This window comes from Schistocerca gregaria, chromosome 3 (genome assembly GCF_023897955.1).
Source record: "Schistocerca gregaria isolate iqSchGreg1 chromosome 3, iqSchGreg1.2, whole genome shotgun sequence".
Lineage (NCBI taxonomy): Eukaryota > Metazoa > Arthropoda > Insecta > Orthoptera > Acrididae > Schistocerca > Schistocerca gregaria.
Window position 1 is genome coordinate 852,028,218 of NC_064922.1, and position 144,179 is coordinate 852,172,396.

Here is a 144,179-nt window from a genome sequence, read left to right on the forward strand (position 1 = left end):
CCTAGATTAGGAATGACTGGTGCAGCAGGAAAGGCAGTTCGATAATGTACAAATGATAACACCGTATACGCGATCTTGTGTGTGTCCTTTTAGATGTAAAGAAGTGCATCCATCGACAGGAGAGGTGAGTGAATTTCGCTACCAGGCATCTAGAGGCGCCGTAGTTGATGGCAGTCTCCGCGCGACGCCGGCAGCGCCGCGGTCGGCTCCTGCTGCCGCGCATGCGCGCAGCACAGGGCTGTGGACCACGCCTGGGGGAGAAACGACGCTCAGTCTGCGACCAGTCGTGCGTCGGTGCGGTCGAAGCCGGAGAGCAAGCCACGCTCTGCGGAACGTCGCGGTCGCGTTTACGATCGCACTGTTTGGCTTCAAACGTTCGTATCTTTTGCGATCACTGAATAGTGATACATAGCGTGAGATTGATACGTGTGAAGGTCCAAGTCTCTTTTGGAGGAAATGCTAACAGAAAGGGGACGTTTTCTGGGATGTGCTGCAGTGGACAGAGCATGTAAACATTGATTGTTTGATACCTGAGTGGCTCTTCAGAAGCTCTGCTGTATCAGTACCAGATTCGACTCTCTTGCTCAGTACCTGCACGCCCAGCTCTTTTTCTATGGCGTACACCGATAATAAAATCGCAGGACGGATATGCATTGTAGCAGCATTGTTTGGAAAGTAAACAATGGACGAATGAAAGTTACTAATCGGAAACTAAAGTGTTTCGATTCTTTCAGGCGTTTCTGAACAGTAAGAAATAACACAAATAGTCTATATTTTTTTCTGAATGTGAAGACATCTTAGCGTAACTTCGAATGAAAGAAACAGCAATGTACCCTACCCACGATCGTGATAAGTATACCACAAATGTAGTGTTGCTGTGATTACGGGTTAAGCGAGTCAAAATGATTTCTAGATCTTTCTCTTTCAGTGAAAAAGAGTTGTGGTTCCTACGTCTGTAGGAAGCTACCGTGTGGTGTGTGGCAAGGGTACATTGCACAGTAGTGTCCTTTTTACGTCAGTCTTGCTCCTTTCATTGTTAGTTGTGGCACAGTAGGAACTGTCACTTCGCTACTGTGCAGACCCGAACGTGATGACCTGCAAAGAGTTGTCATGAACACTCAGAACACACAGTGACCAGAGAGCCAACACGCGATGTGTATTTGCTTGTGCCTGACGGTATATAGACCAGTAGTGTCGTTTTCACCCCAAGTTTATTCCATTGTCTGATACTTTCATGAAAGGCCAAAAGTTTTGAATTGCAAAGAGAAGTTAAGAGCGTGACAATAGGAAATACGGTGATCTGACAGGCAGTGTGTGTTGTGAGCGGTGTAGGGCAGTAGTGTCACTTCACCCCAATTTACTTCATCCACTGATGCTTCCACGTGAGTCCTAAAAGTGTTCGCTTGTAAAGAGATATTTGGGAGGTGAAAATGTGGGACACACAGTGATCCGAGGATGGCTCGTATACTGTCAGTAGTTGAGCTGGGAGGGTGCATCGTGCGTTCGTGACGGGAGTGAGTGAGCCGTGGGTGTGAGAGGTCATGGAGGCGCCCTTCGAGCTGGCGGACGTGCTGGAGTACAACGGCACGCTGTGGGTGAACGAGGAGGACCCGGTGCAGCTGGCCTGGGTGCAGGCGCTGCTCGGCCTGCTGTACGGCGCCATCTTCGTCGTGGGGGTGACGGGCAACCTTCTGGTGCTGGTGGTGGTGGCGCGCGCGCGGCCCGCCCACACGCTCACCAACCTGTTCATCGGCAACCTCGCGCTCAGCGACCTCATGCTGTGCCTGCTGTGCGTGCCCTTCACGCCGCTCTACACCTTCATGGGCCGCTGGGTCTTTGGCGCCTTCCTCTGCCGCGTAGTCGTGCTGGCACAGGTCAGTACCTCACTCGAACTGGGGGCAATCCTGAAAGTCGCTCACTCGCGTTGACAAATGAAATGCATATACGCAAGGCCTACACTCCTACATCTACAGGGTGTTACAAGAAGGTACGGCCAAACTTTCAGGAAACATTCCTCACACACAAATAAAGAAAAGATGTTATGTGGACATGTGCCCAGAAACGCTTAATTTCCATTCTAGAGCTCATTTTAGTTTCTTCAGTAGGTACTGTACTTCCTCGATTCACCTCCAGTTGGCCCAATTGAAGGAAAGTAATGTTGACTTCGCTGCTTGTGTTGACATGCGACTCATTGCTCTACAGTACTAGCATCGAGCACATCAGTATGTAGCATCAACAGGTTAGTGTTCATCACGAACGTGGTTTTGCAGTCAGTGCAATGTTTACAAATGCGGAGTTGGTAGATGCCCATTTGATGTATGGATTAGCACGGGGCAATAGCCGTGGCGCCGTACGTTTATATCGCGACAGATTTCCAGAACGAAGGTGTCCCGACAGGAAGACGTTCGAAGCAATTGATCGGCGTCTTAGGGATCACGGAACATTACAGACTATGACTTGTGACTGGGGAAGACCTAGAACGACGAGGACACCTGCAATGTACGAGGCAATTCTTCGTGCAGTTGACGATAACTCTAATGTCAGCGTCAGAGAAGTTGCTGCTGTACAAGGTAACGTTGACCACGTCACTGTATGGAGAGTGCTGCGGGAGAACCAGTTGTTTCCGTACCATGTACAGCGTGTGCAGGCACTATCAGCAGCTGATTGGCCTCCACGGGTACACTTCTGCGAATGGTTCATCCAACAATGTGTCAATCCTCATTTCAGTGCAAATGTTCTCTTTACGGATGAGGCCTCATTCCAACGTGATCAAATTGTAAATTTTCACAATCAACATTTGTGGGCTGACGAGAATCCGCACGCAATTGTGCAATCACATCATCAACACAGATTTTCTGTGAACGTTTGGGCAGGCATTGTTCGCGATTTCTTGATTGAGCCCCACTTACGCCCAATGGAACACGTTATCGTAATTTCATACGGGATATTCTAACTGTGCTGCTAGAACATGTGCCTTTACAAGAACGACACAACATGTGGTTCGTGCACTATGGAGCTCCTGCACATTTCAGTCGAAGAGTTCGTACGCTTCTCAACTACAGATTCAGTGACCGATGGATTTGTAAAGGCAGACCAATTCCATGGCCTCCACGCTCTCCTGACCTCAACCCTCTTGACTTTCATTTATGGGGGCATTTGAAAGCTCTTGTCTACGCAACCCTGGTACCAAATGTAGAGACTCTTCGTGCTCGTATTGTGGACGGCTTTGATACAATACGCCATTCTCTAGCGCTGCAGCAGCCCATCAGGGATTCCATGCGACAGAGGGTGGATGCATGTATCCTCGCTACCGAAGGACATTTTGAATATTTCCTGTAACATAGTGTTTGAAGTCACGCTGGTACGTTCTGTTGCTTTGTGTTTCTATTCCATGATTAATGTGCTTTGAAGAGAAGTAATAAAATGAGCTCTAACATGGAAAGTAAGCGTTTCTGGACACATGTCCACATATATTTATGTTCTTTGTGTGTGAGGAATGTTTCCTAAAAGTTTGGCCGTACCTTTTTGTAACACCCTGTATATATCATATCACGTCCCACCAAAATTCAGCGCATTTAACTGCCACTGCCGTAGTGTTAGCCAGATCTTCTTTCGTGCACACTTCCCCCATGTTGTTGCACTCTTGGAGGTGGTCCATTGTTTGAGTCTGCCCGCACTGGCACGTGTCCGTCCCGTCTCGGTCTCCCCATTTACACATGTTTACGTTGCATCTGCCCACCCTCAGTTCGTAGGCGGTTGAGGGTTCTCAATAATGGCCATTTTAGTCCATTTACAGAGGCTTGCTATAGCTCGTCTGATGTTGGGTGGAGCTATGCCACTAAGCAAGTAAAGTTGGCTAACCGGGGTGGGTCTTAGGCATCCCGTGATTACGCGACAGGCATCGTTCAGCAGAGGATCCACTCGTTTCGCATGCGCTGATCTTTCCCAATCTGGGGCAGCGTATTCAGCAACCGAGTAGCAGAGTGCAAGTGCCGACGTACGTAAAGTATGTGGGTCGGCACCCCACTTTGTGGAGGTCAGCTTACTCAGGAAGTTGTTTCTTGTTGATAGTTTTCCCCTGACCTTGTCTACATGATATCTGTAAGTAAGTGTGCGATCAAGGGTGACGCCTAAATAACAAGGAGTGCTGCTGAACGCGATCCGTTGGTTGTTCCACGTGATGTTTAGGATATGTTTGGCGTCTCGGTTTCGAAGATGGAATAGGCAGGATAATGTTTTTGCTGCGTTCGGGCGTAGGCAGTTGGCTTCGTAGTATGGCGTTAGACCGTTGAGGGCATTCGTAAGGCTAATTTCTATGTCGTTAAAGTTCCGACCCTGCACGGCTATTGCAAGATCGTCCGCGTAAGCAAAGCTCCTAGTCCCTGGTGCAACTGGTTGATCATTCACATATATGTTGAAAAGAGTGGGTGCGAGGACACTGCCTTGGGGTAGTCCATTCTTCTGGATACGCCATCGGCTTCGCTTCCCTCCTACGTTTACGATGAACCGTCTGTTGCTGAGATGAGTTGATACAATTTGTATCAGTCGAAAATCATTAGTCATAGCGTATATTTTAGTGAGCAGCAGTTGACATATGAAATGCATATACTCAAGGCCTACACTCCTACATCAATATCTGTGCTCTACGAAACCCAGTAAAGTGCAAGGTTCAGATGGTTGAAATGGCTCTAAACACTATGGGAATTAACATCTGAGATCATCAGTCCCCCAGACTTAGAACTACTTAACCCTTAACTACTCTAGTGAAATGCTCATACACTAATACTGTAGTGGGGTCTCGGGAGTACCCCAATAAGAAAAACGAAACTGTAATTTAAGGAAATTTTATTTTGAATTGCACTTTTATCACTGAATATTATAAACATTTTTACATATTTGAGATATGATTACAAACAATTTTGACACACTGAAAATCTGTGGTTGCGGCAAACATGTTTTGAGCATTTTTCACACACTATTTCGGTTTTCTTGTCCACATTTCTTGAGTACATTAGCATCTTGCTTTCCTCATGGGTTCTGGCTCTGAAGATGTTGACGTAAGAGAAGTACCATCAAGTTTAACAACAACGTCTCTCAGTTCACGAGAAAGGGGTCGGACATTTCGACGTTGTGTATGGGGCTTTACTAAATCCATTACAGGCTTTTGTAGCAATTCTCTTCTTTTTAAATCATTTATTTCATCAAGTTGTTCGGTGCAAGACAGCAGTATTGACTCCTACTATGTTTAGAATGGCATAAAATAAGGACATTGGCCATCTGCGTGTTCGCCGTGATAACGAAGAGTTGGCGCACATTTGGTACAGAGCGTCCACTCCTCCTTTTGTGGCATTTTAATCAATTACCATTTCAGGTTTTTCCTGTTGAGTACTAATTTTATGATCGTGATGCATAGATGAAAGCAACACAACACCTCCAACCTTTCCGAGGAACATAAGAACAAATTGGCTTTCCTTCGTTACGCCCAAATAATGCAGATTATATTGGGCGATTTCTGTCTGGTTTGAATTCTTCTGGGATCTGCGGTTTACTTTGCTTTAGAGTGCCTAAGACAGTCAACTGTTTGGCTTCTAGTTGACCACAGAGTTCAAGTGACATGAACTAATTTTCTACTATCACATGTTTATTGCTTCCCTCAATTGGTGTTATTAATTTGAAAACATCCTGTGTTCGGTTTCAAAATGTACTTTTATTTGTCCCTTTTTTGTGTAAACAAATGCATTGCATAAATAGAATGTTCGTGAGTCACAAAGGCACATAACTTGGAGGCCGTATTTGGCTGGCTTGGTTAGGTTTACGTAGTTCTAAGTCTAGGTGACTGATGACCTCAGATGTTAAGTCCCATAGTGCTTAGAGCCATTTCAACTATTTTTTATCCTTGATTCCTTTTGAAAATAGAGGTGGAGCCCCTCCACGCCCACACCGGTATGATGGCCAACTCAATAGGTCTACTGCCATCTCTGCATAGGTGTTAGTTTTTACTAAAGTGAGGTGTCGCAGGATGTGGGTACTGCGATGTTTACGTACGTCTGGTTAAGGTTAACCATTAATTTACCCTCATTTGGAAATAAATTGGGTCGAAGTCGAACGAAGGGTATCGGTTTGAAGGGCATAGGAAAAGAAAGTGCAAGGCAAGAGCTAATGGAAAAAAACCTCTGCGATAGTTAGGTCGGATGGTAAGAGCAGTAGCGGATGTCTTGCTGCCTCCGATAGGTCGTGCAAGGATAGGCTCTGTTAGTAGTGGGTATCACGCATGTCGATACCTTTAATGTTGTGCAGTGGTGTTGCTCGGAGGCTGCCGCTAGGTGCCGGTGTAGAGCTCTCGTTCAGCGTCAGCAACCTGCAACAGTTAGGTTTATTATCGTTTTTGTTTCTGATAGGTCATATGTCGGATGCACAGTGTAGAGTGTTGTTGGCGAATTGTTTGTGCATCAGTGGGCGAGCTCGTCGGTGGCCCTGCTGTGGCCTGTTGGACGGCTCTAATAACAACTGGTAGTTGCCAGTCAGTGTTGCCGATATGCAGGGGCTTGCCGACGTTTGTTGCTTGTTAGTTAGTTTGCCATAGTTGGCTATGCCCTAGCTAGTGGTGTCTTTGGCCGCTTGTGCTTCCACTTATGGTTGTGATACCTTGATTCCTCGCTTATACTTCGACTGAAATAGGTTTACTATTGGCGTTTCAGCATGTCCAGTGGTAGGGAGTGGGTGTTAGCTATTCCCAGTTCTCCCTTGGAGTCCATGCGCTTCCTGCGATGTCTGTTCTACAGGCACAAGCAGCGTACTGTATAGCAGGGATGGCAGAGAATTTGGCATCTGAGCCATGCCCTCACATGAGTGGCACAGTTCTCTACCTGGCTGCACACTGCCTCTACTGCCGTGCTACACTGTGTGAGTGTGCAGAAGCTAAAGAGGAGGAAATTGCGAAAGTGCTGCATTAAGTGGCAATGCAGTCGCACTGTATGAGGATTTTTATATTTGTATGAAGATGGTATCTATTCTTTCGGACTTTCTATCTCTGGCACACCTCCCGTGAGGCCCACATTCGAAACTTATTGTTCCGCACTATATTCATAGTGCCCCTGCCCCACATACTCATTATTCGCGGCTTTACTACCGATTCTCGTGAAAGTTCGGGCACTGTTTGTGCATCTGCTCAAAAAAATGGCTCTGAGCACTATGGGACTCAACTGCTGTGGTCATTAGTCCCCTAGAACTTAGAACTACTTAAACCTAACTAACCTAAGGACATCACATACATCCATGCCCGAGGCAGGATTCGAACCTGCGACCGTAGCAGTCGCACGGTTCCGGACTGCGCGCCTAGAACCGCGAGACCACCGCGGCCGGCTGTGCATCTGCACAGAAGAAGATGGTGAAATGGCCGGTGAGCCTTATGAAGATGGTATCTGTCCGAAAGAACAGATACCATCTTCATATATATATATATATATATATATATATATATATATATATATATATATATATATATATATATATATATACTCCTGGACATGGAAAAAAGAACACATTGACACCGGTGTGTCAGACCCACCATACTTGCTCCGGACACTGCGAGAGGGCTGTACAAGCAATGATCACACGCACGGCACAGCGGACACACCAGGAACCGCGGTGTTGGCCGTCGAATGGCGCTAGCTGCGCAGCATTTGTGCACCGCCGCCGTCAGTGTCAGCCAGTTTGCCGTGGCATACAGAGCTCCATCGCAGTCTCACTGGTAGCATGCCGCGACAGCGTGGACGTGAACCGTATGTGCAGTTGACAGACTTTGAGCGAGGGCGTATAGTGGGCATGCGGGAGGCCGGGTGGACGTACCGCCGAATTGCTCAACACGTGGGGCGTGAGTTCTCCACAGTACATCGATGTTGTCGCCAGTGGTCGGCGGAAGGTGCACGTGCCCGTCGACCTGGGACCGGACCGCAGCGACGCACGGATGCACGACAAGACCGTAGGATCCTACGCAGTGCCGTAGGGGACCGCACCGCCACTTCCCAGCAAATTAGGGACACTGTTGCTCCTGGGGTATCGACGAGGACCATTCGCAACCGTCTTCATGAAGCTGGGCTACGGTCCCGCACACCGTTAGGCCGCCTTCCGCTCACGACCCAACATCGTGCAGCCCGCCTCCAGTGGTGTATTGAAATAAGAACACCGTGAATTCATTGTCCCAGGAAGGGGAAACTTTATTGACACATTCCTGGGGTCAGATAAATCACATGATCACACTGACAGAACCACAGGCACATAGACACACGCAACAGAGCATGCACAATGTCGGCACTAGTACAGTGTATATCCACCTTTCGGAGCAATGCAGGCTGCTATTCTCCCATGGAGACGATCGTAGAGATGCTGGATGTAGTCCTGTGGAATGGCTTGCCATGCCATTTCCACCTGGCGCCTCAGTTGGACCAGCGTTCGTACTGGACGTGCAGACCCCGTGAGACGACGTTTCATCCAGTCCCAAACATGCTCAATGGGGGACAGATCCGGAGATCTTGCTGGCCAGGGTAGTTGACTTACACCTTCTAGAGCACGTTGAGTGGCACGGGATACATGCAGACGTGCATTGTCCTGTTGGAACAGCAAGTTCCCTTGCCGGTCTAGGAATGGTAGAACGATGGGTTCGATGACGGTTTGGATGTACCGTGCACTATTCAGTGTTCCTCGACGATCACCAGAGGTGTACGGCAAGTGTAGGAGATCGCTCCCCACACCATGATGCCGGGTGTTGGCCCTGTGTGCCTCGGTCGTATGCAGTCCTGATTGTGGCGCTCACCTGCAAGGCGCCAAACACGCATACGACCATCATTGGCACCAAGGCAGAAGCGACTCTCATCGCTGAAGACGACACGTCTCCATTCGTCCCTCCATTCACGCCTGTCGCGACACCACTGGAGGTGGGCTGCACGATGTTGGGTCGTGAGCGGAAGACGGCCTAACGGTGTGCGGGACCGTAGCCCAGCTTCATGAAGACGGTTGCAAATGGCCCTCTCCGATACCCCAGGAGCAACAGTGTCCCTAATTTGCTGGGAAGTGGCGGTGCGGTCCCCTATGGCACTGCGTAGGATCCTACGGTCTTGGCGTGCATCCGTGCGTCACTGCTGTCCGGTCCCAGGTCGACAGGCACGTGCACCTTCCGCCGACCACTGGCGACAACATCGATGTACTGTGGAGAACTCACGCCCCACGTGTTGAGCAATTCGGCGGTACGTCCACCCGGCCTCCCGCATGCCCACTATACGCCCTCGCTCAAAGTCCGTCAACTGCACATACGGTTCACGTCCACACTGTCGCGGCATGCTACCAGTGTTAAAGTCTGCTATGGAGCTCTGTATGCCACGGCAAACCGGCTGACACTGATGGCGGCGGTGCACAAATGCTGCGCAGCTAGCGCCATTCGACGGCCAACACCGCGGTTCCTGGTGTGTCCGCTGTGCCGTGCGTGTGATCATTGCTTGTACAGCCCTCTTGCAGTGTCCGGAGCAAGTATGGTGGGTCTGACACACCGGTGTCAATGTGTTCTTTTTTCCATTTCCAGGAGTGTATTTTATCACATTTGCAACCTCAGCATGGAGGCATGGAAACTCTTCTTGAGGAAAATGATGACGACCTCAAGGACTTTTTAAAGTAAAAGAACTTGCGTTTTATAGAGGAATTACCCTGCAGATCAGCCTGTTATATCCACACATGCAAAGTGGAGCTGTCAACTGAAACTGAGATCTCGATGAACAGATGTAAGATTGGCAGTGCGCCAAAAACATTTAGAAAGCTACCCTTGTAATACTTTCAAGGCCATAATGACTTCTTCAAAACCCATGTTTTCTTTGATGCCAGTGAGTTTAGGGAATAGGACGGCGTTTTTGCTGGTATTTGGTCACATAATGCGATTTTCTTTTTTAATGCATTCCCATCACCTCAGAAATATTTGTTTTTCATGCTACAGTGTAAGCAGTGTTCAATCCATTCCAATTTTAGTCCTTGCTCTCCTTTCTCCTTCAAAGATTCAACAACAGCGAGTTTTAAATCGAAATATTGTTTCAGGTATGTCCTTTGACTTAACCAACGTACTTTGGAGTATTATATTAAGTCTCCATACTCTTCAAACAGTTCCATCGAACACTGTTGCATCGTACGGTATAATGACGTGTGCAACTTCAGAAAATTTACTATTCATACCACAAATTCCAAAACGTTCTCCATGCCTGAAAATTTAGTGCACTGATGTACAGAACAATGAAACTTGTCTGTTGAACAGTGCAATCTTTTGCTCTTTCATCGTCAATTAAATCTTCAAATTCTTTCCACAGGGAGTTGCAATATAGTTCGATAGCAAAACTGAGGTACCTGTCTATTATACGGCTGCATAATATTTATTGAGAATTCTCATCCTTCTTCCTGTCATTTCCATTCATTTTGAACGCTTGTAACGACTGATCACTACCTGCCTCTTCTTGGGCAAACTGCCACTACACCACACTACAGGGCATTGAAATTGCTACACCAAGAAGAAATGTAGATGATAAACGGGTATTCATTGGACAAATATATTATACTAGAACTGACATGTGATTACATTATCAAACAATTTGAGTCCATAGATCCTGAGAAATCAGTACCCCGAACAACCACCTCTGGCCGTAATAACGGCCTTGATACGCCTGCGCCTTGAGTCAAACACAGCTTGGATGGCGTGTACAGCTACAGCTGCCCATGCAGCTTCAACACGATACCACAGTTCATCAAGAGTAGTGACTGGCATAATGTGGCGAGCCAGTTGCTCGGACACCATTGACCAGACGTTTTCAATTGGTGAGAGATCTGGAGATTGTGGTGGCCAAGGCAGCAGTCGAACATTTACTGCATCCAGAACGGCCCGTACAGGACCTGAAACATGCGGTCGTGCATTATCCTGCTGAAATGTAGGGTTTCGCAGGGATAGAATGAATGGTAGAGCCACGGGCCGAAACATATCTGAAATGTTCAACGTGCCGTCAGTGCGAACAAGAGGTGACCAAGACGTGTAACCAATGGCACCCCATACCATCACGCCGGGTGATACACCAGTACAGCGATGACGAATACACGCTTCCAATGTGCGTTCACCGCGGTGTCGCCAAACACCGATGCGACCATCATCATGCTGTAAACAGAATCTGGATTCATCCGAAAAAATAACATTTTGCCATTCGTGCACCCAGGTTCGTCGTTGAGTACACCATCGCAGGCGCTCCTGTTTGTGATGCAGCGACAAGGGTAACCACAGCCATGGCCTCCGAGCTGATAGTCCATGCTGCTGCAAACTTCGTCGAGCTGTTCGTGCAGATGTTTGTTGTCTTGCAAACGTCCCCACCTGTTGACTCAGGGATCGAGACGTGGCTGCACGATCCGTTACAGCCATGCGGATAAGATGCCTGTCATCTCGACTGCTAGTGATACGAGGCCGTTGGGATCCAGCACGGCGTTCCGTATTACCGTCCTGGACGCACCGATTCCATATTCCGCTAACAGTCGTTGGATAACGACGAACGCGAGCAGCAGTGTCGCGACACGATAAACCGCAATCGCAATGGGTTACAATCCGACCTTTATCAAAGTCGGAAACGTGATGGTACGCATTTCTCCTCCCGACACGAGGCATCACAACAACGTTTCATCAGGCAACGCCCGTCAACTGCTGTTTGTGTATGAGAAATCGGTTGCAAACCTTCCTCATGTCAGCACGTTGTAGGTGTCGCCACCGGCGCCAACCTTGTGTGAATGCTCTGAAAAGCTAATCATTTGCATATCACAGCATCTTCTTCCTGTCGGTTAAATTTCGTGCCTGTAGCATGTCATCTTCGTGTTGTAGCAATTTTAATGGCCAGTAGTGTAAATGATATCTCACACTGCGCCAGGTATTCCCGAGAAGGACAGAGCATAGCCTAGACAGGCTGAGCATCTATCTGCACGTGGCCTGCACATCGTTCTTGTGTGTGGTTTGGCACGCCATGGCAGGCCCTTCTTAGAGCCTTGCTGCATTAGCATATGGCACGTTGTGTATGAACCAGCAAATCTGCTTCCCTCCACACACTTCTGTCAGTCACAAAATTACTCGAAGAGCGTTTGTTTCTGACACTTTGTTAGTAGGTTTTCAGTTGATAGTTAGTACTTATATACATGCATCTCCCAGTTCAGCTATTGTGGCCGAGCGGTTCTAAGCGCTTCAGTCTGGAACCGCGCGATCGCTACAGTCGCAGGTTCGAATCCTGCCTCGGGCATGGATGTGTGTGAGGTCCTTTGGTTAGTTAGGTTTAAGTAGTTCTAAGTTCTAGGGGACTGATGACCACAGCTATTAAGTCTCATAGTGCTCAGAGCCATTTGAACCATTTTTGAAGCGACAAATCAAAATTTGTACCAAGGCTGGGATTCAAAGTTGGGTTTCCTGCTCTCTAGGTAGACGTGCTAGACACTAGACCACCCTGTCACAGTGACTTTGCACAACTCCTCACACTGCCTGGCATGAGTCCTTTCTCAATCCAAATTCTCATCTACACATCAGCCCATTCGGTATTCCCCCTAATCTGAACGGCACTGCGGGGGCTCTCCTGTTGTATTGGAATAGCACCTCAGCATCGAACGAAACAGAGAATTCTTCCTGAAACCCAGACATAGGTGCTTTAATCAAAGCAGTTGGAAAGCCTCTGCAATGCTGTTCGAGTTTAGGGGAATGCCAAGTGGATTGAGGCAATCATGGGAATTTGTATTGAGGAGGAAGGCATGCTAGGATATTACTTGCAGTTGTGCAAAGCCACTGTGACAGGCTGATGTAGAGCCTGGCACGCCTACCTAGTGAGCAGAAGATCCGTGGCCTTGGCACAAATTTTCATTTGGTGCATCAGTCTGCATGTATACACCATAGAATGAAAGTCTGCCATCTCTGACCTCTATCTGAGTTGATGTAATTACTTCATTTCATATCCTCACAAGTTGTCATTTTCATGTATTTTTATGAGTTGACTGATTGCTTTTGCCATTATTTAATGGTGTAGCAATAAGATGGTTCAGTTTTTTCATTTTGTGAAGAACACGGTTCACATTTTTGAAGACTTGAAGCAAGTTTCTAATCTTTTCACTACTTTCAAATCTTATAAAGATATGAACAAATGTTTCAGCAGCTTTTTTCAACAGTACTTAATCATAGAGAACTAAATCATCTACAAAAAGCTTGCATTTTCTGTTAGTATTTTCTACCACGTCATTCACATACAACATGAACAGCAAGGGTTCTAGCACACTTCCCTGAGGCACACTTGATGCTACTTCCAGTCACAAATTTCCCTTGATACCCCATATGTTCGTATACTCGATAATGTTTTACGCCAGGTGTATATGCAAAAGGGCACGGGAGGTATGCAACACGACGGGCCACAAACCTTCCTCCCAAGCAACAGAGTAGTAAAAGTGATCATATTTTAGGATAGCCTATATCAGTGCCCAAATTACTCTGTCCTCGCTTGACGAATAATGTATCAAAACTAAGTATCGGAAATGGCGAGATATTCTAGGAATTATAGGCTATTCTTGAAGCAGGTTACTTTTCAGTTGCTTGTCTGTGGGCTAATCCACCTGGATGAACATCCAGCCAGTTCGACTGGACAGAACATACCAGCGACAAGAGCTGCCCACTAACTGCCTGATCGTGCCTTCAGTCAACAACAAACCCCGTGTGGTTCATGGCTCCACAAGTAGAACTGGCGAACCACAGAAAGTTGAATCAGGCAAGGCAGAAAGGGCGCGAGCCTCCACTAAGAAAAAAATGACTGAATGACTGACTCCATGAGTGTAGGAAAGCCTACTGAAAGAAATGGCACACCCTTGACTAGCACAGCCAAAGACTGCTGACCTATGGTCACAAACATAGTACTAAGTGCAATACTAATACTATTTAGTGTACATTTAGATTTTATATTGCGTAGATTATCACGTTGACAAAGTAATGCGGATTTTTTTTTCGCCATGGAATGCACCATGTAGCATAATTACCACGGCAGTTTCAACTTTGCTTCATTATTGTAGCTGCTCAAAAAATGGTTCAAATGGCTCTGAGTACTATGGGACTCAACTGCTGTGGTCATCAGTCCCCTAGAACTTAGAACTACCTAAACCTAACTAACCTAAGGACATCACACACATCCATGCCCGAGGCAGGATTCGAACCTGCGACCGTAGCAGTCGCACGGTTCCGGACTGCGCGCCTAGAACCGCGAGACCACCGCGGCCGGCTGTAGCTGCTCCTGCAGACTTTTAACCAGTGAAGTGTACGTTACTGACATATGTACAAACCACGAATCCAGCCTCACGAGATTTTTTTTTTTTTGCATCCAATACATACTACTGGTCTGTGTGAAGAATGTCGACGAGAACCATTTAAACTCAGTTCTTGTTTATTGATTTTGCTAGTGTTGGAGACTCAAGTATTTTCGGCACCTTAACAACTTGTAAATACTATAGAAGTCGAAACTGCAGAAAACTGGGGACCCACCCGTGCTTTAGTTGGGTAGCACTAAGTACGTGAAGCCAGAGGACTTTCTCATAGGGCACTGTGAAGAATTGTTATTAAAATTCAGAAAACAATATTAGGTAATTGAACATCATGACTGCCATACACTGCCAGGAAAAATGCAACACCCTTAGGGAGAAGGCCATTTTACTGAGATGTAATTTCAGAGATGATTCATCATTGTAGTAGTGTATGATAATAAATTTGGACCGAATGAGACACACACGTGTGTCCAAAGAGACGCATCAATACATTGTGTGCCCCATCTTGTGGCAATGTATGCATGTATTTTCGCATGCAAACGATCATAAAGGTTCCATATGACACCTTTCAATAGACTGTCCCAAGAATAATGCGCCTTTTGTTACAATAGGGCAATGGCTATTCCTGACTGAGGAGTTGACACACACCGTGGTTACGGTTACTACAAGCCACACCACAAGTTGGGAAACGGGACCACATTTCTAGTAGTTTACTGTCGAGTTGAGATTTTCACAAATGTTTTATTCGTATCTTACAGAAACTAGCAGTACAGCAATAAACAGCCTTTCAAACATGCCGCTAACGGCAATCAAGTAATTTATAGCAATACAACAATTAAAAAAATTAAAAAAACACAGAAGCTGGCAGTACGGCAATAAACAACCTTTTAAAACACGCCGATAACGGCAATCAAGTAATTTATAGCAATACAACAATATAAAAAAAGTTTTTCTAGAAAAACACAGAAGCTAGCATTACGGCAATAAACAACCTTTTAAAACACGCCACTAACGCCAATCAAAGTAATTTATAGCAATACAGCAATTTAAAATTTTTTAAAGAAAGTAAACAGGCTACTAAAGTAAATACAGAACTTTGTTAGTAAAGTATGGTGAAGTAGTGAAGCTACCAACACCGCCATTAAAAAAAATTAAACAGGTCTCAGCAAACACACGATTAATGGCTATGAAAGGAATTAACAAACTTGGAGGAATTTAAAAAAAATTTAAACAAAAGTGTACTGGAATATCATTAGAGCATAACAGATATGACGGACCCGTGTAAGGCGGCCACATATCGCCCACTCAGGGATGCTCAGGCTAGACAGAATACTGACCCGTTTAAATACGCCCGTAAACACAATTGCCACTCTCAGGCTGGTCGCTGCACCGACTTTTAGCCAGCGAAAACTTGTTATACGATGGGTTAACTCGCTGACAGAATTAGAGCTAACCTAGTGCAAGGAAACATTACACCACACAGTCCTGAATGAGCGACCACATGATTAACCAACAAGAAGCATGAATTTACTCATAACACACGACAGAATAGCCAAACAATTAAACAGCCAAAACTACACCTCCCTTCGGACAGTAACGAGAGGAGGAGGAAAGATCACTGTCTTCAATTACCCCGGTGCCGGGGACAGGAAACCCGGTCGCCGGAGGCCACAAGGCAGAAGAGGCGCTGGTTACACAAAATTATTACTTAATGATTAAATCTTCCACGAACTTAACTTGCAATTATGCTCGAACAGGCAGTACACGACCTCCGATGGCAAGGATCCACACACGCGACCGCGCACGTGTCGCCAGCGTACCCAACACGCCACGGTCACTCAACAACACTCTCTGTCACCAGGGTTCACGTCTTCTCTGCAACGTTAATGGGTAATGACCGATCCTTCATGTTAGGTGTCGCCTTTTAAACTCCAGGATTTAAAGAAGCTTGTTCACGTCCCACCAAGGCGAAATCAACAGCAATTACTCGTGGGGCGATTCTGTATACAACCAACACGCGGGGAGCTCTTCCGTCAACTCGACCCGCTCGTTACACACAACCGACATGCATCACGTGGCGACTCGGTACAACCGACCACGCCTGCTTCGCGCTGGAGAGCCACACTGCCCTCCCGTGTCCTCCACACTCTCTCTGCGCGCCACGCCCCTACTTTCTCGCCACCACAAGAGGTTACAACTGGTCAAAGATCTCACTTCCTCCATAGCAGTTTTCCGGAAGCAAAAATGCAGATATCGATAGCAGAGCGAAAAGACAACCAAACAGCCACTTAATGACAGACAACATATCAAACAAACATGTCAGGGGAAGAAAAGGAAAATCAATCCAATCTAAACACAAGGTGTAGCACGGCTCAGGAGTACATGCAAGTTTCTACTTCATAATATCCCATACATAGTCAGTTGGCAAAAGATCACGTGATGTTGCTGACTAGGGCAGTTGTACATCATGAAGAACACATTGCATTTCTGCAGCTGTATGTGGACGTACATTGTCCTGCTGGAAAAGCACTTCACCTTCCCATGAAGACCCTGCAGTAGCTCAGGGATAAGACCGTGCGCAATGTAGTGGGCAGTCGTTTTGGTATTTATTGTGCAGCAATACCAAACGGAACTATGGGTTGTAGCTGATGAATCTCCAAACCATGAAGCCTGAAATGGAATCTGCGTGTCGTGGCCGAATGCGCTCTGGAATAGGTAGCTTATCAGGTTTACACCATACACTTCTATCTTCATCATTTGCATACAGACAGAACCTATTCTCATCACTGCCGACAGCAGAGCACCATTCCACGATGGTCCAGTCGGCTATTTCATCAAACCAGGGTAGCCGTAATTGGCAGCGTCGTGGTGTCAGTGGTAGCCCGGCCACAGTCATACGTGATCTCTGTTCTGCTGCAAGCAGACCATTCACAGTGGTTCCTGGTATTACAGCAGCTGCAGCATGTGGCCAGATTTTGTCCCTGGATGATGTTCATTTGACATCCCCTCCTTACATAATGTGTTTGATCTTGACGTTGCTCGTACTACACAGATGACCATAACCTCGCGTAATCATGTTGATATGTTCCACAGTGCACTGCTCAAGGTAGTGACACACTGCTGATACATCGCAACCAACATGTGCAGCAATCCATCAACACCTCCATCCAGATTCCCGCATGCCCACAATGTGACCCTGTGTAGGTGCCTGAAGCTGTTCAACAGCAGCATGTGCTCGTCAGTAGGGCATGGTTGTACCCTAGACTGAAAGTTGGAAATACTGTTCATCTATAAACTGATCACAGATGCTGTCTGCACGGTCAAAACAGAACTGTACAGACACACCTCCTGAGTACCATGTGACTGCCAATGACGGTGACAAATTATTGAATAACACAACAACGCCTCACATATTACACCTAGATGCTGCAGAAAATAGTCTTTGAGGGTGCTGCATTTTTTTTTGTCTGGGAGCATAACTAAAATCATTTATAAGCCACACACTCCGGGAAATTTATCAAGAGCCACAAAAGTTACCTGTTTCATATTTAATTGGCTTTTGGTGTGACGAATCACGGCAGCTAGTGCGCTGCCTGGCGTGCTTGATTGCAGTTCCAGTTTGGCGTGAGCTATGGCCATTGAAGCACAAGTACAGCACCTGACTGCAACAGAGTTCAGCACGAGCTACAGCCACTTACTGATCCCGCCACTCCAGTGCCAGTCCAGAGGAAGTTACATTATCTGTGTGATCCTTCCCGCATTTCCCTTCACACTCCTTAATCACAATTTTATACCATATACCAATACATGGAATGGGCGGTATCTTGAAAGGAGGATATAAAATGAACATCAACAAAAGAAAAACGAGGATAATGGAATGTAGTCGAATTAAGTCGGGTGATGCTGCGGGAATTAGGTTAGGAAATGAGACACTTAAAGTAGTAAATGAGGTTTGCTATTTGGGGAGCAAAATAACTGATGATGGTCGAAGTAGTGAGTATATAAAATGTAGACTGGCGATGGCGAGGAAAGCGTTTCTGAAGAAAAGATATTTGTTAACATTGAGTATAGATTAAGTGTCAGGAAGTCGTTTCTGGAAGTATTTGTATGGAGTGTAGCCATGTATGGAAGTGAAACGTGGACGATAAATAGTTTAGACAAGAAGAGAATAGAAGCTTTCGAAATGTGGTGCTAGAGATTGCTGAAGATTATATGGGTAGATCACATAAATAATGAGGAGGTATTGAATAAAATTGGAGAGAAGAGAAACTTATGGCAGAGCTTGACTAGAAGAAGGGATCGGTTGGTAGGGCATATTCAGAGGAATCAAGGGATCAGCAATTTAGTGTTGGAGGGCAGCGTGGAGGGTAAAAATCGTATAGGGAGACCAAGAGATGAATATACTAAACAGATACAGAAAGTTGTAGGTTGCAGTAGGTACTGGGAGATGAAGAACCTTGCACAGGATAGAGTAGCATGGAGAGCTGCATCAAACCAGTCTCTGGACTGAAGACCACAACAACAACAACAACAACAACAACAACATACCAATACATGTGTATATTTTCTTATCAGCTTAATATATTATATGCCCTGCACTGCAGGTCGTTTGGGATGTCGTCAGTAGCTCTAGCTAGCCCGGTGCTGAAGCTACGCTGCCATAAGCCAGCCTCCAGTACCCACAAGCCATCCTCGTCAGTCAGTCTATTAGTGAAAAACATATAAAATTCCCTACAGTATAGCCCGCACAGGATCGGTGGCCGATATGTAGTGACCAGTTTTCGACCAAATGGATGGGCGAGTTCATCCGTTTGTTTGGGATGGGAGGCCGATAGTGTCTGAAACCTTCCGGCCGGTCGACGATGACAGAATCGTGGCGCAGGCCTTGCACACCTTCTCAAACGATTTTAAAGAAACTATTTGGTAAAAAAAATCATTTTTGCTTTACTTATAGCTTTATATGCCATGTTTATGATGAAATGTTCATCATTTCGTTGATGTCCAAAGTTATTGTTATATTTACATGGAAGTAAGGCACTGTGCGAAATTCGAAAAAGTTTGCAATGAAAACTAGAGTTCCCTATGACATCGCGCTTGGTGCATATTACACAAAATGTTGCAGCATATGAGATTTGGCTAACATATTGAATTTTCCTTTAGTCTTGGCTGGAAGTTTCTATCTGTCGCCATTCTCGAGAAAATTGGTCTGACGTAGCAGATTCATTTGCGATCAAAATGGTTCAAATGGCTCTGAGCACTGTGGGACTCAACATCTTAGGTCATAAGTCCCCTAGAACTTAGAACTACTTAATCCTAAGTAACCTAAGGACATCACACACACCCATGCCCGAGGCAGGATTCAAACCTGCGACCGTAGCAGCCCCGCGGTTCCGGACTGCAGCGCCAGAACCGCACGGCCACCGTGGCCGGCCATTTGCGATCGCACCAGCGATAAAGCCAGAGTGAAATACGTGTGACATTCCTCATATTTCATAAAAAGTTTCAAATATCAAAGTGAGATTATGGAAAATGATAACACACAAAGAGGAGAGGATTTTACCATATCGTTATTATGTGAAACTGTATTATCTACCGTCTTATTCCAATAACTACAGACTTTCGGTGAGACAATGTAATTTTTAAGTGCCATCGATAGTTTGTGAGAAAATAAATGCTATGAGTTTTGGAACAACATAACTGAAGGCATTACATGTTTTTTTGTACCAAGGATGTGACTTTTCATAAGCTGCTGATCTTACTTTTCCTTTGTTCCTCCCTAAATAAACTTAATAAACCACCGTTCAGAATTCTCTCACAATTGAGTCTGCACAACATGTTAGTGAGGTAAGGCTGTGTAAACTCCCCTGAAATTTGGGAAAAGAAGCAAGTTTTAACATGGCAACCAGAGAAATGTGTAGGTTTTACTCAAAACTAACCACTCATGACGCTTCTCTGAAAGTTACAAACGGTTAACAAGCCAGGCAAAAACAAATCGCTGCATTTCGAGTGAAATTCTTTTTGGATACTAACCAAAGCAGAGGTGCCAGTTGACCTTTGGGAATGGCCACCATGCAAGTGAGGGCATGGAGGACTTCATTTAATATTTATAGAAAATGTGAGCATAGGCTTCAGTTTAGAACGCCACTTCCCCTCGAGTGCTCGGCGTTTCCCCTACAGCGCCTGCCCGTAACCCACACCATTATCACTCTCCCCACACTTGCCCTGCCACTGGCCACAGTATTCCACATGCACTATAGTTCATGTGATCAGTTCAAACATACGGACAGGAACCACAGAACGAGACATTTATTTGTACATGTATTGATAGTGCAGTTAGTGACGAAAATGCCGTAACATAAAAGTTTTGTGAGACTACAAACAGAAGATAAGTACACATGTGTAAAATTGTGAGTGGTTGTCGCTGTTATAATTCTTCAATCAACTGCACAAAACGAGCACTTTCCAGGTTTTTGAGTGAATGCTTTTCACGTGCTACATTTCTTTGTACTGCAATTTCTAGGTAGCTGTGCTAAGCAGAGTACTAAGCACAGAGAGAAACACATAATTATTCTTATATAAGACATTTTGTATACATAGTGTCCACTCTCATTAGCGGGACCACCTGTCGGCTCATATCACTCAAATTGCACACACCGCACACCATTACAGAGCCTCCACCAACTTCAACAGTCCCCTGCTGACATGCAGGATCCATGGACTCATGAGGTTGTCTCCATACCCGTAACGTCCATCTGCTCCATACAATTTGAAACGAGACTCCTCCTACCAGGCTACATGTTTCCAGTCATCAACAGCCCAGGTGAGTCGTAAAGCTTAGTTTCGTGCAGTCTTCGGCTCCGAAAGCCCATATCGATGATTTTTTGTTGAATGGTTCGCACATTGACACTTGTTGATGGCCCAGCGTTGAAATCTGCAGCAATTTGCGGAACAGTTGCACTTCTGTCACGCTGAAAGACTCTCTTCAGTCGTCGTTGGCCTCGTTCTTGTAGGATCTTTTCCGGCCGCAGTGATGTCGGAGATTTGACGTTTTACCGGATTCCCGACATTCCTGTACAGTCGTGAAATGGTCGTACGGGAAAATCCCAACTTCATATCTACCTCGGAGATGCTTTGTCCCATCGCTTGTGCGCCGACTGTAACAACACGTTCAAACTCACTTAAACCTTGCAAACCTGCCATCGTAGCAGCAGTAGCCGATCTAGCAACTGCGCCAGACCCTTGTTGTCTTATATAGGCGTTGCCGACCGCAGCGCCGTATTGTGTCTGTTTATACGTCTCTGTATTTGAATACGCATGCCTATAACAGTTTCTTTGGCGAGTAAGTGTACAGTGACAGACCAACACAAGTACTGTTGCTTACGTCAGCTAAGATAAAACCAATACGCCACCAGGCGAAGCTCGAGGTTTGGGCCGCAACCCCTGCAGCGATCACAGCCTGCTTTGTTGGTATTGGTTCCTTGCATCTGCATATACATGACTACTCTGCAATTCAATCTTAAGTGCCTGTCAGAGGGTTCTTCGAACCACTTTCTGACTATTTCTCTACAGTGCATGGGGAAAATAAACACTTGACACGATCTTATTTACTTTATTATGACGATCAATTGTTCTTATGTACGTTGACAAGAGTAAAATGTTTTCACATTCGGGGCACAAAGTTGGTATTTGAAATTTCCCGAAAAGATCTCTTCGCGACGAAAAAGTCTTTGTTTTAATTATTACAATCGCAACTCGCTTATCATACCGTCACACTCTCTCCCATATTTCGATGTAAGACAAAACCAGCTGCTCTTCGTTGAACTTTTTCGTTATTCTCCGTCAATCCTATCTGGTACGGATCCCATAAAGCGTAGTAGTGCCCTATCGAAGGACGAATAAGCGTTGTGTAGGCAGGCGTTTTAGTAGACCTGTTGCGTTTTCTAAGTGTTCTGCCAATAACACGTAGTCTTTGCTTTGCCTTCCGCAAAATATAACCCATGTGATCGTTGTAACGCAAGTTATTCGTAATTGTAATTCCTAGGTATGTAGCCGAATTGACAGCCTTTAAATTTGTTTTATTTATCGTGTAATCGAAACTAAACGGATTTCTTTTTATACTCATGTGGATAACCTCACACTTTTCCTGATTCGGAGACAATTGCCATTTTTCGCACCATTGAGATATCGTGTCAATTAATTTTACAATTGGCTTTGGTCTTCTGACGACATTATGAGACGGTAAATCACAGCATCATCTGAAAAAATCTAAGAGGGCTGATCAGACTGTCTCCTACGCCTTTTATCTATATCGGAACAGCGCAGGGCCTATAACATCGCCTTAGGGAACGCCAGGTATTACTTCTACGTTACACGACGGATTTTGGTCAGTTAATACGAACTGTGAGGTTTCCTGACAGAAAATCGTGAATCCAGCCACACAACTAATATTCCATAGCCACGCAATATGATTAGAATTCGCTTGTGAAGAAGGGTATCAAAATCCTCCTTGACATCTACAAATGTGAAATCAGAGTAAGATATGCTGTCGATAGCATTACTTCGCACGAGTTCTGATCTTCATTTCTGATACAGCAGGTGCATCGCAAGTGAAACACATTGCAAGAACATTTTCTACTACATCTTATTCAATCTGTTGTCATCCTTTCTGGAATATAAGCAGCTTCGTTCAGTTACACAAATGAGTTTGGATCAGTAATTACATCAACATTCACATTCAGTAAGCCATAATACTGTTGCAGGCTGTGTTCAGGTGTGGAATATTCCGTGGAATGTTTAGATCCAGGTGACTGTCAGCTGTAAAGTATGGTGGAAATTCTTTACTGATTGACAGGAGTCGTATAGTAACTTTCATTGTGCATTTGGCGACATGGAAAGCGAAGGAAATAGGAAAGCTCATGAATCTATTCGACATGACTAGATTTACAAATTGAATGCCAGTTGGGGATTCCTCATACAAGGTGTTAAGCCCATCATCTACAGGGTGTCATAAAAAGGTACGGCCAAACTTTCAGGAAACATTCCTCACACACAAAGAAAGAAAATATGTTATGTGTCCGGAAACACTTACTTTCCATGTTAGAGCTCATTTTACTACTTCTCTTCAAATCACATTAATCATGGAATGGAAACACACAGCAACAGAACGTACCAGCGTGACTTCAAACACTTTGTTACAGGAAATGTTCAAAATATCCTCCGTTAGTGAGGATACATGCATCCACGTTCCGGCACATGAAATCCCTGATTCGCTGATGCAGCCCTGGAGAAAGGTGTATTGTATCACAGCCGTCCACAATACGAGCACGAAGAGTCTCTACATTTGGTACCGGGGTTGCGTAGACAAGAGCTTTCAATTGCCCCCATAAATGAAAGTCAAGGGGGTTGAGGTGAGGAGAGCGTGGAGGTCATGGAATTGGTCCGACTCTACCAATCCAACGGTCACCGAATCTGTTGTTGAGAAGCGTACGAACACTTCGACTGAAATGTGCAGGAGCTCCATCGTGCATGAACTACATGTTGTGTCGTACTTGTAAAGGCACATGTTCTAGCGGCACAGGTAGAGTATCCCGTATGAAATCGTGATAACGTGCTCCATTGAGCGTACATACTGACGAAACTAAAATGAGCTCTAACATGGAAATTAAGCGTTTCCAGACACATGTCCACATAACATCTTTTATTTATTTGTGTGTGAGGAACGTTTTCTGAAAGTTTGGCCGTACCTTTTTGTAACACCCTGTATATAGGTGCATAGCGGATCATGGTAAACCGGTAATATACTGACGGAAAAAGTTGGAACACCAAAAAAATAAATTTAGAGTAATGAAATTTCGGAAACACAATTGTCTAGGTATTATATTTGAGTGATTGACACTGCAAGATCAGAGGTTAATGTAAGCGCTAATTAAGCCAACGCGGATGTCAAACCCTGGTCCACTAGCAACCGGTGTAACTTCCACAGTGTTGAATGGAAGCATGCAAACGCACATGCATTGTGTTGTACAGATGCCGGTTGTCATTTTGTGTGATGGAGTTCCATGCCTGTAACACATGGTCGGTCGGTTCAGGGACGGTTAAAGCCATTCATCGATGACGCCGGAGTTGTCGTCCGATGATGTCCCATACGTGCTGGATAGGAGACATATCTGGTGATCGAGAGGACCAGGAGAACATGCCGACACTTCGTAGAGCATGTTGGATTCCAACAGTGGTATGGGGGCGAGCGGTGTCCAGTTGGAAAACACCTCCTGGGATTCTGTTCACGAATGGCAGCCCAACAGGTCGAATCACCAGACTGACGTACAGTCTTGCAGTCAGAGTGTGTGGGATAATCAGAGATTCTTCTGCTGTCATACGAAATCGCACCCCAGGCCATAACTGCAGGTGTAGGACCAGTGTGTCTATCATGGAAGCAGGTTGGTTGCAGGACCTCAACTGGACAACTTCTCATGGACACACACCCATCACTGGCGCCTACGCCGTATCAGCTTTCATCATAAAACACAACAGACCTCCACCCTGCGCTCCAATGACCTCTGGCTTGACACCACTGAACTCGCAGATGGCGGTGGTTTGGGGTCAGTGGAAAACACGCTACAAGGCGTCTGGCTCGGAGCTGTCCTTGAAGTAAACTGTTTGTAGCAGTTCGTTGTGTCTCTGTAGTGCCAACTGATGCTCAAATTGCTGCTACAGATGCAGTACGATGCTCCAGTGCCATACGGCGAACACAATGGTCCTTCCCTTGGGATGGTTCAAATGGCTCTGCGCACTATGTGACTTAACATCTATGGTCATCAGTCCCCTAGAACTTAGAACTATCCCTTGGGATGCAACATGGCGGTTCAGAACCTGGTCTTCTTGCGACCTTACATTCTCGTGAACACCGCTGCCAGCAGTCATGTACTGTGGCTACATTCCTGCCAGGTCTTTCTGCAACATCGCACAAGGAACATTCAGCTTCTCGTAGTCCTATTACTCGATCTCGTTCAGACTCAGTGAGTTGTTGATAACGGCGTCTTTGTCGCTATAAAGGCATTCTCGACTAACACAACTCACCAAGTGCAATATCAAACGTAACGCTCAAGACCATTACAGAGTGTATTTAAAACAAACCTGATTTGCATCCTCGTACTGGCTCTACTAGCGCAACTATTATGCCACTGGCGTGAAATATGAATGGACAGTATCTTTCAGATGTAGAAACACGCTTACCAACACTCGTTTACGTAGAACGCCTCCTTCCTGGTGTTCCGATTTTCTTCCGTCAGTGTGTATCTTCTCTGGTCTCCATAGCTGCTACATTACAATCTTACAGCATCATTGTTGACTCTTGTCTTTCGTTCATCAGTCTTGTGATTGATCTAATGCGCATCTACAGCAATTTCCTTTCCTCTATCCATATTTTCATCTCAGGACAACAACTGCACCCAGTATCCTAAACTATGTGTTGTGGATACTCCAAACTCTGCTATCCTCGAGTATTATTTGACCTCTGCAGCTTCCTTTACTTCGATGGGTCTTATTTCCTGATATGTGGTCATATGTCCTATCATCCTAAGTATTCTTTTGATTAGCGTTTTCTTGATGATACTTTCGTTCCCAGTCCTGCAGAGAATCTCCTAATTTTTTATCAGTCCTTTTAAGTTTCAGCATTCTTCTATAACTCCACATCTCAAATTTCTCCATTCTCTTCATTTCTAGTATTCTTACAGTGCATGATTGACTTTCATTCAGTCCTATGCTCCAGATGTTTATGTTTGATTCTATTCAAATCCCTTATTACTTTTGTGAAGCCTGTTTTTTCCTCTAACACTACCTTCTTTTCCTTCGACTATTATAATGTTCGAATCCCACTTGTATTATTTACAGATTATCATATACGAATGAAGCAAGCAACTTTTCACCGTAGATTTTTCCGAATTAGCTCTCATTGTTTGAGACAAGCTTGGTTTCTTCAAGGAACGTCATTATTTTTGCGCTTAGAATATGCTCAATATAAGTGAGCAACATTGGTCCATAATTTTGTGCAATAATCCTCACAGTTTTTTTGTACGCAGTAGTAACCTGCGTTCTTTACTGGTCGCATTGGACGATTCGTTGCCCAAGAGGTTCTGGAAAGCATGGGCTAGGGATGGGCTAATTCTTTGTAAAATCTAAGTGCAATTCGGTCATGGTCTGAGGGCTCTTTTCCCTTCACGTACCTTAATTGTTTTAAAATAACAACGATGCTTATTTCAGTGTCTTTCATTTGTGACTCAGGGTCGAACAAGTTTATAGTAGTACATTCAGATGTGAATACACTTTTAAAAGAAGAATTCCGTTTGCTCTATTCTGTTTCGACACCAGACTTATGAAACAGAGATTGTAAGGTAGGTTTGTCAATGGATTTCATCCTGATTTTCCACTGCGACATCATTAAATATGAATACACTGTTTGGCTTTACTTTTTCAGGCGGTGGAATATCACTGCTTTCCCTGTACCTCTGATATGTTACTCCCTCCATGCCGTGTAAAATCACCTGGCTGAGACAGAGTTTTTGGAAAAATATATATATGCTCGAAGCGGACTCACTCGGGATGTGTTAAATTAATTGTGCCGAAACCTGAACGCCCAATAATCAAAGGACGTGTGTTATCGGGAAGTAATGGCTCATTCGACTTGTTCTTCGCGTTTCCAGCGTCATCATTGGAGAACCAGTCGCTTACTACAAGACTCTTGTGGTGAGGCTGTTTCGTCCAGTCAGTCATGGTGGTAACTGTTCGTTTACACTGGAATTCTGGGGTTTTTATAACCCCTCACATATAACTCTGGGCATACAGAGTGCTCGAAAATTCCCGTTAAAAACTTCTAGAACCTGTAGAGGGGAATGAGTACATAATATTTTGAATAGGAATCCATGTCCGCAAACATATCGTTTATGTGCTGCAGCCGTTTCAAAACATGTTTAAAAAATGGTTCTAAGCACTATGGGACTTAACATCTGAGGTCATCAGTCCGCCGGCCCAGTGGCCGAGCGGTTCTAGGTGCTTCAGTCCGGAACCGAGCGACTGCTACGGTCGCAGGTTCGAATCCTGCCTCGGGCATGGATGTGTGTGATGTCCTTAGTTTAGTTAGGTTTAAGTAGTTCTAAGTTCTAGGTGACCGATGACTTCAGAAGTTTAGTCCCACAGTGCTCAGAGGCATTTGAACCATTTGTCATTAGTCCCCTAGACCTAGGACTGCTTACACCTAACTAACCTAAGGACATTACACACATCCATGCCCGAGGCAGGATTCGAACCTGCGACCGTAGCAGCAGCGTGGTTCCGGACTGTAGTGCCTAGAACTGCTCGATCACCGCGGCCAGCGAAAACATGTTTGCTAGGTAAGTATGCAACAGGGTAGTCATGGTGGGGGGTCGTTACATCGCATCGGCTGATGTCCTTTGACGTCTATTCTATCTATCTGACGTGGTTCGGGTCTCATTCACGTGTCCGTGAGTGTTAGAGCGATATGGTTGAGTCACGTTTGCAGAATACACCGACATGATCCTTCTGAATGGCGAAGCTCACGCTAATGGAAGAGCTGCGCTTCGCCTTTATCAGGATCATTATCCACAACGTCTGACACCATCGCATACCGCTTTCGCCACAATTACGCAACGACTTCGAGAAAGAGGTTCCTTCATCGTCAGCAGGCTTGACTGTGGTGCTCCGAGGAGACACCGCACAACCGAACTGGAAGAGGCCGTACCGCATTGTGTTGAAGACAACCCGCTAACGAGTACACGAGAAATTTCTTTAGCTATTAAGGAGCTTAACTGTAAAACAAGTAAGGTACTGAGTCACACGCAATCTGTATCTTGTAAAAGTCTTCGCGTTAGCAATATATTTTCAAATGGTTGTAGCGCGGTAACGGTATATTTCTGGACGTGGGCTCCGATTCAATGTATTATCCACCCATCTCCCCTCTACAAGTCCCAAAGGTTTCTAACGGGTATTTCCAAACATCCTGTATAAACAAACGTAAATACGTAGTTCAAGATTCGTCAACTTCACGTATGACCAGAATTTTCTCGGATTTTATGATATCCTAGCTGAGAAACCAGGCATTGCCTGGGTATTTATTTATTGCTCTGCCCGATGGCTGTGCCGAAGAGCTTATTTGCTTCACTGACATGGGAGAGATCCACGTACAGCTGGTCATGCGAAAAGCAACTGACAATACGTTCTACACCTGCAACACACAGCATGTGTCCTTGCGCTTTGTTTACGGTCATGGCATAAGATAAACTTACTGGGAGTTATACACGTTAAAAGCGAAATGGTAAATTGTTAGAAATAAATGGGATCTGGAGTATGAAAACTCGTTTACCTGCGCCACTTCTCAACAAAATACCAGCTTCTATGATGTTACGTTGGAGGGAAGTAACTTCAAGGGGAGACGCAAGGCAATACATATCCCTATTCCGCCAATGCTGTTTTACCCTTTGAGTAGGTACGCTTTTCATAAGCACTATAAGTGATACAACAATGAAATTTTTATTTCTTATATATAAACTATATGCCTCAATGTACAAGTAAAATGAACGTAATACCTCTTATGGTTTTGAAGAAAAAAATTATTCTTTCACTAGTAAAATTTAACATTCTTGTACATTAATTATTATAAAACAGTTTCCGATTGTTTGGTGGTTCTCAATTTACTTGTAATAACTTATTACCATCTGCAGTACAAATTGACCAAATTTCATGTTTCTAACCCCATTAGTTTATCAAATAATTGTACCTGAAAGCAAAAAAAAAAAATAGTTTTGAGAAAATTTCATTTAAAGTTTAATATTGCAATTCTAGTATAGTTATTGATGAGAATTACTTACCACTAAAATTTTCCTGCACTATACTGAGCATCATCTGGATCAGACTGATATTCTTTTCTTCTCCTGGTCCCTCTTCTTTTCTGTCTGGCTTCTTTGGCACATTTTAAATTAGCAATATCTGCTTTGCGGATTCTCTCTTTATCTACTTGCACCAAGGATTTTGCAGTATTTCCAATAGATTTTATGCCCAATAGTTCCAAAACATCCAGTGTTCTGATTACACCATCATTGAAGCATAAAATAGCATCATAAACACCAAATTCGAGGCTTGTAAGCTGAACAAATACAGTTTTCGGTAAACGGTTCCAAATGACAGAATTCAAACGTCCATTTAAATTTTGGGTTTTCCCATGAAGACATTTCTTCAACAAGGTATCTTTACAAAGGTCCCTAAATACGAATTTAATTTCATTTATTACTGATGCTGGTAAAGAATGTTTGTGGTCATATCTGGCACTTCTCCTGTACTTGCACCAAGTGCCAGTATCATTCGGACAAAGACAGTGCGTCAGGAAAACCATTATATCTCACGAAAAAATTGTCGTATTTATATAAAACAAAAACTGTTTCACGCAGGAAAGACCAGGCATTTCAAATGTGCTAAAATCTAAAAATCGAATTATTGAAGCCCACTTGCCTTCCGTCTCCCCGTAAACCCCTGTGAGTGAAGGGTTCTGAGGAGTGAAATCATGCGTGATACTCTCGAGCAAAGTTATATAGCGTCGCACTTATGGCAGGAGTTTCCAATGAGCCAGTTAAAGCCTAATGTTCTCGAGCCACAGCAAGTTTCGCCTAACGATCTTCATTGAATTCTTGAGACCAAACAGTTCTCTGTCTCTTAGCGGTACTGGTGTGTTCAGTGAGACTTGACCATTTTCTAGGCATTTTTATTTATTAGCAAGACGAAATCAAAATTGCAATGAGTAATCACAAGGCGAACTTAATGAAGGGAAGCAACATCGTTAAGGTTTTAATACGCAAAGTGTAATCAGTAAATTTGCATACCCTAGCCAAGTGAATTCGTTGCTAATTTGTATTCGTGAAGATAATATTGCGGCGATTAGATTAGTCGCTGATTTAAGCTTTAGGGAATACACCTGTCACTGAATTAAAAACAAAACTAACATCGCAATCTCTTGTTTCTTTGGTGTACTACGCTGTGATGATTAAATATCCGAACTACTAAGATGTGTAGACATTTTATATAGAACTTTAAGTCGCAAAATCTTTTCTTTTTTTCTTATATCCGATTTTGATGAATGTTGCCTCAAGCTCAGCTCCTGTTAGCTGTAAAAATCTCATGAAAATTCGTCTAATATTTTTCGAGATTAGCGTGTTCGAAGAGACAGACATAAAGGATGGTTTTACAGTGTTATATTAGCAGGCCTGTAGTTCTCGCAGCAGGATCTAACAGAGTAATTATCTGAGTTACAAGCATGGACCTTTTCATACAGGTGAGTGACTTGCACTGAAATTTTCTCTGTTTGATCCCTACACCCTGTTTTGTAGCAATAGTGTAGTAGTCTGTGGTTTTGCAACATACTTCGAATAGTGCCATTTAGCTGTGGTGGGTTTTCCCACATCTTTTTTTGACTTTTCTTGGTGTGTATACTTCAGAGCTCGCATTAATATGTGTTTGAACGTTAACCACAGTTCTTTTCGGTTTGTCACATTTGGACTCAGTCTGTCAAGAAGACAGTAACTGTCTATTACTGTAGAACACAAACGCCCTTCCATCTTTCTTAATGAACTTTATGCCTTTGGTGACCACAGTAGAGCACCTTCAATGCTAATTTATCTCTCTTTGGTGACACTTTACAATTTCCAGTCAGAAGTTCTGCAATTTTTTTTCCTGTAAGGCACTGCAATTTTATTCCTACCTACACGTAAATATCACACTGTACGACAGGAGCTGTGAGGACAGGCATTTGCTTATCTCCAACTTCAATACTTCCGATCACATCTCTCAACTTAAATTCACCGCCTGTTGCATGTGGAAAGAAGAGCGAAAGAGAACATGAGTGAAGAGGCGTTGCCAGTGCTGCAGTGTGCAGCCAGCCCCTCACAAAAAGTGATGGTCCACCGATCGGACATGTTACAGATTGTGACAATATGAAACCGTATTGCCAGCTCTGTAGCTTGGAAACGAACACCCACAACACTACCCACAGCCCTGACGATGTCTGAAGCATGGAATCTGTGTCCTATTAGTGGAGTTATTCAGCCTTGCATTTACGAACACAGTGGAGTAGATCCGGCGTGAGTAGTGTGGCAAGGAGAGAATAATCCCAAAAGGTGCTGATGTTAGGATCAGCACTTTGCTATCTGTGGCGCCGCATTACGGCTGAGCCAACTGTGCATGTCATATTTCGCTGACAGCAGCACTTCCTTATCCCCAAGGTCATACCAAAAGCCATGTGCCAAGACCAAGGAGGGGGGAGGGGAGGCCAAGCAGGGGAGGGAAGGGCCCATCCCCCACATTCTGCCCCTGAGTGCCCCTGCACTTTGCACACGTGTTGTCAGCATGAAGCACAGTGCTAATAGAGTTGTCACATTCATGCTTTTTGCTGCACGTGTAGCACTCATATGCATGTACCACTACGTCTGCACATTTTGTGGGAGTGAGGCTATGTTGTAGTTCACATGAACATGCAGCACACTTACATGTGATGTGCCTGCATGAGCGCCATTACGTAATTATAATCCAAACACGTCTGTGTGTGTGCCTGCTGGACACCTGGAACCCAAGGCACCTGTGTGTTCCCCCTCTACCCCCCTCCAATGCCCATGTTCGTCAGGGAATGTGGTGATGTTATGATACTAGAACTAATATGCATGAACAAATTAATTTTTTTGAAGGATTTAATGGCGTCACAGGCATACAACTGTCTGAACGTCACGTGTTCAACTGACAGGACACTTGTGGCGAGCAAAGAAATATTTGTTGCATACATATATCAGAGAGAAGTGTGCTCACAACTTTCTGTATCAGTAATGGAAGGGCGTGATAGTGGAGGAGTGTAAGACTGTAGACAGGAGGAATATTTTTGACAAATAACGGCTATGGATTACATGATTGTCCGCCAAAACTCAGTGCTGCATATGTCGGAATCGCTTGCCATTTTTAAAATACTTATCCAGTCTCCCACCAGGCAAGAAGCATAAACACTTGCAGTAAGTGTTCATTCATCTATAGGGGTTATTATGTTTTTGTATAACGTTATACTAGGGCTTTTTTGTTAGTATTTAAGCGCTAGTGTAGGAGTTCACAGCAGAAGAAACAGTTCTCTCGCTGTATTTATGTCTTTCTTTTTTTACTTGGGTCCATGACTGCTGTAAACATTGAATCTTCAGAAGATTTCCAGCCTTCTAACAGAACGGAGATCAGCAGCATCAGCAGCTTGTCTGTTATAGACAGGTAGTGGTATCCTATCTTACTTCTGAGTAGACTGGTGTTTACTGACGTACTCCTGCCGGCCGTTGTGGCCAAGCGGTTCTAGGCGCTACAGTCTGGAACCGCGCGACCGTACGGTTGCAGGTTCAAATCCTGCCTCGGGCTTGGATGTATGTGATGTCCTTAGGTTAGTTAGGTTTAAGTAGTTCTAAGTTCTAGGGGACTGATGATCTCAGAAGTTACGTCCCATAGTGCTCAGAGCCATTTGAACCATTTTGAACTGACGTACTCCAACATTTTTGCGTTAATTTCAATCCATATGTGTGTTCTTGACTTGCTGTAGCATTCCCTCCCCTTAGAGGAAACTGATATGTGATTATAAGTTTTCCTGACGTATACGCTGCCTGAGAGTCTGTTGGGTGTGCAGCCGGACTGATTGATCGTTGTAGAACGAATTTTCGACTGCGTAACATGCTGTCATCATCAGCTTACTCCTACTGACAGACATCTTGTACCACTGGGGGCGACATATGTACCATCCATTGACCCTATGTATGCAGCGCACGATGTGCTGGCCTTGGTGGTGGGTAGCTTACGCTCGGGAGTCGAATGGCGGTCATCTTCGCTCGTCTTCGCCGTGTTCGGTGTTCGTTCCCGCCACGTCTGGAGAATTTTCAGTGCCGTAACCCTCGATTGACTAAGCTAAAATCCGTTAGCCTTGTTGATGAGGTTCTCCTGTAACCAGTTTTCGATGTTAGTCTCAATACTGGGATGAGTTGTGCAGAATTTTCGTATTTTCGTGTTTCATTTTGTGGTTGGTTTCAAGGCAATTTTCAGCAATTGCTGATTTTGTGGGCTGCCGGAGGTCAGTATGCCGTTTGTGTTCCACGAACGTTTCTCTAGTTGTGTAAAAGGTTTGTCTGAGATAAGTATTTTTACACTAGCAGCGGTATCTAATACACCGCAGATTTCAGAAGTCTCAAGTCATCGTTTACTGTATCTGGAAGCGATTTGGTCGTTGCCAGTTGGCAGTACACACATTTGATACTTTGCCGCCGTGAAATTCTATCGATTTTTCGAGATGCGTTGCCCGTGTATGCAATGTACACTATCTTTTACGGTTGGTCTTCATCGGGTGTTGGCTGTGGCGTGGTCTTTAGCTTGAAGGTGCGTCGAATTTGGCTGTTGCTATAGCCGTTTTTCTGGACCATGTCGCTGACGGTTTTGGGCTTTTTTTCGTCGGAGATCACAGGAGTTCTGTGGACCACCGTGTTCAGTATTCCTTCCTTATGTGACGACTGATGACAGCTAGAGGCGTGAAGGTATTGGTCCGTGTGGGATTCTTTCCGACAGATGCCGTGTCCCAGTGCTTCGTCCAGTTTTCTCTCTACCAGAACATCCAGGAATGGCAGCTGCTCATTTTGCTCCACTTCCATGGTAAATTGAATTTGGTTGTGGATAGAATATTCAGATGGTGCAAGCAACTTGAAGCTCATCTTTCCCGTGAGGCCAAATTATGGATGTATTGTCAATGTACCTGTAAAAGACTAATGGTTATAATGGCGCTCAGTCTAGTGCCTTGTCCCCAAAGTCTACTGTGTACATATTGGACACTATAGGTGACAGAGGACTACCTATAAAGCCGGCCGGTGTGGCCGACCGGTTCTAGACCTTTCACTGTGGAACCGCGCGACCGCTACGGTCGAAGGTTCGAATCCTGCCTCGGGCATGGACGTGTGTGATGTCCTTAGGTTAGTTGGGTTTAAGTAGTACTAAGTTCTAGGGGACTGATGACCTCAGATGTTAAGTCCCATAGTGCTCGGAGAGATTTGAACCATTTGATCTAGCTATAAGCACGCCATCAGTCTGTTCGTAGTAATGTCTGTAAAATGCATATCTTTGTGTGAGGCAACTTTTTCGTGTAGCTTCCTGGTGCCAAAACCGCTATGTCATGAGACTCCATTTAAATTTCGTGTTAGTACACAGTCAATAGTTTAAGTCAGTTTTTAATTATTTTTTTGTGGTATTAAAAAAAATTTAAAACCTCTCTCACACCGGCCTGATTTAGTTTCACAGATCAGGATAGTAAAAAACATGCTTATATTAAGGGAATTTTCATTCACAAAGCAGGCATATCACATTCACACAGTTCAATACTGTTCTATCCCGATTAAATTGACTGTAACTTCAATTCCATAAGGCAGTGAAGCAATTTCGAAGTCTCGGTGCGACGAAAATTGTCAGTCGATCTCCTAAAAACATTTGTAACCATTATTAACTTTCGGTGATCACATGGGGAAGACAGGAGATCTGCTGGTAAGACCGTGTTAGCCTATTTATTTGAAGTAACTGGATAATTTGAGCATACAAAACGGCAGGTTCGTCCAGTGTAAATCAGACGTTCCCCACTGATCCCGTGCAACACAGCGCAGTAAGCAGACACTGTCAATAATAATCTGTTAAATAACACGCGAACACACTTACTTTAGTTCATGTATTAAATTTCTTCTCATACAGAACCTCTTAAAGATGGCGACTAGCTCTACAATACATACATATACATCCTCCTTCTTTCACGGCTAATCAGCAAGCATCCTTCATTCTTTTCATAAGAAAAAAACATACAGAGCAGATAAGCTATTCCATGGAGTAAATGGACGCTCCGAGGAATAATAAGGCTTGAAACTACTTTGCATTGATAATCATCGTATATTAAAGTTTAGGAATCGGTAAGATAAGAAGAAATATTTCGAGATATGTAGTGAGTTATATAATTTATAAAATTTCTGAGAATATCGCGGAGAGACCACTGCAAGAGACATTACAAGCTCTTTAGATTTTGCATATTTATTTCCTGCAGTATCTTTCGTGCAAACAGAGTTTCTAGTACCAATTAACTGTTGATACATCCATTTTCAGTAGAGAAATATATTTCTGTTTTAGGAGTTTGCAATCTTAGGCTATAGTGAGAACTTTGCAGAGCTGATTTAGCGCTTGTTTATTCGCCTCGTTTATATGTTGCGTCAGTAGCGCGTCAGTTGGGTAATTTTCTCTTCTGTGGGAGGTCTGTTTGTACTTTCTCAGTTACTTCTGACTGCTTTGTTTGTATTAGTTGAGATAGTAATTAGTTTTTTTTTTTTCTTTTACACAGTACGATATGGGTAGGGACTGTGTTTGCTACGATCGGACACAAGGAGAACTGTTGTCCGTAAACAGCTGGTAGCTGCGTTGGTCACTGTCGGCAGACTTCTTGCTCCCGCTCAAAGCTGTGGAGATCTTGGGACGCCACGGACAAGACCTGCGACACCGTTAGTGCGATTGGAATCCCCTGGTGACCTGGTTATCGCTGCGCCTTCAAATACGCAACACTCTGTGCACTCCAGAGTGGGTGGCAGACAGTGGTGGATTCGCGTGCCACTGAGCGGAAGGCAAAAGAGAGAACAGGCTGGACGTCTGGCTTGTTACGCCTTAGCAACAGGTACGAGGTGCTACCCAGTGCTGAAAATACTTCTGAGCCAGCACGGTTTGCCTCTCCTGTTGGGCCAGCGGCCGATTTTCCTGCCCAGTCCGTACAAGTGCAGAGGGTGCGTATGCTATTGTTTGAAAGCTCCAACATTGGGCGCGTAGTGGAGCCCCCAAGCAGGGCGGGAAAGAATGCAGTGTGTACTCAGGTGTGTTAGCAAGAGTGACAGTAAAAAAATTGCAGAGTATTTCAGTAGTCAACATCAAATATTCATTGCTGAGGAGAAGATATGGTGGACAAATGAAAACAATTCAAAAGCAGCGTTCAATCAGCCTCGCACAAGTATATTCCGAGCAAGGTTTTAAGTGGTCGGAAAGACCCACTTTGCTTTAATAACCATGTTAGAAACCTACAACATAAAGAGAGCTTAAACATGTATTCAAGAGAAGTCGAAAACCGAAAATAAGCTAAATGAGAACAATGAGAGAAGCGTTCAGTGACTTTGAAAGTAAAATATTGTCAACCAGTCTGAGTCAAAATCCTAAGAAGTTCTGGTCTCACGTAAGATCTGTAAGCAATTCGAAATTCTCTATTCATTCACTCAGTGACCATACAGGCGCCGAAACGGAAAATGACAGAGAGAAGGTCGAAATACTGAATTCCGTCTTCCAAAATAGCTTCACCGCGGAAGATCATAATACGATCCAACCACTGTACGAACGTCGAAATGGCGAATATTCGGGTAGCCGATCGAGGAACAGAAAAGCAAATACAGTTGTTTAGTAGTGTAAACGCGTTAGGATCAGATGACATACCTATAAGATTCTACAAAGATTATGCGAAAGAACGCTCCCCTTCTGGGACTAATTTATGGTAGATCGCTTGAGCAACGGAAGGGTACTTATCATTTGGAAGAAAGCGCAGGTCATAGGACAGTGCCACATAATTATATTCCTATACCGAGGACGTCAGTTTGTTGTACAATTATGGAACATGTTTCATGCTCAAGAATTTGACGTTTTTGGAGAATGAAAATCTCCTCTATACAAACCAACATGTGTTTGTCAAACATAGATCATGTGATACTCAGCTTGCTCTCCTCCTCGATGAGATCCACAGCGCTGTAAACAACGACGGTCACGTTGATGCCGTGTGGCTTGGCTTCAGAAAGGTATTTGACACCGTCCCGTACCACCGTATAGTGGAATAAATGCGAGATTACAGAGTATCGGACCAGATTTGCCACTGGATTGAACACTTCCTTGCATGCAGAACTGTTAACGGAAGAAAATCGACAGATGTAAATGGAATTTCCGGAGTGCCAAAGGAAGTGTGTTAGGACCATTATTGTTTACAATGTACACTACTGGCCATTAAAATTGCTACACCAAGAAGAAAGGCAGATGATAAAAGGGTATTCATTGGACTAATATATTATACTAGAACTGACATTTGATTACATTTCCGCGAAGTTTGGGTGCATAGATCCTGAGAAATCAGTACCCAGAACAACCACCTCTGGCCGTAATAACGGCCCTGATACGCCTGGGCATTGAGTCGCAGCTTAAATGGCGTGTACAGGTACAGCTGCCCATGCAGCTTCAACACGGTACCACAGTTCATCAAGAGTAGTGACAGGCGTATTGTAACGAGCCAGTTGCTCGGCCACCGTTGACCAGACGTTTTCAGTTGGTGCGAGATCTGGAGAATGTGCTGGCCAGAGCAACAGTCGAACGTTTTCTGTATCCAGAAAGGCCCGTACAGGACGTGCAACATGCGGTCGTGCATTATCCTGCTGAAATGTAGGGTTTCGCAGGGATCGAAAGAAGGGTAGAGCCACGGGCCGTAAAACTTCTGAAATTCAGCGTCCACTGTTCAAAGTGCCGTCAATGCGAGCAAGAGATAACCTAAATGTGTAATCCCATACCATCACGCCGGGTGATACGCCAATATGATGATGACGAATACACGCTTTCAATGAGCATTCACCGCGATGTCGCCAAACACGGATGCGACCATCATGATGCTGTAAACAGAATCTGGATTCATCAGAAAAACTGACGATTTGCCATTAGTGCACCCAGGTTCGTCGTTGAGTACACCATCGCAGGCGCTCCTGTCTGTGATACAGCGTCAAGGGTAACCGCAGCCACGGTCTCCGAGCTGATTTCCATACTGCTGCAAACATCGTCGAACTGTTTGTGCAGATGGTTGTTGTCTTGCAAACGTCCCCATCTGTTGACTCAGGGATCGAGACGTGGCTGCACGATCCGTTACAGCCATGCGGATGAGATGCCTGTCATCTCGACTGCTAGTCATACGAGGCCGTTGGGATCCAGCACGGCGTCCCGTATTACCCTCATGAGCCCACCGATTCCATATTGTGCTAAGAGTCATTGGATCTCGACCAACACGAGCAGCAATGTCGCGATACGATAAACTGCAATCGCGATAGGCTACAATCCGACCTTCATCAAAGTCGGAAACGTGATGGTACGCATTTCTCCTCGTTACACGAGTCATCACAACAACGTTTCACGAGGGAACGCCGGTCAACTACTGTTTGTGTATGAGAAACCGGTTGGAAACTTTCCTTATGTCAGCACGTTGTAGGTGTCGCCACCGGCGCCAACCTTCTGTGAATGCTCTGAAAAGCTAATCATTTGCATACCACAGCATCCTCTTCCTGTCGGTTAAACTTCGCATCTGTAGCACGTCATCTTTGTGGTGTAGTATTTTTAATGGCCAGTAATGTTTATACATGACTTAGTAGATAGCGTCGGATGCTCTTTAAGGCTGTTCATAGATAATGCGGTTCTGTATAACAAAGTAGCAACGCCAGAAAACAGTAGCGATTTACAGGATGACCTGCAGAGGACTGATGTATTGTTCAGGCTCCGAAAGTTGACGATGAACGTAAATAAATATAAAATATTGCGCATACATAGGTAAATAAGTCAATTACTATAGAGTTACACCAATGATGACAAAATGTTGCAAACGGTATGTACCGTAAAATATTTAGGAGTAACTATCCAGAGTGATCTTAAGTGGAAGGACGACATCAAACAAATAGTAGGGAAAGCGGGTGCCAGACTGAGATTCATAAGAAGAATCAAGAAATGTAAGTCATTCACGAAAGAAGTGGCTTACAAGGCGCTTGTTCGACTGATTCTTGAGTACTGTTCATTAATGTGGGACCCTTACCAGGTAGGACTGATAGAAGAGAGGTAGAGAAGGTCCAACGAAGAGCGGTGCGTTTCATCACGGGATCGTTTATCTGGCGACAGAGCGTTACGGAGATGGTAAACAAACTCCGCTGGCAGACGTTACAAGAGAGGCGTTGTGCGTCGACTTTTGAAGCAACAGAATGCAGTATGTTGTCCTAGACGGCGAGTTCATCTGAGACAAGCGTATCATCAGGACCACCCGATGGAAATGCGACAGAGCCGCTAGTCTATTCTAAACACATAAATGATCTAGCGGAGAGGGTATGCAGCAATCTGCGGCTGTCTCCTGATGACGCTGTTGGGGTGTATGGAAAGGTGTCTCCGATGAATGGCTGTAGGACGATGCAGGACGACTTAATTAAAATGTATAGTTCATGTTGTCTCTAAATGTAGAAATACGGACACGTAGCAAGATCAGACCTGTAATGTTCGGGTACAGTATAACTAGTTCCCTGCTTTACACAGTCAAGTCGTTTAAACATCTAGGCATAACGTTGCAAAGCGATATGAGGTGGAAAGAACATGTGAGAACTGTGGTAGGGAAAGCGAATGGTCGACTTTGGTTTATTGGCAGCATTTTAGGAAACAGTGGTTCACCTGTAAATGAGACCGTATATAGCACACTGGCGCGACCCATTTTTGCATACTGTTCGAGTGTTTAGGATCCGCATCAGACCCGAGTAAAGGAAGAAAGGAAGTTAAGAGGCGGGCTGCTTGATTTATTACCGCCGTGCTGGATCCCAACGGCCTCGTATCACAAGCAGTCGAGATGACAGGCATCTTATCCGCGTGGCTGTAACGGATCGTGCAGCCACGCCTCGATCCCTGAGTCAACAGGTGGGGACGTTTGCAAGACAACAACCGTCTGCACGAACAGTTCGACGACGTTTGCAGTAGCATGGACTATCAGCTCGGAGACCATGGCTGCGGTTACCCTTGACGCTGCATCACAGACTGGAGCGCCTGCGATGTATTCAACGACGAACCTGGGTGCACGAATGGCAAAACGTCATTTTTCGGATGAATCCAGGTTTTGTTTACAGCATCATGATGGTCGCATCCGTGTTTGGCGACATCGTGGTGAACGCACATTGGAAGCGTGTATTCGTCATCGCCATAATAGCGTATCACCGGGCGTGATGGTATGGTGTGCCATTGGTTACACGTCTCGGTCACCCTTGTTCGCACTGATGGCACTTTGAACAGTGGACGTTACATTTCACACGTGTTACGACTCGTTGCTCTACCCTTCATTCGATCCTTGCGAAACCCTACATTTCAGCAGGAAAATGCATGACCGCATGTAGCAGTTCCTGTACGGGCCTTTCTGGAGCAGAAAATGTTCGACTGTTGCCCTGGCCAGCACATTCTCCAGATCTCTCACCAATTGAAAACATCGGGTCAATGGTGGTCGACCAACTGGCTCGCCACAATACGCCAGTCACTACTCTTGATGAACTGTGGTATCGTGTTGAAGCTGCATGGGCAGTTGTACCTGCACATGCCATCCAAGCTCTGTTTGACTCAATGCCCAGGCGTATCAAGGCCATAGGTGGTTCTTCTGGGTACTGATTTCTCAGGATCTATGCACACAAATTGCGTGAAAATGTCAGTTCTAGTATAATATATTTGTTCAATGAATATTCGTTTATCATCTTCATTTCTTCTTGGTGTAGCAATTTTAATGGCCAGTTGCAGATGCTTTGATGTAATAAAACCAGTAGCCAGCTCCGCAGCCAAAGACGGGGAGGTAGCCTAAACCGGTGTCGAGAATTAAAGCAACAAACCGCTATTTCCCCATCCTGTGTCTAATTCACGCTATAATCATACAAACTGTCAACCAGATGTCCGTACCATCGTGTTCTGCACGGAAGATAACATTCCGGTCAATTGATAAATACACCAACGGTGACGTTAGGGCACCTACCAAACGGGTGTTCGTCGGGTAGTCCCACATCCACATCGCTGTGTACACAGTCACTGGCGGTGCAGTATGGCACAGAGAAGATGCCTACCAGACTCTCTGTGGTTGAGGGCCGTAGACAGAAAGGAAGCAGGACAGTCGCAAACTGACGTGGTCCGATGGCTTCTGCTCTTTCTCGGATGTGGCGACAGTTTACAGAGAACGAAACTGTATTCCGGAGACCAGGGCAGGGCCGACCACTTGTAGCTTCAGAAGAGAGGACAGTTATTTGGCAGGAAGGGCACGAGAGTACCGCCTTAATGCTGCACGGCAACTAGCGTATGAGCTCGCACCATCCACTGGACGTTTCGTATTGAGGCAAACGGTGTACAGGAGGCTTCAGCAGAGTGGCCTTTATTGTCGGAGACTTGCTGTGTGTCTGCCTCTGACGCATCTTCACAGAAGAGAACGTCTGGAGTGGAGTCATGAACATGCCACCTGGACGGTCGAACAGTGGACCGATGTTGTTTTCACAGATCCGATTTAGTCTGGAGAGTGATTCTCCATGGATTCGCATCTGGAGGAAACGTGGAACACGCTTTCGGTACCCAAACGTTGAGGAAAGAGACCGATATCAAGGAGGATCCCTAACAGTGTGAGCAGGGATTATTTTTACCGCTCGAACGCCTCTTCATGAAATTGTACGAGTGAGTCGACAAGGTTTAACTGCTGTCAGATATCGTGTCAGGGGCTTGGGACCTCATCTGAGGTTGTAACGAGGCGCTGTGGGCCAAGACTTCATACTGATGAACGATAATGTTTGACCTCATAGAACAAGGGTGGTTGATATTTGCTTGGAACCAGAAGATACTGCACGCATGGCGCGGCCTGTTCGCTCTTCCGATTTGAATCCCATAGAACATGCCTGCGATGCACTGGGGAAACAACTTGCATCGCGTTAGCGTCCACCAACAACTCTCCAAGACTTGTGAGCTGGTCTGCAGGCAGAATGGGCGTTATTTCCTCAACGTGAGACTGATTACATCATTACCAGCGTTCCCTGTCGTTTTCACACCTATATTGCTGCTATAGGCAGTAACTGAGTACTTTAACAATTGACATCTTGGGTTGTCGTGTGTTGTGCCGGATATCAGCGTCGTACTTGGACGATATTTCGGTCACGTAGCTCGTAACCTTCATCAGGTGCGACCTGAGACTGCTCCTCGAGTGGACCTGGTCCAGTATTTATGCCTATGCCCTTCCCCCTCCATCAACGGCTGCAGGCGCTTCCTCTGTGGTCCGCGCCCATTCCCTGCGACCTGCTGGAGCGTTGCTGCTCCGTTTTCCGTCCGCTGCGGTTCCAGGTGTTCCCTCTGCGGTCCGCGCCCACCAAACCCGCTCCTGGCGGTTTCATCTACAGTCTGGAGTACCAAGCTTCCCCCCTGCGGTCCGCGCCCGCTCATCACGACCTGTTGGAGCGTTGCCGCTCCGTTTTTCGTCCCCTGCGGCTCTGGATGTTCCCTCTGCGGTCCGCGCCCACCAGTCCCACTTCTGGGTGTTCCATCTTCGTTCTGGTGCGCCTGGCAGTCCGTCATGGGCTCGTTTTCCATCTCCATGTCTCTGGTTCTTCTGTTTGTGTAGTTTTGCAGCTGGCCCCGTTGCTCCTTTAACAATCCCAGAGCCAGATCCCAGGCTCCGCTTAGCTGGTACCCTGTGTCATGGTTCATAAGATCGTCAGTATTTCTATCGATTCTCTTATAACACTGTCCCAAAATCTGGGTGTTTGTGCTAGAATCTTGGTATCCTCATATTTCATGGCATGATCTAGTTCTAGACAGTGTTCAGCAATGGCTGACTTAGTCACCTGTCTTAATCTAGTGTGCCTCTGGTGTTCTTTGCACCTGATCTCCACAGTTCTTGTCGTCTGGCCAATCTAGGACATGCCACATTGACAAGGCTGAAGAAGACCAAGATGGAGCAAAGAAGGTGGCATATCTGTCGTATGCTGGCTCTATTTCTGCCAGAATCAGTAGGATCCTCCGTAAACACAATATCAAGTGTGTTTTCTGTCCATCCAACAAGATCGGGGGACTGCTGGGGAGTGTCAAAGACGACCTGGGGTTACGAAAACCAGGGATTTACAATATACCTTGTCAGCAGCAACGCTCCAGCAGGTCGCAGGGAATGGGCGCGGACCACAGAGGAAGCGCCTGCAGCCGTTGGTGGAGGGGGAAGGCCATAGGCATAAATACTGGACCAGGTCCACTCGAGGAGCAGTCTCAGGTCGCACCTGATGAAGGTTACGAGCTAAATGACCGAAATATCTTGCAAGTACGACGCTGATATCCGGCAGAACACCCGACAACCCAAGAAGTCATTAGATCGCCGGGAAAGCCTGCAGAGTTACACTTTAACAATTGTCGGAATGTTGTGCAAATCGGTTAAGCTGGAAAAAACGAAGAACATTTTTGTCTACCATTATGCATGTTGTAGTTGTTTACGTTCTGTTTTCTTTACGGTGTTTCAATTTTACTGTCACCTGTTTGTACTGTTTTGTGGCACAATAAACGCAACCTTGTAAAATTTCCGTTTGTTGCTTTAATTTTGGACACCAGTGTACATAATACAGAACGTTTGGCCCGACGCTGGAGGACTTCCATGAATGTCGATCTGTTTGTGTTCATTGCAACCGTCTTGTGAGCGCCATCGCTGGTGGCTAGGTAGGAAATTGTTGTGTTTACTATCTTCAGCCTGACCTACAGTGTGCGACTTTCTAGTCACGTCCCACAGAAAACATTCGTGGGAAACATGCGCCAACCTTAAATTATTAGAAAAGGCTTCCGCAGGCGGCGATAATTGATTAACCTGAGCCTTATACGGGAGCAGTAATGACAGTGATCTTCAGAGGTTCTTTTTACAGATAACAAAATGCTTGTGACTGATCGTAAGCCAGAAGGTATTTTGACTAACATGGCTTTTTACCAAAGACCAGAATTAAACATACATTAATACAGCGTAGTTTTCACAGGCGTTCCTCAAACTGTAACAGTTCTTCTGGTTTGGAATAATTATTTATAATTATCTAACTGAACTGGATTCGCAACAACAAGGAAACATGAGTTCATTTAAAAGTAAGAGTTACTGGTTTTACCCTCAAATATACAACTACAAAAATAATTTTCTAATGTCTGTTTTCACTGTCAGTAGGTGCGAAAAAGAAGTTTTTTGGCTTTCCTGTAATATATCTAAATGAGGTAATTAATGATTTAATCTGATTGTATTAATTAGCTCATTATTAATTAAAATACAGCCACTTACTTGCATTAAACTTTCTGTATCGATGTAACCTGATACATCCATTGTCTGCACTAAGTGCGTGATTTAACCAAACTATGCAGTACGACTTATGCACCTAACGGCATGTCAGACGGGTTAATGAAACGAAACTGTCCTCTTGCAATGACGTCATAATGAACTGCATGTTATCCTGTTTTCCTTTAAAGCTAGCATTATTCTGTTGTCAACACAAAACTGTCAACTGGACATGGTTGGCTCTGAGCACTAAGGGACTTAACATCTGTGGTCATCAGTCTCCTAGAACTTAGAACTACTTAAACATAACTAACCTAAGGACATCTCACACATCCATGACCGAGGCAGGATTCTGAATTGCCCAGAACCGCTCGGCCACAACGGCCAGCTTCTGCGGTAGTCCTTGTTATCAACTTTATGTACGCAGTCGATCTTCTACGCATGCTGGACAGCAAATAATTGGACTTCTATCACATGGGATGACCGAATACATGTCAGACGCATCGTGGTTTTCACTGTCTAATAGTCGACAACATCGTGTGCCATAGCGGTCAAACGTCATTGTTAGCCGTCTCCGCGGACAAGAAAATGCAATCCGCTAGTCTCTCACCCCCATCCGCAAATCTTTTATCCGTGTTTGTGGCTATTAAAATTTTATAAACCTCTTCAGCCTGTTATCCACTTGCGTGTCCGCAGCTCGTTGCTGCCGGTAGATCCGTGGGTGCCGTGTTGGATTCCCGGAGATTTTATCCGCTCGGGAATTCGGTGATGTTATCCTCATCATCATTTGATCATCACCGACGCGCAAGGTCACCGAAGTGGCCTCAAACAGGCGGCCGAACGACGCCAGCAGAGGGCGGAGGGGTGGGGGGATCTCCAGTCAATGTTGCCATTAGCCGAGTTTCCTGAGGCATGAATTTCTTAACGCGTCCATGCCCCCACCGCTATCCTTACATGCAAGTCAACGTTTCCATACGTCGAAATTAGAAACGCCATTTAAGTGACTTTCAAGATGGCGACAAGTGAAATTATTTATATGGGAGCTGCGCGTTTGTCCCCAACTTCCAACGGAAAGAGCTTATAGAGGCGTTGACGATGAAAACACGAACCCGCAATATATGGTACGGAAACCGGCATTCCCTAGGAATCGTTTGGAAACACCCAGTACGCTAATAAAGAAGGTATCAGCCTTCTGACCTTTGGTCATCTGCATAACTCGTACTCCATACTTTTGGTAATATCACACATCAGAGTGATTTTCGACAGAGTAAAATCAATTTTGAAATCTTTTTGAAACGTATTCTGGCTCTGTACAAAAATCTTATACTCGTTTGTGAGATGTCGTGTCAGCATTCCTAAGAGCACAGTTCCTAATTTTTATGTTATCTACAGTACATTGAAGGTACATCGGAAAGTAAGATCTTTGTCACAACAGTTCAGCTTTGTTTTTATCTTTCAGAATTATTCAAGGTTCAAATGGCTCTGAGCACTATGGGACTCAACTGCTGTGGTCGTTAGTCCCCTAGAACTTAGAACTACTTAAACCTAACTAACCTAAGGACATCACACACATCCATGCCCGAGGCAGGATTCGAAGCTGCGACCGTAGCAGTCGCACGGTTCCGGACTGCGCACCTAGAACCGCGAGACCACCGCGGCCGGCCTAATTATTCAAGGATTTGATAGGTTGCAGGCCTTGTAAATATACGTGTTTTCTGGTACTTTACTTAATTCTCTAACCGAACTTCATACTTCTGTGCAGAACAATCATTATTGAATGATAGCGTCACTTCGATCACTGGGGTGGTTTTTAAGTAAGCAACGTTTTGAAATAAAAATAAAACAAGTAGTCTTTTCTTAGCAATTTTTTTTACATGAAAGACTGTACTACAATCTAATTTTCTACAAATGACCATCAATATTTATGCATTTATCTATTCGTACAACCAGCTTTGAAAATCACTTAGTAGCGACGGGATGATTGGGAAATGGATGAGAGCTTTTAAAGATGGCCATAAGAATGTGCATGATGAGGAACAAAGCGGGCGCCGTTCACTCATTACTGACGATTTGGTGCAGAAAGGTAAACGAAAAAGTGAGGGAGAACATACGCCTTACGATTTCGACGTTATGTGATGGGTTTCCTCAGGTGCCAAGAAGAGTGCTTTATGCAGTTGTTACAGAACGTTTAAATCATAGAAAGTTATTTTCAGGCGGCAGATTACTAGGAGGATAGCTTTCAGAGCTGGCTGCACAGTATAAGTGCCTTAATATTTGTTTGAATTTTGTAGACAAGTTGATTAAAGTACAGGATTTCATGTAAAAATAAAATTGCTAAGAAAAATCTACTTATTTTTATTTCAAGCCGGTGCACTCTTACAATAGCACGCCTCATATTTACATATGATTTTAATGAGCATCAAGAGTAGTTTTAAATCTCTAAGGCCGCAAATAAATTTTCATTTCACCGTGTTATTTACTATCAATGATTAAAGGAAAACAATTAGTATTACACTGAAACAAAAAATACCGTTACAATGTTGATTGTTAGGCAGTGATATGAACCTCAACAAAGTTCACACTCTCAGTCACCATACTATGTAATCAATTTCGTCTCTTCAAACGACGATGTGTTACACTATTACAAGTAAGTGATTAGAAGGGGATCGTGAATGGTAGAATGATATGTCTCACTGCATAATAACATTTTTTTTTTCACTTTAGAATGTATTAGTTGAAGACAAAGCCCATTATTTTGACATGACGCTTACTTTTCATGTGCATAAACAACGGATTCTAGATGTGTGCTGTCGAATGAACCAGAACAGATTGGGACAGATCCACCTACCGGCAGTTGCTGAAGCTTGTAGGGGATGGTGGGAAAGGCGACACCGTGCGAGATAGTAAAACCCCTTTTAATTTTTTTTAACTTAAGCGCAAGCTGGCATGACAATGTGCAAGTACGGTGCTTCCACATGTAAGCTGAGTTTCGTTGGGTTGCTTCGGAGAGGAGACCAGACAGCGAAGACATCAGTCTCATCGGATTAGGGAAAGACGGGGAAGGAAGTCGGCCGGGCCCTTTCAAAGGAACCGTCCCGGCATTTGCCTGGAGCGATTTAGGGAAATAACGGAAAACCTAAATCAGGATGGCCGGACGCGGAATTCAACCGTCGTCCTCCTGAACGCGAGATCAGTGTGCTAGCTACTGCGCCACCTCGCTCGGTATGTAAGCTGACTAAACGCTAGTGGTGGTGGGGTAATGCACGTTTAAGTAGTTCATACCAGTGGGAACCCTGTTATAGTATCAGTTCATTTAATACACATCCATAGCTGAGTGAGTCTGACTGTAGCGTTTTGGGCCGGGGTTCAATTCACGGTGCTACAAGGGGTTTTTCCTCGGTGGGAGGACTGGACCAGGATCTTGTCAGTCCCATGATGTCAACCGGGCTGCAGCCTGAACGAAAAGAAGAAATGACCGTAGCCTGCTGAGTGGTCTGCTGTCCCCACCCCTCTCACACCGCGTTCGAATGACGTCACATGTCATGAGATGGCGTGGCGGATCGTCGGTATCGCGTGGCCCTCTGGGGTTGATCGCGGAGTTTGTGATATTCTTGATGCATTCTGTAAGTTACAACTACATGTCGTAATTAGAGAAACGGGTTAGTTGAAACTAGCCGAGGAAAATTTCAGAAACATTGCGAAGTTAAATGAAGGTGTACTACGAGTTGTCGTTACATCTTGCACACTGTTACATGTTATCCATGGAATGTATGTTACACCAGCCGGCCGCGGTGCTCTCGCGGTTCTAGGCGCGCAGTCTGGAACCGTGCGACTGCCACGGTCGCAGGTTCGAATCCTGCCTCGGGCATGGATGTGTGTGATGTCCTTAGGTTAGTTAGGTTTAAGTAGTTCTAAGTTCTAGGGACTAATGACCACAGCAGTTGAGTCCCATAGTGCTCAGAGCCATTTGAACCATTTGAACGTTACACCATTATCATCCCACCGTGCTACACTTCTCGATTTACGAGGTGGTCACAATCAAACTTTCCCAAATTGAGAGGGTCACCACGAAAACCAGCGATCGTAGGACGATTAAACTTTGTGGGAACATATGTTCAAAAATGGTTCAAATGGCTCTGAGCACTATGGGACTTAACATCTGAGATCATCAGTCTCCTAGACTTAGAACTACTTAAACGTAACTAACCTAAGGACATCACACACATCCATGCCCGAGGGAGGATTCGAACCTGTGACCGTAGCAACAGCGCGGTTCCGGACTGAAGCGCCTAGAACCGCTCGCCAACAGCAGCCGGAACATATGTAAGGACATGCGAAAGAGGAGTAACTAATACACCATTGGAAAGAAACGCACATTTTAATTCCCACAAGAAAGTGTAACATTTGTCAATAGCGAACTGTGTTTATGTTACAGGTTACGAACGTTGTCCATGTGACAACCATCTGCATCCACGACAGCCTGGAACCGCACTAGAGATAAGATTTTACAATTCTTCGCAGTACTTTTTGAACGGTTGTTGTTGTTGTCTTCAGTACTGAGACTGGTTTGATGCAGCTCTCCATGCTACTCTATCCTGTGCAAGCTGCTTCATCTCCCAGTACCTACTGCAACCTACATCCTTCTGAATCTGCTTAGTGTACTCATCTCTCGGTCTCCCTCTACGATTTTTACCCTCCGCGCTGCCCTCCAATGCTAAATTTGTGATCCCTTGATGCCTCAAAACATGTCCTACCAACCGATCCCTTCTTCTAGTCAAGTTGTGCCACAAACTTCTCTTCTCCTCAATCCTATTCAATACCTCCTCATTAGTTACGTGATCTATCCACCTTATCTTCAGTATTCTTCTGTAGCACCACATTTCGAAAGCTTCTATTCTCTTCTTGTCCAAACTAGTTATCGTCCATGTTTCACTTCCATACATGGCTACACTCCAAACAAATACTTTCAGAAACGACTTCCTGATACATAAATCTATATTCGATGTTGACAAATTTCTCTTCTTCAGAAACGCTTTCCTTGCCATTGCCAGTCTACATTTTATATCCTCTCTACTTCGACCATCATCAGTTATTTTACTTCCTAAATAGCAAAATTCCTTTACTACTTTAAGTGTCTCATTTCCTAATCTAATTCCCTCAGCATCACCCGATTTAATTTGACTACATTCCATTATCCTCGTTTTGCTTTTGTTGATGTTCATTTTATATCCTCCTTTCAAGACACTGTCCATTCCGTTCAACTGCTCTTCCAAGTCCTTTGCCGTCTCTGACAGAATTACAATGTCATCGGCGAACCTCAAAGTTTTTACTTCGTCTCCATGAATTTTAATACCTACTCCAAATTTTTCTTTTGTTTCCTTTACTACTTGCTCAATATACAGATTGAATAACATCGGGGAGAGGCTACAACCCTGTCTCACTCTTTCCCAACCACTGCTTCCCTTTCATGCCCCTCGACTCTTATGACTGCCATCTGGTTTCTGTACAAATTATAAATAGCCTTTCGCTCCCTGTATTTTACCCCTGCCACGTTTAGAATTTGAAAAAGAGTATTTTGAACGGTGGACTACGAAATTTTCAGCCGTCGTGATACAGTTCGTGCACTGCTTGAAGCCCGCACGTTTCCTCTAGCATTCTCAGCAATGACAACAGTAACTTCATCGACAATTTGTGGCGAAATGGGCCGTCAGCTTCTCCCAGGAGTAATTTGTCAAAACTCTAGTTAATTGGAACTCTCGAATCATGTTCTTCAACACCGCTGCGGAAAGAGGACCTCTCCTCTCTTGGAGAGGAGTCTCGGGGATGTGGAAAGAGTCAAAGACTTTGCTATTTTTTTTAATCAAGTACGTGGATATTGTACAATTCTAACGCAGACAGAGTTATGAGTTATAATCCTTGTGAAGATATTCATCGATGGAGTAGAAGGAGCTGGCCAACATGAAGTTCTTTAATTCACTCTGAAACCGATCTTTATCACTTACAAAACCTTTGACATGCTCTGTTATTGAGTATCCATGTATTTGACTCCTTTTTGTATTAATATTAAGCTTTTGTAGACATTATACAGAGTGTTTTTGATTCTGCTATTATAATCATGTTTTGCACTATTTTGTGTAAAAAGAGAGATGTTGAAAATTACAAAGGACATCAGTGAGTATATGTACTGAGAAGTAGTAGTTAGAATACCAAGTTTCTTAAAGAAGTCTCTGCATGGTGATCTAGAACTGACACCAGATATAATTTAATAATTCGTTTCTGAGTTTTGAAAATGTTCTCTTTTTGAGAGGAGTTTACCCTAAGATGATTCCATAACTCATTAGTGAATGGAAGTAGGCCGAAAAAACTACTTCTTCATTTTTTAATCACCTATTTCTGCTATAATGCGTACTACAAGTGTAGCTGAACTAAGCCGTTTCATTAAGTCTAGAGTGTGAGTTTTCCAATTTAGGTTGTGGTTTACTTGTAGCCCTAAAAATTTGACACTGTCTACAGCTTTAATTTCATTGTTTGAATACATTATACTTATATGGCTAGGTATTCTTTGTGAAGTACTAAACTGTACGTACTGGGCCTTGTCAAAATTCAGTGGCAATCCATTTGCTGTGAACCACCCCTAGAACTTATAACTACTTAAACCTAACTAACCTAAGAACATCACACACATCCATGCCCGAGGCAGGATTCGAACTTGTGACCGTAGCATTACGGTAACTGATGACACTAACACTACTGACAGCGCTAAACCTGAGACGCAAAGTCTGAACATCATTCCCACTCAAACAACAAAGAAACACAGTCCGAACAGGCCTTTAAGTTCCAACGGTACCTACCGGCCGCCGTCTCATCCTAAGCCCTTAGGCGTCACCGGATACGGAGAGGCATGTGGTCACCACACCGCTCTCCCGGCCGTCGTCAGTTTTCGTAACCGGTGCCACAACTTCTCACTCAAGAGCTCCTCAACTGGCCTCCCAAGAACCAAGTGCACCCCACTTGCCACCGGCAGTGTGCAGACCTGGACGGTGGCCCATCCAAGTGCTAGCCAAGCCCGACAGCGCTATCTTTAGTGATCGGACGGGAACCAGTGTTACCATTGCAAAAAGGTCGTTGGCGCATTATTCTTACCCACATGGTAAATAGTTTTCCGTGTAACTGGCTCAAGTAGCGAAAGTTTCATTACAACCACCCTGTAATAATATTGCGTCTGGTGGCTAAGGCGGTGGTAAGGCTACCGGACTTGTATTCGGAAGGGTGACCATTCAAATACAGCCATGTTATGCGAGCCTGACTGCCATTTTCTTAACTAATTTATGCCTAATTTTATTCTGAGAAGCTCAGTAATATACGTAAATACCGTAAATGTAAATTTGATTCAAAAAGTACTTGAAGTGAAGTGAAGCGCAGCCGGACAGCAAGAAACTCTTTAGAGCGCAATCCCCGCAACGATAGTAGTTGTGAACCTTTGAGTAAGGACTCGTGGAAAAAAAATTATTTATTAAAAAAACAGGACTGTTAATCTGTATCTTGCGGAAAGAAGGCGTGTTGCTAGGCTATCGCTCAGAACGTATTGTTACATTTAATGAAAATTGCTGGTTCAGTGATAAAACCGAGTAAAGTATATATAATAGTTGCCAAACATTTATGTATACAAATTTTCTGGAAGTGAATAACAGAAATATCTTGTTCTTGGAAAAGGAGGTGAACTTTATTATCGACGCCGGCTACCAATCGTCAGAATTGTGAGTGTACGAAGTTCACTAAAATACAGGAAAGCAAATGCATTCTCTATAGTTTTCATTCAATGCATAACAAACTCTCATAATTTCTTAATTGCAGCAACTGGATTATGTTGTTGTATAATAGTATGGTGCTGAACTCCAGTGATCAATTTTGATGTAGCAGGACGTGTAGTTTCAAGGAAGTTTGTGTGCCAAGGACGAAAAGCAGATTGCTGTTTGATCTTATTTGCTTACAACTGTGGTCCCTTAGGTATGAAAAGCTACGAAACCTTGGGCTCAAAGCTATCCGCAATACGGCCTAGTAACCAACAGAGTCATATTTTAAACCTTAAAGAACAGTAACTTCCTCCAAATTATAATACGTCACCAACTGGTGCAGAAGCCTATCATTCATGGCGGCAGCAACCAAAATTCAGGAACCAGTTACGACTTAAAGTAAAAATCTCAATCAAAAATCAATCTCTCTCTCTCTCCAAACACTTATATAAATATTTATATTATTAAAAGTCATTTTATGGGCTTTCACTGATTTCCATACGCTGCTTATAACCCTACCACTACTACTGTAATTTAGTACGCTTTTCCTCAAATAACAAAAATCCTGTCTCTATATTGCCGTCTATAACCCCCTTACTATATAAAGTACACTATAGGAGAATAGTCCTATTAATAAGAAAACTTAATCAATACAATTGCCCTTTTTACAGAATTTGACCGTGTGTTGCGTCTAATGGAAAAGTAAATCTTTTCATTCTCTTCCTAAGATCTTATCCAGCGGTTAGAAAGAAACGCGGTATGAACAGTATTATATTGAAGCTAGGACAACGCAGTTCCAAGTTCATTTAGTGGTTTCAGATGTATGCTGTCGGCCGCAAGCCTATCCAGGCAGTGATACAGTGAAGTATTGGAAAAGCAGAAGTATGAATTTTGCCTATTATCTTGCTACTGTTTAAGTTACTTCTTCAAATAAATGTTAGTCCACGAAAACAATTTTGGACTACACCCTTATACAGGCTTTTGAAAGGAGAAAAAGACCAGTAGATAACTTCAAGGACTCTAAAAATTTGGCCAGGGGGGACCTCTACAAAGAACCTTCAATAATCAACAAACTTAAATACTAAAATACTTAGATACTAAAGCGCGCGTTTTTTATACTGGAATTTACTTTCAAAAGCTATTATTCTTTGAACTAGCTCTGTATGATTATTTAACAGATTCTAGTAACTCTGATTTAATTTTACGTAAGCAAACTTTTACGATAACACTTTGCAATAGTTAAGAAAACTTTCTTATTATTTACATGAAGCCGACCGCGCTGCTGCTAGGGTCGCAGGTTCGAATCCTGCCTCGGGCATGGGTGTGTGTGATGTCATTAGGTTAGCTGGGTTTAAGTAGTTTCTAAGTCTATTACAGTCGTGTTCCGGCACTCGGCCAGTGCACATCGCGCGGTGACGGGCGGTAGCGCGGGCCAGTGTTTACGTCGCGAGCAGTGTTGAGGTGGAGAGCTGAGCAGCGTGCGCGAGCGCTGTTAACGTTTGTTTCTGTATAACTGTTGTAAGTAAGATGTCGACAATTAACAGAGCGAACAGTGTTCAGTGTGTTTTCTATCGCGCTGCCTTGCGACCGACGGCGTTTGAAATTCATGAGTGGATCTTTGAGGATTTGAAATTGCCTGAAGATATAGTCGACACATTCCAGTTGGACTTTGTGCAGTACTCGTTATTTATCAAATTTATTTCGAGTGACACTTACGAGAAATTCGCTGAGGAGCATGTTGGTGTGAGACCATTCCATCATAATGATGGCAGTATTAGTATTAGTAATGTCCAAATCGTGCCTTCGGGATACGGAGTAAGAACCGTCAGGGTATTTAATGTGCCACCTGAGTGCCCTAATGATCTGATTGCACGTTCTCTGTCACTGTACGGCGCTGTTTTGTCAGTTACAAATGAAAAATGGTCGAGTGCCTGTCGCTACCAAGTTAACAGCGGGGTGCGCAGTGTACGTGTAGACTTGAAAAAGCATATACCTTCGTATGTTGCCATTGGCGGCTGTCGTGCACAGGTAACTTACATTGGTCAACCCCCTACCTGTTCGATCTGCCATTCAACTGAACATCTGCGGATGAACTGTACACGTAGACGTCCATTTCAACTTCCACGGGAACGTCCTGCAGCCGGTAGTGAAAAGCTAGTACCACTATTGAGTGAGGTGGTAGCGGGGACTGTACCACCACCCCGGCAGCCGGAACATGTCAGCGAGGCGGAGGTGCCAGTTTAGGTGGAATGCAGTGCCAAAGACATTCGCTGTAGGACGGACGTCGATTCGGCACCGTCATCTTCACCGGGGCAGTTACCGCTGGATACCAACGATGCGCCAGCCACCTCTGAAACTAAGCCGTGTGAGATACAGGAGCGGGTGCAGATCAGTTTGCCTGAACCACCCCTATCGGTAGAGACTGTAGCAGACACGAAGAAAGCCCGACGAAGGAGAAGCAAAGGGAATAGTAGCAAAGCCGGCCGCGGTGGTCTCGCGGTTCTAGGCGCGCAGTCCGGAACCGTGCGACTGCTACGGTCGCAGGTTCGAATCCTGCCTCGGGCATGGATGTGTGTGATGTCCTTAGGTTTGTTAGGTTTAAGTAGTTCTAAGTTCTAGGGGACTAATGACCACAGCAGTTGAGTCCCATAGTGCTCAGAGCCATTTGAACCATTTGAATAGTAGCAAAGAGGAAAAGTCGAATGATTTAGGACCCGTGCACATGTCAGAAAGTGGCAGCGAGACTGAACCTCAATCTTCTTGCTCCGTGCGCTGCGAGGACACCGCGAGGCAAGAACGCATTCGTGAACAAACCAAACACCTTAAGGCACTACTGAGCGCTGAAAGGGATCAGAGCACCGTAACGGCCAAGAGGAAGAGCGAGCAGAGCAGCGAGCAGCTGCAGCAGCGCTCCCGCAGGAACTCGCTGACGTCAGTCGCAGCCCCGCGTGGTGGCCAGGCGGATGCGACCACGTTGACAGACTCAGCCGGCGGTGGCGGGCAGGGCGGCGCGCGCACCGCGCAGCACCCCGACAGCAATGAGCCGTGGTGGCAGCAGAACGAGGAGATGCAGCAGTAGCTGCTCTCACGCATGACCATCGCGCTGCGACCTTCCCCTCCCTGGTCCGTTATTGGTTTTGACATTTCGTTTCGTACTCCAAACGTTACCAACGAGTTTGGTTCAAAGCCGGAGAGAAGGACGATGCGAAACTCACAGCTCATTGTCCTCTGAACCATCATGGGTGACAGCCAAACCTACAACATTACCACACTTAACGTCAATAGAATTCAAAGTGCGGTGAAACTCCGTTCGCTAAATGATTTCTTGTATGGTACCAGCGTTGACATTGCCCTCCTACAGGAGGTAGTCACAGCCTTAGAAGTGCCCGGTTACGTTCTTATTGATAACATCAATCTTCAGGATGCTGTAGGCACTGCCATCCTTCTGCGCGACGGTATACCCTTTACGGATGTGCAGCGGCTGCCCAGTGGTCGTGGCATTTCTCTTCGAGTGAATGTTGTGCAGATTGTTAACGTGTACGCCCCCTCAGGTAGCACTCATAAGAGAGATCGTTCAAAATTTTATAAAACCGAGGTTCCCATTCTTCTTAGCGGTTATCGTGAACATCTCATCCTTGGTGGTGACTTCAATTGTGTGCTCAATGACAGAGACCAAACTCCTAACACGAACAGATGTATCGAACTTGAACATTTAATTCATGGCTTGCGTCTTCACGATACATGGGAACAACTGCACGGTGAACGGGTAGCGTACACCTTCGTAACCAGTCATTCTGCCAGTCGGCTGGATAGGATCTATGTGTCCGATGCCCTCCAGCGACACACTGTGAACTGTGACATAGCTCCTGTCAATATCTCCGACCATTGTGCATATCAGTGTTACCTCAACCTACACCGCCAGCCAATTTACCGCGGGAAGGGCTACTGGAAATTGAATGTCAGCCTTCTGCAGGATGCCCAACTTGAAGAGGAGGTGAACTTAACGTGCCAACAGCTCCAGCGGCACCGACGTCGTTACGCTAGCGTTCTACAGTGGTGGATTCAGTGTGCTAAGCCTAAATTACGCCTGACCGTCATGAGCTACGCCCGACAAAAAAGCTTTTGGCAGAAACAGACTATTGAATTTTATTATCGCTGTTTGAGAGAACTGTACAGTCGCACTAACAATCCTTCTCGAGACATCGACGTAAAGATCAAACGATATAAAGCGAAAATCACGGCGATACAACGCCAACGCATGCATGGCATCATCGTGCGAGCCCACCCTAAGGACGTTGCCGCCGAAGAACGGGCCTCTCTGTATCACATCCTGAGAACGACGAAACGGTGTAAAGCCATGTTGATTGAAGCCGTCGTTGATGACGCTGAGAATGCCATCACGAAGCAACGTGACATCATCTCGCACGTCTACGACTATTATAGTCAACTTTACAAGAAGCAACTCGTTGATGAACACTCGTGCGAGGATTTTCTTAGGACCTTGAGCTGTCGCTTGTCACAACAGGATAATGAAAAGTTCGAATCTGTTTCACACAGGACGAAATCCGACTGGCGGTTCACAGTGCAAAGAAAGGGAAATCACCAGGACCTGATGGTCTCAGCGCTGAGTTTTACCAGCGATACTGGAACGTCCTCGGTCCGACACTCCTCGAGATAGCGAATGAACTCTGGCACCTGGAAGTCATACCCAAGGCATTTACGGAAGGTATCATCCTGCCCTTACCGAAAAAAGGGAACAGCAGGAAGGTCGAAAACATGCGACCCATCACACTCCTGAATGCCGACTTCAAAATCATCACCAGATCGATTAAGCTAAGGATGCAAACCGTTATGTACAAGGTTTTAGGCAGTTACCAGTACAGTGCAGTGCAAGGTCGAAGTGCAATCTCAGCTGCCTGCGATTTGAGGGACATCATCTGTTCATATGCTGAAACTAAAGGACAGGGCGCTCTGATCTTTCTAGATTTTGAGAAGGCTTATGACCGTGTACGTCATGATTTCCTCTTTCAAAGCATGAAGAAACTAGGATTTGGACCTCATCTCATAGAATTAATTCGCAAACTTACTACAAACGCCTCTTCACGGATTCTCATTAATGGCCATTTTACAAAAGAAGTTTCCATCGAGCAGTACATCCGCCAAGGATGTCCTCTCTCAATGATTTTGTACGCCATTGCAGTAGAGCCGCTCCTGAACAACTTAGTGCATAGCGGGATCGGGCTTAGCGTCGAGTGTGTCACTATCCCATGCATTGCGTATGCTGACGATATATGCGTAACTGTGTCATCATCGCGACAACTTCTGTCAGCAGCAACTCTTCTACAAACATTCACGTTTCTTTCAGGAGCAATACTCAATAGAACTAAAACCACAGTTTTGCAAATCGGTGGCGGTGTCGGAGACATATCCCATGTTACCTGGTGCAAGGTAAAGGATTCTCACACAACCCTCGGTGTTACTTTTGAAGCCAAACCAGACAAATTCCTGACGAAGAACTGGTCACACATGCTTCATAAATTACGTGCTGCTTTGATGCTTCACTCCGACCGTGACTTGAACATACTACAGAAAGTTAAGACCATCGAGATCGCCATTACGAGCAAGATGAATTATTTGGCGCAAATTCTTCCAATCTCCGACCACCTAGCCAAGATTATACAACAAGCGTTATGTTGGTTTATTTTCAGGGGGCATATTTTCAAAGTTCAGTTCGATACCTTAACCTTACCTTCGTCCAAAGGTGGCATTAACCTCATTAAAGTACACAAAAAATGTGTCACCCTGCTCCTAAATCGCATCAGGAAGGAGTTTCGTACCCGGAGGACCAGTCTCATCAGAAACCTTATTCAGCGGTGGAAACCTCATAGCTTGGACCCACCCGTTAATATCGCCGGCATTCCACTTTCTTACCGACATGTGCGACTATACTACATGGAAATGAGCTACATTCGACACAACATCGTCGATACCGGAAGCCTGACGAACAGGAAGCTTTATGACCTTCTCATGACAACAAACCACAGGAATCGTCTCCAAGAAAAACATCCACATACACATTGGAGTATAATATGGCGGAATGTGCACAACGACATGTTACCATCACGCGTCATAGCAGACTGGTATCTCACAGTCAACGATAAAGTAGCAACGAATGAAAAGCTACATAAAATAGGCCTTCAACCAACGCCCAACTGTGACGCATGCGGAAGAGTCGATACGCTCCTTCATAGGTTCACTTGCGGACATGCAGAAGAAATTACAACATTTCTTCGTCAACGATTGTCAGTGATAGACCGTACGACGCCCAGTGGTGTAGAACTTTTAGAGATCACTCAGCCACAAAAACTGAGGTATCCACGAGCAAAAAACAACGCTACAACGTGGATCATGGGCCACACAGCATCGTTTATTATGCAGAATAGGCATGCTACTTTTCTAGACTATTATTCTTACATAGAAATTGAACACTTTAAAATAAGCCAACATTGTGACTACAGGAGGATATTTGGAAATATGCTGAAAATCATAATTAACGGTTAAATGCTTCAAATACAATATTTGGATAGTAGAGGTTGCCAGTTGCCTGTATGTCCGAATCCTATTTGCTTCCTGGGACTTTATTTCTTGCCGGAATTTTAAGATACTATTCAGATGCTCACCAATGCAGAAGGCATTTTTTTTTCCTTCCCATTTTTCTCTCAACATTTTCCTTCTCTCGCAGAGCAGCGGAGCAACTTTCCTTTCGACAATGATGTGATAGTCTTTTGTGCACCTTGTGGGGCGGCGAAGAAGTCGTCGAATGAGTTGTTTGAATGTTCATTTCACGTAACAGACTATTGCCGATGCAACATATGTGGGACGGCGAAGAAGTCGTTGTTTAATGTTGAATGAAAGTTGAACATTGCCACCTTAAATCACGCGAGCCTGGCAACTAATTTGGTGGCCAGTCAGAAAGCGAAGGGAAACTTACTGACCTTAGTTCCCAGTCTGCACGGCCACATTCCTGTACAGCCCAGCTAAACGAAAAATATCCATAGTTCTTCACGGGATTAGGGCTGCTTCAATAAAATTTAAAGTTCCAAACAAGATTTTATTATCTTAAAGGCTCACACAAATTACTCGAAACTTCTGAAAATGCTAAAGACATTAAATATTGTTAATTCAGCCAATCGTTTAATAGTTCAGAGGCGACTTCTACAGCAAGTTCCTCCCGAATAGTTCATTACTCTAACTAACGGTGCTCTATTAATAGTTCGCAATAATGTTAAAAAAAAAATTAATGCTCTCCTTAAAAGTGGAGTTAGTCACCACTTGCCACGCGGAATTATACTTCACACGGACGGCACAATAACAGTTTGTTACCGAAGTCTAAACGATCCAGGACGGTGTACAGTCCTCGCGATTTTCAATGTCCGTTTACATTGCTAAGTACGCGCATGTCACAGCCCGCTATGACGTCACCCGAGGCGAGGCGCGATCGGACGTTAAGCTCGCGTGGACTAGGCGTTGGTCTAATGCGGAGTGAGCTTACTACTGCCTCTGCCGCTCTTTTTATATAGCTCCGGCGCGTACCGCCAAGAGAGCATCTGTTCTTTCCGTTCCTATGCAGATGCCTGCAGCCTCCAAATGATCGCTATCTCAGGCACATAATCTTAAATATCACATTTAATAATAGCTTTACAAACTTCTCAATTTTTGTATACATACATCTGAGCAGTACAGAAGCACGTAGAAAATCTCAGCCCGCTAAAATTAAAACTTTACTCTCTAGAATCTTTACAATGGAACTAACGGTAGATTGTTACCTCTGAACCATAGCTTTATCAAGACTTGTATCAGCTGTTAATTATGCTACAAGACTAAAACTTGGTGTAGCTTTGTTAATTGTCCTATCTGATCATTGGTCTTAAAGAATTTGTTTTATCATTAAAATTTAAAGTACTTAATCTATAATGCTTATGTACATTTTACTCACAAAAGTAGTTTTTACTAAATTACTAAAAAAACTAGAAGAGGTAACTGATTGTGGTATTTCCATTATTATTATTAGGGTGAACTGAAGCATCCTACCAATTTTCAATATTGTAGCTCTATTATTTCGCGCCTCTGATTTTTCCGAAAAACGCGGATTCTGGAGTCAATTTTAGTTTTATGGTTTTGGAAACCAGCACCACTCATTAATGACTTCTTACTGCACCTTCTCACCAAATTTTGGCTTCCTAGCGTCATTATTTAGCGCCTCCTATTTTTCTTTCAAAACGTGAATTTTACGTAAACTACTAATTTTATAACATTAAGATTTGTTACCTGAAACATTATTACATAGAACTATACTTTAACAAAGTTTTACACACAAATCTTAATTTTTACTTTTATGTTAAATGTGGTGCAATACTATATGCAGGCGCGTTCCGATGACGTGACGCTACTAGCAGTGAACTAGGGTAAGTCCCGTGCACTCGCTCGCCTCTGTATCTTATACATGATACAGCGCTTGCTTTGCTTCAACCTCAAGAAGACATTTCCTTTCCTTTCTTATATTGCGCAACGGCAGCCTAGAACTCATAAACACTATGTTCATTCTATTTTCATTAGAAATCGGAGCACATGTTTATTTTTCCCTTCCTAAAAAAAAAAAAAAAAAGTGGCAGAGCACTTGCCCGCGAAAGGCAGAGGTCCCGAGTTCGAGTCTCGGTCGGGCACACAGTTTTAATCTGCCAGGAAGTTTCATAAAAAAAAAAAAATGGGACTGATGACCTCAGATGTTCAGTCACATAGTGCTTACGGCCATTGGAACCATTTTCACAAAAACCACTTAAATTGTGCCTCTTTGTATTAACTTGACACATCATAAATGTATAAAACAGGATACTCGGATTAATCAAACACCAGGAAGGAACCCTATATAGGTGTATGACTAGGATGAAATAACAGGGTGAACCAGTTTCTTTAAAGTTCAAAAATGATTATTAAAACACAGTTTAATTTGACGCTGTACAAAAGCAAAAAATAAAAAAAAATAAGGACGAAAACGGACTTCTGCTGAGCGTGGGCCTTACAAACATTCGCAAATACCTTTATCTGCCCAGTTTTCATTTGCTGTTCACCTTCATGTAATCGCTTCGACGAAGGCTTTTATCGTCGAAGCAATGATTACTGAGCATATATCTTCATCACCACAGACCTCTAGCCATTGCGTACAAAACATCATTTTGGACCCACATGTGTGTGTGTGTGTGTGTGTGTGTGTGTGTGTGTTTTAACCTAAAGCCCTGTCCAGCATTCAAGCAACCCGACATACTATATGTCACCATAACAACGCTCGGCAACATTTGTCAAAAAATGTGGACGCATTCTTTGGGGAACGGCGGCTTCTTTGGCGGCTGAGCAACAGCATGTTGAGCGCAATTAATAATGTGTTACGGCAAAATAAATAATATAAAAATAAAATAAAAAATACTCGGCGTTTATGTAATCTTGCTGTCGTGTCCTTTGTTGAAATAATACACATTTTCCTACAAGTGTAATCCGTCAGCCGGCGAGAGGCGAAGAGCGGAAAATAGATGGCTTAACGCCAGGTCTTCCCTGTTTGCGCGTCCGACAGACAAATCACCCATCGATGACGTAGAAAACTACGTCACTACAAAAACCCATCTTTGATCAGTTCTTAAGGGCCGTTCCTCATGCTAGTAGCCTTTCCTATCCTCGAAACATAGAAAGGGATAAGATACAAAGAAAATCTCTGTGTTGTTTTACTCAGGGATAGTGTTTCTAATACAATGAGTAACGTTAATGTTCGGCCAGTACGAGATTTTTACTTTGTAGTCTCATAACTTCATTCTCAACCAAACAAACAGAAAACATAACCAAGTGCTATATGAAGTTTTATATATTGTGAATAACAGGATAATCTTTATTAACATCAGTTACAAAAGTTATTTATTAACACGATTCAGATAAAACTAGGTCCTATTTTCGCGTTATTTTAATGTTCGGACACTTTCCAGAACTAATTACTTGAAGAGAAATTTTTATGAAAAATTTGCGTTTCAATATCTTGTCGGGTAGCCGTTCTGTTGTATCACTTCTTTCAAACGCTGGGGCGTACTACCAATGACCTTTTCTAAATAGTCAGTACATGGGCCCACTCAATCTTCTTCTAATGAAAGCTTCGAAGTTTCTTTTAGGATAGTGGTGTTTCTCTAATACGTCGCTCTAGTTGTCCCCACACATTCTCAGTAGGGTGGAGGTCTGGTGATTGGGTTCGTGGTTGTAAGACTTTCGGGCAATTATACAACAAATATCCCTGCAAAATGCGAGCCCTATGTTTCAGGCCATTGTCCTAGTAAAACGTGCCCGCATCTCGTGGTCGTGCGGTAGCGTTCTCGCTTCCCACGCCCGGGTTACCGGGTTCGATTCCCGGTGGGGTCAGGGATTTTCTCTGCCTCGTGATGGCTGGGTGTTGTGTGATGTCCTTAGGTTAGTTAGGTTCAAGTAGTTCTAAGTTCTAGGGGACTGATGACCTAAGATGTTAAATCCCATAGTGCTCAGAGCCATTTGAACCATTTTTGAACCTAGTAAAACGTGAACGTGTTTAGTATCCCCATTTTTTCAGCAAATTGCATTTTAATACGTTCATATAGACATATTTGCCCGTAATACCATCGATGAACACTAAATGTCGATATGCAGCACCAGACAGTAACACTGCCAGCTCCATACTTTACAGTTGGCTTAATATTTGTCACAGTAAACTCTTCACTCTTCTTCTGCCGACACCATCCTTAGTCCATTCGACATAAAAATGATAATTTACTTTCGTCGGTGAAATGACTCGCTTAGTAGCTCACTTCCTAATCTGGGTCTACTGCATGTAGGACAATTTTTTTAATTTTTGGTATTCGATTCGACTTGTCACGTGCATCAACCTTCTTCGGTTGGCCCCTTTGAGGTAAAGAGTCTATACAGTCCTCGTTTTTGAATCGTCTGACGATATCTGTCACCGTATTCTTACCCCTGTACTCTTACCCTTGAACCGTAATTTTACTTTCAAAATTTTTTCTTACAGGATATACTTTATTTACTAGCGATTCACCAACAACATTAACACATTTAATCACATTAGGTGAGCGTGGAAGTAGTTGCCAGGAAGTTACTGATGGAAAATAAAATTACCGTTAACAAATGTAAATTTTATTCCTAAAAGCCTTTTCCAAAAACAGATTTAAAATTACAATCAGAAAGCACCCTTTAAATATCAAGTTACAATTATTTAGAGGCAGAATAACTTCTTTTTTTTTACGGTAGGAGCCTTCTGGCTTCTCCCTTTCAACACGGCCGTAGTCACGACCGCTCACAACAACCTCTGAAAGACTACACTGGTGGAAATCTGCAACACACCAGATTACTTTATACTAAAAATTTTAACAACTATACACCCCGTAAGAGGGATGGGAATGGTACAAACACACTAAGAAATTATTTGCCACCAAAAGAGCAATTTGTTTTTGAAAGAGCTCTTACGGTGGAAGGGTGGCAGCTTTATAAAAATGACTATTTAAGTAAAACCCATGAAATTCAGACTTACATAAAATGTACAACATTCTCTACATTACACATATACCGCCTCGCAAGATGATAGGCAAGATAAAAACATAGGGGAGTTACTAAACATCCCGAACCGCAGATGTTCTAAATATCCCCAATTACACAAGGGAAAAACGGACCACCCAATTCACAAATAACCACCTTTCCGCGGGTGGGCACACGGAGAAGAATGGTGGGACAACCCCAAAACAAAGCGGCTAGTGACCTCACCACGAAAACAAGTAGAATTTAACAAGTAAATGAAACAACATATCTCCAATCACTTAATTTCTAATAAACTGTGATTTATGGCAAAGACCTGGCTCAGCCCCCCCCCCCCCCCCCCCCCAACGCTCTCCCGAACCGTCCGCTGCCAGTCGCTCCAACGGACGCAGGATGGCGCGCCGATCTCCCGTCTCACGGCGTCGCAGCTCGCACCGGCCAGCCTGATGTTGTGGGTTGACTCCTGTTGCTCTCGTGTCGACCGCGAAGCCACTACCCCTTTCTATACGGCGCTGCCCACTGGACTCACGTGGCGACCTCACATGCGCCGAGGCTCAAGGCGGACAAGTCATCTCGTGTCTCAGTGCGCGATCAATCAACCAATCGATCCCACCGCCAATGACCGTTGCCCGAGCATCTCGAGCAGACTGGCGGCCTAACGCGCAGACTCAGATGCAGGAACTCTTTGCCCCGACCGGGCGACTACTAGCTGAGTTCTGTTACTGGCGGAGTGGCAAGACTCTCATTTTTTGGCTTTAAAATTGATCCGTAGGACAGACATACTAGCACTCCGACGACAGACAGACACTAACTTCCGCACAAATGCAAATGAGAGACAGACGAGCAACTGGTGACGCGAGACTGACCTAACGTGACACCGACTGACCCCCTGCCGAGGTTTTTTTCCTTTATTGTGTTTCGATTCCCACTGAAGGGGGCGGGCTGGCAGCAACATATTTCGCCGCTCTTTAGCCTACATACTTTGTTTTAAAAAGATGAAGAGAATAAATAATAAAAAAATCGATAAAATCGGAGACTTAAATAGTAACATGGCGAAAAAATCGTGGAAATTAAAACATAGAACAAAGGGATGATGATGCGAATAGAATACTTACAAAGCAGACAGGTAAAATAATAGACAGACAATTAAAAAACACAGCGACAGTCTGGTTTCTGTTCGCAAAAGACATAAAATTCACACCCAGCGACAGCATGGTTTCTGTTCGCAACACTAGAAAGATGAACAACACTGAACATTCACTGGAACACTGCACTAAAAAGTTGGCAGATGTGACATACCACAGCCGAGGGTAGGTGGGGGGAAACTGGACAGATGATGGGAAAATAAAAAAAGGGGGAAAAGAGGAAAAGCGAAGGGGGGAGGGGGAAAGGAGCCGATGGGGGATGAAGACCCATAAGAAGGGTTGAGGGTGCTGGGCAGACGTGACAGGGAGTGGGGAAGCCAGAGGAGGGGAATACAAAATAACTTGGGGAGGGGGGGAGAAGGGAGGTAAGGAGAGGTTCGGCAGGGAGAAAACAGGATGGAAGGCGGGGAGAGGGAACCCAGGTAAAGGTCAGAGGAAAGGAGGGGGTGTGAGGATCAGAGTTGATAGGAGGGACAGATGGAGGGAGAGAGGGAATCATCTGGGAGGGTGAGTTGATGGAAGCCACCTTGGGAAATGAGATGAAGGGTTTAGAGATGGAGAGTGTGGGGGAAACAACAGTGAAGGTGTGGCAGGGGGCGGGGATAGGAGAGGAGAGGAGCAACCAGGGGGTGCAGGGGATCAAGGCGGCGGGAGGTGTAGAGTATACGGATATGTTTGAGGAATAGGAGCAGATGGAGGAAAGAAATGAGGTCATAGAGGATCTGCGTGGGGGACGGGAGACTTATATGGAATGGGGGGGGGGGGGGGGGCGGCAGCGGTGGTCTCGCGGTTCTAGGCGCGCGGTCCGGAACTGTGCGACTGCTACGGTCGCAGGTTCGAATCGCGCCTCGGGCATGGATGTGTGTGATGTCCTTAGGTTAGTTAGGTTTAAGTAGTTCTAAGTTCTAGGGGACTAATGGCCACAGCAGTTGAGTCACATAGTGCTCAGAGCCATTTGAACCATTTTTTTTTTTTTTTGAATTGGGGGGGGGGGGGGGGAGGCAGAGTGCATGACGCTTAAGGATCTGGAGGGACTTATAGTCATAGAATTTGGGGGGGGGGGAGGCAGATATCCAGGTGGGACTGGCATAACAGAGGATAAGACGGATTAAGGATTTGTAGGTGTGGAGGATTGTAGAGGGGTGCAACACCCATGTCTGGCCAGAGAGGAGTTTGAGGACCCCTGCCGAGCTCATAGTGCCCCTTAAATCCACGCGAACAGGCAACCTTTCCGCTTTCGCACCAGAGGGAGACACCAAAAGCTGCGATTACCACAGCGGCGCCACCGCCAGAAACGGAGGGCGACTGCTACACACAACGCGCTGCGGCGCGCTCTTCAAAAGAGCAATTTTTTACCACGGCTCACCCATCTTGAGTGCAGTATCGATTTGTCTATGTGATTCAAAGTGGTTCAAATGGCTGTGAGCACTATGGGACTTAACATCTGAGGTCATCAGTCCCGTAGAGCTTGGAACTACTTAAACCTAACTAACCTAAGGACATCACACACATCCATGCCCGAGGCAGGATTCGACCCTGCGACCGTAGCGGTAGCGCGGTTCCAGACTGAAGCGTCTAGAAACACTCGGCCACAACGGCAGACGATTCACCTTTCGCATAGTGAAAAATTACAAGCTGTTGTTATATCAAAACGGGTATTATTTCTGCGTGGCACTGCACCGTTTGGGCAGTCGACCGCGCTTTTAAACAAACACTGCCTCCTAACTTGCTGTGAAGGATCAAAATAAGTGATACATTGCCAACTCCGAATATCGAACAGTGTTTCATTTAAATCGGATTGTTTAACAACTATTATAGGACTTGTAAGAAAAGTTCAAGCTTTTATTTTCAGGACATCGACCTTAACATAATACTCGATTACTTTTTGTTTTTTGTTCGTCAAGAATGAAGTTACACTCCGTCGGAGGTTCGAGTGGTGTGTGTGTGTGTGTGTGTGTGTGTGTGTGTCGTCCTTAGCATAAGTTAGTTTAAGTTAGATTAAGCAGTGTGTAAGCTTAACGACCGATGACCTAAGCAGTTTGGTCGAATAAGATCTTACCACAAATTTAAATTTAAAAAGTACAGTTATGATGGTACAGAGTAAAAATGTCATGGTGGCCGAATGTTACCTTTACTCACTGTAATATTACGGAACCAACGGCAGTGTAATACGCTGCAAGAAGCTTGTTGGCTTCCCGCACAGCGTGTTGTTGTTGTGGTCTTCAGTCCTGAGACTAGTTTGATGCAGCTCTCCATGCTACTCTATCCTGTGCAAGCTTTTTCATCTCCCAGTACTTACTGCAACGTACATCCTTCTGAATATGCTTAGTGTATTCATCTCTTGGTCTCCCTCTACGATTTTTACCCTCCACACTGCCCTCCAATACTAAATTGGTGATCCCTCGATGTCTCAGAACATGTCCTACCAACCGACCCCTTCTTCTAGTCACGTTGTGCCACAAGCTCCTCTTCTACCCATTTCTATTCAATACCTCCTCATCAGTTATGTGATCTACCCATCTAATCTTCAGCATTCTTCTATAGCACCACATTTCGAAAACTTCTATTCTTTTCTTGTCTAAACTATTTATCGTTCATGTTTCACTTCCGTACATGGCTACACTCCATACAAATACTTTCAGAAACGACTTCCTGACAGTTAAATATGTACAAATTTCTCTTCTTCAGAAACGCTTTCCTTGCCGTCGCCAGTCTACATTTTATATCCTCTCTACTTCGACCATCATCAGTTATTTTGCTTCCCAAATAGCAAAACTCCTTTACTACTTTAAGTGTCTCATTTCCTAATCTAATACCCTCAGCATCATCTGACTTAATTCATCTACATACCATTATCCACGTTTTGCTTTTGTTGATGTTCATCTCATATCCTCCTTTCAAGACACCATCCATTCCGTTCAACTGCTCTTCCAAGTCCTTTGCTGTCTCCGACAGAATTACAATGTCATCGGCGAACATCAAAGTTTTTATTTCTTCTCCATGGATTTTAATGCCTGCTCCGAATTTTTCTTTTTGTGAAAGACCTTATCACAAATTTAAGTTTAAAAAATAAAGTTATGATGCTACAAAGTAAAAATATCATGGTGGCTGAATGTTACCTTTACTCACTGTACGTTTACGGAGCCAACAGCAGTGTAATACGCTACAAGAAGCTTGTTGGGTTCCCGGAGAGCGTACTGTTCAAAGATATAGACGGTCCACTCATATAAATGTGACCGATGCACATGTGCGACGTCAGAGTGTAATAACCACTTACAGAAGACACGTGGCAGCACTAGCAGTGGAGCGCTTATAAAGCGTGCTGGGGGAACCCGGAAAAACAGCGGAGTTGTTGTCAAAATGCAGAAAGGGGGAGATTTATCTGAAGTCCATAAGGGCATGATCTTTGCAAAAAAATGTCTGTGAGCACTATGGGACTCAACTGCTGAGGTCATCAGTCCCCTAGAACTTAGAACTACTTAAACCTTACTAACCTAGGGACATCACACACATCCATGCTCGACGCAGGATTCGAACCTGCGACGGTAGCGGTCACGCGGTTCCAGACTGTAGCGCCTAGAACCGCTCGGCCACCCCGGCAGGCATGATCATTGCCTTTCGGGTCAAGCGTGGAAACATTCCCGAAACGGCTATGTTCGTAAACTGTCTGGGTGTCGCCGCGGTGAAGGAACTCAGTGCATGGCAAAATGGCGGTATCCGAAATCGGCGCGGAGTCAACTGTGGTGCATCACAGGCCACATAGATGGGTGAGCGACGGCTGCGGACATGTGTACGGCCTAGTAGACATGCAACTTATCGAGCAGCTGACCGCGCAGATGAACCAAGGGGCCACCAGCAGTGTCTCGTGGACGACCGTTTAGGCGAACGTTGCTGGGTATGTACTTCCGCGCCTGGTTCACGCACCTATGCTGAGCAAGGGTGCCCAAACCGGGAGCAACAAAAGGTGGGGGGAAGGGGGGAGGGCGGGCTCCCACTAGCTCCCAGGGAAAGAAAAAAATAGTGTAGTCACGTGATTTTCTTTCAAGAAAATTGTTACAAAGTCGATATTATGCAAGTTTCTAACAGCGTTGGAACTGAACATTTTTATAGCTACTTACAAGTCACCATTCGTGTTCCAATATTTTAAAAATCCTCCGTAGTTCCAGTTCTCGCCCCCCACCCCCTACAAACTATAGTATGAGCGCCCTTGAGGCTGAGTGCTATTCATCCTCGATCAAGGCTGCAATCCGTATGCAATACCGCAACTAGACGTCCACTAAGTGGCGAGAGGTGGCATTTTCGTTTTTCGCTCCATCAGACAGATGGCCATTAGCACGTACGGTGCGATACGTCTGAAAGAAAACACCCTGCAACAGACACTAGTAAATCAACACAAGTCGAGGAAATGTTCCTATTATGCGATAGTTCTCTAATATGAGACACCCCAACTGTTCTCGTGTTAGGGGTTGCACTCTGGCGGAGAGTTTCTTAAACACGTCTGTTGTGTGCCAGACGACGACACAGCGAGTAGGAAGCCATAGTTAAGCTGGACACAGTACGTAGAGGTTGATACAAAATTTCTTGTGTTATGAGTTTTTGCGACATCGGTGTTGAGACAATATTTCATCTTAGAGGTGAGTGGATATTACTGCAATCTTTTATTGTTGTTATTTGTAACGGTATTACCTATAATTATTGGCAATTAGGTACATTTTCCAACGAACGTTGTTAGCAAGTACGTGATTCTTTGTGTAAGATGGCGAAATTCCTAATATGCGATAGTATGGGGATCCAAATACGCGACAGTGTGGCAAATTGAGGGAACTCGTTCTCTCACGATTTTTTATATGTAATTTATGCAATACTATCATGAGATAACAATATTTCATCATTTACTGTAGTAAAATTTTGGCAACTGCGTTTACTGTAATTCGATTAAATTATGATAAACAAGGATTACTTTGACTAGTCTTATGATCAGAAATTGGGATGTTTTCTGGAAATTGATGGATGGTGCACCTGCAGGATCGATATCACCTTGTCATCCAAGTGGCTGGATACAAATTCACATTTTTACTCAGTGGTTTGATCATTTTGTGAATCATGTAAAGCGATCTTCAAATGCCCCTGTCATTTTGATTCTTGATCGGCATTATTCCCACACAAAGAATCTCGATGTGTTAGTTAAAGCACGTGAAAATAATGTTCATGTTATATGCTTTCTACCTCACTCAACGCATAAAATGCAGCCACTTGCCGTCGGATTTATGGGGCCTTTGAAAACCTACTGTCCCCAAGAGATAAAAACGTGGTTGGCAAGTAACCCAGGTCGTGTTATCACCCCATTATTAATAGCCAAGTTATTTGGGGCAGCTTACAACCGAGCAGCAACAATGGAAGCATCTGTGAATGCCTTCAGAAAAACAGGTCTCATCCCATGCAACAGAAACATCTTTAGGGAACATGAATTTTCAATTCATCGCCATGCTAACACTCTTCAAGAAAGAGATGCCAAAAACGAAAATGAAACTACTTATGGTGATGGTCAAGCTGTCAGCCCGGCAGACATCAGACCTCTCCCACATATCGCAAAACCACCTGGAGTTGGTCAAATAGGTCAAACATCGCGTTCGTGCTATGCTGCGTTACTAACTTCAACTCCTTATGTGAAGCAATTGCAAGAATGTAAACAGAAGAAATCGGAGGTTGAAGCTAAGAAAGCAGCGAGAAAGTTATTGGGGAGAAGAGTGGAAAATGTTCCAATTGTAGACCTAAAGCAGAAGAATCGTTTAGTGACTCGGCATCAAATGTCCAACTTGATGACAGTGGGGATTCAGACAGCAGTGATGACGATGATGCAGAGTGTCTTCTTTACTGGGTGCTTTTCTGAAGGCAAACACGGGGGGAAATGGGCACAGTGCACGAAATGTTATCGCTGAGCTCACCAAGATTGCGGTGTCACAGAACACAATTTTGTTTGCCCCGGATGCCGTAAATATAAACCTCAGTAGTGTGAAATGAGTGAAGGATAAGAGAAATGAATGAACATCTAAACATTTTATTTTCATATGTCATTATTATGTAATAAAATAATTACAGCAAAATATTATTACTGTGTCATATTAGGAAACCTTGATCTCATTTCTACGAAATGCCTTGTTTGTGAAGATTTAATAACTACTCTGAAAGATTGTTTATTATTGCAAATATGATAATTGTATGAAAAAATTAAATAGTGCAAGATCTTATTACCATAATAAAAAATTCAATTGCATTTACTTTTAGGTCTTTCAAATGGGTTTACAAAAGTGTGTCTCATATTAGGCACCTTTCCTCTATACATCAGAGATTCACTCTGCATACAGCTGGCTATAAAAATTGCAACAGCGTAGAGCTATGCAATAAATGTCAAATTAAAATGAAGTGAAACAGTAAGCACTAACGCTTTCTACATTCTGCTTGTAAGGAGAGATTACGGAGCGGGTTTCGCATACAGAAAGCTTATTTGAATGTTGACTGCTCCTTAGAATATCGTACTATACCTCGTCAGCGCCATGTCTGCTACCATGAGTAAGAGGCCGACACTTTGGCCTCTTGATACAGTGGTCTGGTTCATCGATCTGCGATGTTGCTGCTCTCTTTTGGCCGTGATACAGCGACTGTTGCGCAAACACTGAATGTCAGGTTTCAGGAGGGCACAGTCAATTTCAATCAGATGGACGCACACGACTAGCGCCTGAGAGGATAGAGATATTCTTCGCTCAGCCACACAGAATCGCACAGCATGTCAGTTACTTTGAGCCAGGAAATGGGCTTGTCTGCAGCAAGACAGGTATCCACGACGGCTGGGGCACCACGGAATGTCATTACAACTATTGTCGCGGCTTCCCTTTGACGTAGCAGCAGAGGAAGTTGTGCGCCCAACGACAAGAGCGGACAGATAGAGGAGTGACGCCACATTGTCTCCTAGGGCGAACCCCCGCTCAGCTTGCAGCATCACATGTATGGGGGCTCCGATCATAACAAACCTATCCCGTTTGCGTTCGTCATCGTCATACGGACCCATAACCCAGTGCAGGTGCGTATAGGTTACAATGGGTACACAACAGATCGCGTTTGGTTTGCATAGACAGTAATTTGGACACTAGACATTTCATTCCTGACTTCGAAGTCTCTGTGGCATTATCTGTAAACAAGATAACACAGGACTGTATGTTGCGTGTTGCTTGCACTGAAGTGGCCTGCCTCCCTATACGTAGAACGGTGTTCGACTCTCACCCTGGTATTTACGTTCTCCGGACCTCGGCATCTCCAGGCTAACGAGAAACTGACACACCGCCTCTCATCAGCTACTACGATTGACGAACTGTCGCGCAGAGCTGAAACAGCACGAATGATTTGCTTGAATCTCTCATACAGGCTCAGTTGGACTCCATACCAAGCCACAATAAAGCGACTGTTGCTGCGAGAGATAGTGGTTCTGTGCGCTGAACTTCGCACCCAGTATATGCCCAAATCACGTAGACATTCAACCCCTCCTAGTTTAGTGTATAAATACAATAAGTAAAATTTAGTTATTAATTATTGCTATCCGTCCTGATATCATAACTTTAATTTACTTTAACTTACATATCGTCCAACCACCACAAGGGTGAAATAAGAGTAATTGGGGCTACACAAAAGGAGAAACTTTCTTCGCATGCAAGCATTGACAAAGAGCATAAGAAATGAATAAAGTGATTCTGGTATACCATTTGCCCTCTGCGGCTCGCCGTTGCGGAGTATGCTTGTTGATATATTTATATTATGTCAACAAATAAAAAAGCTAAATTGAGCTATACACAAAAAGTGCTTTTATTTTTAGTATCTTTTACTCATCTACTAATTTATTCACGATGCCCTATTACATTCACCACAGTGTTGCACAGATTCCAAAGTTACGGTTGCTTAGTAACGATTTACTACATTCACGACCTCTTCTAGTTGAGTACGTCACAAAACTGTTATCAGAGATGGCTAACTGATATGTACTAAAACAAATCAAACTTTAGGCAGTATAAATGTTACATTAACGCATTAAGCTGGTGAATATATGTACTACAATATGGGAAAACCACACAAAAAATTGTTCCAGTTTGAGATTAACTGGGACTAACAGATTTGAAACTTTATTACCAGTTTCGAACATCAAGAGTGCCAGTTTTCACCTCGCTACAGTCTATTAACCATGTAAATTACAATATATTACTAAATATTTTCTGTGGTTTCCGGAATAAATGACTTTCTTTTGTCATTCAAAACATTTATGAAGTTTAAAGAGATCCTTTCAACTTCAATGGCGTTAGAAGTCAGAACTTCAATTCATTACTATCGCTAGAAGAATATCGGAAATCTCTCTAACTTCGTCGTTCGCTCTGACATGACATCACAACCAAAACGTTACCCAACATTTCGAACGCTCATCTTATTTACTGGAATAGAATGTGAATCTTCAACATCATCAAGTCGCTACTCCTTGGTAAAGTAATCCTTCTTACTATTAATTCTATTCACAACTCGTTTTGCAGACAATATCAAAATATACCACTGAACGTACACACAAAATTATATCATTATACGACATGGAGAGAAGACATCATAAACACTGAAGTCCACAGTTCGTGGTCTAGTGGCTAGCGTTGCTGCTTCCGGATCACGGATTCGATTCCCGGCCGTGTTGGGGGATTTTCTCTGCTCGGGGACTGGGTGTTTGTGCTGTCCTCATCATTTCATTATTACCATTCGTGACAATGGCTACACCGGATTGTGTAAAAGTTGGACTGTGTAAAAATTGGGACTTTGTACGGGCGCAGATGACCACGCAGCTGAGCGCCCCACCCACCAAACATCATCAACCCAAACATCATCAAAAACATTGAAATGCGTGAAAAACTAGCTCTTGCTTAGAACGGAGCGCAAAGTAGCCGGACTGTGCTCACTCAGTATTCGATAGTGAGAGCACTTACCGACGTCCAACAAATACCAGACACAATTTGAAACTTTTCCTGATCTTTTCCTCGTTTCGAATCTAGCCTCAAATAGTCAATACATCAGCTGGTCTGTAAAATAATCAGACGTTTTAAGCTGTTTTATACACGCGACTTCGAGTCTTTGTTTACTGGTTAATCAGAAACAATTGCACCTATAACGATTAATGAACCTGCAAAAGATACATTAGTTACAGAAAGTTTTGATTTTTCCGTAAAGTTTTGAAACGTTTTGTAATTTACAGTCATAATGATATTATTGTCAAAAATAGGACGAATAATACGTACGATTATATTGCTCTAATTTTAATTATAACGTATAGCTTTTTTTACATATAATGCGAGGGTTGGAACTTTAATAGTGGCAACTATTTATTCACAGCTCGTACAAAATAGATACGTGTTTCAAAGCTTTACTGACCTTCAAAGTAGTTAAAAAAAAGGTTCAAATGGCTCTGAGCACTATGGGACTCAACTGCTGAGGTCATAATTTCCTTAGAACCTACAACTACTTAAACCTAACTAACCTAAGGACATCACACACATCCATGTCCGAGGCAGGATTCGAACCTGCGACCGTAGCGGTAGTATGCAATCAAATACAGATGTGTTAGATTTGTTTGTGCAGACGCTATGAACACAAATGGTTTTCTCCTTCAAAAATACAACCCGTAAAGAGAGTACAAAATTCGAATAACTAAAAGTTGTTTATCTGATGACAATGATGGTATTTCTAGCAGAAAATTAAAAATTTCATGTTGGATTGATAGACTTCCCCTTATCTTGTATTTGTAATCAATCATAGTGCATTCTCTGACAGACAGATATACTATAGTAGTACCATCTATTAAACTGAAGCAAAGCAAAGCACCTCTAGTTACGTAACTATTTCAGTCTTCATAGTATTTAAAAATGTTACATAAAGTGGTCTATGACAGAATACTCATTTATCTGGGCACAAATTGTCAACTGCCTCTCAGTTTAGCTTCAGTTAAGGATTATCCCCGGAGAAAACAATGCAATAGCTTACAAATATAGACGAGGCAGAGTTAAACGAGAAAAAGTACCCTGTCGGTATTTTTCGTGACCTTGGCGAAACTTTTGATTGTGTGGATCACAGAATTTTACTTCACAAACTAAGGAGTAAGGCCTGCATCATTAACAGCATCCCTGTTGCAGGGATGGAGCTTAACTTTATAACAGAAATCAAAGGGTCTTACTGAAACTTCCTGGCAGATTAAAACTGTGTGCCCGACCGAGACTCGAACTCGGGACCTCTGCCTTTCGCGGGCAAGTGCTCTACCATCTGAGCTACCGAAGCACGGCTCACGCGCGGTACTCACAGCTTTACTTCTGCCAGTATCCGTCTCCTACCTTCCAACCTTTACAGAAATTTTCATGCGAACCTTGCAGAACTAGCACTCCTGAAAGAAAGGTAGCTCAGATGGTAGAGCACTTGCCCGCGAAAGGCAAAGGTCCCGAGTTCGAGTCTCGGTCGGGCACACAGTTTCAATCCGCCAGGAAGTTTCATATCAGCGCACACTCCGCTGTAGAGTGAAAATCTCATTCTGAGAGGCTCTTACTGACAGTCACAGACATTAAACTGAGCTCAAAATGTCGAAGCGTAATAACGAGTGTGGGATCTAACGAGGATCTGCTTTGGGTCCACTCTTGTTTATAACGTACATAAATGATCTTCCAACTTCAAAGGACGGCTCAAAACCTATTATGGTTGCTGTTGACACAAGCATAATAATCAAAAGTCCAAACTCAACCTTGCTAGACACAGTCCAGGTAACAGCTCAGCAGTCCTACAAGTGCTTCTTTGCAGTTTAAGTCTCAATCTCACGAAGATTAGTGTTATGCTGTAGCAAACAAGCTAAACAAATTCTTTATAGCTTAGACATTAAACCTCATACACATAGTGCACTGTAATGTGTAAAATTCCTTGCGGTCTAGTTGAATAACCAGTTAACATGGGAGTCAACACATGATTAATTTAACACGAAAGTCAGATAAGCTTGTTTTATCCTTAGAGGTATCACTCAATGCGTTTATCTGAAGACAAATTTGTTGGTGTATTCTGCATGTTTTTATTCTTCGTTGTGTTATGGAATTGTCTTCTGGGGCAAAAATAAAATAGCACAAGAATAAATAATGTTTAATATGCAGAAGTAGGCAGTAGAAACATTGTGCAACTTGCAAAAGAGTTTTTAAGAATCTTGGAATTCTTGCACTCACTTCCCCATATGTTTACTACTTAATGGTTTTTAGTCCTGCCAATAAAATTCAATTTCAGCTGAACTGTCATCTACACAATCAAAATGTAAGGCACAAAAGTAATTTTCATGTAGACTTTGCGTCCGTGTCTGCGGCTCAGAGTGAAGCTATGAACTCTGGTGCAAATACATTCAAGAAACTTCCAAGTAATAGAAAGCAAGAAACTGAGAACCTTAGCCAGTTCAAAAGAAAATTAATAACGTAGCCTACCTCATTAGTCGCTCGTTCTGCAAATTATCTGAATATCTAGATTCAAAAATCGAAAATTTCTGTTAGCTACATGGCAAATAGCAGCATTAGTTCTGAAGGTACATGGCAATTTGTAATGTACTGTAGACAGAGCTCTATACTTACAGATGCGGATAACCATTTTCTTTGAAAAATACCAATATAGCCAAGCGAATATTAAGTTACCAATAGTAAATAAACAGTAGTTACACAGTATAACTAAAATGGCAACAGATTTCTCCAAAGTTCTTAATTAAAATCAGCAGGCAGCAGCAAGAACACCGTATTGCTAGTTTACTGTTGATACGGTATACAGTCTATGATTTGCTTACCTTGTGCCAACGTATATCGCGATTCGTTACACGTCGCTGAAGATCTGAGGGCTTGTATATTAATAATAATGATAAAATTCGGATTGTTGTAACTACTTATTACAAATGAATGAAATCAGTCACGCTCTTTCTAATAATTTGCCGCTCCTTTCTCTTCTCTTCCTGTTTCGGAGACATCTGACTGTTGTATCATTTCTCATGTGAGCTCTCTGGCTACAGAATAGAGTAGGGTAAGAACACCTATGGAGTGAGCATACAGTTGCACAGAACAGGATTTTTATCGACAACATTTATACATTGTCCCCAAAGTCACGTGACCGTGCTACAGCGTTGAGGAGTCTCCAGAGACGCCATGCAAATACTGAATGTACGCTATTTACGGCAAGTCTCTTTTAAAAGTGTAGTGAATTTTGTATTCATATGTATCTTAACAATTTGCTTTCGACATCTGCAGCGAACTTGGCTAAAACCTTAAACCTTTGAAGAGAAGAAGGGACTTTCGCTTGTTTGCGACGAATGGAACATCTCAGATGTTGCACTTGATCATATTGCCGAGTCTGTTTTAATAAATGATGCTTCGGTGACATTGCGAAATGTGTTCTTAGTAGACCAGAGTGAAACTGTCCCAAAAAGTTCGAATTTGGAGCTATAACCTGCGGAAAATTAGCGATTAATTTCTTTTTGAAATATTTTTACGAACGAAATTCTTCCATTTCTATTTTCTGGTACACTTTTTTAAATTTTTGTTCATCCTGGCAAACTAAAATATGAATTGTGCTTAATCGTTCACCACATCATACTGTCTTTATGACCACTTTAAAACAAGCGGAATGGTTTGGAGAAGTGAATAACACGTATAAAATCACTTAGATTGTCTCGGAAAGTCATCAAGTGATCAAACGCAATTGCAAAGTGATTTAGACAAGATATCTGTGTGCTGTGAAAAGTGGCAGCTGACTCAAAATAATGAAAAGAATGAAGTCACCCACATGAATACTAAAAGGAATCCAAAGCGAACCAAGGAAGGAATGAAAACTGCGTTTAACGTCCCGTTGACATCGAGGTCATTAGTGACGGAGCACAAGCTCAGATGGTGTCAAGAATGGGGAAAGAAATCGGCCGTGCCCTTTCAAAGGAACCATAGCGCATTTCCCTGGAGCGATTTAGGGATATTACAGAAAACTTCAATTTGGATGACCAGAAGCGCGTTTGAACCGTCGTGTTCCCGAATGCGAGTCCATTCGCTAACCACTGCGCCACATCGCTCGGTGAAAGGGACTTGTTGGTGGAACAATGGAGGTATAATAAGGAGAAATGACGATACATACTGTACGTTGCTTTGAAGCCGGCGTCACCATGTTAAAAAGATGCTCCTCAACATTAGCAGACGATTACTTCTTGTTCTTAATTTCTGTCGTGCGCAAGCAGCAGTTGTTTTATATAGAAAATGTTATAACGGTTTAGTGAATAACACAGCGTCAATAAGGCATTTTCAGACATTTTTCTGGTCTTAAGAGCATATTTCATCCAGTAATACGACGCATTTCGCAATGTTAACGCAATTTTCTTTTTGTTACACGTTTCGAATAACCAAGAAGAGATTTATGTGATATGAAAAGGCTGCTTTCGTAATTCGGTATTTTCTTAAACCGGACTAAAGTAATTGACGTCCTATGTCCTGTTCCCGAAAATGCTCTGAGCATATTTAGTTCTGTTTTAGCCGGCTTACAGTCTTTCCCTCTCACAGCGTTCACCCAGCGATAGTTTTGAGTTAGACTGATAGGAAATCTAAAGTTAAATGGCGGAAATAAAACCACTATGTACAGTAAAATTACAGCGGAATCAAAATTCATACAAATAAACAAATACTGGTATATCGCTTGAACGGGCTCACTTATGAATGAAATGTGATTTCATAGCACTTCAGACCATAATGATAAGTACATCTGTAAATGACCCAGGATGGCAGCTGTCATCAAAACATTTCCATCAGAAGCTAATGTTTGAGGCAACTAATATGACGTAACTCAGCTCCCAGTTTGTGACGTGATTACAACTCTCGTTATTATACCTCCATGGTTCAAATGGCTCTGAGCACTCTCAGACTTAACTTCTGAGGTCATCAGTCCCCTAGAACTTAGAACTACTTAAACCTAACTAACCTTAGGACATCACACACACGTCCATGCCCGAGGCAGGATTCGAACCTGCGACCGTAGCGGTCGCGCGGTTCCAGACTGTAGCGCCTAGAACCGCTCGGCCTCTCCGGCCGGCACACCTCCATGGACAGACCAGTTAGAAGCTGCAACAGATCCTCTAAAGATACTGCTTACACTACGCTTGTCTGTCCCCTTCTGGAGTATTGCTGCGTGATGTGGGATACGCATCAGCTAGGATTGAGGATGACATCGAAAAAGTTCAAAGAAGGGCAGCTCGTTTCGTATTATTGCAAAACAGAGAGTATTACGAATTTGGTACTCGATGTAGAGTAACAATCAATAAAACATCTACATCTACATCTACATTTAGACTCCGCAAGTCACCCAATGGTGTGTGGCGGAGGGCGCACTTGCCGCTGTCATTACGTCCCTTTCCTGTTCCAGTCGCGTATCGTTCGCGGGAAGAACGACTGCCCGAAAGCCTCCGTGCGCGCTCTAATCTCTCTAATTTTACATTCGTGATCTCCTCGGGAGGTATAAGTAGGGGGAAGAAATATATTCGATACCTCATCCAAAAACGCACCCTCTCGAAACCTGGCGAGCAAGCTACACCGCGATGCAGACGCCTCTCTTGCAGAGTCTGCCACTTGAGTTTGCTAAACATCTCCGTAACGCTATCATGCTTACCAAATAACTCTCTGACGAAACGCGCCGCTCTTCTTTAGGTCTGTCAACCCGACCTGGTACGGATCCCACACTGGTAAGTAAAACTTAAGTATAGGTCGAACGAGTGTTTTGCAAGCCACCTCCTTTGTTGATGGACTACATTTTGTAAGGACTCTCCCAATGAACCTCAAACTGGCACCCGCCTTATCAACGATTAATATTATATGGTCATTCCACTTCAAATCGTTTCGCACGCATACTCTTAGATATTTTACAGAAGTGACTGCTACCAGTGTTTGTTTCGCTATCATATAATCATACAAAGGATCCTTCTTTCTATGCATTCGCAATACCTTACATTTGTCTATGTTAAGGGTCACTTGCCACTCCCAGCACAAAGTGCCTATCCGCTGCAAATCTTCCTGCATTTCACTTCAATTTTGTAATGCTGCAACTTCTCTGTATACTACAGCATCATCCGCGAAAAGCCGCATGGAACTTCCGACACTATCTACTAGGTCATTTATATATATCGTGAAAAGCAATGGTCCCATAACACTCCCCTGTGGCACGCCAGAGGTTACTTTAACGTCTGTAGACGTCTCTCCATTGAGAACAACATGCTGTGTTCTGTTTGCTAAAAACTCTATTTTCTGGGTCTCATGAACAAACAAAGCGAGTTGGGTCTCACACGATCTTCGTTTCCGGAATCCATGTTTATTCCTACAGAGTAGATTCTGGGTTTCCAGAAATGACATGATACGAGAGCAAGAAACATGTTCTAAAATTCTACAACAGATCGATGTCAGAGATATAGGTCTCTAGTTTTGCGCATCTGCTTGACGACCCTTCTTGAAAACTGGGACTACCTGTGCTCTTTTCCAATCATTTGGAGCCTTCCGTTCCTCTAGAGATTTGCGATACACGGCTGTTAGAAGGGGGGCAAGATCTTTCTGTGTAGAATCGAACTGGTATCCCGTCAGGTCCAGTGGACTTTCCTCTGTTGAGTGATTTCAGTTGCTTTTGTTTTCCTTGGACACTTATTTCGATGTCAGCCGTTTTTTCGTTTGTGGGAGAATTTAGAGAAAGAATTGCAGTGCGGTCTTCCTCTGTGAAACGGCTTTGGAAAAAGGTGTTTAGTATTTCAGCGTGTCATCCTCTGTTTCAATGCCATCATCATCCCAGAGTGACTGGATATATTGTTTCGAGCCACTTATTGATTTAACGTAAGACCAGAACTTCCTAGGATTTTCTGTCAAGTCGGCACATAGAATTTTACTTTCGAATTCGCTGAACGCTTCTCGCACAGCCCTTTGAAATCGTTTAGCTTCTGTTTGTCTGAGAGATTTTGGCTGCGTTTAAACTTGCAGTGAAGCTCTGTTTGCTTTCCAAGTAGTTTCCTAACTTTGTTGTTGAACCACGATGGGTTTTTCCCGTCCCTCACAGTTTTACTCAGCACGTACCTAAACGCATTTTACGATTGCCTTAAACTTTTTCCATAAACTCTCAACATTGTCAGTGACGGAACAGAAATTTTCGTTTTGATCTGTTAGGTAGTCTTAAATCTGCCTTCTACTACTCTTGCTAAACAAATAAACCTTCCTCCCTTTTTTATATTCCTATTTACTTCCATATTCAGGGATGCTGCAACGGCCTTATGATCGCTGATCCCTGTTCTGCGCTTACAGAGTCGAAAAGTTCGGGTCTGTTTATTATCAGTAGGTCCAAGATGTTATCTCCACGAGTAGGTTCTCTGTTTAATTGCTCGAGGAAATTTTCAGATAGTGTACTCAGTATAATGTCACTCGATTCTCTGTCCCTACCACCTGCCCTAAACATCTGAGTGCCCCTGTCTATATCTGGTAAATTGAAATCTCCACCTAAGACTATAACAAGCTAAGGAAATTTATGTGAAATGTATTCCGGATTTTCTCTCAGTTGTTCTGCCACTAATGCTGCTGAGTCGGGAGGTCGGTAAAAGGAACCACTTATTAACCTAGATAGGTTGTTGAGTGTAACAAAGGCATTTTTCGCTGCGGCAGGAGCTTTTCGCGATATTTCAATCACTAGCTTTCTCTTCTGAACGCGAAAACAAATCAGAGCACGTATGATAAAATTCAAGTGTTCCTTTTCCTCAGGCGGTGTTCAAGATTGGAACATGGTTCGATGAACCCCTTTGATTTGCTCTTAATTATGAGCTGTAGATAGTTATGTAGGTATGGATGTACGAGGCGTGTTCAAAAAATTCCGGAACCCGTCCACAAAATTTTTCTACGCTTACCTTTTACTTATTGTGCGTAGTCTCCTTCGAAATATTCTCCTCCATCGCTCCCAACGCCGTTTTCTCTTCCGAAAGCAGTCCTGGTACGCATCTTGCTGGGTCGCGCGAAGCGGCGTTTGCGAATTTTTTTTTTATCTTGTCTGTCTTTGCAAGGTTTTGAACCTTGGAAATAAAAAGTTAGCAGGAACCAGGTCTGGAGAGTACGGAGGGTGAGGCAGCTGAGTGAGTTCCCTTTTTGTGCAATAGTCAGACACCTACAGGGATGAATGTCCGGGTGCGTTATGGTGACTCAGGGGCCATGAATTGTCTCGTCGGGTGTCAGTATTTCATGACATGATCCAACTGAAATTCTTCTGCAATCTCTCAGGCAGTCAGTCTTCGACTGACACGCACAATTTAGCTCACGTTCCTGACATGAGCGTTGTAGGTAGACGTCGAATGACGTCCTGAACGAGGGTTGTCTTTAACTTCCGTCCGGCCATTCTTAACCCTTTACTTGGCAAATGGTTGAAATAAAAACAAAACAAAAAATTCAGTGCTTATATTTATTTATTATGCTTAAAGAAATACAATTCAGTCAGTTCTAGAAATTTTTGACATAAATTATGAAAATTATGAAATGTTGCTTACAAGCAACATTGCCCGCAGTAGACCACATTTATACATATTATAGAAAAAAAGTGTTTGCCAATAACCTCCAGCAAAAGGTTTCCTGTACGTGAATAATTTAATTTATAAACACATTTATGCATTCCTGCTGTGTAATAGAACTGTTTCATTTTCCCTTCTAGTTCTTCTTGCAGTGGAAACTTTGGAAATAGTTCCTCTTTGGAAGGATGCATAATACCTGATTGCATTTTGAACACATGACTGTAGAAAATCCAGATGGACAATAACGACAACGACCTTTGGAATCGTATACAGGCGAATGCTCCATGTTATCAAATCGGACATCTTGTGTAACAGTCGGAGCTGTTGGCTTCCTCCTCTTCTTTTGTGGTGGTTGGGCCTTCCTACTTTCCTTTTCCCTGAAAACATCAAACCATTGGCAATATCTGCCCTGAATGACTTCAGTGAGGTCTTCTTGACCAGGCCTTCTCTTCGAAATACCAGCCAGGCATTTACGACACTCAGATCTAGCACAAATCCAAACAATCTCATGTTCCAACACCTAGTTTTCATTGGTACTCTTTAGAGCTCTATCAGCGTACCAGCAAGATCAACTGTTCCCATGCGCTTGTTGTACTGACCTACAATACTGGGACAGGGCACATCAATTCTTCTTTTTTCATTACCTTCCCATCATCTTACAGTTGATGGTGGTTGGACACCACAAAATGAGCTTGCAAGTGTCACGATTTTATTGTTTTGAATAACCGCCGTAAGCATATTTAATATACTAATGACACATGTCCCAACTATAGGCAATGTTCAACCACAGGCAACATAAAAGTTTCATACTATTTACGTAATTCAAAACAATATTAGATTGAAATATTTCTGCTGTAAAATCACCTCTGGGTATTTATTGAAGAAAATCTGCTACGATTACCGCCAGTCTATTGAAATCCACTCTTTCATACCAAAATAAGACACCCCTGTTGCTCACAGGAGGAGATCTCTGGAACACCACTGCACAAACTGCCATCTCGTGTGGAAAAACTTGAACTGTTACAACAACTGGCATTCGCAGTGTGTAAAGGAACGTTGCCTGGAGGCAACAATGCCAGTAAAAGGCATTGGGAAGTGTTTGTTGTCCCATAAGGCCAACGTAAATTTGATGTTACTTGAGAGCAACATGGCCAAAATAAAGGGATAAACCGTGTGAACCATTCGTAACACCGTGTAAGGCTAAAGCACTCATCACCGTAGGTTTCCTGCATCATTTGATGTCTGCCTGTAAATGTTTTCAAAAATGGTTCGAATGGCCCTGAGCACTATGGAACTTAACAGCTGAGGTCATCAGTCACCTAGAACTTAGAACTACTTAAACCTTACTAACCTAAGGACACCACAAACATCCATGCCCGAGGGAGGATTCGAACCTGCGACCGTAGCAATCGCGCGGTTCCGGACTGAAGCGCCTAGAACCGCTTGGCCACCGTGGCCGGCTGTAAAGGTTTTCTTGAGTTTATTATTATTATTATTATTATTACACGATTAATCAATACAAAGATTAATTAATAACAACATCTTGTTGCATTCCTGTTATCCTACGCCACGCCTCTTTACCCAGCACATCTTCCTTGTGGATGTTGCGATGTTCCATTACTCCATTTATGTGGTCTGTCCAAGAACGTCTACCCGGTGGTTTCAATTCAAAAATCTTCTTTGGCCACCTATGATCTGGCATTTTCATCATATGCCCGTACCACTTTAACGATTTTCTTTCAATTCTATCTATCACTGTATCATTTGACTTCATTCTAGCTCTTACTTCCTCATTATTTTTTCTTTCGATTCTTGATATTCTGGCACTCCTACGTAAATAGTCCATTTCCCCAGCTATTAGTCTTCTTTTGAGATCCGCATTTAAGATCCATAGTTTACGTTTACGGAACCAACGGCAGTGTAATACGCCTCAAGAAGCTTGTTGGTTTCCCGGAGAGCGTACTGTTCAGAGATTATAGACGGTCCACTCACATAAATATGACCGATGCACATGTGCGACGTCAGAATGTAGTAACCACTTAACAGAAGACACATGGCAGCACTAGCAGTGGAGCGCTTATAAAGCGTGTTGGGGGGACCCGGAAAAACAGCGGAGTTGTTGTCAAAATGCAGAAAGGGGGAGATTTATCTGAAGTCCAGAAGGGCATGATCATTGCAAAAAAATGGCTGTGAGCACTATGGGACTCAGCTGCTGAGGTCATCAGTCCCCTAGAACGTAGAACTACTTAAACCTTATTAACCTAGGGACATCACACACATCCATGCCCGACGCAGGATTCGAACCTGCCACCGTAGCGGTCGCGCGGTTCCAGACTGAAACGTCTAGAACCGCTCGCCCACACTGGCCGGCTACAGTCGTATAAATTAACCCTACAGTATTAACTATTTATAGACTGTGCGTAGATATATTTCGTATACCGTCTCTAACTAGTATGATAGTCTTGATTAGACCTTCGTTGTACTTGGCTACGAATATTTGTTTCTCCCTATGGTGTATGTAGATTTGCATCTATACTAACAACAGTGATTCACGACTGCTGCTACTGGTAAGTAAATGTGTAAAAACAAGGCAAGCTTTTTAGTTTTGGTGCGAAACGTAAGTAAACAGCGTTACACGGAAGTCACGTGACAATCGCAGTTCTATGTTGCCGACATGTGTAGTCCACTATGCTCACTGCATAGATATTCCCACTGACAGTGGAAGAAGAGATCGATAAATAGCGAGTAAAAGTGCGGAGGTCTAAACTGCAGAACTGCACGGAAAAGACTGGTATCAGCTAGGCTTCCATTTTGTAAACGTTGTATTTTTTCCATTTTCACTCAAAGGATGAAACAAATATGGCAGAATATGCATTTTTTCTTTGATATTAAAGACGTGAACTTCAAAACTAACGTGTAACATACCGGTATATGCACTTATGCTAAAATGTGTCGTTTACTTGTCACAATGAAAGTGATCCAGCAGTTCACAGTTAATAAACGTAAACACGGTCCCTATTAAGTTGTAACGTGATTTTTATTTAATTGTGCGATTAGCTAATTTCGACTACTTGTCACTACGAAGCACTTGTAAGATCAACATGAAAAAGCACTACATTATCTTCATGCGTCGCACGGATAGCTTAACACTTTACATACCTCACGTTAAGACAAAACATTACTACGCAAATTTCTTCTACGGGCCATAGTAAGCATCTGGAGGCTGTGGATCCCAACAAATACAAAATTTTAACTCCACACTTAGGTGTAAGCATGTAAGTTTGTCCAGTCGCATGTGGGGCAGCTACGTACTTTTGGCAGCTGCTTTCCGCGAAGCTTATTAAGCCCTTCGTGGGTTCTAGCGTTTCTTGGAAATGTAAAGAAGAGAATTCCACGTCCCAGTGAATGCGTGGCGGTGAAACTCCGCCCCCACTGTGGCTTTTCAAGAAGCGACCTGCGACCAGAAAATTGCCCTGCCGTTCCTTTTTTTGCCCTTTGCGCCAGGTACCGCCTTCTCGTTCACAAACTGCCTTTCACGCCCTTGGGGCAGACTCCCGAACTCAGCACACCGCAGCTACACTCGTCATACCCCTTAGCTGACAACGTTTTGCTGTAAACAGACAACTGCGCTGCTGCGCCAATTGAAGGAAAAGTAGAAATTCAACAGTGTAAAATGATTCAAATGGCTCTGAGGGCTATGGGACTTAACTTCTGAGGTCATCAGTCCCCTAGAACTTAGAACTACTTAAACCTAACTAATCTAAGGACATCACACACAACCATGCCCGAGGCAGGATTCGAACCTGCGACCGTAGTGGCCTCGCGGTTCGAGACTGTAGCGCCCAGAACCGCTCGGCCACCTCGGCCGGCTCAACAGTGAACTTTATTCGTCAGTGTAAATTCGGAACTACAGTTGCCGCTGTACGGCTTTAACTGCATTAACTGTGATGTCAGCGAACAGAAATGTAAATTAGTGGGAGATAATAGCGCATTGTTAATTGAAATTCGCAAAGTTGTTGTGGAACATATACGAAACTCCTACAAAATGTATACTGATTTGGTTAAAGTATACGAGGTGTCGTTAACGCTCTGTGTTGTTAACGTTCCGTGCGACAGATCGGGGGAAGTTATGATGGCGAAAGGGCTGATTTGTATTGCCAGTGACGTAACTATGTTTTCGTTCGATCGTGAAAAATTATTGAGTACCATCGTAACAACCACTTTAATCCCTCGTTACTCTGGTACAATATGTGGGGCGGCGAAGAAGTTGTCGAATGAGTTGTTTGAATGTTCATTTCACGTAACAGACTATTGCCGATGCAACATATGTGGGACGGCGAAGAAGTCGTTGTTTAATGTTGAATGAAAGTTGAACATTGCCACCTTAAATCACGCGAGCCTGGCAACTAATTTGGTGGCCAGTCAGAAAGCGAAGGGAAACTTACTGACCTTAGTTCCCAGTCTGCACGGCCACATTCCTGTACAGCCCAGCTAAACGAAAAATATCCATAGTTCTTCACGGGATTAGGGCTGCTTCAATAAAATTTAAAGTTCCAAACAAGATTTTATTATCTTAAAGGCTCACACAAATTACTCGAAACTTCTGAAAATGCTAAAGACATTAAATATTGTTAATTCAGCCAATCGTTTAATAGTTCAGAGGCGACTTCTACAGCAAGTTCCTCCCGAATAGTTCATTACTCTAACTAACGGTGCTCTATTAATAGTTAGCAATAATGTTAAAAAAAAAAAATTAATGCTCGCCTTAAAAGTGGAGTTAGTCACCACTTGCCACGCGGAATTATACTTCACACGGACGGCACAATAACAGTTTGTTACCGAAGTCTAAACGATCCAGGACGGTGTACAGTCCTCGCGATTTTCAATGTCCGTTTACATTGCTAAGTACGCGCATGTCACAGCCCGCTATGACGTCACCCGAGGCGAGGCGCGATCGGACGTTAAGCTCGCGTGGACTAGGCGTTGGGCTAATGCGGAGTGAGCTTACTACTGCCTCTGCCGCTCTTTTTATATAGCTCCGGCGCGTACCGCCAAGAGAGCATCTGTTCTTTCCGTTCCTATGCAGATGCCTGCAGCCTCCAAATGATCGCTATCTCAGGCCCATAATCTTAAATATCACATTTAATAATAGCTTTTCAAACTTCTCAATTTTTGTATACATACATCTGAGCAGTACAGAAGCACGTAGAAAATCTCAGCCCGCTAAAATTAAAACTTTACTCTCTAGAATTTTTACAATGGAACTAACGGTAGATTGTTACCTCTGAATCATAGCTTTATCAAGACTTGTATCAGCTGTTAATTATGCTACAAGACTAAAACTTGGTGTAGCTTTGTTAATTGTCCTATCTGATCATTGGTCTTAAAGAATTTGTTTTATCATTAAAATTTAAAGTACTTAATCTATAATGCTTATGTACATTTTACTCACAAAAGTAGTTTTTTACTAAATTACTAAAAAACTAGAAGAGGTAACTGATTGTGGTATTTCCATTATTATTATTAGGGTGAACTGAAGCATCCTACCAATTTTCAATATTGTAGCTCTATTATTTCGCGCCTCTGATTTTTCCGAAAAACGCGGATTCTGGAGTCAATTTTAGTTTTATGGTTTTGGAAACCAGCACCACTCATTAATGACTTCTTACTGCACCTTCTCACCAAATTTTGGCTTCCTAGCGTCATTATTTAGCGCCTCCTATTTTTCTTTCAAAACGTGAATTTTACGTAAACTACTAATTTTATAACATTAAGATTTGTTACCTGAAACATTATTACATAGAACTATACTTTAACAAAGTTTTACACACAAATCTTAATTTTTACTTTTATGTTAAATGTGGTGCAATACTATATGCAGGCGCGTTACGATGACGTGACGCTACTAGCAGTGAACTAGGGTAAGTCCCGTGCACTCGCTCGCCTCTGTATCTTATACATGATACAGCGCTTGCTTTGCTTCATCACCCCCTTTTTAATTTTCGTGAAAATCTATTTTTGAACAAAATTAAATTTCTAAAAGAACAAACAAGCGATGGATTACTTTAGTATACCTCTTTCAACTTAAGTTGCTTCTTCTTAGGAAATTCCTTATTACTACATACACAAAATAACCATACTCATATACACATAGAAAACCTAGTACAGAAGACATTCACAAATTATTTACATACATTTACATGGAAATATAAATTTTTCAATGGTTACAAAATAGTTATTTTTTTTTCTTTAAAATCAGTCTCTTCCTGAAAAAGAAAATACACACGACTTTTATCACTGCAACGCACTCACATTTTTCTTTTACTATAATACTCGGCACTGTGGTGGGTGTCCTATTGTAACACTCATTTAATTTCACTGATTGACAAAATTGTGGGAGGAAATTGTATTCACTGTGGTTTGCGTCTCTACTTCCAATCTCCCTACCGCTTGTTGTCAGTCATTCATGCAGCCTGCATGTCCCTGAGAAACAGACAATACAGTCTAAGTTTCTGTTTTCAACTTATATCTAAGGTAGGACAAAGTACATTTTATAGTTTATATTCTGGCACTATTTTACTAATTGTGAAGTTGTCAGAAAGACATTTAGCACTAAGTCGTATCTGATACAATAGCTCCTACTTTCTATATATCCTGCGCCTGCTACACGGACGTCTGAGTCACAGCTCTTGTACAAGATAAGTAATTTAAGTAGTAATAAACTGTTTTTTAACACTTTAAACTAATTTATTACGTTAATTATAGTGCTCTGCAAGCATACCATTAAAGGTTTTTGTCTTACTCGCGTATTTTCACAGTAATCACGTAAAGTTCATTTTGTTTACATATCGCGGCCAGGCCGAACTTTTGAGTTTTCAGATTAAACTTCATACCGCAATCTTAAGTGCAGTTACTGATAGTTTAGTGTGCTAAATACGTTTGCTGCCCCTTTATATCTGTAGAGTATCGTCATCTCTTAAGTAATTTCCAGTAAAAAACTTCCTTACCACTGTTTACATAGTCGCGAGTAGGCCTAATTTTTCGTACACGTATTTTCATTGTTTTCCGGTAACTTAATTGTCTTTCTGTCACTAAAATAGATTTGTACCATGAGTGTAAAGTGCCTGACGTGCCGTAGGATCGTTAGCTCCGGGGTCTGGTGTGATGGATGTAGTAACTTTTTTCATTGGGGCGACTGTAGTGGCGTGGGAATTGGGAATATGAGCGAGACTCATCAGTGGTTCTGTAGGCTATGCAGTAGAGATAGGAAGATTGTGGAACAGGAGGGGAAAATTGCTGCCCTTCAGGCTGAGTTAGATGAGGCTAGGCGAGAACTGGGCAGGTTAAGGGGGGAGAAGGGTAAACAGGGGTGGGAAGTGGCAACAGGCATGAGGAACAGGCCAAGAAATTCTTCTGACCGCTTTGTTATTAATGTACAAAATAGGTTTGACCTGTTGCCTCAGTCAGAAACTGATGAGCCTCTCACAGAAGTAGATGTACACAGGGCTCAACAAGCTTTCAGCAGCAAATTGATTAAGAATGTAGGGAAGTCTGCAAAGAGAAAGAAAGTCTTGTTGCTAGGTAGTTCGCATGCTAGGGGTGTGGGCCAACTTCTGCAGGATGAATTAGGGTTGGATTACCAGGTCACAAGTTTTTTCAAACCTAGTGCTGAACTTGGGCAGGTTACAGAGGATTTAGGTTCACTATGTAAAGGTTTTACTAAGGAAGACACCGTGGTTATTGTGGGTGGGCCGGGCAACAGTATTGACAGAGATCCGGGGTACAGCATAGAGTGTGACCTGGCAAAGATTGCATCGGCATCGAATCATACCAGTGTTGGGTTTGTGTCGGTTCTGGAGCGCCACGACCGACCTCATTTGACCTCTTCTGTCAGGAGAGTTAATTTGGAGTTGGAACGGCTACTTGGATCTGGTGCGGGGTCACACATTGGTGTGGTTCGTGTTGATTCACTCTGTAGGTGGGACTATACTAGACATGGCCTACACCTCAACAGGAAAGGGAAGGGTAAACTGGCTGGGCTGATAGCAGGAAATTTAAAGGGGGGAGGAACTACATCTCATGGTGGAAACTCTTTTTTAGTGTAAGATCAGTGTCCAGTGGGAAACTCAGCCATGCAAGTACTAAAGATGTCAAAAAAGTTCAAGATAGTTGCAAAAGTAAAATGAAAAATGTTAGTATATTTCATCAAAATATTGGGGGATTGAACAATAAAATTGATGAGCTTCTGCTTTGTTTAGAAGATATAGAAACTGAGAATGTAATAGATGTACTATGCCTGTCTGAGCATCACATTGTCACTGATATGCAAAAGGTTAGCATCAATGGGTACAAATTAGCTGCACATGTAAGTAGAGATAATATGATGAGAGGAGGAGTTGCCATATATGTCAAAAGCTTCCACAGTGCAAAAAATTTAGAAACTAAAAAATTTTGTGTAGAGCAACATATGGAAGCATGTGCCACTGAACTTAAACTAAAGGATGGCACTTTCATAATTGTAACAGTGTATAGGTCCCCCTCAGGGAATTTCCAGCTATTTCTGGAAAACTTGGATGCTTTGTTGTGCTATCTGTCAGACAGGGGGAAGCAAATTATCATTTGTGGGGATTTCAATGTTGATTCCCTGAAAGAGTGTAATAGGAAGAATGACCTTTTAGTATTACTCAGTTCTTTCAATTTGAGCTCCGTCATTGATTTTCCTACTCGGATAACAAAGAAAAGCAGTACATTGATAGATAAATTTTTTATAGACCAAGATAAGTTTAAGGACATAAATGCTTATCCTGTTGAGAATGGTCTTTCAGATCATAGTGCACAGCTTGTTACAGTACATGACATAGCTCCATGCAGTATAATAAATCAGACTTTCAAAGCAGTGCGTTCAATTAACAATATAAATATTGCAAACTTTAGGGAAAGCCTACAGCAGCTAGACTGGGATGAAGTGTATAAGGAACCCGATGCAAACTTGAAATATAACTTATTTCACAATACATTTTTAAGGGTATTTGAAAATTGTTTTCCCAAGAAAATAGTTAAACATAATTCCAAGAAAACATATAAAAAACCTTGGCTAACTAAAGGAATAAGAATATCTTGCAACCGCAAAAGAGAACTGTATCTAACAGCAAGATGGAGTACTGACCCCGAAATTGTTCAATATTATAAAAACTATTGTGCGGTACTAAGAAAAGTTATTAAAAAGTCCAGAAGCATGTGTATCATGTCTGAGATCAGTAACTCTGATAATAAAATTAAAGCAATTTGGAATATTATTGAAAGGGAAACAGGGCAACCAAGAGCACAGGAAGACTTTAGTGCAATAAAATTGAATGACAAGTGCACTAACAAACAATCAGAAATTGAAAATATTTTGAATAATCATTTTTTAAATGTTGTGGAGAAAATAGGATCTAGATCTTCACTAGAAGAGGCAAGGCTATTAATAGAAGAGGCCATACCTGCACAGTTTGAAACAGCTGTAATTCCACCAACCTCTCCCACTGAAATCAGTAAAATAATAAACTCACTGAAAAGTAAAAGCTCTTACGGAATTGATGGCATTTCCAGCAAAGTACTTAAAGCTTGTTCCCCACAGATAAGTAGAATTCTCAGCCACGTATGTAATAGCTCTTTGGAGCAGGGTGTTTTCCCTGATAGACTGAAATATGCCATTGTAAAACCATTGCATAAAAAGGGGGATATGTCGGATGTCAACAACTACCGCCCAATCTCTCTTCTGACAGCTCTATCAAAAATTTTTGAGAAAGTAATGTATTCAAGAGTAGCCTCCCATATTTGTAAAAATAAAGTACTAACAAAATGTCAGTTTGGTTTTCAGAAAGGCTTTTCAACAGAAAATGCTATATATGCTTTCACTGATCAAATATTAAATGCTCTGAATAACCGGACATCACCCATTGGTATTTTTTGTGATCTCTCAAAGGCCTTTGATTGTGTAAATCATGGAATTCTTTTAGATAAGCTAAATCATTATGGTTTGAGTGGGGCAGTGCACAAATGGTTTAATTCATACTTAACTGGAAGAATGCAGAAAGTTGAAATAAGTGGTTCGTGTAATGTTAAAACAGCTGATTCCTCAAACTGGGGTGCTATCAAGCACGGGGTCCCACAGGGTTCGGTCTTAGGTCCTTTACTGTTCTTGATATACATTAATGACTTACCATTCCACATTGATGAAGATGCAAAGTTAGTTCTTTTTGCTGATGATACAAGTATAGTAATAACATCCAAAAACCAAGAACTAAGTGATGTAATTGTAAATGATGTTTTTCACAAAATTATTAAGTGGTTCTCAGCAAACGGACTCTCTTTAAATTTTGATAAAACACAGTATATACAGTTCCGTACAGTAAATGGCAAAACTCCAGTAATAAATATAGAATTTGAACAGAAGTCTGTAGCTAAGGTAGAATTTTCAAAATTTTTAGGTGTGTCCATTGATGAGAGGTTAAACTGGAAGCAACACATTGATGGTCTGCTGAAACGTCTGAGTTCAGCTACGTATGCTATTAGGGTTATTGCAAATTTTGGTGATAAGAATCTCAGTAAATTAGCTTACTATGCCTACTTTCATTCACTGCTTTCGTATGGCATCATATTCTGGGGTAATTCATCGTTGAGTAGAAAAGTATTCATTGCACAAAAACGTGTAATCAGAATAATTGCTGGAGCCCACCCACGGTCATCCTGCAGACATCTATTTAAGGATCTAGGGATCCTCACAGTAACCTCACAGTATATATATTCCCTTATGAAATTTGTTGATAATAATCCAACCCAATTCAAAAGTAATAGCAGTGTGCATACCTATAACACCAGGAGAAAGGATGATCTTCACTATGCAGGGTTAAATCTGACTTTGGCACAGAAAGGGGTAAATTATGCTGCCACAAAAGTCTTTGGGCACCTACCAAACAGCATCAAAAGCCTGACAGATAGCCAACTAACATTTAAAAATAAATTAAAAGAATTTCTAGATGACAACTCCTTCTACTCATTGGCTGAATTCTTAGATATAAAGTAAGTAAAAAAAAAAAAAAAAAAAAACCTTAATCATTAGTGTCATGCAATATTTTGTGTAACGTAATTTCTTGTACAGACATCTTTTATTAACCTGACACGTTTCACATCATTACGAAGTGTCGTATTCATGATCTATGGAACAAGTATTAATCTAATCTAATCTAATCTCTAATCATAAATAATCTTTTAGGTTCCTAAATAGTGAAAATTCTTTTAGCAAATTAATATATTAAGATCTTGCTTCAACTTAGAAAATTGAGTAACCTTTTAGTTTTAATGTACTCTGGCTTAATTATCGTATGGATTAGTTCATCAAAGAAGTCATTTGCTGACCAGCACTTTGCTTTATTGTATGAATTACTAAAGAAATTAGTTATTTTCAGTATACCGATTCCAAATTTCTGCATTTTCCAATATTTGTGTGTTTCTGTTGTCTGTTTAACTATTTATTTGCCTCAAGCAAGATTTAGCGTTTTTCACCATTTCACGAGACGTGAAGGAATTATTCTTTAATCCTACATCATTTACTTCAATTTACTTACTTCACTTCTTCACCTTATTCATTTTCTCCCTTTTCTTCCAGATTCAAAATACTTCATTTCTCCACTTCTTTCTCCCTTTTCCTTTTGTCAGCCTATTGACGTCCTGTTTCTATATATTTGGTGCGATCCTCACACCACTTCCACACATCTCCATTTATTTAATTCTAAAACGCCATTGCTTGCCTCTATGAGCATTACCTTCTTACGCTGTTTTCCTTCAGACAACCTTATTTCTAGCAACATACTACCTTCTGCATAATCTCATGGATTATTCATATTCATACCGTACTTCGTATACTGCAAAGTGTCTCTCTTAGTTGTAGTTTCTAACCCTTTACAATTACATGAAATATTTTAATTTATTTATTTTAGCCATGTTTGCCTCTTATTGGTACTCAGACTTTTGTTTTGCCATTCACTAGGTAGATCCTTACTAAGAATACTTAAAACCTATTAGCATATATACAACATGAAGACATATGTGATTCTTACCTGTTATGATAGACCAGAAGAAGGGAATGAAACTTGAAAAGGAAATAAAGTTTCACCCAGCTGGGACTGCACGGTACGCCAAACCGTGTATCCGCCAAAGAGTGGCAGACTCCCTACAGTAATTAATTACTGTTAATTTTAAATTCCTTTAGGATGTGTCTCTCTTCAACCTTAGCACTTTCCTCATTCTCACTGAAAACCAAATTTTCCTGCAAGTATCCTTTATTCTTTATTACTCTAATAGGCAGTTCCCAAGTTTCATTACTACCGCCTATATGACTTCCTATAAAAGACTCTCTTATCACTTTAGAGTCAGGTAAAGTTAAAATTAAGTTGTTCTGATCAAAATTGATCTTTCCCTGGTACTTTGATAAGAAATCAGTACCAATCAACATATCAACACTTAAGCCTAGCACAATCAAACAAGGATGATCTATTACTACGTCATTTATACCAATGGGTATCAAAGCTTCGTGTTGAACTGGTCTAGAGACTTTTCCAGTAGCACCTATAATCTTTAAGCCACTTACTTTCATAACTGTTAACTTCTCTTTATTGGGTATGGTGTCAAAAAATGTTTGTGATAAAGCACTTGCTTCACTGCCACTGTCAAGCAGACAACGCACAGTGACTCCTGATATGTTTACTTTGATAACAGGGTGAGTTATTTTACATTGAACAGGTTGCTCACACACCTCGTCTAATAAATCTCGTTCTATGTTCTTCCAGCTAAAGTAATTCTGATCAGTTGCAATTACATTTACATTTACATCCTGGGGCTCATCATGCTCTATAATCTTAGCTGCTTTCTCTAATCTGTCCACTAACTTTAAATCGAAGCATCTGACGACTTTTTCTACTTTTGTTTGCTGCACATCAGCCAAACTATCCTCTACCTCTGAGCAACTGCGTCCCTGCGCAATATTGCTGTTCATAAGAATGTCGTCACCTTCTACCATTTGTGGCACGTTTACTTAGCTACTAGATTCTTTCACCTCGTTACTATTTCTACCCCCTTCATTCATCATTTCCTCCTCTCTAAAGTTTTGCAGTACTGATTCTACTTCTGCTACTTCTACTTCAGCTTTTAGATTGCCATTTTCATCGAAGATGTAAGCTTTTACTTCATCATTATTCCCATCAGACTCAAACCCATTATCTATTTCTTCCCCATTATCTACCTTGAGTTCCTGTTCTTCCTTGACCCATTTTTCTAGTGTATCCAAAATACTATCCACTATTTTGTGAGAGTGGCTTAACACATCACTGGAATTATCTGTATTTATTTCGTCATCCATGTTGTCTGTCTGTGTATGTTGGCTGATTGTCTGTGTTTCCGTTACTGGCTGTGTTACTGTTACCGCCTGGTGAGCGCCAGTTTCCTCATAGACGGGATTTAGTTTCCCACACGCGGCCTGTTGTGTTCATCTGTGACACCACTAGATATAGTAGCATCATGACTCCCTTCTTGTCTTAATGGCATAGTATTTACTTCTCCACTTTCGTCATAGTAGTTGTTACGAAAGCGTGGTGAGTATCTACCCCCTCTTCCTCTGCCACGGCTTTGGTTTCGATAGTTTGTTTTGGTGTGCCTAACTTCCATATTTCTAACGTTCACGTTTCCATTATTTTGTACGTGATTGTTAGAAGATTTGTTATTCTGCTGCACCTGCTCCTCAGCAGCAGCTACTCTTTCCACTCTTTCCAGATATTCAATAAATTTGTCTATATTATCTCTAGGGGCGGAAATGATCCTCTTCTGCCAGTACCACGGCAGCTTACCTTCTAAACCCATAATGATCATATCTGGCTTCATCTTTTCTGTCAAATGTGACAGTCTTGAAACCCACTTCCTAGCGAAATCCTTTACTGATTCACGCCCTGGGAAAAACTTCTTACCACTCCAGAATTCCCTTAACACATCATTTTGTTTGTTATGTGACCAGTATTCGTTGAGAAATGCAGACTTAAATTCAGATAAAGTTTTACATTTGATCATTACATCCGCTGACCATCGCAAAGCATCACCTGACAAATGACTTCTTATAAATGAAATTTTTTCTCTTTCTGACCAAGTGTTGGGGAGAACATCCTCAAAGTCATTCCAAAATTCAAGAGGGTGAATGTACTTATCAGGATCAAAGCGCAAAAACTGTCGACACCCTATAAAAGCGGCGTCAACTGAAGTCACATGCTGTACAGTAGAATGACTAGAATTAACAGAGGTTACTCTATTTTCTAGGTTAGCAATGTTAGTATTTAATTCCTCTACTTGTGACTCCACTGCTTCTATCCTGGCAGAACATCTTTGTTCCACTGCACCACGAATTTCGGTACAGGTTTCTTTTACTTTCTCAATGTTTTTCTGACAAGTATCTACTTTAATTTGTACCTCTTTAACTTTGTCAGAGCAAAGTTTGGACTCGTTGCTCAATCTTTCGGACAACCTCACTTCCAAAAGTTCATCTGCCTCTTGATAATTTTTTTGAATTTGATCTATTTCACATTTGAAAGTACTATGCATTTTAGTTAACTGTTGCCCTACTTTTACTTGAATGTCATGATGAATAGCATCTATCTTATAATTCAAACTATTCCATTTTGATTGCAGTTCTTCTTTTAGTTCTTTATTACTATCCTCAATTTTAGCCTCAATTTTATTTTGGTTTGATTCGAGTTTGGCAAACAGTATTTGCATCCAATCCGGAGCTTCTACCTTGATACTTTGTATCTCTTGACTTGACTGAGCTGGAGATATATTGAGCTCAGTTTCACTACCTGACAAAGTTAGCAACTCTACTGGCTCCCTTTTGACTTCTATTTCACTTATTGATTGCATCCCTGCACTCTCATTTAAATTAAAGTCATAATTTACTGGTGACAAATTACGTTCTAGTTCAATATTTGAGGGATTCATGGAACCATCCTCATTAAACTCAATTCCTGATCCTGAGGATTCTTGGTCAGAGACCGGTTCCCTTCTGAAATGTACACTACTTTCCATATCTTTTAGTTTGTTAGCAGCAGTTAATAAATATTTTAAAAGTCTTTGACTTAACTTAAATGCTTGATTTCGACGAATGATGTCGTCGCGGTGTACCAGCAATCGTGATGCGACGCGTCGCGACGTATTGAAGGCAGCAGCAGCAGCCGTAGCGTCGAGTACCGCCACAGGAATCGCCTACTGCAATAGCTCCAGGGGGGGGGGGGGGGGGGGCAGCAAGGCACCGTTGACCGCTCGGCGCAGCCGGCAGCTGTCTCGCAGATCAGCGCAGCTCCGCGATGACGCACCGTCTTCGTTTAGTCTCAGCGCCGTCGGCAGCCGCGATCCAGCATCGTCGCCTTCCTCACCATCGTCACTAACCAACGTACAGCGGTAGACACTTATTGTTTATACACTACACCCGCCTTTACTGGTAACACTGTTCCCACACTAGTTCAATTCAGTGTCCTGTTATTGCCTACCGAGTTCGTTAATTTATACCAATCGCTTTCACACATCGAGCACTTTTATTTGCTTTTAATTCAGTTTTCCCGGCCGATGCACCATATGTGGGGCGGCGAAGAAGTTGTCGAATGAGTTGTTTGAATGTTCATTTCACGTAACAGACTATTGCCGATGCAACATATGTGGGACGGCGAAGAAATCGTTGTTTAATGTTGAATGAAAGTTGAACATTGCCACCTTAAATCACGCGAGCCTGGCAACTAATTTGTTGGCCAGTCAGAAAGCGAAGGGAAACTTACTGACCTTAGTTCCCAGTCTGCACGGCCACATTCCTGTACAGCCCAGCTAAACGAAAAATATCCATAGTTCTTCACGAGATTAGGGCTGCTTCAATAAAATTTAAAGTTCCAAACAAGATTTTATTATCTTAAAGGCTCACACAAATTACTCGAAACTTCTGAAAATGCTAAAGACATTAAATATTGTTAATTCAGCCAATCGTTTAATAGTTCAGAGGCGACTTCTACAGCAAGTTCCTCCCGAATAGTTCATTACTCAAACTAACGGTGCTCTATTAATAGTTCGCAATAATGTTAAAAAAAAAAGATTAATGCTCGCCTTAAAAGTGGAGTTAGTCACCACTTGCCACGCGGAATTATACTTCACACGGACGGCACAATAACAATTTGTTACCGAAGTCTAAACGATCCAGGACGGTGTACAGTCCTCGCGATTTCCAATGTCCGTTTACATTGCTAAGTACGCGCATGTCACAGCCCGCTATGACGTCACCCGAGGCGAGGCGCGATCGGACGTTAAGCTCACTCCGCATTAGACCAACGCCTAGTCCACGCGAGCTTACCGAGGAAAAGCGCGGCTGTGGCCTTAACGTCTGCCTGTTACGACAAGGTTGCGGCTGACCACAACTCACGCACGCAGAGGTTATCACTATAGTGCAACGCCGACCTCCAGACCTACGCTTTCAGCAGCTTCTTCCTCATTTGCATGTCGTTATCTGGTACCAGTACACGTTTTGCTGAAGACAGCTTTCTTCATCTACGGCTATCTACTTCTGATACTTGCCTTGCTTCGCCCATTCTTTGTAATCTTACTCCCAAGATGAGAGAACACTTCCATTTCTTTGGTTATTGTGGCGCTCCAAATTCTAGAGTCGAACAAATCATTACTAGAGTTGCAACTATTCTTCATTTAGTACACAACTGGCCATTAAAATTGCTACACGAAGAACAAATGGAGATGATAAACGGGTGTTCATTGGACAAATATATTACATTAGGACTCGCATGTTATTACATTTTTACGCAATTTGGGTGCATAGATGCTGAGAAATCAGTACCCAGAATAATCACCTATGGCCGTAATAACGGCCTTGATACGCCTGGGCATTGAGTCAAACAGAGCTTGGATAGCGTGTACAGGTACAGCTGCCCATGCAGCTTCAACACGATACCACAGTTCATCAAGAGTAGTGACCGGCGTATTGTGACGAGCCAGTTGCTGATATCAATTGGTGACAGATCGGGAGAATGTGCTGGCCAGGGCAGCAGTCGAACATTTCCTGTATCCAGAAAGGCCCGTACGGGACCAGCAACATGCGGTCGTGCATTATCCTGCTGAAATGTAGGGTTTCGCAGGGATCGAATGAAGTGTAGAGCCACGGGTCGTAACACATCTGAAATGTAACGTACTCTGTTCAAAGTGCCGTCAATGCGGTTAAATTTCGCGTCTGTGACACGTCATCTTCGTAGTGTAGCAATTTTAATGGCTAGTAGTGTATTTCATTGGTTTGTTTATTCTTAAGCCATGCTATTGGGTTAAGTTTATTGTCTATTTCTTTAGTTAAATCTTCACTGTTAACCATACGTGCAGTTAGAGGGGTATGGACAGAACTCTTCGTTGGCTCTGAACACTATGGGACTCAACTTCTGAGGTCATCAGTCCCCTAGAACGTAGTACTACTTCAACCTAACTAACCTAAGGTCATCACACACATCGATGCCCGAGGCAGGATTCGAACCTTCGACCGTAGCGGTCACGCGGTTCAGGACTGTAGCGCCTAGAACCGCTCGGCCACCCCGGCCGGCGACGGTATTCTGTTGTTCAATGTAGTTCTAGATAGACATGGAAGAATGGGAAAAGAAACCTACAGAAGAAAATTTCTGGAAACCAATTTCATTAGGAACCAAAAATATAACCTACGAATCCCCTACTTAGACTTTGCGGACTATCTCGTAATAATGGTAGATTCTTGTGAGATAGCTATAAATCAGATAGAAACTCTAAAAGAATGCGCAGAGAAAGTCGGCCTGCAGATTTCATTTGAAAAGACAGTGTTTGCAACAACAAATTTAGAAATTTTTAAATTACAAACCAAATGTGGAGAAATATCTAGGAGAAATTATCTCTGAAAATATGCACAGCAAGAAAGAATATAAAAAGCTCGTAAAGGTTTAGGATTCGTAAAAAACCTCTGTGATAAAAAATGCTTATCTTCAAATGCCAAAATTAGTCATTACTAATCAGTAATTAAACCATCAATTTTATATGCCAGCGAAACTTTGGCACTGAACAGGAAAACTGATATAGGAAATCTAAAGAAAGAAGGAAAAAAATAATTCGGAAAATTTTGGGACCAAGATGGATCGCGAATGGATATACACTACAGGAAACGTCCAAATTGAAGAATATTCTAACATAGATACGGACATCAGGAAAAGACGCCTCAAATTCTGTGGCTACATAATGAGGCTTCCCGAACACAGAGTAACAAAAAGAACAGTAAAATACGTAGATTCCCTCGCTCATGGAGGAGAATGGATGCAAAATGTTAAAAAAGACTTGGAATTAGGCAAAATCACCAAAGAAGAAATAGACGTAAGGAACAATTTTAGAATAAGAATAGAAAAATGGGATGTTAGACCAGACAAAAAAGCCGAAGAACCGGAACAAAATGGAGCGAAGAATGAAGAACTAAATTCTCGTAAACAACGAGAAACTGGTGGGCAAATAAAAAGAACCAGAAGAACAAGAAAAACGGAAAAATGAACCATCTTTACTTAGCGTCTCCACTCTGGGAGCTTTGCGAGTAATAATAATAATAATAATAATAATAATAATATATTCCTGTTTGAACATATCTGATTTGTTTCCAAAAATTGAGGATTATGCTGTTCCCCGAATCGAAGCAAAAATAAGTACTTTATTAAGACCGTTCTAAGCGCCACATCAGGAAACTGACTGGTTCTAAGTACCAATAGGAAAGTGTTACAAGCTGATTTTTGCGAAGAAGAAAACAACAACGGACTTCAAATGGAGCACTATGGGACTTAACATCTATGGTCATCAGTCCCCTAGAACTTAGAACTACTTAAACCTAACTAATCTAAGCACATCACACAACACCCAGCCATCACGAGGCAGAGAAACTCCCTGACCCCGCCGGGAATCGAACCCGGGAACCCAGGCGTGGGAAGCGAGAACGCTACCGTACGACCACGAGATGCGGGCAACAACGGACTGCTAATAAATACTACTATTCACGAGCCCTGTTTCGTTTGTCAAGATCTGATCGGTCGCGAAATTAAACCACAGTGAAAACCCGATGAGGCTTTGCGCAGATGTGTTGCGCAGTAGCTCTGATACGCCTGTCGATCGCGTCGAGTCGCACTTTTCATTTTGAGCACACAGACGACGAACGAGCTGCAGAACAGCGTAGAGAACTGACAGAAAGCACACGCGGCAGGCTGCCTTCTGTGACGTCGATGTTGGACAAATGTCTAAGTTGGAGTAGCGATTACGTAGAGAAGTAGGTGGAAGGTATAAAATGTTACAAATAAAACATTTTTATTACCATTGTGGTTTCTATTCCGCGACAGAACAGACATTAAAAAAAACTAGCCGTCCTATTTACATAAACAGCGCCGTTACCGGTTTAATCTCCCACCTCCTTGCTAATTCCATCTATTGTTCACATTAGTCTTTTATGAAGATTTGAGAGGAGCGAAGACTACAATAAGCATTCTAGTTTACTTAGCTTGTCACGGAGAGTTGGCTCTAATTCTTCTTGTCTAGTGGTCTAATTCTCGAAGCTCAAAATGTCACATTTTAGGTCCTCAAGGTTGGATTGATCTAAATAAATTTGAATATCGTTGTTGCAGAATTTTTGTTTTTTACGTAATTACATTTTCTCACATTTTAGTAGACCATAGAGTCTTTTGATTTTTCACATTAACAAAGCCGAGAGTACATTGTCCGCACAAAATACAAAAATGCGTCCGACCACATCAGAGGCATGCTTACGACTCTCACACTCTGCTAAAATAACGATATTCCAAAGGGTTTACAATTTTTCTTAACAAATGAATTCCCACTAGTTTCTGTTATACAATTACTTTCGGTTATTATTTCATAAATGAATCCAGAAATAAGCATAGTAACCAGCATAGTACTGCGTAATTAATAAATAAATTTGAAGTGTGCAATACTTCGTAATTTCAAATTTTTCTAAAAAAAATTTAACCCTTCATTCAGAACTAGTACGCATCGATTATAAATCGAATTAAAACATTTTATTTAGTAATTCGTTTTCATAAATTTGAGCTTGAAATATAATATACTCTGTATAAAATTATACGAAAGTTTTCACAAAAGGAATTGAGATTACACTGACCTTTCCAAAATTCAAAAAATAAGGAAAGTAATCCTGGAGGAGTATGTCCCATCACATTGGTTTTCGAACTGATTGATTCATCTTCAGATGGTTGTTCACGTTTATATTACATTTCTTGTTGCGTACATTAGTTGCCCGTTTATTTTTTCAACAACTAGTGGAAACATCAGCAAATGTAATATACAGTGTGGTCCATTGCTCGCACCCGGGCAAATATCTCACGAAATAAGTGTCAAACGAAAAAACAACAAAGACCGAAACTTGTCTAGCTAGAAGGGGGAAACCAGAGGCGCTATGGTTGGCCCGCTAGATGGAGCTACCATTAGTCAAACGGATATCAACTGCGTTTTTTAAAAATAGGAACCACCCTTTTTTATTACATATTTGTGTAGGGCGTAAAGAAATATGAATGTTTTAGTTGGACCCCATTTTTCGCTTTGTGGTAGATGGCGCTGTAATAGTCACAAACATATGGTTTATAATTTTAGATGAACAGTTGCTACCAGGTAGGTTTTTAAAATTAAAATACAGAACGTAGGTACGTTTGAACATTTTATTTCGATTGTTCCAATGTGATACATGTACCTTTGTGAACTAATCATTTCTTAGAACGCATGCTGTTACCGCGTGATTACCTGTAAATACCACATTAATGCAATAAATGCTCAAAATGATGTCCGTCGACCTCAATGCATTTGGCAATACGTATAACGACATTCCTCTCAACAGCGAGTAGTTCGCCTTCCGTAATGTTCGCACATGCACTGGGAATGCGCTGACGCATGTTGTCAGGCGTTGTCGGTGGATCACGATAGCAAATATCCTTCAACTTTCCCCACAGAAAGAAATCCGGGGACGTCAGACCTGGTGTACGTGCGGGCCATGGTATGGTGCTTCGACGACCAATCCACCTGTCATGAAACATGCTATTCAGTACCGCTTCAACCGCACGCGAGCTATGTGCCGGACATGCATCATGTTGGAGGTACATCGCCATTGTCACCGTCCCGTAATTTCTCTTGTGCCCAGTGACAGAACTGTACACGACGTTCAAAGTCGTCCCCATGCAATTCCTGGTGCATAGAAATATGGTACGGGTGCAATCGATGTTGATGTAGCATTCTCAACACCGACGTTTTTGAGATTCCCGATTCTCGTGCAGTTTGTCTGCTACTGATGTGAGGATTAGCCGCGACAGCAGCTACAATACCTACTTGGGCGTCATCATTGTATGCAGGCCGTGGTAGACGTTTCACATGTGGCTGAACACTTCCTGTTTCCTTAAATAACGTAACTATCCGGCGAACGGTCCGGACACTTGGATGATGTGTAGGATACCGAGTAGCATACATAGCACACGCCTCTTCGGCATTTTGAGCACAATAGCGATACATGAACACGATATCGACCTTCTCCGCAATTGGTAAACGGTCCATTTTAGCTCCAAGAACCATGGACGTTGCCATTGGTGGGGAGTCTTGCGTGCCTCGGCGATACAAATAGCCGTACCGTAGGTGCAACCACAACGGAGGGGTATCTGTTGAGAGGCCAGACACACGTGTGGTTCCTGAAGAGGGGCAGGAGCCTTTTCAGTAGTTGTAGGGGCAACAGTCTGGATGATTGACTGAACTGGCCTTGTAACATTAACCAAAACGGCCTTGGTGTGCTGGTACTGCGAACGGCTGAAAGCAAGGGGAAACTACAGCCGTAATTTTTCCCGATGGCATGCAGCTTTACTGTATGGTTAAATGATGATGGCGTTCTCTTGGGTAAAATATTCCGGAGGTAAAATAGTCCCCCATTCGGATCTCCGGGAGGGGACTTCTCAGGAGGACGTCGTTATCAGGAGAATGAAAACTGGTGTTCTACGGATCGGAGCGTGGAATGTCAGATCCCTTAATCGAGTAGGTAGGTTAGAAAATATAAAAAGCGAAATGGATAGGTTAAAGTTAGATATAGTAGGAATTAGTGTGAAGTTCGGTGGCAGGAGGAATAAGAATTTTGCTCAGGCCAATACAGGGTTATAAATACAAAATCAAACAGGGTAACCCAGGAATAGGTTTAATAAAGAATAAAAAAATAGGAGTGCGGGTAAGCTACAACAAATAGCACAGTGAACGCATTATTGTGGCAAGATAGACACGTAGCCCACGCCTACAATAGTACAAGTTTATATGCCAACTAGCTCTGCAGATGACGAAGAAATTGAAGAAATGTAAGATGAAATAAAATAAATTATTCCGATAGTGAAGGGAGACGAAAATTTAATAGTCATGGGTGACTGGACATTTCCAGAGGCAGATGTGGACTCTGACCACAATCTATTGGTTATGAACTGTAGATTAAAACTGAAGAAACAGCAAAAAGGTGGGAATTTAAGGAGATGGAAACTGGATAAACTAATTAAACCAGAAGTTGTACAGAGATTAAGGGGAGCATAAGGGAACAATTGACACGAATGGGGGAAAGAAATACAGTAGAAGAAGAATGGGTAGCTTTGAGGAATGAAATAGTGAAGGCAGCAGAGGATCAAGTAAGTAAAAAGACGAGGGCTAGTAGAAATCCTTGGGTAACAGAAGAGTTACTGAATTTAATTGATGAAAGGAGAAAATACAAAAATGCAGTAAGTGAAGCAGGCAAAAAGGAATGCAAACGTCTCAAAAATGAGACCAACGGGAAGTGCAAAATGACTAAGAGGCATGGCTAGAGGACAAATGTAAGGATGTAGAGGCTTATCACACTAGGGATAAGATAGATGCTGCCTACAGGAAAATTAAAGAGACCTTTGGAGAAAAGAGAACCACTTGTATGAATACCAAGAGCTCAGATGGAAACCCAGTTCTAGGCAGAAAAGGGAAAGCAGAAAGGGGGAAGGAGTATATAGAGGGTCTATACAAGGACAATGTACTTGAGGGCAGTATTATGGAAATAGAAGAGGATGCAGATGAAGATAAAATGGGAGATACGATACTGAGTGAAGAATTTGACAGACCACTGAAAGACCTGAGCCGAAACGAGGCCCAGGGAGTAGACAACATTCCATTAGAACTACTGACGGTCTTGGGAGAGCCAGTCCTGACAAAACTCCATCATCTAGTGAGCAAGATGTATGAGACAGGCGAAATTCCCTCAGACTTCAAAAACAATATAATAATTCCAACCCCAAAGAAAGCAGATGCTGACAGATGTGAACATTACCGAACTATCAGTTTAATAAGTCACGGATGCAAAATACTAACGCGAATTCTTCACAGACGAATGGAAAAACTGGTAGAAGCGGACCTCGGGGAAGATCAGTTTGGATTCCGTAGAAATGTTGGAACACGTGAGGCAATACTGACCCTACGACTTATCTTAGATGCTAGATTAAGGAAGGGCAAACCTACGTTTCTAGCGTTTGACAATGTTGACTGGAAACTCTCTTTCAAATTCTGAAAGTGGCAGGGGTAAAATACAGGGAGCGAAAGGCTATTTACAATTTGTACAGAAACCAGATGGCAGTTATAAGAGTCGAGGGGCATGAAAGGGAAGCAGTGGTTGGGAAGGGAGTAAGACAGGGTTTTAGCCTCTCCCCGATGTTATTCAATCTGTATATTCAGCAAGCAGTGAAGGAAACAAAAGAAAAATTCGGAGTAGGTATTAAAATCGAAGGAGAAGAAATAAAAACTTTGTGGTTTGCCGATGACATTGTTATTCTGTCAGAGACAGCAAAAGACTTGGAAGAGCAGTTGAACGGAATGGATAGTCTCTTCAAAGGGGATATAAGATGAACATCAACAGAAGCAAAAGGAGGGTAATGGAATGTAGTCTAATTAAGTCGGGTGATGCTGAGGGAATTACATTAGGAAATGAGACACTTAAAGTAGTATAGGGGTTTTGCTATTTGGGGAGCAAAATTACTGATCAAGGTCGAAGTAGAGAGGATATAAAATGTAGACTGGCAATAGCAAGGAAAGCGTTTCTGAAGAAGAGAAATTTGTTAACATCGAGTATAGATTTAAGTGTCAGGAAGTCGTTTCTGGAAGCATTTGTATGGATCGTAGCCATGTGTGGAAGTGAAACATGGACGATAACTAGTTTGGACAAGAAGCGAATAGAAGCTTTCGAAATGCGGTGCTACAGAAGAATGCTGAAGATTAGATGGGTAGATCACATAACTAATGAGGATGTATTGAATAGGATTGGGGAGAAGAGAAGTTTGTGGCACAACTTGACTAGAAGAAGGGATCGGTTGGTAGGACATGTTCTGAGGCATCAAGGGATCACCAATATAGTATTGGAGGGCAGCGTGGAAGGTAAAAATCGTCGAGGGAGACCAAGAGATGAAAACACTAAGCAGATTCAGAAGGATGTAGGTTGCAGTAGGTACTGGGAGATGAAGAAGCTTGCACAGGATAGAGTAGCATGGAGAGCTGCTTCAAACCAGTCTCAGGACTGAAGACCACAACAACAACAACAACAACAATGTGTCACGAAGAAAATACCGTCCGCATGTTACGTGATTCCACTTAATTATATGTTTGTGACTATTACAGCGCCGCCTATCACAAAGCGAAAAAAGTGGTCCACCTAAAACATTCATATCTCTTTACGTACTACACGAATAAGTAATAAAATTGGGGGTTCCAATTTAAAAGAAATGCAGTTGATATCCGTTTGACCTATGGCAGCGCCATCTAGCGGGCCAATCATGGCGCTATCTGGTTTCCCCCTTCAAGCTAGACGAGTTTCGTTCTTTGTAGTTTTTTCGTTTGATGCTTATTTCGTGATATATTTGGCCCGGTCACTATCAATGGACCACTCTGTATACGTGAACAGCTGTCTGATGATGAACGTGTCTTTTTTTGTAAATAAATAACAGTACTAAAAGTGGATGGTTGTTGTTTTCGTCTTTGCAAGATTCATATTTTGTACACAACCACGGACTCTACAATGTGAGTTTCCGACAAAATATAAGGAAGGAAGTTTCTTTCCTAGTGCCATGAATACTGATACAACAAGTTTTATTTGTGGTGATATACATACAGAAATACGGCATTAGTTTTTTTGAATCGTAGTAGAGCAGTCAACAAAAACCACTTCTCATGTGTTTTAAATTTTAGACCCCCAGAGGGAAGCACAGATTGACACAAAAACCACGCGCCATCTACAGGGGATAGGCCAAATAATGTGGATACCTGTACTTACTTGGAAATGGTTTATTAATAAGGAGTTGGACCCCGATTTGCCCGTAATACAGCTGCAGTTCTTCTTGGAATACTGGCATATAATAATTGTATAGTCTCCAGTGGAATGTTATACCACTCTTCAATCAGAACCTAACTCTTGTAGTGATGGGGGAGGTGGAAGTCTACTCCGGAATCTGCGCTCCGATACCAACAACAAGCGTTCCATAATTTCAAATCCGTGTACTATACTGGCCAGGGAAGACGCTGCAGTTCAGTTGCATGCTCCTCATACCACGACTGTACTGTCCCGGCTGTGTAAATGGGTACATTATCGTCCTGAAATATGACATCATTATTTGGGAACAACATTTGAATCATGGAGTGCACCAGATCATCTGAAATGTTCACATAATCGTTGGCTGTAACACGGCCTTTGAGAGTAATAATGGGACCAGCAGAATACCATGGTATGGCTGCCCACACCATCACACTTCCACCTCCATGCTTAACCGCTGGAATCAAGCAGTCACGATTATCGGCTTCTTTTGCGTCCTCCAGAGGTAAACGCGGCCCGATGTTGGAAATAACGAAAACGTTGACTCATCGGAGCATATGACATGATTAGCCGTAAAAGATTTTAGTTCCTGTCACCATGTTTTACGCTTCTTTGCCTTGGTTGTCGCCACTATTAGTTTCGGTATAGCAGCTTGTCCATAAATATTCGCTTTATGGAGTTCTCGGCGAACAGTGTCGACGTATACGGGGTCTCGAAGATGGCTATTGAGCCTGAGCCCTGCAGTTACTTTAGCCGCCGTTGTTTTGTGTTGTTCTGACACCATTCGTGTTAGCGTACGACTACGCCCACTATTACATTTCAACGATGATGTCTTTCAATCTTTTGTGTAGGTTGTCGTGACTATTAAAACAGTTGCTCTTGTAACATGTAATAAGTCGGCTGTCTCGGTTACTGATGCTCCAGCTAATCGGGCCACCACAGTCTGCCCTCTTTGGAACTCAGCTGGATCTTTCACCGAACGTGGAGCTCGGTTTTGAACACAAGTACAAAGTGTGCACTACTCGTAAACAACCTGCACTGATGCCAAGTCCATGCTGAACACTCACAGTGCAGCGCAACGTGCCTTACCTGCGTTGTTGACCATCAAAAACAAGCATCCCATTACTACCATTGTTCACATTATTTTGCCTATCCCCTGCACTAATTCATTTTTGGAAGACTCTCCATGGTTTGGCACTTGGATCAAGTCTAGGAACATGCAACGGACCACCGATGACACCATAGTGCTGAAACTACACATAGAACGTTATTCAGTTCCACTCTTATAAAGTTTGAGGACAAAAATCTGCGCAGATGCAGATACCCGACATTACACTTGCGGGTATTCACAGTAGCTATAGATTAAATTGTGTCAAGATTATGATTTTCGTCTATGTTAGCATTAAAAGCGACCGACAAGAATCTTTATTGTTGTTTAAGTCATTATTATTACCCATTAGCTACGGAATCCCGCAATATTGGCTTGAATGCGCCTTATCCTGGAGACGGTAAATGTGTTCTTCACATCTGAATAACTGAAGATAGCGACATAGCGATCTTTCTGCATTTTCACAAAATGATAACGTCCGTCCTGTTTCCATCCCACCAGCAGCTGCCTTACGGCTGAACCAGACCTGTTTCGGCTACATGGTCAGCTGTCACTTAGCAGTTTACGAAAGCTGCCACAGACGGATACGCAAGATTTTATAAGACACACTGTCATTGGAAAGATTATTCGCTTTAGTGATTCAATGAACACGTTCCTCAAAAACATTCACAATCACACAATCTAGAACTCGTTACATTCATACTGTGGGGAAACAAGCGCTGTATTGTTTTAGAGATACATAGGTGAGCGAGTGTTTTTGTTTTAGAGATACATAAGTGAGCGAGTGTGTCAGGACTTACCCCAGTTCACTGCTAGTAGCGCCACGTCACCACAAAGCGTCTGTGCGTAGCACACGAGTATTGCACGATAATTTAAGAATAAAATTAAAAGTTAAAATTGCTTTTCCTAATTCTGTCAGCATGTGCTTTAGCATTTAACCCTTTTAGACCCTCTGACTACAATTGTGTACATTAACTTTTACAGTCTGTTAGCTGCAACAAAAGTATTTCTGCCCTAAGCGAACCTGAGCTACACACTTGTAAATGTTCAACTTCTCATCACGCGAAAGTGCTGCCAGCCGTTGGGCATCACTATAAAAATATCAGCAAGTCAATGTAGCAGTGCGCTGCAACTCGTGACCACCAGAATACATGGTTCGCTATAGTTGGTTGGTTGTTTTGGCGAAGGAGACCAGACAGCGAAGTCATCGGTCTCAACGGATTAGAGAAGGATGGGGAAGGAAGTTGGCCGTGCCCTTTGAAAGGAACCATCCCGGCATTTACCTGGAGCGATTTAGGGAAATCACGGAAAACCTAAATCAGGATGGCCGGACGCGGGATTGAACCGTCGTCCTCCCGAATGCGAATCCAGTGTCTAACCACTGCGCCACCTCGCTCGGTGGTTCGCTATATTCCAGTGTATAATTGAATATTGTTGTTGTTAATTTACATGGAAATTATTGAATGATCATTTTACTATTTATTACAATAGAGAATATTTCATAATTAGTTATTTTAGTCCTTAAAGTGAAGCCAAGTGAACAAAGAACGTTTTGGGAACGGGTACATATTTTTGTATAAATCATGCTCCTAACATCATTAAAAAATCACCTAAGACCACTACCACGTAAAGAAAAATGTTTCTTCCTCCAGAAAAATTTCGGGTCTGAAAGGATTAATGTTTAAACTGTCAAATATGAGATTAATCGGATGAGTATCTTTCTCTAAATACATGGTATAAAGAAGAAAAGTGGTGCTAAATAATAAAGCTAGGAAGCCAAAAATTTGTTATAATGTGTAGATGCATGTCAAAATTAATTGGTATAAGTGTCAACGTGATTAAAGCAATAATTTGGTCAGAATCCACGTTTTTTTTAAAAAATTGAAGGCGCTAAATATTAGACTTAGAAATATGAAAATTTGTATGACCCTTCAGTTTAGCATAAAAATAGGAACTACCTGACCCCATTAAGCTACCTCCAATGGTTTTCGAATAATTTGCTGAAAACTAAATTTGGAACAAAAGCGCCCTTATTTGTAGTAAATTATGTATCTGTTATATTAATGCTAGAAAGTTCTGATTACAACACGTAATGCGACCTATTAAATAATAGACCTGGATGCAAATAAAAACAACTGTAAGGTCACTTAAACTCGTAGTTCGGAGCTCATGTTCTACTGTCTGTTTCGTTCAAAAAATTCTAGACTGGAAAGTTTAAATACAGAGGCGAGCTAAAATTTTTCTATGATTTTAGACGTTCATACAAAAATTACGAAGATTCTAAATTGATTCATGGCATTGTTATAAAATATTATGTGTCCGAGGAAGCGGCCATTTAGAGGCTACTACTGGTGGCATAAGGCAGATGACAACAAGCGTTCCCTTGGCCGTCCGCTGCGCCTGTATATAAATACAGCCGGAGAGGTTCAAATGGTTTAAATAGCTCTGAGCACTATGGGACTTTACTACTCTGGTCATCAGTCCCCTAGAACTTAGAACTACTTAAACCTAACTAACCTAAGGACATCACACACATCCATGCCCGAGGCAGATTTCGAACCTGCGACCGTAGCAGTCGCGCGGTTCCGGACTGCGCGCCTAGAACCGCTAGACAACCGAGGCCGGCACAGCCGGAGAGGCGGTGACTTGAATTCACTTCGCACCCAGCTACCCGAAGGTCCATGTCAGCCAAACGTCGCATTACTGGATATCTCGGATGACGTTAAAGCCAGACCGCAACTAAAGTCATGTTATTAAAGTGTAGTAATTATACTTTACTGGAAGGAGGCTTGCGCAGATTGTAGTAATAGTTCTACACACAACTTTCGTAAGCTTTACTGTGTTGCAACCACTAGTAAACAAAGACACAAATAAATGACAGACATTGGCTGCGAGCGGGAATTCATTGAAATTGATTGGCGTGCTAGGGTAGTCCACGCAGTTGCAATGACTACTGTGTTTGGATTATTAGTGGCCAAAGCAACTGCCTAGTAAGCAAGAGCTTTGGGTTCGAATCCCAGCCTGACACTAATGTTCAATTCTCCTAATCGATTTCAATCAATTGCCGCTCACAGCTAATGTCTGTAATTCTTTTGGGTCTAATTAGTAATAACACATGGATCAAAATGGTGCGTGTCCTTCGAGATATGTCCGAAAGAACTGACGCGACATATACTTGTAAAAAAAACACTATAAATCAAAGAATACGAAATCAGTCGCATTGATGCAATTCCACAGACTGCTACGGTCGCAGGTTCGAATCCTGCCTCAGGCATTGATGTGTGTGATGCCCTTAGGTTAGTTAGGTTTAAGTAGTTCTAAGTTCTATGGGACTGATGACATCAGATGCGAAGTCCCATAGTGCTCACGGCGATTTTTTGAGGAAAAGGCCGCAGGAGAAAATAAAAGTCATGGGATAATAATATGCACATATACAGATGGTGGTAGTATCGCGTATACAGGGTATGAAAGGGCAGTGCATTCGCAAATGTGTCATTCGTAATCATGTGAGTCATGTGAAAAGTTTTCTGACCATATTATGGCTGCATGGACGGGAATTAACAGACTTTGAACGCGTAATGGTAGAGTTGGAATCACGAGACAGTCCATTTCGGAATTTGTTAGGGATCTGAATGTTCCAAGATCCAAAGTGTCAAGAGTGTGCCGAGAATACCAAATTTCGGGCATTAGTGCTCACCACGGCAGCGCAGTGGCCGACGATCTTCCTTAATGACCGAGAGCAGCAGCGTTTTCGTCGATTTGTCAGTGCTAACAGACAAGCAACATGATCTATCCTTCCTATGGGACCACAGATATATAGCTTTTTTGAGAGAAATTTCCACCATTTGACTTAATTCAAATGGCTCTGAGCACTATGGGACTTAACTGCTGTGGTCATCAGTCCCCTAGAACTTAGAACTACTTAAACCTAACTAACCTAAGAACATCACACATATCCATGCCCGAGGCAGAATTCGAACCTGCGACCGTAGCAGTCGCGCGGTCCCGGACTGAGCGCCTTAACCGCTAGACCACCGCGGCCGGCCTTGACATAATTGTTCATATATTTTACACAATCATGTTTTCGTCATTGTAGCCTTTTCAAGTACATCTTGAAATGTTAAAAATATGTCATCATCAGAAAAACATATTTGTGATCTTATAGACCAGTTATTAAAAAAATGGTTCAAATGGCTCTGAGCACTATGGGACTTAACATCTATGGTCATTAGTCCCCTAGAACTTAGAACTACTTAAACCTAACCACATCACACAACACCCAGTCATCACGAGACAGAGAAAATTCCTGACCCCACCAGGAATCGAACCCGGGAACCCGGGCGCGGGAAGCGAGAACGCTACCGCACGACCACGAGCTGCGGACCCAGTTGTTGTAATACAGTTATTATCGAAGATACATATAGGGGCTGACATTGTGTACAGTGAAAATGCATTGACACACAGTATGACGTATTTAACAGCATACATGTTTTTGTGACCTGCACTCATCACTTCTGCTCATCAATGGTGACTGGTGAGCATATTGGTAAATAACAACAGTTAATCGTAACAGCTGTGTATGGAGTGGCAATACTGTAACTCCTCAGTTGCTCTTACAATCTCGCGTAATCGCTCTCCATTCTACATCTACATATACATGGACACTTTGCAAATCACATTTAAGTGATCGGCAGAGAGTTCATCTTAGCACCTTCACAATTCTCTGTTATTCCAATCTCGTATAGCACCCGAAAAGAATGAACGCCTATATCTTTCCGTACGAGCTCTGATATCTGTAATTTTATCGTGGTGATCGTTCCTCCCTATGTAGGTCGGTGTCAGCAAAATATTTTCGCATTCGGAGGAGAGAGTTGGTGAGTGGAATTTCGGGAGAAGATTCAGTCGCAATGAAAAACGCCTTTCTTTTAATGATTTCCAGCCCAAATCCTGTATCATTTCAGTGACACTCTCTCCCATATTTCGCGATAATACAAATCGTGCTGCCCTTCTTTGAACTTTTTCGATGTACTCCGTCAGTCCTATTTGAAAAGGATCCCACAACACGCAGCAGTATTCCAAAAGAGGACGAACAAGTGTAGTGTGGGCAGTCTCCTTAGTAGGTCTGTTACATCTTCTAAGTGTCATGCCAATAAAACGCAATTCTACACCGGTATAGGCCACTTGCAGCCAACGTAAGACTCAAGTGATTGGTTTTTGGTTAAATGGGCGGTGGCGGAAGACTGGTCAGTGGAGTCTCCAAGTATACCAAAGCAGTGAGTTCGAAGGTGACAATGTAGGAAAAAAAAAAAAAAAATGGGAAATTTGTGGTATCGTCTTATGGGACGAAACTGATGAGGTCATTGCTCCCTAAGCTTGCACACTACTTAATCTAACTTAAACTGACTTACGGTAAGGACAACACACACATCCATGCCCGAGGGAGGACTCGAACCTCCGACAGGGGGAGCCGCGCAGACCGTGACAATGCGCCTAAGACCGCTCGGCTACCTCGCGCGGTAACATTTTAGGTGACACTCACTAGTTTAAAATGAGTAACAGACCTTATTTCTAATCTATAGTAGACATGACAGCAAGCTGACTGCAATCTTGGCAGAATAAATTTGGTGCCCACTGTGTGGTTTTTCTTTTTTTGAGTCATCTGCCTTCTGACTGGTCTGAAGCGGCCCATCACGAATTCCTCTCCTGAGTCAACCTCTTCATCTCAGATTAGCACTTGCAATGTATGTCTTCAGTTATTTGCAGGATGTATTCCAGTCTATGTCGTCCTCTACAGTTTTTATCCTCTACAGTTCCCTGTAGTACCATGGAAGTAACTTCCCTCTTGTCTTAACTGATGTCCATATCATCCTATTCCTTCTCCTTGTCGGTGTTTTCCACATATTCCTTTCCTCTCCGATTCTGTGCAGAACCTCCTCACTACTTACCTTATCAGTCCTCCTAATTTTTAACAGTCGTCTGTAGCGCCACATCTCAAATGCTTAGATTCTCTTGTGTTCCAGTTTTTCCACAGTCCCTGTTTCACTAGCATACATTGCTGTGCTACAAAAGTACATTCTCAGAAATTTCGTCCTCAAATTAAGGTCTATGTTTGGTACTAGTAGATTTCCCTTTACCATGAATGCCTTTTGATGTCTTCCTTGCTCCATCTGTCATTGATTATTTTCTGCCTAGCTAGCAGAATTCTGTAACTTCGTCTACTTCATGACCATCAATCCTGATGTTAAGTTTCGCGCTGTTCTCATTTCTGCTACTTCTCATTACTTCCGTCTTTCTTCAATCTACTCTCAGTCAATATTCTGTACTCATTAGACCAGGGCTTTCCAACCTTTTTTGCTGGTGCACCCCTTCTTCAGTCGAAAATCCGTGGCGGACCCCTAGTCTGTTCCCAATGACACCGCCCCCCCCCCCTTGAAGCATTAATAGTCTTTGGTTTAGAGATGAATGAAAACAACTTGAAGGAAAAAAATCGACTTATGAAATAGCTAGTGCACTGACAAAGCAAGTTTAAATTATGCCGGGGACCACATACGTGCCAGCGAGTGCTGTGATTGGTCGACAAAGGTCGCTCCGCGCATACGTAAAAGGCTTCAGCACATCTACCGCCGTGAGCCGGCGCACAAACGACCCTCGTATTGTTGCGAAACAGTCGATCAGAGAAGCCGCATTCTCTGGCACTAAACTGTGTATGCGTTCTCACTTAGGAACCGCAAAGGCTGCTTGGGAATACGACCTGAAGTAGAAGTACACATTTTTTTCACACGAATAAAAAGTGATGAATTTTGATTTTCATATTTTTATTCAATAATTTTACTCATTATTTTACACGATTTGGTGAAGGGTGGCCGCAGACCCCCTAGAAAGAGCCGGCGGACCCCTAATGGGTCCGTGTACCACACGTTGGGAAGCCCTGCATTAGACCATTCCTTTCAGCAGATCCTGTAATTTTTCTTCACTTTACTCAGGATAACAATGTCATCGGGAAATTGTATTGTTGAAATCCTTTGACACTGAATTTTAATTCCACTCCTGAAGCTTTCTTTTGTTTTCATCATTGCTTCTTCAGCGTAGAGACTGAACAGTAGGGTCGAAAGATAACGTCTGTGTCTTAGCACTTCGATCTTGGTCTGTGTGCGGCCCAAAATGCTCCCAATCCTTCCTACCCTTCTGAGTGTGGTGGATGTTACTGTGTGTCAAGTGCCGATGTAGAGCTGGGAGGAGAGCGGCTGTCGTGACAACGGAGCGCGCGCATGTGCCTGTTATGTGTGTGTGTGCGCAGGGCACGAGCGTGTACGTGTCGTCGCTGTCGCTGGCGGTGGTGGCTGCCGACCGGTATGTGGCGGTGACGCAGCCGCTGCGCGCGCGGCCGCGCGGCACCTGCTGCCTGCTCGCCGTGGCGGCCGTGTGGCTGTGCGCGTGCGCGGGCGCGCTGCCGTACGCGCTGCACGTGCAGCACCGGCCGGCCGACGGCGCCTGCGAGGAGCACTGGCCGTCGGCGCGCGCGCGCGCCACCTTCGGCGCCGCCACCTTCTGCGCGCAGCTGGCCGTGCCGCTCGCCGTCGCCGCCTTCTGCTACGGCCGCGTCTGGCTGCGGCTGCGCGCGCGCGAGCGCGACCGGCGCGCAGCCAGCGCCGCCGGCCCGCCCGCCGCGGTGCGCGAGGCTGCGCGAGCGCGCGCGCGGCGCACTCTGCGCCTGCTGGTGGCCGTCGTTGCGGTGTTCGCCGTCTGCTGGCTGCCGCTGGCGCTGCTCAACCTGGCCGCCGACCTGAGCGCGCGCGCCACGCGCTGGCGCTTCTTCCATCTCGGCTTCTTCGTGGCGCACGTTCTCGCCACCAGCTCGGCCTGCTACAACCCGTTCCTGTACGCCTGGCTCAACGACAACTTCCGGCGCGAGTTCCGCCGCCTGCTGCCCTGCTGCTGCGGGGGCGGGGTCGCGGGCGGCGCCCACGCCGATGACGTCGTCGCCGGCGCCTGCGAGCCCGGCCAGTCGGCGCAGACGCTGCTGCCAGAGTCCGACGTCGGCGTCGTCGCGGTCCCCGTCGTCTCCTACTGCGCCTCTGGCGAGGTCGTTCACTTCTCGACCGTCGAGAACCTGCTGGATCTCTCACCGTCCATCTAGGTCAGCCTCTGACATTCCTTGTAGATCTGCTATTCTTCATATATTGAAAATTTCGTGATCTACATAATGAAAAACTGCACAATTTACTCTTCATAGATCCGGTAAAAATATCGAGTGACTAGGACCTCCCGTCAAGTAGACCATGCGCCGGGTGCTAATCTTCCGATTTCGCGCCACTTCGGCGACTTGCGCGTCGATGGGGATGAAATGACAATGATTAGAACAACACAACACCCATTTCTGGAGCGGAAAAAGATCTCCGACCCAGCCAGGAATCGAACCTGGGCCCTTATTTTTTTTAATCCTAATTTGTTCGTTATATCTGCTCTGGGCGGACGTCGAAAGACACCCGTTTCAGTTCGCTGTTGATCCATTAACTCAGTTTTTTTTTATTACAGAGGGCAGCTAGCCCTCTGACCGAACACGCTGAGCTACCGTGCCGGCTGGGCCCTTAGGATTGACATTCTGTCACGCTGACCACTCAGGTGCCAGGGAGGACGTAGATCTGGTATTCTTCATATTCTGAAAACTTCACGATCTAAAGAATGAAAAACTGCACTTGTCATTAACTTTTTAATGCTTACCACAAAGCGTTTCGAGAATCTGTTCTCATTTTCAAATCTATTTTTTTTACGTAAATTTTTTTGTGACGTTCTCATGTCTGGTTTTCTGCCTGTCTCGCGTTGTAGTTGTCTTTATGAGGCTATAGTGCAACTGGGAAGTAGGACAAAATGGAATTTTCCTATGTGCTGTGTTTGAGATGGTATTTTTGTTTTTCTGCTTCCAAGTATTGTGCCTCCACTGTTACACAGAATAGCACACACAAGCAAAGCATCACTTAAACTGTTTCTTTCTGCCATCAAAACAAGCTACAAAGATATTACAACATTATGGTTTCACAAAGAGTTTGTCCACAGTCAAAGGTGTCTAATGGTGCAGCTCGAAATTATTGAACAGCACAAAAAGTAAGTTGAAAAAAGATTCAGTGATCAACTACCTAGCGAATCAGTAATTTTTTGAAACGTTTTTCTTACATGTGATCACAGTACTAAGTTTCATAAATATGTACATTTTCTTAGAGAGAGAGAGAGAGAAAGAAAGAGAAAGAGAGAGAGAGAGTGGAATGGTGGCAAAATAAATTTTATAATCAACGTCTTCGTATATAAAATATAATCCACACAGTGTAACACCTCTGACTTTGTAAAAACTCTTTGCGCAACCATAATGTTTTAATACCTCTGTAGCATGTTTTGATTAAAAAAAAACAGTGTAAATGATTAGCCTGTGTATTACTTGCTTCGTAATGAAGGAGCCATAATCTTGGAAGCAGACAAACAAAAATACCATCTGAAACAGAGCATCTAAGAAGATTCCATTCTGTCCAATTTTCCGATTGTACTATAACCACCTACAGGCAACTACGGTGTGTTCAAAAAGTCTCACCGCAGTGCCGTATGATTGTTAGCCGCGCGTGTCGTATGATTGTTCGCCTGACTGGGTTACTTCCTTTCAAAAGTGGACTCTCCCTACATTCCACTGTTTAGTTTATCTGAGCCAGCGTCAGTAATATCGTTGGTGTGTGTCGTTACGTGTTGACGTGAACGTTTGAGTTTAGTTCCTTTGTTAGTTTGTTTCGTTTTTGTCACTGTTAGAATGCTAAGCATTGAAGAACGTCTGTTTTTAGTCGAACAAGTGTTCAAAGTTGGCCGTAAATACTCAGTTTCAGTTCGTCAAACATTTAATTCAATTTTTCCGGAGACAACACTCGCACATCGCGATACTGTGCGAGATTTGGTTATCAAATTTCTAAGTACGGGTTCAGTGACAGATTTACCGAGCAGTGGTCGTCGTAGCGTTTAGTCTGAGGATAAACTATTCGATATTTCCGATAAAATGCCCATGAGTCCGAACAAGTCAGTAGGAAAACAGGAAATCGATGTTATTGTCGGAACGGCCCATACAGCTGTAAGGAAAAAATTAGAACTTTTCCCATACAAAGTGACAGTCATGCAAGAACTAAAAAACACTGATCATGGCTAGAGACTGCATTATTGTCAATGGTTCAAAAATTTCGTTCCACAGAATGGATGAGATATTCTTAATGAAACGTTTTTCACTGATGAGGCGTGGTTTTATTTATCTGGTTATACGAGCTCGCAAAATTCTCGTGTGTGGAGTACTACAAATCTATTGTGTATTCGTGAGGAACCACTTCATTCTGTGAAAATAGGAATTTGGATTGCAATTTCTAGACGTCGGATTGTGGGCCCCATATTTTTCAACGAAACAATCAACACACAACGATGCTGCAGTGATATTCTGTACCCATTCGTAGGAGGACTGTTGTTAAGTGAAATACTGAACGTTTATTTTCAACAAGATGGTGCAACCGCGCATACAGCTCGCGTTTCAATGTCACTGCTTGCTGATGTTTTTGGTTATCGCATAATATCACCGGGACTTTGGCCTCCACGATCGTCTGAGCTAACGCCACCTGGCTTTTCCTTCTGAGGTGCAATGAAATCGCCCAGAATCCATCGATGAATTGAAAACTACAATATCTATTTTCACTGCTTCTGCTACAGAAGAAATGTTACAGCTTGTGTTTGGAAACATGATTAGACAAATTGAATTGTTATTCAAGAACAGGGGGGACACTTTCAACATTTAATGGGAAAATTTGTTAGTAAAAATGTATATCCCATAAATTAATAACTTGTATTTCACTGAGTTTCATTTCGGTATATTCTCTGTGTCACACGGCACGTGTGGCTAACGATCATACGACACTGCGGAAAGACTTTTTGAACACCCCAAACAATGCAAGAGAGAAGGAAACTCGCACTTGCAAACATAAAAAAAATTTCTTGTGAAGAAATGTTCTTGAAAATTGGAATAAATTCTCTAAATGCGTTGCGCTAATCATGAAAAAATAAATAAATGTTGTAGTTTTTGTTTTAATCATGAATCAGACACTTGCACGATTTCCAGAAATCAGGTTATGACAAAAGAAAATGAGTCATTGAAAACTTACTTATCTATACATTGAGGACACTCAGTAATATGTACGCATTGTGCTACACCTGAAATATACATTTTACATATTACTGTTGGACAAGAAGTGGGGTCCCACAGGGCTCTGTTCTGAGCCCTTTATAGTATCAGACTTCAAGAATATCTAGACGGTTTCTTGATGAACCAATTGAGTTAGAGGCTCAAGTCCTTAAAAGTAATTCAGCAATACTACAGGCCATAAACAATTTACAGGCCTAGCCATTGGAAGCGAATGTGAGTTTATACACTGTCAGATGAATAACAAACATCCTTGCAACGGGTCTGACAGTATTCATAACACGTCCCCTCTTCTCATAACTCACATCTGCTACCAAATGGGTGGCCTGGCAGCAGACACAAACCCCCATAACCATGACACTCTACAGCATCGTTTTTAGATTAAGGTTTCTATCGTCTCATTGTCCCTCCGACAGGCTATGCAAACCTTGACGTTTGTCTGTGTATTTTTGTTACACGCCATTTATCAATCATTTGCCGTCAAACATGGGAGGTGATTCAAAAAAACTTTTGTTTATAGATGGCATAAGTCTGTCTGTCTGTCTCTCTCTCTTTCTCTTTCTCTCTCTCTCTCCCTCTCCATGTGAACAAGCCTCAGAAGTCCCAACAGTACCGACCAGCTGCCGTGTCATCCTCACTTGATAGGCATCACTGGATGTGAATATGGATGTGCATGTGGGCAGCACACTGCTCTCCTGGCCTTTCTCAATTTTTCTGAGCCGAACCGCTACTTCTCACTCAAGCAGCTCCTCAATTGGCCTCACAGGGGCTGTGTACACCCCCCCCCCCCCCCCCCTGTACAACAACGCTTGGCAGACCCAAACAGTCCGGCATTCAAGTGCAGGCATCTGGTTCGCAGAAGAGCTTCTGTGAAGTTTGGAAGGTAGGAGACGAGGTACTGGCAGAATTGTCGCTGTGGGGACAGGTCGAGAGTCGTGCTTGGATAGCTCAGTTGGTAGAGCACTTGCCCCTGAAAGGCAATGGTTCGGCACACAGTTTTAATCTGCCAGGAAGTTTCAGTTCTTGAATTGTTGTCAAATCTGGGACGTTACAGGTTAGAAGAACTTGCAGACTGACAGGCATATAACGTATGGTGTGACAATATCTAGAGCAAGCGAAGCCAAACCTGTTTGCAAAGAAAAGTTTCGTTATGATCATCGAAGTAACTGCAGAAAATTTATCACTATGGATGTAAGTTTAACAGAAACTGAGTCATTCAATCAACAGAGTATGTCAAGGATCTCGATAAGGAACATCTGCACAGTAGAATTTGCAGAATAGTCGTTGGAGAATGTGAGAGTAGATAGAGCATGCTTCGAAAAATACAGCGTTTGGAGAGTGCTGGTGCAGCAGGAATTGATTATATCCACGATGGGGTCAAGTTATTCTGAACCCAGAAATCAGTTTCTTCAATGGATTCCATGCTGTAATGCGCATATTGAGACTGGTATTAATCCTTCTGAAGGGTTGTTGTCAGTTTCAGTATAACGTGCCTATATCAGTAATGAACTAAATAGACACTTCCAACCATTGGTTGTTTACCTGAAAACACTCAGTGTACGATTCTCAACAGTCTGCATAACTTTGAGCCAAAAGATATGTGATGCCCTTTTCGTGCTACACCTTTTATCACTACATTATTGTTTTTGTTGATTGAAGACGGAAAATATGTTCTGAGATATATAATCATGACAGGATTGGTAGGGAGGGCGAAGCGTTTCATCTTGAATGGGGAATCGTCGACGGATGTATAAGTAAGTTCATGCGTTACGCATGGAACTGTGTTAGGGCCCTATTTCCAGATGGTGCTATCGTTTACCGACTTGTAAGTTCATCAGACGTTAAAAACCAATTGCAAAATGATTTAGACGGGATATCGGTATGCTGAGAAAAGGAGCAATTGACTCTAATTAACGAAAAGTGTGAGATCATGCACCCGAGTACTAAAAAGAATCCACCAAATTTAGTTTGAACGACAAATAATACAAACCCAAAGGCTGTTAATTCAGCTAAATACGTAAGAATTGCGATTATGAGTAATTTAAAACGGAACGATCACATAAGCGAAACGAAGACTGGGATTTATTGGCAGAACACTTACAAGATGCTAAAGAGAGTGCCTACACTACACTTGTCTGTCTTCTTTTGGAGTATTGCTGTGCGATATGGGATCCTTACCAGATAGGATTGACGTAGGACATCGAAAAAGTTCAAAGAAGGGCGTCTCGTTTTGTATTATGGTGAAATAGCGGAGAGAGTGGCACGGATATGATGCACGATTTATGGTGGCAATCATTAAAACAAAGACGTTTATCGATGTGGCGAGAACTTTTCACAAAATTTCATTCACCAGTTTTCTCCTCCATAACGGTATGAAATTGAATAATAGCATAGGGTTAGTAATAGGTAAACCATCTACATACGTACTCGAAAGCCACCTTCTGGGGTGTGGCGGTGGGTATACTCCACCGCTATTAGCCATTTCCTTTCGTGTTCCACTCGCAAACAGAGCGAGGGAAAAACGACAGGCTACATGCGTCCGTTCGAACCTTCGTGGTCCTTACGCGAAATATGCGTTGGCGGCAGTAGAATCGTTCTGCCGTCAGCCTCAAATGCCGGATCTCTAAATTTTCTCATTAGCGGTTCTCGAAAAGAACGTTGCCTTTCTTAATGGGCTTCCCATTTGAGTTCTCGCAACACTTGCGTGTTGTTCGAACCTACCGCTAACAAATATAGCAGCCCGCCTCTGAACTGCTTCGATGTCTTCCTTCAGTCCGACCTGGTACGGATTTCAAACTCTCAAGCAGTACTCAAGAATATGTGGCTCTAGTATCCTGTATGCGGTCCCGTTTACAGATGAAACCACACTTTCCTAAAAATTCCCCCAGTAACCTGAAGTCGACCATTAGCCATCCCAAGTACAATTCTTTCATGCTCATTCCATTCACATTACTTTGCAGCGTTACGCATACATATTCAACCGACGTCATTCTGCCAAGCAGAACTCTACTAATGCTGTACTCGAACATTATGTGTTTGTTTTTCTTACTCATCTGCATTAACTTAATTTCTCCATTAGAGCTAGTTGCAAATCACCACGACAAAAAGAAATTTTCTCTGAGTCAAATTGTATACTCCTACAGTCTATAAACGACGACACATGGCTGTAGACCAGAGCATCATCAGCAAACAGTTCTAGAGTGCTGGCTTTCCCGTCCGCTAGACCATTTGTGTGCAGGGTGAGAGTTATTGAACTTGAAACTCTTTCTTTGAATGTAAAGAATGACTGACCTCGTAATAAACTTCTTCGTTATTTGATTTTCAAACTCTAGAGTGAAACTGAATGTACTGAGACTGTTTTCTCTTTACTTATTCTGATCGTCACTAAACTGACACACAAAATTTTAGCGCAACGCAATCTGACTTTTAATAATCCCTACAAAAGAATAGCCCTTACTAACAATAACCTATACCCTTCATGAATCACTTACGTCAAAAAAATCTTCGTTACTCGAACTAATGCAATACAGCGAGCGCCAATACTGCCAGCTAAATAAAAGATTCTAAAGACTGATGGCACTAACTACTGATAGGCATATAGTTAGCAAAAGAAAGATTTTGGTAGAGAACGAACAATGTGTTTACTTTAATACTGTTCAAAAGTATATGTATACAAATTCTTGACATCCAGTTTAACAGAGTTCGTTTTTCTGACGGACACACGTCCAGATTGTCCTTTTATATTAACATCTCAAAACTCTGGCATCTCTCTCCCAACATCCACCACTGCTGGCGGCTCACCTCCAACTGCCGAACGCTACGGGCTGTTCACATCCAACTGCCGAACACTACATTAACGAATAACTTCCAACAACGAGTCCAACCAGCCACAGATTGCACACAGTGCAGTCAGCGATTTTAATACACAGCGCTACGTCACGTTACCAACATAAAAACCTAAATAGCCTATTTACAAACTATATGAAATAAAATTGTCAATAACTTCTGAACGGTTTGCGTTGGGGCGTTCAACCTGGGCGGTTGGCCGCGGTGTATGATGGGAACTGTATGGTTTGATTTAACGACGAAGCCCACTTTCATTTGGATGCGTTGGTCAATAATGAAAATTGGCGAACTGGGGAGACTGAGAATCCCCATTTCGCGATCGAAAAGTTTCCTCACTCTCAACGAGTGACTGTGTGGTGTGCAATATCCAGCCACGGAATAATCGGTGCGATATTTCCCGATAGCTAAATGACGGTACGTAAAAGTTTTGGTAGACGATTATACGATTTCATCCTCATTATCGAAAGTGACCCTGATTTCGACAAGATGTGGCTCATGCAAGACGGAGCTCGACCCCATGGAAGCACAGAGAGTGTTTGATGCCCTGGAGGAGTACAATGGGGAGCGCATTCTGGCTCCGGGGTACCCAGAGGCCACTTTCATAGGCCTCGATTGACTGCCATATTCTCGGGATCTAAACACATGCGAATTTTTTTGTGGGGCTGTATTAAAGATAAGGTGTACAGCAATAACCCCAAAACCACTGCTAAGCTGAAAACAACCATTGGGGAGGCCATCGACAGCATCGATGTTCCGACACTTCAGCGGGTCGTGCAGAATTTCGCTATTCGACTGCGCCATGTCGTCGCCAATCATGGCGGACATATCGAACATGTCACAACCTACACTACTGACCATTAAAATTGCTACACCAAGAAGAAATGCAGATGATTGGACAAATATGTTATACTAGAACTGACATGTAATTACATTTTCACGCAATTTGGGTGCATAGATCCTGAGAAATCAATACCCAGAACAACCACCTCTGGCCGTAATATCGGCCTTGATGCGCCTGGGCATTGAGTCAAACAGAGCTTGGATGGCGTGTACAGGTACAGCTGCCCATGCAGCTTCAACACGATGCCACAGTTCATCAAGAGTAGTGACTGGCGTATTGTGACGAGCCAGTTGCTCGGCCACCATTGACCAGACGTTTTCAATTAGTGAGAGATCTGGAGAATGTGCTGGCCAGGCCAGCAGTCGATCACTTTCTGTATCCAGAAAGGCCAGTACAGGACCTGCAACATGCGGTCGTGCATTGTCCTGCTGGAATGTAGGGTTTCGCAGGGATCGAATGAAGGGTGGTGCCACGGGTCGTAGCACATCTGAAATGTAACGTCCACTGTTCAAAGTGCCGCCAGTGCGAAAAAGAGGTGACCGAGACGTGTAACCAATGGCACCCAATACCATCACGCCGGGTGATACGCCAGTATGGCAATGACGAGTACACGCTTCCAACGTGCGTTCACAGCGATGTCGCCAAACACGGATGCGACCATCATGATACTGTAAACAGAACGTGGATTCATCCGAAAAAATGACGTTTTGCCATTCGTGCACCCAGGTTCATCGTTGAGTACACCGTCGCGGGCGCTGCAGTCTGTGATGCAGCGTCAACGGTAACCGTATCCATGGTCTCCGAGCTGATAGTCTATGCTGCTGCGAACGTCGTCGAACTGTTCGTGCAGATGGTTGTTGCCTTGCAGATGGCCCCTTCTGTTGACTCAGGGATCGAGACGTGGCTGCACGATCCGTTACAGCCATACGGATAAGACGTCTCTCATCTCGACTGCTAGTGATACGAGGCCGTTGGGATCCAGCACGGCGTTCCGTATTACCCTTATGAACCCACCGATTCCATATTTTGCTAACAGTCATTGGATCTCGACCAACGAGAGCAGGAATGTCACGAAACGATAAACCGCAATCGCGATAGGCTACAATCCGACCTTTATCAAAGTCGGAAACGTAATGGTACGCATTACCCCTCCATACACGAGGCATCACAACAACGTTGGACCAGCCAACGACGGTCAACTGCTGATTGTGCATGAGAAATCGGTTGGAAACTTTCTTCATGTCAGCACGTTGTAGGTGTCACCAATGGCGCCAACCTTGTGTGAATGCTGTGAAAAGCTTATCATTTGCATATCACAGCATCTTCTGGCATAAAAAGTTCTCGGTTTACATGTCGCGTCAAATTTGGACAAAATCCTAGCATCTTCTTACTGTCGGTTAAATTTCGCGTCTGTAGCACATCTTCGTGGTGTAGCAATTTTAATGGCCGGTAGTGTAAATACGAATATCTATAGTGAGGTTTACATGTTGAATATAGTGTGTGCACCCCGTAATTTGTAACTAGTTTACGTTTTTTTCCATATAGTTCAATAATTGTCACCGTGTGAGTCATGCCGTCGATACTGTAGGAAGTTCCGTGAGGTAGCAGATGATGCCGTTGTCAGAAGGAAAGTTGCAACGCCAGAAAATTGTTGCAAAATGTAGGAATATAAACAAAGGAATCGTGCTTTGTGTAGGGATTGGCCATTAATGCAAAATATACGCAGGAGTTATACAAAAATATGGGTACGTCGTGTACATGCTTGAACATAAATGCAGATGCTAGCGAAGCCAGCAAGTTACGCTGTTGTATTTCACCACGAACGGCACCTGTGGAATGTCCTCAACAGGTTTCAACCGCCAGAGGGGGTCGGAACAGAGTTCTGTGTAGGTGTCAGTGCGTAATGTCGGCGCTAAATGGTATACTAAGGTTGCTTTTGTACGATCCCCTCGGCGAACGCGAAGTAAATTATAGTAAGAGATCGTCGCTGTACACGTTTTATAAGCTTCTCATGCTATATCTTCGAAAACAGCCAGACGCGGCTCCATGCTCCGCCCACATCCAATCCATTTCCGTAGCAGCCATAATTATGTCTGCCAATACAGACAAACCAATCGAACGTGGGCAAAGTGTGGATTCTCGTGTGGTGGGTGGTCCGGTAACGCAAGATAACGCAAACGTCTCACGTTTTAAGAGACACCAAATCGAAGATTTATAGCGCAGACAGGGAAAGCGAAAAAATGTCATTTGCCAAGTCACAACGCTGATGAAAGTGTGTTTCGAGTGATCGTGACGTACGGTCATTGAAGTGGATTGTGATGAAATATTAAGAGGACGACAGCTGAAAAGGTCACTGCAGAGCTGAATATCCCCCTCGCGAAGTCTGTCAGCAAGGGAGCTCCATAAGCAGAGAACTCTAGAGTGAGCTGGAAAACCAAAACACTCATCAGTCATGCAAGTACCTGTAACAGGAAACCGTTGCGACCTGGACTATGGAGCAATGGAAGAGAGGCATTTGGTCGGAACAGTCTTCTTTTCCACTGTTTCCAACTTCTGGACGAGTTTACGTGGCCCAAGATTGAAACACAGTGGGAGTTCGGTGATTTTTTTGGGCAGCCGTATCGCGTTGTTCCATGGGTCTGAAGGCTATCCTACAGGGTTGGATTACTGCCTGGTATTAATTTAGAAGATCAGGTCCATCCCGTGGAACAAAGTTTGTTCCCCAACGGTGATTCTGTATTCCAAGATGGCAGAGGCACTATTCATCCAGCTCGCAACGTGCACGACTGGTTTTGTGAGGACGAGGATGAAATGTCGCATCTGCCTGGTCCATCACAGTCCCCAATTGAGCCTTTGTGGTCTACTTTGCGTGCGTGATCGATATCCACCTCATTGTTTCCTGAACTTGCCGCTATATTGCAGGAAGATTGCTATACAATCCCCATGAAAACCATGTTGTTGTTGTTGTGGTCTTCAGTTCTGAGACTGGTTTGATGCATCTCTCCATGCTACTCTATCCTGTGCAAGCTTCTTCATCTCCCAGTACCTACTGCAACCTACATCCGTCTGAATCTGCTTAGTGTATTCATCTCTTGGTCTCCCTCTACGATTTTTATCCTCCACACTGCCCTCCAATACTAAATTGGTGATCCCTTGATGCCTCAACACATGTCCTACCAACCGATCCCTTCTTCTGGTCAAGTTGTGCCAGAAACGTCTCTTCTCCCCAATCCTATTCAATACTTCTTCATTAGTTATGTGATCTACCCATCTAATATTCAGCATTCTTCTGTAGCACCACATTTCGAAAGCTTCTATTCTCTTCTTCTCCAAACTACACTCCTGGAAATGGAAAAAAGAACACATTGACACCGGTGTGTCAAACCCACCATACTTGCTCCGGACACTGCGAGAGGGCTGTACAAGCAATGATCACACGCACGGCACAGCGGACACACCAGGAACCGCGGTGTTGGCCGTCGAATGGCGCTAGCTGCGCAGCATTTGTGCACCGCCGCGGTCAGTGTCAGCCAGTTTGCCGTGGCATACGGAGCTCCATCGCAGTCTTTAACACTGGTAGCATGCCGCGACAGCGTGGACGTGAACCGTATGTGCAGTTGACGGACTTTGAGCGAGGGCGTATAGTGGGCATGCGGGAGGCCGGGTTGACGTACAGCCGAATTGCTCAACACGTGGGGCGTGAGATCTCCACAGTACATCGATGTTGTCGCCAGTGGTCGGCGGAAGGTGCACGTGCCCGTTGACCTGGGACCGGACCGCAGCGACGCACTGATGCACTCCAAGACCGTAGGATACTACGCAGTGCCGTAGGGGACCGCACCGCCACTTCCCAGCAAATTAGGGACACTGTTGCTCCTGGGGTATCGGCGAGGACCATTCGCAACCGTCTCCATGAAGCTGGGCTACGATCCCGCACACCGTTAGGCCGTCTTCCGCTCACGCCCCAACATCGTGCAGCCCGCCTCCAGTAGTGTCGCGACAGGCCTGAATGGAGGGACGAATGGAGACGTGTCGTCTTCAGCGTTGAGAGTCGCTTCTGCCTTGGTGCCAATGATGGTCGTATGCGTGTTTGGCGCCGTGCAGGTGAGCGCCACAATCAGGACTGCATACGACCGAGGCACACAGGGCCAACACCCGGCATCATGGTGTGGGGAGCGATCTCCTACACTGGCCGTACACCTCTGGTGATCGTTGGGGGGACACTGAATAGTGCACGGTACAACCAAACTGTCATCGAACCCATCGTTCTACCATTCCTAGACCGGCAAGGGAACTTGCTGTTCCAACAGGACACTACTGGAGGCGGGCTGCACGATGTTGGGGCGTGAGCGGAAGACGGCCTAACGGTGTGCGGGACCGTAGCCCAGCTTCATGGAGACGGTTGCGAATGGTCCTCGCCGATACCCCAGGAGCAACAGTGTCCCTAATTTGCTGGGAAGTGGCGGTGCGGTCCCCTACGGCACTGCGTAGGATCCTACGCTCTTGGCGTGCATCCGTGCGTCGCTGCGGTCCGGTCCCAAGTCGTCGGGCACGTGCACCTTCCGCCGACCACTGGCGACAACATCGATGTACTGTGGAGACCTCACACCCCACGTGTTGAGCAATTTGGCGGTACGTCCACCCGGCCTCCCGCATGCCCACTATACACCCTCGCTCAAAGTCCGTCAACTGCACATACGGTTCACGTCCACGCTGTCGCAGCATGCTACCAGTGTTAAAGACTGCGATGGAGCTCCGTATGCCACGGCAAACTGGCTGACACTGACGGCGGCGGTGCACAAATGCTGCGCAGCTAGCGCCATTCGACGGCCAACACCGCGGTTCCTGGTGTGTCCGCTGTGCCTTGCGTGTGAAAATTGCTTGTACAGCCCTCTCCCAGTGTCCGGAGCAAGTATGGTGGGTCTGACACACCGGTGTCAATGTGTTCTTTTTTCCATTTCCAGGAGTGTATTTTGCAGCATTCGCTTACTAAACTGATTGTTCGGTAATTTTCACATCTGTCAACCCCTGCTTTCTTTGGGATTGGAATTATTATATTCTTATCCGTTATAGCCATGCGGATAAGATGCCTGTCATCTCGACTGCTAGTGATACGAGGCCGTTGGGGTCCAGCACGGCGTTCCGTATTACCCTCCTGAACCCACCGATTCCATATTCTGGTAACACTCATTGGATATCGACCAACGCGAGCAGCAATGTCGCGATACGATAAACCGGAATCGCGATAGGCTACAATCCGACCTTTATCAAAGTCGGAAACGTGATGATACGCATTTCTCCTCCTTACACGAGGCATCACAACAACGTTTGACCAGCCAACGACGATCACCTGCTGTTTGTGTATGAGAAATCGTTTGGAAACTTACCTCATGTCAGCACGTTGTAGGTGTCGCCACCGGCGCCAACCTTGTGTGAATGCTCTGAAAAGCTAAATATTTGCGTATCAAAGCATCTTCTTCCTGTCGGTCAAACTTTGCGTCTGTAGCACGTCATCTTCGTGGTGTAGAAATTTTAATGGCCAGTAGTGTAATGAGGTGTTTGAATGTCTGTGAATGAATGGCAGCCCATTTTTACTCAAGAGCCAACACCAGAGAGGGTAATGATGCTGGGCGCTGAGGTCTGGAGTGAAGTCGGCGTTCTGACTCTAACCAAAGATGGAATGTTTGGTTCAGGTCGGCAATTTAGCAGGCCGGTCCCTTTCAGAAATGTTATTGCCCACAAACCATTGTATCAAGGATACTGCTTGATGACTTTGTTCCTTGGCATGCTGATACAAACAGTCATCATTCCAGAAGTGTTATTCTACTATGGACAGTACATAATTGTGATCACATCCATCCGCATTTAGTATTTGCTTAAGCGCGGTATGGGGACCACATCTTAACCATGCAAAACACCCCCATACCGTAACACCATCTCTCCCGACCTTCGCTGTTGACTCAGCCCATCGTAGTTTATAACGTTCTCCAGGCATTCGACAAACCCAAACCCTTCACTCGGATTGGCACTGGCTACAGCGTGATTCATTACTGCAACTCACACTTTTCCAGTCATCCAGTGTACAGTGTAGTCGCTCTTTACGCCACCTCAAATGTCGTTTAGCACTGACTTCAGAAATATGTGGCTTAGGAAGAGCTATTGACCATTGTAGCCCATTCTTTTTAACTCCCTACCTACATACAGTCAGTGTGCTAGCTGGCCTGCTGGTGGTAATTTGTAACTCATGAATGATTCCTTCCGTTGTTTCCATTCGATTTTTCTCAACCGCCCTGTGCACTACTAAATGTCCCTGTCCGTCAGTACATCTGGTCTGCCTGGTCTAGGTTTCGTTGTCATTGTTCCTCCGCGTTTCCACTTCACAGTGATTTCACCAACGGCGGATTTGGGTAGCTTTGGAAGGGTTGAAATGTCCCTGATGGATTTGTTACCCAGAGAACACCCAGTGAGTAGTCCACGTTCCAAGTCGCTGAGCTCTCCTGAAGGACTCACTCTACTGTTGCTGCTTCTCTACTGACAACACAACACTCATCGCCTCCTTCTACACTGGTGGGTCAACACACTTGGCATCTAGTGGTCAATTCCGCATTACACAGGGGTGTCAGGATTTTTTGGATCATTTAGTGTAGACAGAAATGTACGAGTCTATAACAGTGTCCTTATATCATCATACAGGCCAGCATCTGTGGCCGAGCGGTTCTAGGCGCTTCAGTCTAGAACCGCGCGACCGCTAGGGTCGCAGGTTCGAAACCTACCTCGGATATCGATGTGTGTGATGTACTTTGGTTAGTTAGGTTTAAGTAGTTCTATGTTCTAGGGCACTGATGACCTCAAGTGTTGTCCCATAGTGCTCAGAGCCATTTGAACCATTTTATATCACCATACAACCTTACGTGTGTCATACTACAGACTCCAGTTAAGAACAATTTATTTGTGCTGTGAAATATTGTTACATTTTGCTTTTCGTCCAGCCCACAGCACTACGTTTCACTGCAACGTAACTAGCCGTTTGTGTTTGCCAGTATGCTATTTGGTACCGCTGTGGCCGAGCGGCTCTAGGCGCTTCAGTCTGGAATCACACTGCTGCTACGGTCTCAGGTTCGAATCTTATATGGATGTGTTTGATGTTCTTAGGTTAGTTAGGTGTGCGTAGCTCTACGTTCTAGGGGACTGATGACCACAGCTCTCAAGTCCCGTAGTGCCCAGAGCCAAGTGAACCATTTGAGCTATTTGGTGAAAGTGTAACTGGAAACCGTTGCTATTCGTATTGTTTAAATTTGTCATCGACAATTGTTAGGTAGAAGCTAACATTATCCTGTTACCGGGGTTACTTCACAAACGTTTGTTTAAACAGCTTTGTTTTCCCGTGTTGTTGCAGTTCGCGCCATGTTCCTCCTCCTCGAGGAATCCAGAGTGTTTCTGTGCCATCCGTCCGTACTATCAGCTCCGATTAACACAGGTGACATTAACTGCGATACGAGGCATGTGATTCCCTTCCAGAGTACGTAAGAGGGCGATGCACAAGCTCGGAAACCCGGCAAAGGTCTGCGGACGCTACGTCACGATGCAAATTGCGGCTACGTAATCTGCCCTCAGCTTGTTGTCTTGAGGAGGGCATCCGTTCCAGACTAAGGAAGTAAGTACGCCAGGCAACTGAGGAGAAATTCACCTTAATGCCCTGTACCAGCAAACAACGAAGCAGGTAACTCAGCAGAGCAGAAAAGAATTGTTCTTAATGCGTCTTCCGGACGTGGGCGAAACACTTTGCGTGGAGTCGTTAACTTATTATAAATCGTTATGCCGTTTGATTATTTTGTTGAAGAATTTCATACTCATTAGGGAACTTTGGATGCGAACTTTTTCATTGGTACGAAAAATATTACTTCTTTGCAACCGTCCCTGTTGCATACATGCTGTCATATCTTAGCAATAGAAACACGAGGGCCATATTAACAAATAATACAAAAGGAATGAAACTAGTCCCAGAATGTGGAAACATTAAATATCGTGTTCCACAGGAATCTAGTGCCTGGTCCTCTCTTCTTTCAAAGTACCGGCTGATCAAAAAGTCAGTATAAATTTGAAAACTTAATAAACCACGGAATAATGTAGATAGGTAAAAATTGACACACATGCTTGGAGTGACATGGGGTTTTATTAGAACAAAAAAAGGTCTCTCAGCCATGCTTTTGTTATCGGCCCAAAGTTCTTTATCTGCTCAACTCTTATATCAAGGCCTGCCGCTTTCTCATTTTTGCATTTACTCAGAGCGAGATCCACCTCAGTCTGGGTAACTGGCAGAAGCAGAGTATTGGTTTCTTAGACAGGTCGTCTCTCATATGTCTTCTTACCAGGTCCGGTTGAATAAGGTGGTTTCCCATTTTGCATGCGCTGGTGTGCAATTTGATCAGCTCGGACATTATCGTGCATATTCGCCTGTGAAGGGCCATTATTCAAGCGTTTTAGAAGCCTCCAGGCCTCGTGACTACTTCCACTCATATCACAGTCTTCCATCAGTTTCTCTCACTGTGTTCTCTTTACCTCGGAGATTGAGGAGGTTTTCTCACTAAATGGGGTACAATACTTGGGTGTAATATTTCTAGAGCAATGTAGCTATTTCTGAAGTTAAGTCTTGCAGGCAGTTTGTCTTGCAGCCTCTCGGGATACATGCTCGCGAGTAGAATTTAACAACCTCAATAAAGCGTTCATACTCTTCAGGCACAGTCTTAATTGTATGAATTTTATCGTTAAGCAGTTTAGAAAGTTTCGGCCAATCTGCCTTCTTGAAATTATACCTTCGTCTAAAACCAATTTTCGGGGTCTTATGATGGGAAGAAGTTGGCACATTATTGGTCTATATTGTGTGTTAGGTATGGGAAGACACACTGATTTGCGGCACGGTTGCGCTTCATTTTCTCTCACAAATAAGAGGTCAGGATTGTACCCTTGTTGTCACTTCCCACTGCCAAAGGATGGAGGTAGTTTACTATCATGAATGAGGCAGAGGGATTTAGTTTCAGCCCAAGATATAACGACTTCACCATTTTCATATTCTCGAGTGTATCCCAGGCATGGCTGTGGCTATTAAAATCCCCTATTACCCCAGGTATCTTCCGCGAATCAAAGTTTTTAGGAGGAACAAAGGAGAATTTTTCGGGAGGAGGCTTGTACACTGACGTGATCACACAGTTCCTGAGTTCCAAGGCGATGATCTCGATGTTATTGTCATGGGTACAATAGGCACTCAAGACTTGGATTCCTGGCTTGGCGCAAAAAGCACTTCCATATTTAGCATGACGTATTTCTGCAGCTAGCTTCAAACCAGGTGTTTTAGGTCGTCTTTGCTGAGTATCTCTGTGAGTTTCTTGTATGCACAGTGCATCACACCTCTGCTCACGGCACAGTTCTTGAAGCAGCTGTTGCTTAGGTTGTGGCATGTCTTCAGTATTTACTGAAATAGCTGTCAGAACAGGTTCTAAAAAGAACCGTTTATTTAAACGTGCCTTGTTTGAACTCATAAGTGCTTCTGGAATGCTGATGTTCAGTTTAGTGCCTATTTCAAATACCTATGCAGGGGCACCACATGCAGGAATCAGCTTCACCCCCAACGGTTTTGCTAAAACTAGAATAAGATAATCAACTGACTGCAGAGTTCATCTTCAAACCGAGGCGTATTTAAAATATGGAAGCTAGTGGAGACTACTTGTGTACATATTCCTCGAGCGAGATTGGAGTCCATACACTCAAATGTACACAACACTATGAATACTTTGAATGCCACAACTACGTTCTCCTCTTAAACTAATAATTCTTTGTTTACAACGAATAAAAATTTCTAAAACTAGCAGAATTCGAACCCAAGAGTAATAGGTTTCGACTTACCGCTTCATTCACTACTCTATTCTTTCACTTAAGTGAGGTGCTGTTATCGACTTGTATGGTCTGAAACATCGGGTGGCACAGTTGACTAAAAGCATGCGATAGCTCTAGCAATATGACCTGATTCACTAAATTTCACTTTCAGTCTCTGAAAAGCCTGACTTTATTACTAGCTGTGATGTTTAAAGACAAAATACATTTCCACAACATTTATGATATTACGAGGAAGATATTTATGAGTCTTTTCCGAAGTGTGTAGTCGTCAATGAATTTGGCTTCTGCAGTGAAGAAACTGCTCTCCACCTAGTACGTCACTGCGTTTCCTCTTCTTTCGTCAGTAGGTACTTACATGCATATGTCACACCTGAAAGAATTTGATTAAGGTCACATTCTTGCGCTTTATGAAGATGGATACTGTATCAGTGGCATTTGCCGTCCCCTAGAACACAGCAAGTCTATGATTCATCTCTGGGTGAAGAGTGTTGTGTCGGCTACTGTGGGAGTCACACCAACATAAACAAGGAAGGAGAGAAGTTGCAATGGCCAGAGGCAGGAATCCAAAATGATCTGCACATAACACTTGAAGAAATGAACAATTTATTTCTAATAAGAAAAGAGTGTGTTTCCTGTGCCTCCCACATGCAGTCACATCACTCGCCATTTCTACTCGCACAACGCAGCTAAGTAACGTCTTCCTATTACTCAGCACTGACGCTCTCGAAGTCTGCGACTTAAGTGGGGCCGACCAGCGATGGGCTGATGATTACATCAGTGTTGACAGGGGGCGCCGCCCACTCTTTCCACTGGCACCTGGGTGAGCGCCCTCTTGATACCGTTTCGTGGCGCTACGCTGGTCTGTGTGCAGTCGATGCTGTATTCCACTGCAGTTATGAAGACTCTTTCAAGACCAACACAGAAATTAGGAACAACCGTCAGCTGCGCATGAGCAGCTTGACCATACATTGTCGTCTGAATGAGAAAGGAAGGTATGAACGAAAATCGGCCGTTAAGGAAATGCTGAAAGAGCAACATAAGACTGCCAAATTAAACTTCTCACTGGCGTACAGAAGGAAGCCGCTTTCGTACTGGGACCAAGTGATATATACGTTCAGACAGTATTTTCCAGTTCACCAAATGGACCTATCCATGGATAGGATTCAAGTGGAGAGAGACTCAACAGCAAATTTGTGCTATCTTTGCTGTGCTGTATGTTGTGATCTCATTATTTAATACTATCTTACCACCATGTATGTATGGCATAAACACAGCCTGTGTGCAGTCTATGCATGGTGTATGTGTGGTGCATACGTGGTGTATTTGTGGCGTAACTGAGGCTTATGCATGGCGTAATTGTGGCGTGACTGTGGAGAAATTGGGGCATTTGTGGAGTAATGACGCCATTTCACCAGTTATATATCCAGTTTGCTGTTTTCGGGATCTGGCATCATATCTAACTGCCAATTTTACAGCCAGTTTTTCCAATTCCCAGATCTGGAGTCCTGCCAACTCCCAAACTGTACAACCAATACTACCAGTTTATAAACGTGATATAGCTGACAGTTAAAAGACTAGGCAACTGCAAAGTCAGCTGCTAGTACTTTATAAACTGGAAGTGTGTGCGCTGTTATTGGTTGATAGGGTTGAAAATAATAAAAACGATTTTGTAGAATATGTTCATTTGCATGACGTCAGTTTCCGATCGTCAATTACAGTAAGCCCTCATGGACAAGAAGTGCAAAGTAAAATTTATGGGAAAAGATCAGAGCCCACAAGAATTAACGACGGTGTTCGCTTAGGAGATGGACTGTTGTCACTCGCCTTGAGCCTCATCCTAGACCAAGTCATAAGGAAAAGGAAAAATGATTTAAAAAACCAAAATCTCTTGAAGCCTACCTCATTTGGAGACCAAAAGATGACATTCAGATCTCTTGCTTAGCTTCTGCGGACGATTTAGCGATAGTAGTGGACTGTGAAATCACATATTCCGCTTTCCCTAAATCGCTCCAGGCAAATGCCGGGATGGTTCCTTTGAAAGGGCACGGCCCTCTTCCTTCCCCGTCCTTCCCTAATCCGATGAGACCGATGACCTCGCTGTCTGGTCTCCTCCCCCCAAACAACCCAACCCCACATATTCCGCCGGAGATGCTGACCTACAGATTTTTGTAAAACTGAGTTATCTGCCCAAATTTAACATTCAGAAAATGAACACTAAGTATCAGCAAATCAAAATGCTCCTACATTTCAGGAATTTTGGTCAGGTCATAGAAGCAGCAGGGCTAGAAAAGAAAATATAGTGTGATTGCAGAAGCTGAAGACAGCATACGGAAGAACGCATGACATCTACATCGAAAAGTGCATGTCCACACGTACAAGCGCTGCTCATTGCAGCACTATTATTAACCTAAAGCTTGTTATGACAGCGGCTCTCTATTTTACAAAAGAGGAGGCGATCTTGAAAACAAGCCAAAGGAAGTTAGAAGGATTGCGTCCAGAATTCATGGCTCAGGAAAAATGCAGACGTATACAGACCGAAATCCCGTTAACGAACAGGCGCGCAGTCCGGAACCGTGTGACTGCTACGGTCGCAGGTTCGAATCCTGCCTCGGGCATGGATGTGTGTGATGTCCTTAGGTTAGTTAGGTTTAAGTAGTTTTAAGTTCTAGGGGACTGATGACCACAGCTGTTAAGTCCCATAGTGCTCAGAGCCATTTGAATTTGAACGAACAGGCAAATTATCAAAAATGGTTGAAATGGCTCTGAGCACTATGGGACTTAACAGCTATGGTCATCAGTCCCCTAGAACTTAGAACTACTGAAACCTAACTAACCTAAGGACATCACACAACACCCAGTCATCACGAGGCAGAGAAAATCCCTGACCCCGCCGGGAATCGAAGGCAAATTATCAATCCTTGTGACAGGCATTACAAAACTGAGGTTAAAATTTTATAGGCATGTTCAAGTACTCCCGACACTGAAGTTTACACACGAGATTATGGCATAGATCGGAAAACTAAGGAACATACCATTGACCCTTCAACTTTAAAAAGGACCTCGAGGAAGGCCAGATAGAAGCAGTCCAAGTAGCCCTCAGAGGAAGAAACACAGCCATATGGATAATTAGAAGTGTATTGGTTAGAATGTAAAAGCACCGAGTCATCCAACATGGTCCAAAGTAAAAAAAAAAAACATGGCCTCTAAAATGCATACCTTAAGAGGCGTGAGCAGTTGTTCATCTTCAATACTACGAAATATCTTTTCTTCTGCAAGATCTTTACTTTTCATATTTGGCGTGGAGAAAGTATTGACCAAAAACAATAAAAATGTCTAATAAAAATGAGGGCTAAGATTCACATTTTATGAGCTGTGAGCATGTGTTCATACCGACTAGTGTGAACCACCTCCCTTCTTCTACCCAACAATAACTCACAGCTCTTATGGTATGTATTAAAGCCCATTTTATGTGTACAGTTCTTCTCGTTTTCGTTTAAGGAACCTGCCCGTAAAGTTTGCCGGTGTCTTCCTTTTGGGGACCTCTGTGTCTCTCTAAACAGTCGTTAGGCGCACTTTCTCTGGTGTTTCGGCAGATGTTTTCTATTTCGTTTTTGTAATGTGTACCTCGAGTCTGTCGAAATAAAGACTACACGTCTTTCATACGTCACGCAGTGTCGACGGAGAGCGTCACTTTATTTCCCATTACAGGGTGAGTCACCTAACGTAACCGCTGGATATATTTCGTAAACCACATCAAATACTGACGAACCGATTCCACAGACCAAACGTGAGGAGAGGGGCTAGTGTAATTGTTTAATACAAACCATACAAAAATGCACGGAAGTATGTTTTTTTAACACAAACCTACGTTTTTTAATGGAACCACGTTAGTTTTGTCAGCACATCTGAACATATAAACAAATACGTAATCAGTGCCGTTTGGTGCATTGTAAAATGTTAATTACATCCGGAGATATTGTAACCTAAAGTTGACGCTTGAAACCTCCAACGTTCAGTTGCGTGTTGTAACAAACACGGGCCATGGTCGGCGAGCAGCATCTGCAGCGACATGTTTACGATGACGACCGTGTTTACGAGTGTGGCTGTAGTGCACTGCTGTGGTTTGGTCTAGCTGTCGCAGTGTCCGCATGTAGCGCTTGCTGCTATTGTTATTCTGCATTCGTCTCCGCACGCAGACCAACTGTAGTACACCGAGTTACCAGACGTCTGTGATAGTGTAGTGTTGTAAGAACTGTGACCATGGTGTATTCGAACTCTAAAAAGGCGGAGATGATACTCATCTATGGCGAGTGTCGACGAAATGCAGCTGAAGCCTGCAGGGTGTACGCAGAACGGTACCCGGACAGAGAGCATCCAACGTGCCGCATATTGCAAAACATCTAGGTTGGTTGGTTGGTTGTTTTGGGGAAGGAGACCAGACAGCGAGGTCATCGGTCTCATCGGATTATGGAAGGATGGGGAAGGAAGTCGGCCGTACCCTTTCAGAGGAACCATCCCGGCATTTGCCTGGAGTGATTTAGGGAAATCACGGAAAACCTAAATCAGGATGGCCGGACGCGGGATTGAACCGTCGTCCTCCCGAATGCGAGTCCAGTGTCTAACCACTGCGCCACCTCGCTCGGTGCAAAACATCTACCGCCAACTGTATGCAACAGGTATGGTCGTAGCACGCAAACGGGTCCGTAACAGGCCCGTCACAGGAGAAGCGGGTGCAGTTGGTGTGTTAGCTGCTGTTGCCATGAACCCACACATGAGTACACGGGATATTGCGAGAGCTGGTGGACTGAGTCAAAGCAGTGTCATGCGCATACTGCATCGTCACCGCTTTCACCCGTTTCATTTGTCGCTACATCAGCAATTACATGGTGATGACTCTAATCATCGAGTGAAATTCTGTCAATGGGCATTAACAGAGAATGCGTTGCAGCTCTACCTGTTTACCGAAGAAGCGGGTTTCACAAACCACGGGGCAGTGAATCTACGGAACATGCATTACTGGTCCGTGGACAATCCTCGCTTGCTCAGACAGGTAGAGCGACAGCGACCGTGGACTGTAAATGTATGGTGAGGAATCATTGGTGACCACCTCATTGGTCCTCACTTCTTTGCAGGGGCCCAAACAGCTGCAACATACATCGCGTTTCCACAGAATGACTGCCAACGTTCCTCGAAAATGTCCCACTGGAAACGGGTCGACGTATGTGATATCAGCATGATGGTGCACCTGCACACTCCGCAATTAACACTAGGCTGACCCTTGACAAGATGTTCGATGGGCGTTTCATAGGACGTGGAGGATGCATAAATTGGCTAGCCCGTTCTCCTGATCTTACACCTCTGGACTTCTTTCTGTGGGGTACGTTAAAGGAGAATGTGTACCGTGATGTGCCTACAACCCCAGAGGATATGAAACAACGTATTGTGACAGCCTGCGGCGACATTACACCAGATGTACTGCGGCGTGTACGACATTCATTACGCCAGAGATTGCAATTGTGTGCAGTAAATGATGGCCACCACATTGAACATCTATTGGCCTGACATGTCGGGACACTCTCTATTCCACTCCGTAATTGAAAACGGAAACCACGTGGGTACGTGTACCTCACCCCTCATGGTAATGTACATGTGCGTCAGTGAAAAAGACCAATAAATAGGTGTTAGCATGTGGACGTAATTTGCTGTTCCAGTCTCTTCTGTACCTAAGGTCCATCACCGTTCCCTTTGGATCCCTACGTAATTCGGTACTCTCCGATACACACGATCTAACAGCGGAGGAGTGGTACTCAAGGGTCAACTTTAGGTTACAATATCTCCGAATGTAATTAACATTTTACAATGCAACAAACGGCACTGATTACGTATTTGTTTATATGTTCAGATGTGCTAACAAAACTAACAGGGTTCCATTTAAAAACACGTAGGTTTGTGTTAAAAAACATACTCCCGCGCAGGTTTGTATTAACCAATTACACTAGCCCCTCTCCTCACGTTCGGTCTGTGGAATCGATTCGTCAGTATCTGATGTGGTTTATGAAATATATCCAGCGGTAATGTTAGGTGACTCACCCTATATGAAAACATCTACCGAAACACCGCCTGACGACTGTTTAGAGAGACACAGAGCGGTCCCAGATTAGTCTAATGTGGTATTCGCTTTATACACTCCTGGAAATGGAAAAAAGAACACATTGACACCGGTGTGTCAGACCCACCATACTTTCCCAGGACACTGCGAGAGGGCTGTGCAAGCAATGATCACACGCACGGCACAGCGGACACACCAAGAACCGCGGTGTTGGCCGTCGAAAGGCGCTAGCTGCGCAGCATTTGTGCACCGCCGCCGTCAGTGTAAGCCAGTTTGCCGTGGCATACGGAGCTCCATCGCAGTCTTTAACACTGGTAGCATGCCGCGAAAGCGTGGACGTGAACCGTATGTGCAGTTGACGGACTTTGAGCGAGGGCGTATAGTGGGCATGTGGGAGGCCGGGTGGACGTACCGCCGAATTGCTCAACACGTGGGGCGTGAGGTCTCCACTGTACATCGATGTTGTCGCCAGTGGTCGGCGGAAGGTGCACGTGCCCGTCGACCTGGGACCGGACCGCAGCGACGCACGGATGCACGCCAAGACGTAGGATCCTACGCAGTGCCGTAGGGGACCGCACCGCCACTTCCCAGCAAATTAGGGACACTGTTGCTCCTGGGGTATCGGCGAGGACCATTCGCAACCGTCTCCATGAAGCTGGGCTACGGTCCCGCACACCGTTAGGCCGTCTTCCGCTCACGCCCCAACATCGTGCAGCCCGCCTCCAGTGGTGTCGCGACAGGCGTGAATGGAGGGACGAATGGAGACGTGTCGTCTTCAGCGATGAGAGTCGCTTCTGCCTTGGTGCCAATGATGGTCGTATGCGTGTTTGGCGCCGTGCAGGTGAGCGCCACAATCGGGACTGCATACGACCGAGGCACACAGGGCCAACACCCGGCATCATGGTGTGGGGAGCGATCTCCTACACTGGCCGTACACCTCTGGTGATCGTCGAGGGGACACTGAATAGTGCACGGTACATCCAAACCGTCATCGAACCCATCGTTCTACCATTCCTAGACCGGCAAGGGAACTTGCTGTTCCAACAGGACAATGCACGTCCGCATGTATCCCGTGCCACCCAACGTGCTCTACAAGGTGTAAGTCAACTACCCTGGCCAGAAAGATCTCCGGATCTGTCCCCCATTGAGCATGTTTGGGACTGGATGAAGCGTCGTCTCACGCGGTCTGCATGTCCAGCACGAACGCTGGTCCAACTGAGGCGCCAGGTGGAAATGGCATGGCAAGCCGTTCCACAGGACTACATTCAGCATCTCTACGATCGTCTCCATGGGAGAATAGCAGCCTGCATTGCTGCGAAAGGTGGATATACACTGTACTAGTGCCGACATTGTGCATGCTCTGTTGCCTGTGTCTATGTGCCTGTGGTTCTGTCAGTGTGATCATGTGATGTATCTGACCCCAGGAATGTGTCAATAAAGTTTCCCCTTCCTGGGACAATGATTTCACGGTGTTCTTATTTCAATTTCCAGGAGTGTAGATATATATTAACAGGGACGTGAAGAATATCCAGTACTCCAGCAGCGAATGAGCAGCACTGCTGCATGATGGTAACAGTGCAGTGCTGTTGCAGCTGTAGTGCTGATTATTCTTCGTGTTCTTAAGTCTCTGTTAATATGTATCCATAAAGCGAATACCACATTAGACTAATCTGGGACCCTTCTGTCCAATGAGCACACAAAATTCCTCTTTAAAGATGATTTTTTTTGTAACACGAAACAAACCGACGTCTCCCGCTGATGCTGGGCGTGCACAAAAGACGTGTTTTTTTTGTTTCTTTTTATTGTTTAGCAGTCTTTGTATGGGTTGACTCCAGGTACACACTACAAAAAGGCTATCACAAATATCTGTCGCAACCGCAAAGAAATTGCGACTGAGGACTCTAAGGGAAGATATCAGTTGATCATTGCCTTATTTTATGTAATCTTTAAGCCAATAGCATTGTGACTGTGTTTTGAGCATGTTAAATGTCACTGAATTAAGTAAATAAAAATTAAAAATGGTTAGTGAGGAGGGAAAAGGAGAGACTTCAGACGAGTATTTTAAGAAAGAAATTTCCTTTAGAATTGTGCTATCGTCTCCTAAATGAGATAAAAGTTTCTGCTATTTCAGTTGTTTCCAAGAACCGTCCCATGAGGGACAGCAGTTTTTTCCATTCAGATGGCTTCTCCTAGCTGAATGAGGACTACTGTTTGTTAGTGGACAGGAGTCTGATGATGGCATTTGCTGTCCACAGGGTTGGTGTCCGGCTGGGATCGAGACTCCTGGCAGTGCATCTACCCCGCACGACCAGGCTGCCTTCATTCCAGCCACATCTGTGGGAGTCCAGCCCATCCAGAGTCTTCCACAGCCGTTCCTGCCTCTTACAGACAGTAATGTCCAAGATATCGAGCTACTGGGCACAGACAGTAATGTCCAAGATATCGAGCTACTGGGCACACCAGAGATGGGCTACGATACAGATCGCCTACTGGAAGACTTCCTCCTCTAGGACATTTGCAAAGCCAATAAGGTCAACAGTCTATCCATATAAGACTAGGTCTGCGAAATACAGTCTCATGTAACATTGGTGTATGAATAAACAGCAGGAAGACATATAAAAAAGTCTCAGGCATGCACATCTAACAAGTCTCAATAGATCTGTCCCACTGTTGTCACCTGCTGATGCAACTCAACTAGCGAAATGGTTTGAAGTTACTGGCTTATCATATACCTACAAAATCATTCAGCTCAGTGGGAGAATTTTTGTATATCGTTAGTGTGAGTAAAACAAAGAAGGTCGAAAGTCCTAATCTAATTATACCTGTACATACGATGCTACCTTTATGTACAACTGAAGCCCTTTCACAGAAAACCCGTTAAATGCATGCACAATTCTATATTCCTCAAAATCTATAGGCAATAGTAATTTTAGGAACATCGTGTAAGGATTACTTTTACACTTTCATTGGCCCCTAGTGCTATGCATGTTTATTACACATTTCTGTTGTTACCCATATCACTAG

General features: G+C 43.6%; 1 protein-coding gene across 1 annotated transcript; it reads left to right on the plus strand.

Annotated features, from left to right (window-relative positions):
- Positions 1-293: 293 nt before the first annotated feature.
- LOC126355626 (prolactin-releasing peptide receptor-like) lies at positions 294-117,396 on the plus strand. Its single transcript, XM_050005989.1, has 2 exons — positions 294-1,874; positions 116,557-117,396. The coding sequence occupies exons 1-2, from the start codon at positions 1,542-1,544 to the stop codon at positions 117,394-117,396; spliced, it is 1,173 nt and encodes a 390-aa protein (XP_049861946.1). The 5' UTR covers positions 294-1,541.
- The last annotated feature ends 26,783 nt before the right edge of the window (positions 117,397-144,179 follow it).

Coding starts and splice junctions, on each gene's coding strand:
- LOC126355626 (XM_050005989.1), top strand. CDS start 1,542: ATGGAGGCGCCCTTCGAGCTGGCGGACGTGCTGGAGTACAACGGCACG. Junction 1,875..116,556: donor GCGTAGTCGTGCTGGCACAG/GTCAGTACCTCA, acceptor GTGTGTGCGCAG/GGCACGAGCGTGTACGTGTC.